The sequence below is a fragment of the Lepisma saccharinum genome, chromosome 8, assembly GCF_977018435.1.
Source record: "Lepisma saccharinum chromosome 8, izLepSacc3.1, whole genome shotgun sequence".
NCBI lineage: Eukaryota > Metazoa > Arthropoda > Insecta > Zygentoma > Lepismatidae > Lepisma > Lepisma saccharinum.
In genome coordinates this window covers 34,389,437-34,505,693 of record NC_139236.1, presented here as the reverse complement: position 1 = coordinate 34,505,693, position 116,257 = coordinate 34,389,437, and the positions used below count along the sequence as shown (strand labels likewise).

General features: G+C 38.2%; 2 protein-coding genes across 2 annotated transcripts; one reads left to right on the top strand and one right to left on the bottom strand.

Annotated features, from left to right (window-relative positions):
- Positions 1–20,201: 20,201 nt before the first annotated feature.
- LOC145991410 (ras-related and estrogen-regulated growth inhibitor) lies at positions 20,202–77,051 on the bottom strand. The gene is made up of 5 exons (XM_083127407.1): positions 76,844–77,051; positions 41,394–41,450; positions 38,345–38,418; positions 29,382–29,610; positions 20,202–21,993 (listed from the first exon to the last, which is right to left on the bottom strand). Exons 1-5 carry the CDS (start codon positions 76,938–76,940, stop codon positions 21,776–21,778), a joined length of 675 nt encoding a protein of 224 aa, XP_082983533.1. The 5' UTR covers positions 76,941–77,051; the 3' UTR covers positions 20,202–21,775.
- Positions 77,052–82,256: 5,205 nt separating this feature from the next.
- Positions 82,257–89,913, top strand: LOC145990927 (uncharacterized). Its single transcript, XM_083126465.1, has 2 exons — positions 82,257–82,402; positions 84,930–89,913. The coding sequence occupies exons 1-2, from the start codon at positions 82,312–82,314 to the stop codon at positions 89,705–89,707; spliced, it is 4,869 nt and encodes a 1,622-aa protein (XP_082982591.1). The 5' UTR covers positions 82,257–82,311; the 3' UTR covers positions 89,708–89,913.
- The last annotated feature ends 26,344 nt before the right edge of the window (positions 89,914–116,257 follow it).

The window sequence follows — 116,257 nt, the reverse complement described above, 5'->3', positions numbered from 1 at the left end:
GACAGGCAATAGAGGGCAACCCTGGTGGATAAAGGTGGCCTGAGTGTGGTGCTGATCTTGTATCATTTCCAAAAATGGCAAAGATCAAGCATGTGGATATATCCCACTTACGTGCTTTCATGGCATGGTGCAACTTTCACAGGGAACTTTACGTACCTTTAACTCCAATAATGTGTATATATGTTTTTTTATCCTGATAATCCCCTTTTTCTTCCTCTCCTTTTGACTGATTATATATTTGAAGGAAGGGTAACATGCAAGTAAGAAGGTAGATGAACGAAGCTGTTCTTGTCTTGCTGCCAAGGGCACAGTTCCTCAGCATGTGTCAGTAAACAAGTCAGCTTTCCCACTCCTTTGTTATGTAACTTTGCACAGTTGTCGCTTTGACTTCAATTTCTCCACAGCATTTCCTAATACAGGATGGCACGGAGCCAACTGACACATTTCAAATTTGAATACTACACCATTGCGATAGCTTGTCATGGTTGGCGGGAAGGGAAATGGTAGAGGAAACAGAAGTGCAATGTGTTTTTAGATGACAGTTCAATGTTGGTCGACATGGACATGTGCTGTCTCTGAATACCTTATTGGCTTGAGTGAAGAAATTTGAAGAAACTTATCATGACTTAAAAACTAAAACAAGCCGAAGTTACTCTCCTAACGTAAATCTCACAATAGAATGCAGGCTGAGTAATGCTGACTACCTATCTACTTATAACGTTTTCTCTTCGCTTTTCCTATTACAATTTTTATTCTGCCGTCGAACAACGTCAATAACACAAAAGGAGACTAGCAGTGAATTTTTATATTTAAGTATCTAAGTATTTATACACAAAAATACTGTATTAATATTTATTAAAGGCCCAGGCACCTGACGTCTGTGGTTTACAAATGATTCCGGAATACACACATTAGTCAGCTTCCAGTGTGAATTTGTCGAGATATTAGCCCAAACTTAGTTCTTAGAGGTTATTTCACAGAGTACTTACGTCTTCACTTGGCGATAAACACGTTGAAAACCACTAACGTTGAACACTTAGGGGGAGTTGGGGGGAAAGCACAAATCTTGCTGATACCGAGTTTGACGTCTTCAATCTACTAATTCTCCTGTCGTTGGTTCATAATAAACATGTAGCCTCTCTTCTTTAGTAACCTTTTCTCAGGTTTTGGTAGAGATACTGCACAGGCCGATAGTTCACTCACAGTTTATTCTTTAAACACTATCTCTCTTTCCGGCTTAGATCATGACCGTTAGTTCACTTACAGTTCGTTCTTTAGACACTATAGCTCTTTCCGGCTGAGATTATGGCCGATAGTTCACTTACAGTTTGTTCTTTAGTCACTATCTCTCTTTCCGGCAGAGATCATGGCCGTTAGTTCAATTACAGTTTTTCACAGCCCGCGAAACCAATAACCAACGTAACATGGATCCTAGCCGTATCAATGCTTGACCCGGACTGTCTTCTCTGCAACGCACATCAACCGTTCCCCAGAAAAGACGTTAACGTCTCTTGCCGCCCTTTTATCCCCAGCGAGGGCAGGTCAACTTTTATAAGGGGTGCATCAAGATCGGTTACATACTTCTTCAAAATTTAATTTCAATCAAGTACAGGGAAGAGCAGGAAGAAAATATTGAACTTTACACAAAAATTCTGCTTGATCAAATCCTGTGATCTCCACAATAAACCAAAGTAAATCCAAAAAGTTTAAAATTTAGCACTATTATTAGCATAATTAGCCTCCAGTCATGCAGAGTTGTGAAAATTGTGCAGTAGTTCATTCTAAGAAAAAAAATTGAAATTGTTATGCAGTACTAAAGCACAGACATGGTGCTGACTACTAGTTTAGTAGTATACTACATACTTATTGTTCGGAGTACATTTTTAAACTCAGCAACTGATTTTCACAATCCCTTTTCCTCATACAGTGGAACCTCGATTTTACATTTTTCAGGGGACCAAGGTGAAAAAGACTTAAAATGCGGGAAAATGTAAAATCGGGGTTCCACTGTATATGTATGTATACATGTGTGTGTGATTAGTAATATAATATATCTTATGATGATATTTTTAGTTATATTTATACGTATATTAATAATAACAACCCATGGTGGAACAGCCCGTGAGGGTTAGTGCCTACCTACCGACTGTGCCTCACTCCCACCTGCTGAGGTCATCCAACCAGTTACCCCCAGTAGTTTTTGTAGGTTTCCATGAATGGGTTATGCCACCAATACCATACAGAGTCTAAAATCTCGGAGAAAAGTTGTTAAGCTTCCTCCAGGAGACTCAAACCTGCACGAGTCCCATAGCCGAAGTCCAAAGCATGGTATCTTAGACGTTACGGCCACAGTGCAGGACATACTTATATATTTATTAGATATAATAAATACACTGTATTATTATATATGAATTTCTGACAAACAAATAGCTTTTTCCCGAATTCATCAATCAACAGAGTTTAATGCTCTGTTGTTTCTATTTTTCTTCCTACCATCCTCTCTGCTCTTGTTAATTGTTAACATAATGGTACAGTATAAGCAAGTGGCAATGAATAAATTAAATAGTGAATCGGTGCTCTGTTGACTTACTTAATGTTGTTTATTCTTACTGGTAGCTAACGGGACGGGAGGGGAGAGGACAATATTGATTTAGTTATTTCTCTTGTAGTCTCGGTTGTTACAAGCGTAAAAACCAAGTTTTCTGTTGTGACGTTACAGGAGAACGCACGCTCCAGTCATCAGACATTTATTGATGAAGGGAGCGTGTGTTCTGAAACGTCACAATGAAAAATTGTGTTTTTATGCTTGTAAGAACCATAGACTAAAAGAGAAATAATTCTACAATGCAAGCAATGCGTACATACAAGGGAAAGATAAATTTATTTAGTTTATTTTACTTTGCTTTTCTTCCACTTTGGGCTAATCACGACAATGGTAATGAATGGCAATAAGATGACATGAAGGAAGGGACGTCATACACACAAGAGTGAGAAAACAAAACTCTCTCGGAGGATTATACTGGGTCCAGGCTCAAGAGCCTTATTAGCCTGCAAAAAATGCAGCACAAGGTGGATGAGAGGTTGACATTTGAATGCCTCTGGAGAAGGTCACATCTTTACACTGAGAAGATGATAAATCAAGCTTTATTTTGCCAGGTTCTATTATTGTGTTGTGAAAGTTTCCATGTTGTTCATATCCAGTGGTCGGAAGTAGCATGCTACTTGTAGCGTCGCTACTGTAGCTAGCTACAAAATTTGTAGCAGTAGCTGTAGCGGCACTACATTTTTTAAATTGTAGTTGTAGCGGTAGCGAAGCTACAAAATTCCTGTACAGCTACATTTTTTTCTCAGCATTTTGAGGTAATTTTTGAATGTGGCAACGGCGTCAAAAATAAATGACAATATTGCTTACTTTTGCAAGAGACTCAAAAAGACAAAGTCCATTACATGCAAATACAGATAATCTAGATTGTAAATATCTTTATATCGCAGATTATAAATATCTGCATAATTTATTTCATTAGCATCTGAATAATTCTAATATTCAGATAACTAACTGGCATATATGAATATATTCCGGCTAATAGCCATTTATTTTAGCTGCATCGCTATTTTGGGGAGAATCATGCCTCATTTGCTACACCGCCAGGAAAATATGCCCCGTTTATGCTACCCCTGGAACAAATCCTGTGGATATCGATGGCGTAACAGACAGCAAAATATCGATAATTACTGTGTAAAGCCCAACTTCAGTGCAAAAACGGGCAATCCATTTTCTACTAATCTGACAAAGCAAAAGTGCCAGAAATTAATGATTCAGTTTGTTAACAGCATTGATCATCAGTGTATAGGAACACACTGGCAAGAAATTATTGTTACAAGAACGATAGTGTTTCTGGAATTACAATTATTTTGGTCATAATTATTGTTTGCAAATTTCAAAATTACAATATGTTTAGAATACTTGGGTTTACACATCAGTTTCCTCAATATATTTTTATCATATTGTAAAAATAACGTACAAGTTATTGACTTTCCTGCAGAAATGACATTTGTTTTGTTAAAATACATAGTTTTCAAATTTATGTATTTTTCCTACTTTTGCGTCCCTTTTCTGTAACTTTTTCTAATCATGGCAATGAGGATGCATTATTTATTTAGTTATTTTCTTATCTATGGCCCTTTTCTGCCACTTTTGGCTAATTTTGAGAATGGGGAAGAATGATTAGCAGAGTGGGGAATGGAGGAGCAGGAGGATCCCATGTTCCCAACTATAGTGAAACCACAAGCAAAACAACCTGCGCAGACCCGCGACTCCTGTGCACCGTACTCCGGCAAGGAGGGGAGGGGGAGAGAGGACCATGCTTCCTTATGGCCGGTGTTGAAGGGAAGAAGGGAAAGCTGCGCGGGGACTTTTCGTCCAAGGTTTTTTTCCTTGTGGTCGATCTATAGGAGTCTTTCCTAGTGTTTGTTTTGAGTCCACTTTATGCACAAATCAGCTGATCAAGACTGATACGATCCACCATGTGCCCTCCGCCGGGTATCGAACCTGGGGCCCTTTGAATACAAGGTGACAATTACAATTTCCACTGTGTTTTCGGGGAAGCATTTCCAACAGAAAAACTTATGTAAAGCATTGTTCCAACTGTTTCTCATTTATACCATTAGAAGCATCTCCCAGCTATCCTCAAGGTTCGAGCAAATATCCGCCATCCCCCACTAAATATCACATGTTTATCTTATTCCCATTTTGTGCAACATGTTCTAGTGAATTTCGATACATGTGATATTCTTCCAATTAATTTTAAAAATAAGTCTGTCACATAAATATTTTTTCAAATGACAATAAGAACATCACGGATACGTGTAAGAAATAGTTTTTTAAATTGATATGCCACTTACAAAGGTATTTTATTCTCAAACACTTTATTAAAAATATGTATTAACTGAAGTAACACTGCTATAAAAATTATAGAATGAAGGGAATCATGGTAATAAATAACAGAATCTATTTTTAAGTAAGTAAAACTATCATACTAGGGCTTCTTTTGAATAGCCATATAGTTGTTTAAGTTATTAATACAGAAGTAGCGCAAAAGTAGCGAAGTAGCGAACAGGAGTAGCGTAGCAAGCTACTTTTTGGTATATGTAGTTGTAGCTGTAGCGAAGCTACATTTTAGGATGAGCAGCTGTAGTTGTAGCGAAGCTACTTTTAAAATGTAGCGTTCTGATTACTGTTCATATCTTTTCACGGCAGATAAGGGATGAGAGAGTAATGATGTCTGGTGACTGCAGCTGCTGTAAAAATAGTCCTTTGGATAAGGATAAAATTGCTTGTGCAATAAAATACCTAGAGTAGTGCTTGAAATGGGAATTTCCATGAAACTGAACATTTTACTTTCATGAAAATGCTGTTGTCTGTTTTTGTCACTGATTATAACAGTGACGAGATGAACCTGGAAGGTTTCAGATATTCATGAACTGGAATGCCATTCCTGTCCATTTCGACCCCTGTCTTGGAGGACTGGAAAGGTGTTGTATTTGAGTGAAATCAGATGGCACAATTCAGGATGGTAAACAAGAGCCCAATTTCACCTATGTTAGGCACGTGAAACTCGGTAAGGTTAGGGCATTCATTATTTTGACGTTTTGTATCAGGAAAACATAAGGACCGTGGAGTATAGCTTCAGCAATGTTGCCAATACACTAATGCCATCTGGTGCCTTCCTAGTGAACTTTGTGCTACAAACTCCAGACATTTCGTCACTTTTCAATGAGATTTCGACTTTTGATATCGTGAGCACATAACTGTGTAGGAGTATGCACTTCAGCCACCACGTGGGAGATGGTCCTTCTACGAGCAGATATTGCCGTTAAATACAGCATAAAATGCTGGAGGAACAAGGGGTCATGATTTTGCACCTAATGTAAATGTTGTACTTCGAATTTTATTAACTTTGCCGGTAACCGTGGCAAGTGGCGAACAAAGTTCTTTTTTTGGAAATTAAGGCTAATGAAAATACTATCTTCGGTCAATCATGTCTGAAACATGCTTGTTTCCATTTTATGCAAGATAGCATAATACGAAAAATAATATTACATGCAAAGTTTAAGTTCCCTGTGCATATAGCACCATGCCACCAAGACACATTTAGAGGTTGTGGGGGTAGGGTCACACACATTCTCGATCTCAGCCATTTTGGAGGTGATGTGATCAGCACCACTCTCTGGCCACCTTTACTTCCCAGGGTTGCCCCCAGGTACCCATTAATTTGAGGCTGGGTGAACCCCAGAGCCACTTTATGCGGGCACAACGTAGGAAAGAATTCAGACCTCAGATCACCCACGCTGAGATCTGTGAGTATTACATGTAATTCTTTTAAAAACCCTATCATATATCACAGACCTACAACGGTAAACGTATGAAGTCAAGCCTTCATTTCTTCCCTAATACTTGTTACATTTAAGATACGTTTAAGAGAGCTAGAGAGTTTTCATAAAATATAATAATAATATAAAATTAGTGTCGCATTTTTAAAAGTTTAACTGTGGTCGAGCGATATATCCTTTTGTGCTTAATAGTATTGAAATGGCGTAACAAGTCTCATTATTTATTTTATAGTTTGATGTTGTACTTAGGATTATATTGATTTTCAATTTCCCGTTGCTATGTAATGGCGGGGAGGGGGGAGGTCGAAAGAGAGCGGCATCTGGCACCACCGCCCAGGGTGGCAAAATGACTAGCCTCCGGTCCTGCCCTGAGTCATTATTGTAGGGCTTTCCATGTCCAGGTTACGCCACTCATTCAAAGCTCTCCAATTTCCTCATTATGGTGGGTGGCCACCGGTCACTTACACTGGTCGAAATCTCAGGAGAAAAAATATTAAGCTTCCCCCAGGAGACTCTGCTGACCAACACACTTCTCGTAACCCAAGCCCAAAGCCTTAGACTGCACAGCTACAGTGTGTGATGCATGAAACCAATGCTGTTTGTAAAAGTAAACTTATCCATTATAATTTGTGTGATACTAACATATAAAACAGTGTCTTCAGCCAAAGGTCTGTGAATCTTCAGATGTTCCTGTCCTTTGGTATGGTAGCTTGTTACGTTCCCCGGAATATTCTCAAAGGATCAACTTACGTTTATTCCTCAACGGCGAGCCTGAGACTTATCAGCCTACTTTGAAGCCCTCAGGTAGTGGGAAATCAGATAAGGATATGTTTACGTAAACCTAACTAACTCTCGCACACCAAAAATATATTTAGATGTCAGTTAATGATAATATATAACACTTACACTCACAATTAAACTTCTTATTACAAACAAAATTCTTCACTACACAAATTAACACATTCACATTTCCAAAATCACTTCCATTATCCACCAACATTCATAATATCTCTCACCTCACAACCCACAAATCAAATGTTTTAAGGTTAGTCCATAACCATAACAGACTACCCAATTGAACAAAACAAATTACGTCATAATAGACAATTAACATATTAAACATATCAAACACTTAAAATGATACAATAAGTGGGTGCGTATCAAGTTGTACAGTGGGATCCATGAGTATTACCCTGCAAATTGTCCATCACCATGTTCATGCACTTTATTTGACCCAATAAGAGCTTCAAGAATTAAAATAAAACTCAAAGCATGCTGTTGACAACTTCTACACCAGCATACATAAAAATCCTTCGCTTAAAAACACATTGCATGCAAGAGAAAAATTAATGAAAATAGTCATGGACAATTTGCATGCTAATACTCATGGATCCCACTGTACCATCCAACAGCTCCCCCTATCACGTACTCCCCCCCCCCCCATCCATTTCTTCATTGCTATGGGAAAATAATTTTATATCTTGTGAATTAACAATTGTAACGCTCACATTACTAATAAAAAGGAATAATGATTAACAGACTATTAGCCAATTAAATAAAAAAATACAGATATACATACCCAAACAAAAGCTTTAGAAAGCTTAGTATCGGGAAAGGGGAGGCTCTTGAGCTCTGTTGACTCCATTCCCCTAGAAATCGTTCATCTCAAGTTACCAAACATCAGAGTGATTGCTTTTATTGTTAATAACGAAAATAAACTTCAGTTATTTATTAATTGAACAGAACAACAAAGGGAAAAATATTACATTGAAAAATGAAGTGTGAAATATATATACCGTACCAATTTAAACCAAAGAATAAATGGTTTCTAAATTTCAAAAATCAGAGTTTTATGTGAAAGGTCACATATCGTAAACACTATGGTTAATCGTTTCCATGATAATAAACAATTTTAGTCACATGTTTCTCACAGATACAGCATGTCCAATGGAGAGCTGATTTGTCATATTAAACAAATGTATCCCCCCCCCCCCCCCCGTGGCAGAGTGGTTAGCACATCGTGCTACGATGCCAGGGGTCCTGAGTTTGAATCCCGGGCAAGGATGTTTGTGAGTGTTCATTGATCAATTTCATCACATCATCACTCATCCCCATCTTCGCAAATTAGCCAAAGTGGCACAAAAAACGAAGTAAAATAAAACAATTCAATCAATCAATCAATAAACAAATGTACAAGGTAACCAAAAAAGTTATTGCCCTTCTAGAGCAGTGATAAACAAAGAGCAATACAGTGGATGGTACGTACCTTTAGGTTTCGAAGTAATCTCCATCAGCATCCAACACCTTTTGCCAACGTTCCTGCAGCTGCACAATACCCTGGTGATAAAACTCGGCGGGCTTGGATGCAAAGAAGTCCGTGAGTGTGTACCGCAGGTCTCCCTCATTTGCGAAGGATCTCCCACGGAGGTGGTTGTCGAGGGAATGAAACAGGTGGTAATCTGTTGGTGCAAGGTCTGGTGAATATGGTGGATGGCACAGTGTCTCCCAGCCAAGTTGCTGAAGGGTCTCCCGGATTCTCTTTGCCACATGTGGCTTGGCATTGTCGTGCAGGAACAACACACCCTTGCGATTCACCAATGCCGGCTCCTTCTGCTGCAATGCACGGTGCACCCTTTGCAAGTGCTGAGAGTAGAGGCAGCAGTGATGGTCTGACCAGGTGGAATGTGGAACCTTTCTGCAAGTTCATCACACGTTAGACCACTGTCCTCCTCGATGGCTGCTTTCAGGGCCTCGTCATCCAACACATGTGGTCATCCTCTGCGAGGTTCATCCGAAAGGCTCACATCTCCCGAAAGGAATTTCTGGAACCAATGCCTGGCAGTGCGTTCGTTCACGGCATTCTCCCCAAATGCCTGGCAAATGTGGCGACTTGATGCGGCAGCTGACAGGCCCACTTTAAAGTCATACAACAAGCGCACGCGAACAAGCTGCTTCAATACCTCCATTTCTCTTCGACACTGGACGAGCTATGATTGCTGTGTGTGCGCAACGTGCCTGTATTACTGACAGTCGATGGTCAGACTAACTCCCGATTGCTTGGCAGGCACGTGCTTCATTTTGTTTCCTCTCTGTGAGCGCATGATTAATGGGACGTCAAAAACGGCAAGAACTTTTTTGGTTACCTTGTATTATAACTGGCATTTCACTCGGTTGTAATGGGGACTGTTTGTAGTTACTGATACCTTTGGCACTTCAAGGCCCAAAGTTAAGATACTAAATTCTTCATTTCGTCTCGGATAGTAAGGAGCTTCTTTTGGAAATTTCTATTGATACTGATTCAGGGCATGTAACTCCTATTTCTCAACTTTTTAACTATCAATTACCAGCCAGAAAGTGATTACAGATTTGGATTCTCTTTCAGAAAGTGTTCCTCTCAGTATAAATATGTATGGGATTGCAAAGGCGAAATTTTAATATTTTCTGAATTTCCAAGTGTCTTTTCTCCTACTAGAAAATTTATGAATCCCATTGAAAATAACTTTTAACTCTTCCTAAAACAAAAAAAAATTGTGTAAAATTACAATTGGTTTTGCTAATATACTTGCCTTTCTCCATTAAGGTAATATGTGCCAGTAGTTGACGCCACAGATATTAAATATCTGGAAGGTCTGAGCTCGGATATTGTTATAAGTCTGCTGCCTTTTGGGATATGAGTGACTTTGGTATATCCTATAAAGTATACTTTGAGTTAATAATAAAGAAAGCTAACATATTATGTGAAGGACATTTAGTTATCAATGTCATGAAATAAATTTGTTACATGCTTGATTGATTGATTTGTTGTTTTAAGTCCACTTTATGCACAGTAAGGCTAATCGAGACTGGACCTACAGTTTAAAGTGGGATCCGAACCACTTGTGCCTTCACCGGGTACCGAACCTGGGACCCCTTGATTACAAGGCGATGACGCTACCACTGCGCCATCGGGGAGGCCAAATTTGTCACATGCGATCCATGATGTTTGAAGTCATTTCACATTGACATTCTCCTCCATTTTGAATATTTCCAAAATTGCTTGCTGGCTGAGGTCCATGAGCAATCATCTCACAACCAAAGGGTCCAGGTTCGAGCACCTCTTTTTGAGTGCCCTTTCATCTTCATTGTTTTCATTAGCCAAAAGTAAAGGAAAAGCAACAATATAACAACAATATACAGGGTAGCCCAAACAAAACTATACCCAAGTGTTTTGGCCACTCTGCATAATTACAAAATTGTTTGCAGTCTATAGAGTAACTAGGGAAAATAAATTGGTGATACAGTGTGTTCCAAAATAATGTGTACACTCTTTGAACTTTAATAACAGAGAAACTATTAAAGATGACGTGACTGGACTTTTTTAGATTTGAAGCTGCAATGTGTATGTGAGCATGTGTGAGAGCATACAGGCCTTCTTTTAATCCCATCACAGCTTGCCAAGCGGTAGTCATTTGTGTAATAAAATGGCAGAGGTAAGAAAATTTTGTTTCAAGAAAGGTAGAATAGTTTAATATCCATCCAGATCTCTTGATTTAACACACTTAAATTCCTACCTGTGGGGAACTGTGATGAAAGCTGTGAACACCACAAAGCTAGAGACACTGAGTGACCTGGGACATGCAGTTGAGTGAGACCTACGCTTTCCACCTCGTGGATACCACATAGGCTGTTTGCAAATCTGTTCAGCATTGCAAATAACGTATTGTTGCCCATGGTGGTCGTTTTGAACACTTATAACTTTAAGGTATGCGACATAAAAAAATCATACTTGCTGTTATTAGTGTTCCTGTTATTAACGTTCAAAGAGTGTAGACACTATTTTGGGACACTGTATTGTTGGATAATTATATTAAGCACTGTATAAAGCCTAAGGTGTTATCTACATTACACTTACAGAATGATCCTCATTTCGAATACATATAATTTTTAATCTCACATGTGTCCTTAAACAATTGATGCAATTCATCTGTGTATGTTATTTGTACTATTTTAATAAGTTGTTCTCAGCAGTCATATAAGATGAAATGTGGAATTAGAGGAAAACATTAGGGACAGAATAGAGTTAAATACATAAAAACACAATGATTACAATGACTAGCACTTGCAGGGAAGACAAGATGAAAGGAAATTAAGAGAAAGAGGAACACCAATAAGACTTATAAACAAAAAAAATTGTATTACATGTGTAAATAAAATAGAAATATATACAATTATGTAACATTTCTTGAAGTTTTCATGCAAATACTTTTATAAAGTAAACACAAAAGTGAACCGCTCCGGGTTCGAATCCCAATCTTCCCATGGTGTCTCCCTTCATCAATTTCATGACATCATCACGATTAGCCAAACGTGGCAGAAAAGTGGAAGTAAAATAAACCAAACCAATGGAAATAAAATCACACTATCACCTATGAGCAATTAGCAGAACATGTTGAAGGTTAAAATAAAGAATTGTGCGAGGTTCTAAATTCGCGTTTCTTGGTTCGACATTCATTATATTTAATTTACAAAACTCTAAAAGCTTGAAAGTGGCAATTTTTAGTCATATCCAAAAAAAATTCTCGACTTTGGTTCATTTTTCATTGAATTTTGACACTGTTGTGAATTTGCATTCTTTCCAATAAAATAATATTACCAAGGACACCCGCAGGATTTTTCTCAGGGGGCCAGAATCATACAAATTTATTATTATTATTATTATTGTTGTCGATGTTACTACTACTACTTTACAAATCATAAAATTCAAATTGAATTGAAAATACATACTTTGGCGATTTATACAAGTTCAGACTCGATTCTACTATTTAGATAGAAAGTGGATTCCCTTTCTTCTTTTCAATAATCACTTTGTTGATGAACAGTTTTTGCCTTTTTTACTTTTTCACAATGCACAGATATCAATCAGAGTCAGAGACCACTTAATCTACTGTGCTTCATGGTACCTCTGATCCATGTTTGTAAGAGTTTGAAAAATGATAGTCTCATTATTTTAGGGAGCTATTAGTGGGGGTCACCTCTCGGGTTATGACATCCCTGACGCCTGTGAAGTGGAGTGATTATTTCAAAATCTGGATGTCTCATTTTTATTTCGTATGACTGTACATCTTCGGGACACAACAATTCAGAAGTAATAATTGGGCATTGTTGACAAATGAAGCAGTATCTTAGTAACTGCGTTCACATACTTATCAATTACTGATTGCGTGAGTACCTGTAAGACCTTAGAACTTGGTAAAATTAAATTCTCACTGTGTGAATTAAGCATTCTGCTTTTTTGGGGTGAGGGAGGGGGAATGCCCACTCCTTGGCATATTTGTATTTTCATTTTGGAAACTGTTTCTTTTTGGGGTACTTGAATTTGAATTTTTGTTTCAAGTCCACTTTATGTGCAATGTACCTCCATTTTTTGGTTACGTAAATTTTCATAATATATTACCAGTCAGTAACTTAAACAATTCCCTTGCAGTTCAAAGGACTTTCTAACATTGGTTCTAACCTAGGTCATGAAATCCTATGATAATATCTACACATAATTAAGAAAAATTCCCCACTTTAAACAGTAGGTTCAGTCCCGATTAACCTATCTGTTCACAAACTGGGCTTTAAACAACAATCCAAAAACTAGCAACATCGAAAACTTGACCAACTTTCTATTGCCAAGTTCAAATTTAACGTCCATCTATCTTACCTACGTGTTTCTTGTGAGGACTTTAAATACATGTAAAATATCAGCACTATGCCATGAAAACTTAAGTGGAAAACAGTCTGATGTGTCTCTGTCGGTAGGTCAGTTGCAGAATAGCGTCCTTCTTTAATCCACAAGGCTGCATACTTTTCGGTAGAGATATCTTTGATGGCTGGACCGATAATGGACACAAATGATTTTTTAATTGTGATTGTTTCATAGTTAAGAAGTGTTATATTATATGGTTTCAATCTCACTCATTGAGGGGCATAAAAGCATCCTAGGCAGTGATAAAAATAATTATCTTTTATAGGAGGAAATCCCCTGTACACCTCCCCCCTCCCCGTTAATTCGCACACTGATTATTCCACTCGAGTTATATGCTTGACCTCAATAAGTGCACTTTTGTAGTCGAGTGGATATAGTTGTCGAACGCGTGTGTTGTCCTTATGCGCTAGGCACATTTAGGTGTTCTTGGGTCGTAGACTTCCTCAGCAAGTATGCAGAGATAGGGTGGCTTCAAGCCTTGCGACCCAAGAAATGCTAGAGTCGAGTAGATAAGGTTGTTCTATGTGCTTGTTGTATTTGTATGTACGGTAGGTAGGTAGTTGGTTCTCCGGCGCAAGGCCGTAAGGTACAAGCGGCCTTGCGTCCCTCTCCAACTGTAAACAAAAGAGGCCCCCACAGATGGTAGAGACGTTGACGGCATTGTGGGGCTTTCCACCAACATCTACCTGTACCAGTTTCTAGTTCTCTTATTTGCAGATGATCCAGTGAAGAATGAAGCCAGTCTCATCAAAGTAACAAATAAAATGGAAGAAGTTCTACACAGCAGTTGTAAGGGAAGAAATGAACGACAGAGGAGGTGAAGGAACTTATTTAGATTATATAAAAAATATAGAGATAGGAAAGATATAACCAGAAGAAATTGTGTGTGTGTATATATATATGGGAATTAGAAAACTGAATGAGAAAAAGAAATAATACACTCTGTAGTTCCATATCGTTTCCCCATAAAGAAGCAGCACACAGGAAGAGGAAGAATCATACATAATAATAGAGGGGCAGAAAGATATAACAAGAGAAATTTAGAGGTAACTTGGGGAGAAAATATTTCCTCTCTTCTTCTCCATCATCCTCTTTCTCCTCTGCCTGTTTCCTCTCGATCTTTTCTTTCTTTCGATATCGCAATCTAGACACACACACGCGCACACGTCAGTGGCGTATGCCGAGAATAAAACCTACAACTCTTTCCCCGCAATCTGAGGAGCAAGGTCGCTCATAGTGAGAGAGAGGGGGCAGAGCGAAACAGTACACACTGCTGGGTAAGCTGGTAGTCTTGCTGTCGCTTTCCCCCTCCATGCAATCCCGTTTCTTCTCACTTGTTCATTGGTGGAGTTTCCTGGCGTCACTACTTGCGTTGTTTTCCTTCGCTTGCCCGAGATATACTCGGAACTTCATATGCGTTGTATCATCATTAGAGCTAGGAACTTTCGGCTACGAAGGAAACATGCTTAGCAGAGTTGTAGTCGACGGTATATGCCATATGACCTTTACGTACCTTACTCATTAGGCTATACCTTCTGCTACAATGCGTTTCACTTTTACTTTCGTATCATACACGTATCATCACTCGAATATTTATTTATGTAATTTGGCCTTTAGTGGATTGAGCTTATTAGGATCAAATACATCCTGTTTCCAGTGATCCGTTAATTGATTTGGTTTATTTTACTTCGCATTTCTGGTTACGTTTGGCTAATCACGAAAATGAGAATGAGTGATGATGTGATGAAATTGATGAAGAGAAACTCGCAAATTATACACATTCCTAGGTCAGAATTCGAAGCCGGGACCCCTGGCGTGGCTGTGGCCTCCACTTAACCACGGAGGCCAGCTCCCCTCAATGTAGGCTCCACTGATATGTTAAGAAGGGGCAGGAGGGTTGGTATGAATATACGATGCCATTGTTTGACCGCATCTGCATCAAAGGTGAACAGCTTCCAACGAAGGGGAGTTTTATTGTTTCGGCAGGGGAGTGGAATGTACGCTATAGGCACTATGATTGAATATTGTCCATCTTTTCTTGGGTGATTTAAGTATCTGTATCTTCAAACGTAGTATGGAGTGTGTAGTAAGGGATGATTTTAGTAGCAGCTAATTAACACTTCAAGCGATATTTTAAAAGATATAAAAAAATGTACTATTTGTGTGATATTTCTAAACTTTATGTAACTTAATGATCCCCCTCCCCCACACATAACCTTCATTTAACACTGTTAAACTTTTGAAAAAAGGACTTTTATTTACAAAGCCCCCCCCTGATAAACCGTGAGCCCCCCATGGAGATCAATTCTGGCTACAGGCCTGCTGCGTTGTTTATCGCGAAGCGACCGGTTCGAGACTCGAGTAGGACGTATGATTTTTTTATTCCAAAATTTGTACGATGTTATGAAGTAAAACAAAATATATCTAAAGTTTGGTCCCGTTGAGATTTTTTATCTTCATGTTTGCTTAAAATTCATTTCCTTGTCCGTTCGTGGAATCGTGATATCAACGCTAAGTTCCACGAAGTTTAAGTTAATGAAAAAAAAGTATTACACCCTTTGGAGCTTGCACCACAGTTAGGTGCAAAAACCACTATGGTAGGCCTACAGTTCGGTGTACATTTCTGTAAGAAGAAACTCTGTGGTGGAAATGTTAGGTGGACATTGTAATGAACATTTTATTCCTGTTTGGCAAGGAGTAAACTATATTGAGGATAAGGTCCATGCCACTTACGTGTTTCCTAAAGGAGAAAAATCTGGGTTTGATATTGAGGAAGGCACATTGCACCGTGGTTTGGATCTCACTTTACACTGTATGTCGGGTTCCGATTAGCTTATCTGTGGATAAAGTGAACTTTAAAAAACAATTCAAACAAACAATAGCAAAATGTCGGAATTGCCTTGAAAACAAACTACTAAATCGAAGCTTGATTCATGCAGTTCCCTTCGAAGCCGTCAGATTGCATTAGTGTGGTGAACGTATGCTCCACCGCGGTTATGTGCTCCTGGTACCAAGAACCAACATCGCTGGTTTGTAGAAAGAATACATCTACTTAAAACAACCATTTTCTCGCTCGATTTCGACGTTTGGAATCAGGAAAACATAAGAACCGTGGAGTATACTTTCAGCACTGTTGCCAATATACTATTGCCATCCGGCGCCTTCTTAGTGAGCTACGTGCTACAAACTCCAGACGTTTTGTTAGTTTTCAATGCGATTTCGACTTTTGGTATCAGGAGCACATAACTGCGTAGGAGTATGCTCTTCAGCCACCACGTGGGAGATGGTCCTTCTAGACCGATTTACGAACAGATATTGCTGTTAAGTGCAGCTTAAAGCGCTGAAGGAACAAAAGGAGATTCCTTGCAAACGATGTTAACACATAATTGCTACGACAGAAGCGTTAAAACGTAGATTTTCATTTTCAGTCGCCTGGTACCTGAATTAGACAAACTAAATAAACGAGTGCTTGCTGTGAGTGTTTGTGGTGTAGTGGTCTGCATTGCAGGCTATAGAGTCGAGGGTCTGAGTTCGATACCCGAGTGGAATTCTTTTTTTTTATTATTTTTATTTTTCAAATTGTAAACTTTTTCATCTTGATGAACATTGTCATTCATGATATCAGTGCCGGCGGAGGCACATAGTGGTTCGAATCCCACTTTAAACTGTAGGACCAGTTCCAATTAGCCTTACTGTGCATAAATTGGACTTAGAACACCAACTCAAAATGATATCAGCGCCAAGTTTCCTGACGCTCTTGTAACTAATGAAATGTTTTGGGCCTCGCACTTGAACTCTCTCGAACCACAATCAGCTGTGATAACCAATATACTAAGCTAACACTTTAGAAACACTTGCCATTTGCTGTTGAAAGAAGAAATTATGTAGAGGAAATGGTCGGTGGACATTTTAACGAACATTTATGCCCATTTAGTAAAGAGCAAACTGTATTGAGGGGTAGGGCTCATAATGCTTTGTGTTTCACATATGAGAAGAATCTGTGTTCGGTACACAGCGGAGGCACATCGCGATCTTAAAGTAAAAAGATTTTATCTGCACTTTTGTGCAAAAATGAGTTTGTGACCTTAAGCAGACCATTGTTCTACATTCTTTGTACTCCGTAAAGATCATGCTTCGAAGTATATTAGTTTCGAAGAAATCAACGGGGTAAAAGAGTATTATCTGCAAATGAGGTTTTAAGTTGTGGTAAAAAAGTTCTATCTGCTATGTTTCCGGTACAACAAATGGCACAACGTTCATCTCTATGTATCCATCTATTGAAACCTCCAACGTAGAGAGGAAGCAATTAAGTAAAAGTGTCGGATCTCACTTATATGATGAAGTGGATGCCGGCTGTGGACCAACGTTACTTTGCTACTGTGCCGAAAAGTAACATATAAGGTAATTTTCTTTCCATTTGTTTACAGTCTTGTTCTCAATAAGCGATATCTACTCTCAATGAGTACAAATACTTTTAATTTTCTTATCTGAAAGATATGCAGTAGCATGTAATGTTAAACTGAACATTTTGTGTTTCCACTGGGATTATATACTGCAACACTATTTACAACATGGTTACTTTTTTCAACTGACTCACATGTCAATGCTTTCTGTTAAACATTATTTCAAAATCCAATCTTCACACTCTTACGAAATTGGTTTATAGTATTGGATGAAACAATTTGTATTATTTTGTACTCTGGAGCACCTTTTACATCTTATTTACTTTAACATGTACATACATAGTTCATGCAGAATATAGAATATAACTAATTTCTCACCTTTCTTTTTTTGCAAAAAAGTTTGAATATTTAAGGGATAAACTTTTTACTCTCATCTGAAACATTACTTTTGGAGTATAAAAGTTCAAACTGCAAATTCGTCGTTGCAATACCATAACATTAGTAATATTTTTTTCCTTAATTCTCCTGTATATTAGAGAGGGAGGAATGACTATACAAATGCCAGAGGCACAACTTGTTGGAATAATTAGTTTTTCCTGTGCACATAGTCCAATCTTTGATTAGCTCTCCTGAGAATATTACGACTTGGCAGATAGTATCTTTTTACTTTAAGGTAGCAACATTGCACAGTGCCTTGTATTCCACTTTAAACTGTAGGTCCAATCTCGATTAGCCTATCTGTGGATAAATTGGACAAAACATACAAAGAAACAAATAATAGAAAAAAGTCGAAAACGCCTGGAAAACAAGCGAGTAATACAAAACTTGGAGCACGTAGTTTCCTTAGAAGCCACCAGATGGCCTTAGTGTAGTGAAGGTAACCTCTACCGCGTTTAGGTGATCCCCATACAAAAGGTAAAATTGCTGCCTTCGAGAGAACTTCAACGCAAAACCACCATTTTCCCGCTTTATTTTGGCGTTTCATATCAGGAAAACATAAGAACCATGGAGTATAGCTTCAGCATTGTTGCCAATACACGAATGCCATCTGGCGCCTTCCTAGTGAACTTCGTGCTACAAACTCCAGACATTTCGTCACTTTTCAATGCGATTACGACTTTTGGTATCAGGAGCACATAACTGTGTAGGAGTATGCACTTCAGCCACCATGTGGGAGATGGCCCTTCTAGACCCATTTACGATCAGATATTGCCGTTAAATAGAGAGAAGAAACTCTGTGGTGGACATTTTAATGAACATTTTATTCCCGTTTGGCAAGAAGTAAACTATGTTGTGGATAATGTCCATGGCACCTATGTGTTTCCTAAAGGAGAAATGTCTGGGTTCAATACGGAGGTTTGGATCCCACTTTACATTGTAAGTCGAGTCCCGATTAGCCTATCTGTGGATAAAGTGGTCTTTAAAAACAATTAAAACAAACAACAGTAAAATGTCGGAATTGCCTTGAAAAGAAACGACTAATACGAAGCGCCAAGCTTCACTTACTCCCCTTCGAAGCCATTACGTGTGGTGAAGGTAAGCTCTACCAGGGTTATGTGTACCTGATAAGAATACAAAAAAGTGGTCTGCGTTGTTTCGGGTGGCACGAATTTGAAACTCAATTAGGGGCCTCCTCGATGGCGCAGTGGTAGCGGCGTTGCCTTATAATCAAGGGATCCCGGTTTCTTTTCCCGGTGGAAGCACATAGTGGTTCGGATTCCACTTTAAACTGTAGGTCCAGTCCCGATTAGCCTTACTGTGCATAAAGTGGACTTAAAACACCAAGTCAATCAATCAAAAACTCAATTTGGGCGGACATTTTTTTCTATTCCTAATTTGTACGATGTTATTAAGTAAAACAAAATATAGGCCTGCTACTCCTTCTTTCAAATTGTCCTCCATCACAATGATGAGTCAACACCCACAATTTGGAGTTTGGACATGGACTAGAACCTAGAACTGCTATCATGAAATGTTGGAGTGCTAACCATTCAGTTAAGCCTCTAGACTACATTGAGTTGATTGAGTTTGTGTTTTAAGTCCACTTTATGCACATTGAGGCTTATCGGGACTGGACCTACAGCTTAAAGTGGGATCTGAACCACTATGTGCCTCCACCGGGTATCAAACCTGGTATCCCTGAGTTGCAAGGCGACGACGCCTCTAGACTACATATCAGGAAGCTTTGATGAAAATGAAGTTCCGCATCTACCAGAAATGGTAAGTTTATTAGAATTTATTAGCCAATATTAATATTAGTAGGCACCGCCGAGTGACTTTCTACTGAAGAAAATGGTAATTTCTCCAGTTTTGTATTCCAGACATTTAAGGAGCGATTTTCATGTCTTGTTTTTTCTTAATACTTTTTTTACTGTATATTGATCACCAATAAAAATTCAAGTGGAGAGGCGGGTGGAGCATATAATAATGTTTGTTAGTAAAAATTTGAATGATGAAAATTCCATATTTTAGGAAAATGTTTTACGCATTTCATCGATTATCTCTGCTTCTAAATTAGATATAGACCTCAGAGAATAAACACTCTTCTTTCTAGACCTTAGACCAAAACACATTGGGGCAGGTGGAAAAAATAAAATTTCAATATTTTCAAAAAAGTTTCCAATCACTTGGAAGGGTCCAGAAAACTGGGCTACCGTTTTGTGCACACCTTGAAAGAAAGAACTCATAAGAACATTCATATCAAATATGCGTAATGCTCTTTGGATTCTAGAAATTAATAAATGTCTCAATTGGAATAATAATTTAATAATTGTGTGGTGCACAGAGTATTAGAGAACCTGAGTTGATAATAGCTGTCACCTTGTACCTGACATAACCAAACGATTATCTTTAATGTACTCACATGTATGACAAAAAAATATCAATAATATATAAGCATAAATGTTATACTCTCTTCATTCTCATACATAACTAAATGAATTGAAAATAAAGCTCTTAAATGCTCACTAATGTAGAGGAATGCATTATTCCTTCTACATGCATATTTTGGAACTTTACTATCATGTAGCATGGTGTTCACTGTAAAGGTTGAACCACACATTTCTCTGTCAGTTTTTGGAACGGATAATGTTCAATTCCTTACTTTGACAAAATCAAAGACGAAGAATCAGGGATGAATTTTAGTGATAAACATATATTTTCCTATATATTTCTCAACCCACAAACATTGGCATCGCCAGGAAGTTTTGTAGAGGCCATTTCATTAAAAAAAACTGATTACATAATAAATATTTATCAGAAATAATTCATTATTATTATTATTATTATTATTATATCCTTGTAGAAACTCTTTTACTCAAGACACCAGACAAGCAAATATTTTTATAGGTTTCAAAACATTGATAACCTGAATTACATAGTAACCATATTTTGTCATAACTTTTACACACCTCGGTCAAGAATCTTTGAAATATAGAAGGCAATCTGAGTGAAGTTTATGTTGTGAGACATTTTTCACATAAAAATCAAATTACTATAATTTGGAGTGCTCCCTAATGGAAACATTATTTTTCTGCATCAAGTGGTGGAATGTGACCATATTATATTCTGACCTGATATTTTGGCAATTTATAACCTATATTTTATCTACCATCCTAAACAAGCTTTTAGCTTTTTTTCTGTAATCAAATTGACTATGCCAGTTTCGAGGAGAAAGTGATGATGATAATATAAATAATAACAAGAATATTGGAACCTCGTCTCACACAAAATTTGGACAACTGTGTGTGGTTACCAGATACTAGGCTACAATAAATCTGAAAAATTGGGTGGTAATTTTAAACTTACAACAACAACAACAACATAATAATAATAATAATAATAATAAATGTCTAGCATCTTCCACAACTATTCCAGTTCAGGTCCGGTTTCCATGAAAAATAAACAAAACTATTTTTGTCGTTCTCGTCTGCAATTTCTGGGGCCACCTTCTGACATGCGATGGAAATGTGTATACAAACTGATTCATTTCTGTTGTACTAATCATCATCCAGATAAAAGAATTGAAAATATCTCTGTTCCTAAACGATTCCTGAAATGTATGGCCCAACCTTAAAATATATCATTATCACTTAAGACACGTTCCACAGTAGAATATGTCAGTTTATGGAAAGTTCTGTAGGCTGTAATTTGATTTAAAGAGTTTCAACCATCAAGAATATTGGTACTCTATTGGGATTGTTAAGACTTCTAAAATAGAGATCACATGTTGTCTGTTGTATATTCATTGTCATCATTCTTTAGGCAAAGCACTATCACTCTTTCCTCTTGAGTATGTCCTCAGGCCACCTTTGTTTCCTAATACGCGGTCCAAAAGTGACTGCTTGTTCTTCCGTCTAACATTGTTCACTTCACGGCAAAGCTCATTGAACACTTCGGCGACTTGCGTTACTTGCTCAGCAGCGGCAACTTCAGTGAAGAAACACTCGAAATCCTTGGCAAGAATTTCTCCTGGAAGAAAGCATTAATAATACAGATTCCTATGGATAGTAAAAACTCGAGGCTCTGATCGAGACAAAAAAGTATCTTGTTAAGAATGTACCGACCTGACAGTTAAATCGATTAATCACATTTTAATAATTGCTTATCACTGAGGCTAGATTTTCATGGAGCCAAAACATGCAAAATATGAACATATACATGTAATCCTTGTTGAAAATTCTGTCTAACGTTTTCAGTACATCAATAGGTGTTTTGAAACATCTAAATTATTATTATTTTAAATAGATAAAAAAAAAATGTTAATCAGGAGGAATGGAAACTTATGTTTACAACCACCATGTTAAGCTAAACACATTACATAACATATTAAATATAATATTGAAGAGAATACTTGTATATGCACCGTAGCTGTACATTAGATCTACTAAAGGTGTTCAGTAGAAAACTATTTGCTTTCAGTAGATTTCTGAGAACACAGTAGGGTACAAATGATAACTAGATTTTTTCTACTGTCGACAGTAGAAATTCCCAGCAGGGATGTTAATTCCTTCATTCCTGTGCTATTTGTTAGGTTTTTTATAGTTAAGAAAGTTTTTTTAAAAAATTTTATGATGTTATTTTGAAATAATGAAATTGTAATGTGCTAAATTGCACTGAAAAATGTATGGCCATGATAAATTGATAATGTGAATGACAACAGATTTGGACACAGTTCAGTAATATTGTGTAACCAAATATTTTTCACCCCACAGATGCATTTGAATTTCTAAATCTATCTAACAATGATTGCCATCCCTTCCACTCGTGTGGATTTCTCGGCCTTTATTTTTGCAGTGTGATTATGCGTATGCTTGTAAATAGAGCTAGGTGGGGGAGGGGGCAGGGCCTTGTGTTTATAATAAGCATGAGGCCAATTTATAATAAGCATGAGGCCAATTTATAATAAGCATGAGGCCAATAATCAAAATCTTCAAACTGAATTCAAGAAAGTTGAAATAGTGGGGATATTTTGTTCGCTTGTTTGAAACTTACGTGTCCAAATGGAATAAACTTAAGCTCATTCATGAACAATACACTATATCTTACAATTATCTTTCTTTGTACATTTACTATGTTGATCAAAATGTTAAATACCAGCTCCCCCCCTCCTCCTTTTGGAGGGATCGTGCATGGATGATACCGATACGAGACAACGAAACGAGATCGACACTAATTTATCAAAACCGAGACGGATATAACTTGCTTAGTTATAAACTAATAAAGATAAACCACTACAGTCTCGTTTAACCGAATTTCCGGGTTAACCGAATCGCTAAAAAAATCCGTTACTCATGCGCGACCGTGTTTTACGCGGGAGTTCTTGAGTTAAATGACTACGTATTATTGTAAGCTTTTTGTTTATGCCTACACGCTGAAATACATATGTACTGTATATCAAAATACTGTACTGTATACCAAAATACTGTACGTAATAAAATGTACGTACTGCACATATATCAAAAAATCTTTATTCCGGTTTAACCGAATTTTCGTTCAACCGAAGCACCATCGGTCCCATCAAATTCGGTTAAACAGGACTGTAGTGTATTATCATTATATAAATTGGCAGACTTCGCTTCTTGATGATTGAATATCCAGCACAACCGTTTTCCATTATTTTCGTGTATTTCATACGTTTACTGTACTGAAATCCATAGTTATTGTATTGGTGTTATTAACTTTTTACACCTCATTCAAGAAAAGGCTCTAAAAGTTAGAGATAAATTTTAATCATAAAGTTTATGCTGTGTGACCTCTCACATAAAATTATAGTTTTTGGAAGTTTTGAAACTGTGGAACCATTTATTCTTTGAATTAAATGGTAGAAATAATTTTTACTTTGGTTACTATGGTCGAGTACTAACTAAATAAACAATAAACACCTCTGTAAACTCGTCACAACACCAACATGGGCGTCCGGAAGGGGGGCAAGGGGGGGGCCACGGCCCCCCACTGGAAAATGAATCTGTACCTAAAAATTATATAATTCAGACATAATTTCATTTCAATCACAGTAATGTATGTAAATTATTATAAATTCGTTGAAGAAACATGATAATTTCAGACTGAAACAGTGTTTTTTGAGGGTACATCACTATTTTTGAGGAAAATATGTGTCCTTTGCCCCCCCCCCTGGAAAAAAATTACCTTGCTCGCCCCTCCCTGGAAAAAATCCTGCGGACGTCCATGAACACCAATACTTTAAAGTCTGCAAATCACCGTGACGGAAATGGAATTACGTGTGAAAACTGAAATGTATAATTTAAGGATGGCATTTATATTCCAGTGAGAATTCCGGCCCCCTTGCCCCCTTCAGGATGCTTATCGTGAAGTGATGAATTATTGTGGCTAATGTAGGTCGTTGACTGGATGTATGCTATTTTTTTCACCCTTCAGAAATAGCGGCAAGACTTAAAATACTAATTTTCCCCTTCCTTTTCTTTGTTGACCAGACAAGGATGGCCCGTGGGTTATAAAATAGGTTATTATTGGAAGTGCGTGGTCGTCTCTGCCCATCTGGAGCTGTCCTCCAGTTGAAGTTAAGTTTACATTCTTGCGGAAGATTTATCGCTGATTTAATGGACCGGTTCTTAAACAGATCCGACCTACCCCATCGTTTTAGCAGTCAGGTGATATTACGACATCCGCACCCACTTTTTCGTCCCCTTTCGTTGCTGGGAACACCGGAGATCTGTTTTGTACAGTCACCTGCAATAAAAATGGGACACCTGGATTCTGAAGTACTCGCTTCCCTGCAAGACGCTATGTGTGTTGCCTAACTCTACGGTAATAAGTGAATTTATATAGCCCCCTTTCTCTTTCTCTCTCTCTCTCCATACATACACACACACACACGCACGCACACAGTGCATTTTAATAGCAAAATTTCAATGGCATCTTCTACCACCGCCATAGAGTTAGACAACACACATAACACCTTGCAGGGAAGCGAGTATTTCAGGATCTAGGTGCCCCATTTTTATTGCCGGTGACTGTACATACTTATGCCTGCAAGGACCGCTGAAGATAACATTTTCACCCTGGCGAAGTGGACTTTTGGCGCCCCGTACTTTCCACCCTGCCCGCCCCTCCTTCCATCTTTCTACCCTGGTCCTTCTATTTTCCACTTTCCTCCAATAACAAATATGTCCATGTTATATAGATAATAATATTATTTTAAAAATACTTTTAATGAAGAAAAATGTTCGTAAGTACTTTAGATTTGATTGATTTTGAATGGTAGTTATAGAGCAATAGTCGCGTTACTCGGGGGACTGGACTACACTTTGGACATGTCTAACGCCACCGAGGAACAATTCACTTCAATGCAGTAGGTTTTCACACATAATCGTTGGTTATTTTTTATTCATATTATATCCGGCCTTGTCTTGCTCTGGGGCTCACCAAGCCTCAACCTGGGGGGTAAAGCCGGCCGGATCATGGTGACGATCAGATCACCTCCAAAATGGCCGAGATCGAGAATGTGTGGGCACTATCCCCCACGTCACCTAAATGTGCCTGCATGGCACGGTACCACATGCACGGGGAACTTTACCTTACCATATTATTGATATGAAAATTGCGGGCGCGGACCTGAATGCAAGTGGTGCGCAATGATCTCCGTAGCGTCACCTATGTTTTTACACATTTGGCAATGCGCGCTGTCCCCATATGTCACCACATCTACAAAAACGTCGAGCTGCGAAGGGTCCGGGCAGCTATTGGATGCCGCCAGATCATCAGAACCTCACTGTAGTTGAACGATGACAATGTACTAGATCAGATAACAAGAAACTAGTGTTGCCCACGAGACGAGACTTTGGCCTGTCTCGTCTCGTGGAGTCTCGTGGAAATGCTGTCTCGTCTCGAAAATATTCGTTTGTCTTATGACATATGGTCAATCTCGTCTCGTCTCGAATTTTTAAAAGCCTGTCCCGTCTCGTCCCGTGGGCAACACTACAAGAAACCCTAGGATTACGCTTGGACTCCTAAGCTACAGCCGCGGGGAGTAACATATTACCATCTTCGTATCATTATTCTAAATGCCTTCATTTGGTTATTGTGCCTGTTGAACGCGGCCTGCGTAGGGACCGGAATCACGGTGGTTGCCGTAGAAATCGGATTATGTATCTCTCAATTCTCATGCGCATTTGGCAGCTTTCCAAACCGAGGTTTCGTCAAATTTCTCCTCGGTAAGGCTAGTCGCACACCATATCCTGCACGACACGAAGCGACGAGTCATATTTGTTGCAAACCGTCGCAGGGAAAGTTTAACATTAGTCTCTTATGGGCGGCCGCATTCCAGACGAAATATTTGACTCGAGTCATGTTGCAACAAAACAAGGAAGGTCCGTGGAATTTGATATCGCGTGGTGCGGCTAACGACAAAACTATTTGCGCATGCAAATGGGTTCTATTGGGTTCCGCTGCAGGACCGGAATCTTTCTTCTCGCACAATTTAAATTCGGTCCAAGTTGCGTATTGTTTAATTGAAAAAAGGTCCCTGAACCGAATTTAAATGGATCCCGAAAAAAGGTTCCTGGACCGTATTTAAATTGAGCCGGAAAAAAGGTTCCAGGACCGTATTTAAATTCAGCCGGAAAAAAGTTTCTGGACCGTATTTAAATTGATCTGGTAAAAAGGTTCTTGGACCGAATTGAAATACTTTACAGATAAAAAGGTTCTTTACGGTCCAGAACCCATTTACGCTTGCTGATTTCCTCTCCTGGACCGGAATTGAATTTATTTAAAATTTCTGGACCTTTAACACCCCTGATTTGAACAGCTCCTGTGGCCACCGTAGTGCAAGGATAGTAAAAGTACATATGTAGATTCATTTCGAAACATATAAATTGATACATTAATTCTACATACACATTGATTCTGATACGTTACCCGCTTCTTAAATTATAAAAGACAGACCTAGACCTACTGGGTACATGGCCGAAATCTGCAATCAGATATTAGCTAACAAACAAAATGACTCTCGTGTTGCGTTGCGTTGCGTCGCGTCGTGTCCCGTCGGATCTGGTGTGCGGCTGGCCTTAGCACACTGCGGAACCCTGCAACAGAGTTAACTGATCAACAACATGGTTTTCGACAACACATCCATGGCGTCGGAACGTGGCATAAGCAGTAACACGTGGTGATAAGCAGTAAAACGACAATAGTTGAGTGTTGATGAGCTTTCTTACTGTTGTTGTAATGTCGCAACATAAGTACACTTTAGAACAAATAATGCTTATGTACGATTATTATGTGAAAACAAACTCTTGCAGAAATATGAGAAGGCGATATTAAAGGAAACTTTCTCAAAAATATATGAAAAACGTGTACCAGGGCAACATTTCCAACACCTTCTGTGACAAAACTATGTGTTTGCTGCAATAATTGTGCAGTATTTTAATTAAAATAAATCTATGCGCTTGAGTTGAGAGGTTTACGTACATACGATTTCGCCGGCAATCGGCGTGCTTCCAGCCGCTACGCGGGTCCGTTCGAGCGGCACAATAACCAAATGAAGGCACAAAGTATACCAAATCTAGGAGGCACGGCTTTTAACGGCACTACACCTCATGCATATCACTGCGCAAACGATTGTGTCAGCGAGTCATTTCCCATTATCCATTGTCGCAGTGGAGTGTTCAAGCCTCTTTTCGAAATTGTTGGAGGTGGATTTAAACACAAGTTGAGTACCCAGAAAAGTGGATGGTAAGGTTTATAGACTCGACAGTAGCATCGCCAGAGAATTTTGTTTGCGTTGCCACAAGGACGATCGAAACATTTATCAGATTGGCTCTGCTTGGGCGGTTATGGTAATTTTATTATAAATAACCAAGCTGTTAAATTATTTATATCGTAGACTATTTGTGTGAGCAAGGACGTGTGTTCAAACTAAATTATAGTGGACCAATGACCTTCTTCACGCGACGTGACCAGGAAATGATTATTCATAGCTACAAAGTCTTGTATGAATAAGCCTTTTAAATAAAATAACAGTGCCACCACCTTATTCTTCTCAAATTATCATGAGGACGCTGTTGAAAGTGGGGCCAGGTAGTTAGCTTTGAAATTCAATTATGCTCTGCTTGCAGAAGACCAAGTAAAAACACCCCTATTCCAGACGCCATTAGCAGCATTTCCTTGTTGAAAAGACCTGTTGGTAAGATCCCTGATGAACCTGAACACGGGCTCGCACAAGGGTACGAAATCCTGGGCTAGAGACAGAGGGGGCATTTCCCCTCATAACAACAATCTTGGCCTCAAAGATCCCTCCCGGGGCAGGGAGAGTTTTTGTTATAACAAAAGATGTGCAATTAGTTTTGACTTCAAATGTACTTTAAATGGATAATATCCAAAACACACACAAAGTATTGTGGTGTATTTAGCTTTCAAGAAATCATCAACAGATCCACATCAATAGCAATACGAAACAATAATGAAAGACAGATTTAAGTATGAAATTTAATTTATATTTAATTAATATTAATAGAAAGTGAAAAGTAAAGAACTATTTCATTTCAACTATTATGTAGTAAAATTATTTAATTTTTTTGTAATTTATTGACATCTTTAACCAGTTAGTAAAGGAATAAGTTTGCTAGCTTGTAAATATCTGAAACACACAGATATATAGAATACATTATTAGGAATTTACATGTAACAAAATTTACTTTTATATTTAATAACATTATAAATGCGTGTGTGTAGATTAAGATCCTCCTCTCCCACGAATTTTCAATGATTTCGCACCCTGGAGCGTACAGAAGATTTTCTAAGGGGGAGGGGCAGTGTCGGCCATTGGGTTCCAAAATTGGAGGGGGGTAAGGTGCCAAAACTGTGGGGGCAAAAGTGGCAAAAAGTGGTAGGGGCAACTGCCTCCCTCGCCCCTCCTAATCGCCGCCAATAAGGGGGATCAAAATAGAAAAGTTGAGAGCGACAGAAAAGGAAAGGAATAAAAGATGGGGTGGAGGGTTGGAAAGGGAAGAGCAAGAGAATTTGAGACACAGAGGGAACGATAAATAAGCAAACTAGAAAAGAAGAGAAGATAGAAAAATAAAGAATAAAAAAGTTAGAGAGAAAGAAGGAAGCAAAATAACAGGAGAGAGAGAAAACGGGAGGGAAAGATAATCTAGAAAAGGAAATTATCAAGAGACGAAGTATAAACATGAACGAAGAATATAATAAAACTGAGAAAAGATCGAAAGCTAGAAAGATGATACAAGGAAATAAATAAATAAAATAGTTACAAATAAAAGGGAGGAGGTAAAAATAAGAAACGTTTTTCCTTACTCCGACGGGTTCTCATCGTCGCGATTAGCCAAAGTGCAAACTAACATAAATACAAAGAAACAAACCTTCCTCCGTGCTGACTTGTCGTAGATGCACCATATCTCCTTTGTTCCCGACCAACACCAGCGGCACTTGCAGCGACCCTGTAGACATCTCGCGGGAACTTCGGACATCAAATATGTGTTGCTTGGCGCGCCGTATGAAGTTGAATGTCCGTCGGTCAGTTATTGAATAGACTAGAAGGAATCCGTCTGCCCAATTGATTGTTTCCGGTGATGTCAACTCCTCTTCAGTCTGCAGATATAAAATAAATAAATGATAGAAAAAGCTTAACTGTTGAGGGAACAGTAGCCGTTCAGAGATTGGTTAAATTGTGAAAAAGTAAACAAAAACACGGCTGAATAAATAATGTATTGTGCTGAAGTTCATTAGCCATCACATTGATGACATTTTAAAACCTACATAACTATATTTTGATATTTTTTTACTTTTTTTATTCGTCTTGGTTTGATCGTTACGAAGAGAATGAAATATGAGGCAAATATATCCCTACTTTACTCAGGATCAAAGCTGAGCTTGAAATTTGATTGATAGATTTGCTTTATTTTACGTCACTTCTTGTGCCACTTTTGGCTAATTCGCGAAGATGAGGATGAGTGATGATATGATGAAATTGATGAATGGACACTCACAAACATCCATGCTCAGGCCAGGATTCGAACCCGGGACTCCTGGCTTCGTAGCGTGATGTGTTAACCACTCCGACCACGGACAGCTTGAAATTTGAACCAGTCATCATGCAAGCAACATGAATTCAAAATCTATTTGGTAATATTGCGTCGGCAAAGGGATCTGAAGTAATATTTATGTCATGGTAGTGTTCTCTTAGATATTAAGGGAAAGGCCTTAACACCCTTAAGAATTTTCTCTATGTAATTCTATTGTTTCAAGCCGACTATGAGGGATTTTCTTTTAGAAATATATTGTCTATAACATACATTAGACGGTATAGGTTCCTTCTACAATCCATAATATTATCAATTCCAAAAGTGCTTATTTTCTATTGTTATATTTCATCCCTAAACCATTAGTAGTAAGTAAGTTGGTGGTATGCTTGGTTTCAGGAATTTTCAATGTATGACATATTGTTTTCAGTAAAAAACATGATTGTCATCATGAGAAATACATTCAAATACATTTATATTTGGAGATTTTTGGCGATTTTGTCAGTTTACAATAATGTAACTAAGGATAAAATTTACTCTTGAAGTTAAAATCAGGTAAAAGGTTACAAAGGCATTCATCGCAGACACAACCGCACAATTTTCTATGATTTTGATAATTTTTAACAGGAAATGTACTTGTTCATTGTAAGTAGCGCCGACCTTAGGGAGGTGCAGCTGGAGCATTCGCCCAAGGCTCCACAAGTCAGTAAGGGGGAGGGGGCACCGTCATTGTAAAAAAAAAAGTTTCACACTTAACTTCCGCATATGCATTAACTTACATTGACCTATTCTTGAAAGCCATAATTGGAAAAAAAGAAGAAGAAGAAACTACATTTTGTGCAACTTTTTAAGATGCAGCAACATACATTACAAGAAAATTCCAGAACACAAAGTGGCAACCTTTATGTATTACGTCTGCTGCGGTGAATGAAGAATATAACTTGAAAATGTTCCGTTAAAGTATTTTGCTTGCGCCACTTCCCTAGAGCCACCTGGTGCTTTGGTAGGAATGCTGAAGCTCTGTTGTACTCGGTGCTATGAGCCAAGCGCAGCATCAATTTATTGATGAAATTAATGTGAGCAATTGTCACATCGACAAAGAAAAGTAATACGAGACAACTGCGGATTGGGAGGAACTTGTTGATTAAATGGGTCAAGAGAACTCCTGCCGAAGATAAAATGGTTCAATATTGTTTCTCGGCCCTGCGGGGTGCTTCATTTGAAGATAGACGAATGTTCTATCGCTGAATATCTTTCTTGTTAACAGCATTACGATAGGTTGTAATGAACTCGACAGGTTCCGTCAATGAGGCACGTCAATACAGACCACCCCCCAAAAAGGAAACCAGTATTGACCCATGAAAATGCTTCTTTAATATGTTGTATAAATATACAGGGTGTCCCAATAAAATGTATACGCACTTTGAATGATTAGAACGTGAGTGTTTATTAAGATGCAATATTTTCAAAATTTAAAATAGTCTACAGATATGAACAATTTTGCCAAACGTATGTTTTCAAACTGATTACCGTTCTGGTCCAGGCATGGCTGGAAACGTGAAGTAATGGAATCGCAAACATCAAGAATAATTTCGTTCGTGGTTGGGCGCTTTCTCGTTCAATGACTGCCTTCAATTCGTCGACACTTGCCGGTCTTGTATCGTAAACTTTATATTTTATGTATCCCTATACAAAAAGTCTAGAGTTGTGAGGTCTGGTGACCGTGGAGGGTGTAATTCTGAACGTATTCGTCCAGTCCATCTGTTTGGCACATTTTACCAAGTACTACTCACAAAACTGTAAGGGAAAGCAATACGATGTCTCAACCCTTGAGATAAATATCTACTCTTTGCTGATTTTGTAATCAACTCAAGTGCTCTCTCCTTTCTTGTATGACAAACAGGATGTTTCAAGAAAGACTGACCAAACGAACGAAGTTTGTCATTGTAAAAAAAAAAGTTTTAGACTTAACTTTCGCATATACCTACGTTAACTTACATTAGCCTATTCTTGGAAAACCATAATTAAAAAAGAAAGGAAGAAAATGATAGCTGTCTAGAAGAGATTTTGTGCAACGTTTTGAAGTTCTGCAACCTACATTACACGAAAATTCCAGAACACAAAAGTGGCCACCTTTATGCATTACACTTGCCGCGGTAAATGAAGAATATAACTAGAACAGAATATAACGTATTTTATAATGTTTAAACGACATAAAGCTCTTTCTTTTTTTTTTTAAAAAAAAAAAGAAAATCTTTATGTCAAACTCCGTTTCAACTTCAAAAAATGGGGGAAAAAATATATACAAAAAGAATAACAGGTAGTCACAATGAATACAAACTGAACGCAAAAAAACACCAGGTAACTTACGAAACAAAGATCTCGCTGTTGCTCTATTTTAACCCATAATAAAGAGAAACGTATTTACGCGCAAAGGGGCAGAGATGAAAAGCTAATGACGTCAGCCGTCAAAGTGGTGACGTACAAAAACCAAGTTTCGTAACCTCGGTCTGGCGCTAGAAGTAGGCTAAACAATCAAAATGCGATCCCATTTTATTCTTGTCTTGGAATCTTTTCGAGACACTTCATGTCCACAAACTGTGACTCCAAACAAACTCACGTGACTTATGTTTGCCTTGGCAAGCGCCTCTGTCGCAGAAGTAGCATACGTGCGCGAACAAGCGATATCTTTGGGAGACCCTCAACGAGTATATTATGGACGAAAAGTTGAGCAGGCCATGTAACGTTCTTTCGTCACAATCACAAGCTTCGTGAATCGTGAACAAAGCCTCTCGCTTTCCTTCTTGAAACTGACGTGAGAACGTAATCACTCGCTGACAGACAATCCTTTGTTTGATAGTCCTTTTAATCCTGGTAGTGTAGTATTTACAGTCGTAAAGAAAAGAACATTTGCTGCTGTTTCTCGAGATTTGGTGTGTTTTAACATGTCTGATGATTCTGAGTGAGTGGTGTTTCTCAATTCATGTCTTTAAACACTTCCCGTTTTCTAAACACCTCGTCATTCTAGGAAAAGAAAACATTTGTAAATATTTGCGTCTGCATGTTCAGCAATTGGCAGTGAAAAATATTGGGGGAGAGAGAGAGAGAGAGAGAGAGAGAGAGAGAGAGAGAGAGAGAGAGAGAGAGAGAGAGAGAGAGAGAGAGAGAGAGAGAAGTCAATACATGAACTAACTTCAGTTGTATTATAGTCTTTCAGGTGGGAGAACTTGGGATAAAACGTATTGACATCTAGATAATATTACTGCAAACTATAAATCCACTTCTTCATCTTTTTTCACGTACTGTATAATAAATGGAGTAATTCATAATCATTTTTTGAAGGGGTTTTGGGGGGAAATTGCTGGTAATGGTCGTCATTATTTCTAAGAATTTTAATTCTTGAAAATGTACGCCTGCAACCTGCAAGAAGTATTCTTTTGCACATATTCCGTGCAAAAAGAAACATGAGTAATGATTTTGAAAGGGAAAGCATGCGGAGCCCGCGTCAAATAAGTTCGTGAGGCTTATAACCAAACTTGATCACATGAATGCCAGAGTTCTGAGGTGGCCTTGGACAAATTCGGTACTTGTTCGGAGTATCCTTGGGCGTAGAGGTAATGATGTCGCCTGGTAATCAACGAGTTCCAGGTTTGATATCTGGTGTCAATGTTCCAGATCCCACTTCTTCAAACTGTAGGTACAGTCTTGATTAGCCTATCTGAGCATCAAGTGGACTTAAAACAAATTTCTGACTTTGATAACTTGTTTTCTTTTCTTTTAAGTGGTCGATCTACTTCATTGTTCCACCAAATCGATAGCATACATGGAAATATTGCACATACATTTACTTCCTTCAAGTATAGGCTACCCAAAGGCATAATTGGCCAATAATAATTAGGCCAATTGGCCATCACTATTTTCATTCAGTCTATAAATAAAAACGTCAAAAGCAGAGAATAACATGCTACACATCAACAGAATTTCATTCCTTAAAACAACACAGGATGTAGAATGAAAAGAATAAAAATGCGATGAACAATTTGTCTTCTATTATCTTTGTCAGTACAGCTTTGCATTTTTAACTTGCAGTGGCGGCGATTAGTGGGACCGAGGAGGGGCAGTTCTTCCCCACTTTTCGCCACTTCTACCCCCGCACTATGCTAAACCTTATCTACAAAGGGAAATATACTGTCCTTGCCCCTCCCTCCCGCCCCCGGTTTTGGAACCCAATCGCCGTCACTGTTAAATTGTAAAATCTGAAGGAAACAATATCAAAATATTAATCTCTGCCAGTGAAGAACATTAATCTTAGTGGTTTCGGCTGTATAACAAGCATCGGCTTGCCGCACAGGAAGCCCACATCAGTTTACCGCAGAGAAAGGCAACTTGAGGTTGCAACGCGAACATCAGACTTCCTTGATATTTTCTGATGGCCATCTACGAGATGATTCGTGAATCAGATTATGGGATAGCGCAGGCGCCATCTGATTGCCTTGCCAAAAGAAGAACCCTTGCAGGGACTCCCCGATAACGTAGTGGGAACGTTGTTGCCTTGTAATCAAGGTATTCCGCGTTTGATACCCGGTGGAGGCACAAGTGGTTCGGATTCCACTTTAAACTGTAGTCCAGTCCCGATTAGCCTTTCTGTGCATAAAGCGGACTTAAAACCAAAACTCAAAGAACCCCGGCGTGGTGACCAGAACTTTCAGCTTAGAAAGCAGGACGACGCGCGTCCCGAATCATCTTGCCGCTCGACAATCTGTAGTCGTTTCTCTACTCCTCAACATAACATGTAATACTTCCGTTAATTCGGAGAATGATTTTTTCTTTACAGTAGCTACAATGCATGCATTCCAAATGTTGCAAGGACATGGATAAGGTAACTTCGATGTTTCAACATAGCAAGGTTAGTGACAAAACCAAATCTTTCATTTCAGATTAACGGCCGTTCCTCTTCGCATTCTGTTTCGTTTACGAGCCTTGCGATATTACATAATCCAGATGCAGCAGTGAGCGTCGGAATTTCAAAGTGATTTATGGTTAGCACCAAGTTGATCCTTCACACGGTCAGGGAAGCTACGACCAAAAAAAAACTTGGCATTGGTTCAGACCAAATACCTTTTGTGGTGACTGAAACAAGTGCAGAAGACGCAAGGACGCGGTTCAGACGCTGCAAGATGATCCCGGACCGTCGTTTCAAAGTGCGGTGGCTAGATTTATAATTTGGCTCGCAGTGACAGCGGTCTCCAACTTTTACCTAACGTTAAACCTCATGATTGTGTAATCCGTATGACATGGAATGACTTTAATTACTTTGATGTGTTATTTCATCACGCTCAAACTTTCAAAACATTGCATTCTAATTACCAAGGATAAAATTTATACGAGGGACGAGCTAAATATCACTTTTGCGGAAAGATTGATTTCACTTGGTTTGTACGGATGTCAGGAATATAAACATCCTTTCTGATCGTATTTATTGTATATTTTCAATAGTTTTATGTACCGTATTTTCTCCATACTATGATATTGTGGTTTCCCAGTTTTCCAAAACAAATGTCACTTTGGTGGTCGAGCATGTTAAATGATAGAAGGTTCTGGGTTCGAATTACAGCTTGGGTGACAGTTACTTTATGAGGGTTCCTTCCAGAGGCCTGCACAAGACCTGGAGCAGACCCGTTCGCGAGACATCGCTCCTGAAATGCCATGCAACCTGCGCAACACCCTCGCTTGAGCAGCTTGTCTGCCCACCTGCCCAGATCGTTCCTGGCAGGCATTGTAGACCCGCCGGGTACCCGCAGTCTTACGATACCTAGTAGGTCTCAGTTCGTTCTTTCCATCAACTGCAGACCCCTCCCTCTGCATGACGTAGTTGCTTCGAGTAGAAACTGCACCGGGCCCACACCGTTCTGCAGTGTTGCCAACTGCAATAGATTTTCACTACTTAAAAAAGGGAACTCAAAGCTTCGTAAGCCACATCACCAATGAAATGAGATTTACGAATGTTGCTACCCCCCCCCCCACACACACACATTGAAATAGGTTTTCCGTGGCACAGGATCCATAAGTATATGTCGTAAACAACCAATATACGTATATATAGTGATATAGGGCAGGACTGAAACATGTCACGTTCGAAGCTGAGGTTGCGAGTCGAACAACACACTGTTCTACTGCGAACACCAAGGCCGTAGCCAGCCAGGGGCATTGCCGTTACCCCGTTTGGGGGAGGGGGGGCACGTACTTGGATAAACATAACAACAACAACAACAATCACAATAATAGTAATAAAGTAGCATGAAAGACATTATTATCCTCATAAATCACGCAAAAAGGGGGTAGAAGTCGGTTCTCACGCATTTGTGTTGAAACAGAGGATTAGAAATATTTTTTTTCAACACGTCAATTTCACATTAGCTAATAATGGAAACAAGCACACAAACTATTTTTGAAAGAAAGAAAGTGCATGATAAATGCATTCCGAATGTACATACATATGGCATGTAAAATTTCCATCTACAATATTTTCTTTTCACATGGAGCGACGTATTACATAATCAATTCATCCAACTCGTAACAAACCAACATTAATAGCAAATAATATCACGGGCCGCCATAGCATTCTCTGTTTTAAAACTTTTCTCACTTCGATCGTTCGGCGCTCAGGGCCGACTCCCGCTACCCCTTTGCTACGGCATTGAACTTGATGAGACTGTAAAATATTTTATGATATATTTCTACTTTCATAAAATTTGAAATCAAGGGGTTGCAATTACCCTTCCATTCCCCCTCTGCAGGTGCCCTTGGCCGTCTGGAATGAAAATGCAAGAAAAATATGAAAATTAATTCCATCTTGAGTAGCCTTTAGCCCTGCTACTCTTAAATTCTGCTAGTCTGTTTTTTCTTGTACTTTAATGTTTGACCCCCACCCTGACCCCTCCGCTAGACTTAATTTCCGTCCAAGGTTGTGAGCAATGCACCCTGCCCCCTCTGGTTGCGCCACTGCGTGCCTGGTCAAGGCACCATGCAATGAAAAACAATTAGTTTTCAGTGAGGAGATTTTTGTTTGCTCGATCATTCATTTAGATAAATGAAGCTGTAATATTGCGTGCATCTCCTGGCAATAAGATAAAAACTGCTTACGCTGAACTGAAATCGCTAAGTATATAAATTCTCCTTGGAGCAGAGAGCTCCTCCTAGGACTTCGTAGGATTTAGTAGCTACGTAAGTAGGCAACACTGGCTGCAGCCGTCCACGTGGTGATGAAACACCTGGGGCGACACGCTGCCGGAGGGCTGTTTCCTTCCAGCAGGTTTTGCAGGCGCCCGGGTCTTGTTGAATGCCCAGTTACCTTGTAAGCGCAGAGCGCCTTGAAGACCAAGAACCCGGGTAAAGACGCAAGTCGACTCGTTGCTGTGGGCAGGCGAGCAGGTATACTTGTCCTCGCGGGCAAGCGGGCAGTGGGTGGGTAAAAGGCAGACTATGCAGGCCTCTGGTTCCTTCATTAATTTCATCTAATCATCATAAGAAAAATACAGATTATTTATTCAAATCCATCTAATTCATAATGAGGAAAGATACACTGTAGAAATGAATAGTACAGTAGAGCGTCGATTATCCGAACGTCGGTCAACCGAACGACCGCTTAACCGAACTGTGTACTCGCTCACTTTCAGATATCTGTAATGAAAAAAGTACGTGACTTAGCTGCTCGTAAGCGTGTAGGCTTGCTTAGACAGACCAAAATAAAGGATTTTTTTAAACGTTAATTTTGTGTACTGTGTGTATTGTTCATGCAAAATGCGTATATAATATGTACATATTTTTGTTTAATAAACTGTACCACATACTATATATTCCTACTAAAGTTGCCTTTGTACGTTACTTTGTAATACATACTTAAAGAGATGCCTGTTTATATGAATAAATTTACTGTACAGTACTTCTTTTTGGCAAATAAACATGTACAGTTCGATTATCCGAACAAACCAGTTTTCCGAACACCCATGTCCCCCAATTACTTCGGATAATCGACGCTCTAGTGTACTTTATATTATTTTTAAATCTACACTTCACAATTTCCACCTTTTTAATAATATTATACATATTGTTTTTTACATAAGTATCTACATTATTATTATATCCGAGGTGATGTAATTCATATGTTTTCATCTGCACGTAGAATAATTGAAACCACATTTGAACGAACAGAAACCGTAAATATGTCGAAAGCTATCTGCTTATTTTTTGATGACACAAAGTAGTGCGTGAAAAAATACATGATATTCAGAAACATAACATACCTTCGGACACGTATCCAGTATCTCAAAGAGGACTGGTTCTCCATCAACCAAAACTTCGTGTTTATACCGGTTTTCTGGGGATAGAAAGGAGATTTTAAAAATATTTTATATACCCTGGTCAAACATTATTTAGAATATCTATACTTTTTAGGAAGTTCCTAGTGTGAGTGTGTGTGTGTGTGTGTGTGTCTGTGTGTTTATAAGACTAACTTAATAGTTATAGATACAGTAGAGCTACTCATTAACGCTACAAGCCAACCTGCTTCATCTGAGCTACTCTTGACCAAGAATTATTACATGACATTTTACTCTTAAATAACATAACATCTTCGATTATGGCTGTATTCATAAATTTATTTTGTATCAGTTTAAAGTTTAGGTATAGTATTATTATTATTGTAAAAATGAAGAGAGTAAGTTATTAGTTTTCATTTTCTTTTTAACATAATAGAACGGAACAAGCAAAAATGTGGGAATACATATAAATCTACTTAAGCTTCGGGTCATCATAACTGTAACCGTTGGGAAATAAGATCAAAAAGATGAAGTTATATAGGGTGAATACAGACACAACTTCATAATACTACATACAAGACGTCACTCAAAATTCCTACTTTTAATAAGATAACATCTAGGTATGTTGATCTATGTTTACATGGAGTGTAAATGTTCTATTCTGGCTTAGCCTAAGTATTAGCTTTCTACAGAAATTACTGAATTTGACTTAAAACTTAAGTCGGATTGAACTTCATTAAAGTATTTCGAACCCTTTAGACCTGAAGCATGTTCGGTATAGTTGATATACTATTTTTCCAGTGGTTGGTTGCACAGACAGTGCCAATGATGACTGAGTGAGGAGGTGGTGCAAATGTATGCAACTCTGTCTGGTTTACCCTTTTAGATTGTGATATTCAATGCAATGATCATGCGGTATATTCGCATCGAACACATACATTTTGCTTTAACCGCAGGCCTGTGTTTGCAAAGATTGTGGAATACATATCTTATGCCAGTTTTATTTGTTGGTTCAAGTTTCGCGCTTTGCATTTTAAACATTCTTCTTGGTTCTATTCACACCAATTGCTCAATTCTGTTTGTTGTTTCCGAATCGGATTTTGTTCATACATTCGTCTGAATTTCAGCTCATTTTACTTGTAAATCATTCCTACATCTCCCCCGTTATATTAGCTCTATTTTTCACATAGGCCTAGCCTACATTTCATGAAAGTTATCCCTAATTTGAAGCTCCGATATTCAAGATGTCTCTTCTTCTGTGCCAATAGTATCAAATACATCTAAAAATATACTTACCATCGCAATTGGTGTACCGTACCACAACACTTAATCGAGTGCTAAAACGCCTATACTTGGTGTTGTTTGAGAGTTTAATTGTGTAACAAGACACCAAAGATGATAATGAAGAACGCCAATTCCGCATTATCACGAAAGGAAGTGTTTCAAGAAGTGTGGAAATTTGTACGGTCACGCTTGGTGTTACTTTTAACCACACGTTTTATAGTGGACTGGGATGGACAGATTCGGATATCAGATACTAAAGAAGATTCGAATATCGGATTCGGCTATCCAGTCCATAATTTGGATTCAGAAAATTCAAATTTGAATGCCCATTGCTAGTTTCAATTGCATGATGTATCTCTGAATACCTTCCTGTTTCCCACCACAAGATTTGTGAGCTGTCCACTTTTAAAAAGCGAAGAAATACGAATATCAGTTTCGTATACAGGCCCATTCATAATTGATGGTTCAAACTGTGAGGATGAATCGTACACACTAGTACAGCAGTAGCAAGAAAGCCCATGTAAACGTGATTCCGCAAGTGAACCGTTTGCTAGATAATTGGGAATGCATTTGAATATGTTGTTAGGGCCCGCCGATACGCGTAACATGTTTGTTGATAATCATTCTCATCGTGCACTTACTCACTTGTCGACTAGACGTACACTAGGTGTTGTAGTCATATCACTAGTACTAACTGAGAACCAAATATCAAAAACAAAACATACGCCACTGAGATGTTTGTTGGGAGCATCCAAAAAAAAAATCACACCTCGCTAAGAACGGTTTTATTAAAACCCTCCCCTTCATTAGGAAATGAACTGCATGTGTTTGAAATAATTCGAAACTCGGCGCTGAGAAGAGTGTAATGTTGCATACGGATGCAATAACAGCATTTCGAACACTGTAACACAATGTAACATGTAACATGTTTACTTTGTACAATCCTTTGAACCTGAAAGAGCACTCATTTTTCAGATGACCCTAGACACAAAAATCCAAGGGATGCACGTCAGGTGATCTGGGAGGCCAAGGTACAAATCTGCCTCGACTAATACATTGATGAGATGACCATATCTTCGAGTTAGAGTTAGTCGCACAGTTACAGTTAAATATGCCGGTGCATCACAATACATAAATCACATCAGTGGCGGATCCTAAGAATACATTCATACATTCCAAATTATCTTGCAAATGGTTGTTGCGGACCCATGTTTACGGAAACGTTTTGCTTCTACTAGTGCGTACTTTTTACCTTCACGGTTTGGATCATCGCTTATGAATCACTGTATATTGTCGACTCTCAAAGGTAAATATCCAAACGAGAGAAATTTTGACCAGGAATCGGAGAAATTTCATTGCTATGTGAACCTTAAAAGGAGTAAAACACAGTTTCGACACTCTGAGCACAGTCCAATATCGTGAACAGTAGAATGCAGATGTTTGCATTCATTGATAGTGGACCCAGACAATCGTCCAATGCTTAATTGTATTAGTGCTTATCAAATGTTTTTCTCATTTCATTACATAGGTATTAAGAACCTTTGAAAACTTACAAAATACACACAACTTTGACAAAATACCCTTATACTGGCTATTACTTTGAGAACTAATTTGCGTGTGTGTAGACGGAAGCACTTCCATAATTCGGGGAAATATTGGATCCTCCTCTCTGTATTACACTTAGTTGCAACTAAATACTGCTTCTTGTAAAGCAAATAAAAAAGAGTATCATTAAGGCTACTGCACTTACCAGACTGATGGTCATATTCTCCTATATACCGTCTTGTTATAAATCGTACAATGAGGGCTGAAAGAAAGAAAGAAACTATTCAAAATAAATAAAGAAATCAGTGTCTGTGACACAGTTATCCAAATCAACCTGAATTATTATTCAAATATTATTTTCGTACGCAGGAAGAAATGGTTCTTTGGAATGATTGTTCACACATACAAACAAAAAATTTTATTTAGTAGTTCTGACCACAATAAGCACATTTATTCAGAATTACTCAATACTTTAGTCAAACTTACGAAATTTAATACAGAGTAGATGCATTTTTATTTCTGTTTAATAATAAAACCAAGCCAAATGTTGTTAATTTTTAAAAAAAATCAGTTTTCTCTGCTATAATTATGAGTAATATTAAGACTTCATAAAAGATTTTCTTGGATTGTATAGGATAAGTTATTCCTTCTCTGTCTGCAAATAACAGGTATCATGTATGTATGTTGAGTTTAATTGAAAAAGTTCGAAATGTGCATTGGAATGGATTATATTCAGCGAACAGCTTTTCCCATAATTCATTGCGCGAAATCACGCTCCGCCGCTATATCCCGGGCAAACAGATCAGATCCTGTGTGGAAAACATGCTGGATAAGCATTGTGCGTGGGATCTTTGTAAAATATCGCAAATTTCTCGCTGTAAGAAGGCTTCTCGTACGCCTTCCTTAACACGCGTTTGCCCGACTTCGTGCTGTCTTTTCCCCAAAGAGCACTGCGCGATGACGTCAAGTTAAATACCATCCATTGCTTCCCTTCCTAGATTTTTAGAAATTTATTCTCTTTCTTCAAAGAAAAATGCTACTAAATTTGCTTGATTCATGTTGTTTTATTCCGTTACTGTCTAGCTCTAGTTCACGTAAATGTATGTGCGTGATTGCCGACTCTGAAAACACTTTTAACTTTGGTTCTCAAAATAGACACGCATCTTGTAGTCTTCCACTTGTGATGCAAAGGAGAAGGGGAAAAAACAGAAATAAAGATTGAACTTTATGTGTTTAAACTTAAGAATGTTAACTTCCAGGAAACTTTTATCACGTGTAAACAAGCTTGCTGTTCATGTATAAGCCCACACACTTGGCATCACGATGTGCGAAACGCCATTACTGTATCAATGGGCTAACATTCCTCGATATTTTTTTTCCTTTACGAATTAGCATCCGACGAAAGATTCCACAGGCATATAGTACCAGAGCGTCAACGGTGGAAGTAATAGTTGAAGCAACGCATTATATTTGTGTACCAGCTACAGAGATGCATATTTCGATCCAAAAGACAGGCATTGGTGGAAACTTAACAGAACACTCATAATACGACATCTAACAAGGGCATCTTGATTAGTAAGTCTCGGAAACAATTCCTGATAATCGTAATCCAATTGTGACCATGTGAAATTTTCCTTCCCTCGACTTTTATCAGTGACGTTGTGTGAACAGAACGTAGATCTAATGTTGGCCACCTCTGAAAAGAAGCATTAAGGATAAATTATTTTTGTGGACTTCAGTTTATATTTTGTGCATATTCCCTTCAACGAAATACATTTTTTGAATTCTCTCTCTTTAGTATCATATCAAATAGAGCAAGAAATTTTTTGGTAATCATAAGCTATTAAAACTTTTGTTGTACTGTCCTTTTCCTTCATCTGTTTCAGCATAATTATACATTTCAGCTGTAGAATCAAATGAAGGAACACCGCTTTGCTTTGCTTGGATGTCATTTACTACGAAAATGTCCCCAAAATAAAAGCTAAGAAGCTATTATAGAATCACACATACCTGCAATAGGAATTGACACATATTATAAAACAATTATATTGTGATAGGTGATAGAGTGAATTCTATTTCTTTTCTTTTTTTACTATGCCGAATATACCTTTCTTAGTCTTGTTCATCTTTTTCCAAGATATTTCTGTCCTGGACTGTGTCAAGGTATTCGTCTGGCTGATTAAGCAACCTTCTGCCCCAGATTTCAGGATATTTTAAGCCTGGGACAATGTTTGTGACAACGCAACTGACAATGGTTCCATATGCAATCAATATATCTTTTAGTGTAAGAGCAACTGAATACCTGACAACGTAACACTCGTCACATAGCGTTAACACACACACACACACACATACACACACACCTCCCCCCAAGCACACACTAACACTACCACCCCACCACCACCTTCGGTGTATCAGTTGAACCGGCCGCTCTGGGATACCCCCTCCATCACCTTTCAAAACTCATGGATGCCGAAATCTATGAAAGCATGAGCCAGACTTTATTTCTAATAGTTTGACACAAGAGGCAGTAATTTATAGGAAACTGAAATTCTTCATGACAATTAAGACTTAACCTTTTAGATGCTTGTTATGAACGTTTTCACATCAGAGAAGTAAACATTCAAGGAATTAGTAAATTTAGGCAGGCACAATAAAATCCACAGTAAAAATGTAATTAGTACATTGTAATTAGCAAAATAAAGATTATCCTATCCTAATAATTAATGAACATTACAATGTGTTTTCATCTTCTTCGCAAAATTTAATTACCAATGTCACGGAATAGAACATCTGTTTCAAAATCTACATTTCGTAATTAAGATGTTACAAATAAGAATATGTACGGCCATAGGATTGTGTGTGTTCATCTGGAGGGAACAACTTGCCCCAGTTAATGTCTCAGAGATTTTTATAAGATATTACTGTTGAATGTAAATACCTACACCACTACACAAGTTTTCAGAGCAAGAATTAGATGTAGGTCTAACTCTCTCCAACTTTCAAAATTCCCTCGATCAAGCAAAGATGAGGATGAGTGATGATATGGATGACGAAGAACACCCATGCCCAGGCCGGGATTCGAACCCGAGCCTCTATCAAGTAGGCATATATCTACACATACAGGGTGTTTCGTAAGTTCGTTTACAACGATTGGGAGGTGATTGTACGAGTGAAAATAAGGTGGAAAGTTCATGTAACGAAATTCCGGAAACGGCTTTGTTGCCGAGTTATTGACGTTTGAAAACGTGGGAAAATGATTTTCCGAAGTGAATAATGGCAAAACGGGTGGAGAGAAGTCGTCGGTGTTGGGCGGTCCACTAAGAAATTGGGTACGCTCTTGTCAAAAAATCACGCGGCAATGTTGTGCAATGTCGGCGCAAGGGATTCCCCAAAGGACGCGAACGAAGATGTTGATGGGAGTGGGGTGGGTGTGCGTTCTGCGTGAGCTGGCATCGACGAAAATTGGCATGTGTTGAATGGCACCAAAAAACAAAGAAAATGTCCAGAGCGAAGGGCACCATGACGTAAAAACGAAAAAAATGAACTGTTAGGTTGCATACCCTGAAGAGCAGATGGGTGTCCGTGTGATATGACGTTAAGTACCACATTTCCCGCTAGGGTTGCCAACAGTGTAGGTTTCCTGATGAAGGAGCGCACGTGTCTGTGCCATTCGTGCTTCAGGTGCTGTGCCAGCAGCAGGTTGTTAAATATTCACGGTTGAATGGAAAGACGTGAGGTTCTTGGACAGTAGTGTTGGGCAAACATTTGACCTAGCAGTGTTACGTGTTAATTCTTAGCCACAGCCCATCGTGTTCTGTGAAATGTACTAGTGTTAACGGCCATAAACACTTGTAGCCCGTTGTAAGGGATGGCTGCATACACGCCTCAAGAGCTGGCGGACATGCATCTGATTTATGGTGAGGCTGGAGGTAATAGCTGTGCTGCAAGGCGTCTGTATGGGGCACGTTTTCCAAATAGGGTGTTACAATCGCACACCTTATTTCAAACTGTAGACACTCGACTTCGGGAAACAGGATGAGTGTTGCCACCTCGTCGAGAAGTTGGACGACCGCGATGTGTGCGAACACGACGGTTTGTTGAAGACGTGCTAACTGCAGTGATGGATCAACCAGGTACCAGTAAGCTCCACTAGCCCACGAAACGAAACACCTCCCATGTGAATGTGTGGCGAGTCCTGGCAGAAGAGGGGATGCACCCGTACAAATTGAAGAAAGTGCAAGAACTTTTACCTCGGGACTTTGGCCCACGTGAGGACTTTTGCCAATGGTTTGTTCAACAAATTGAAACTATCCCCCAATTTTCAGAATACGGTACTATGGACTGATGAGGCTATCTTCACGAAAACTGGTGTGTTCAATAGTAAAAACAGTCATGTGTTGGAACATGAAAATCCAAATGCACTGCTAGTGGCACATCATCAGCACAGATTTGCAGTGAATGTGTGGTGCGTGATACTGCATGACCATTTGATTGGACCGTACATTCTCCCTGTTCGCCTATGTGGACCCACTTATCAAGCTTTTCTCAGTGAGGTTTTGCCTGAACTACTAGAGGGCGTGCCCTTGGCACTGAGACAAAGTCTGTGGTTTCAACATGACGGCGCACCCCCACATTTCGATCGGAATGTGCGCCATTTCCTCAATACCGTATTCCACAACCAGTGCATTGGCAGGGGAGGGCCTGTGCCATGGCCACCTCGATCGCCTGATATTACGCCCCTGGATTTCTTCCTCTGGAGAGAGATGAAATGCCTCGTTTACGAAACACCTGTCGTGTCAGCCGAGGACCTCGTTGCCCGTATCAATATAGCTGCAGCATCGATAGCAGAAACGCCGGGGTTGTTGGGTCGCTCTAGACAATCCTTGATTCGCCGTTGTCGCCTCTGCTTGGAAGTACATGGTGGACACTTTGAAAACCGTCTGTGATGAGGTTCCCTTCACATCTCCATTAAGCATACTGTGTGCCCTTCAGGGTATGCAACCTATGACAGTTCATTTTTTTCGTTTTTACGTCATGGTGCCCTTCGTTCTGGACATTTTCTTTGTTTTTTGGTGCCATTCAACACATGCCAATTTTCGTCGATACCAGCTCACGCAGAACGCACACCCACCCCACTCCCATCAACATCTTCGTTCGCGTCCTTTGGGGAATCCCTTGCGCCGACATTGCACAACATTGCCGCGTGATTTTTTGACAAGAGCGTACCCAATTTCTTAGTGGACCGCCCAACACCGACGACTTCTCTCCACCCGTTTTGCCATTATTCACTTCGGAAAATCATTTTCCCACGTTTTCAAACGTCAATAACTCGGCAACAAAGCCGTTTCCGGAATTTCGTTACATGAACTTTCCACCTTATTTTCACTCGTACAATCACCTCCCAAGCGTTGTAAACGAACTTACGAAACACCCTGTATATACATACACCCGTGCATACACAAGAGTGTAAGGACTTTGTGATATGGGGACTTTCTTTAGAGTCCTTTTTTAAATCTGTTTGTGAACATGTGGGCATGACGGAAATAGTCCAGGAGCTATTAGGGGTTTAATGCCGTCGTTGAATCTAAAGGTTCGAAGATCGATTCCGAAAGCAATTTTTGTACTGAATTTGGTGCAAATATATTCAGAACTAATCTTTAAGCCTATCTCTTCGAATAACTATCGTTAACCCATCAGATTCTGAATGTACAGTCACCGGCAATATAAATGGAAAGCCTAGATCCTGAAATGCTCCCTTCCCTCCAAGGTATTATGTGTGTTGCCTAACTCTACGGCGATAAGTGGAACTTAATAGTACATTTTTAATGGCACCTTCTAGCACCGCCGTGGGCTATGTAGGTAACTTACTTTTGTACTTTTATTAATACCTACCAATTGACGGCTACCTTCTCCATAATATTAAGACCTTCTAATAACTCTATACAAATAAAATAAAAATAAAAATACGAGGCTGAGTCAAAAAGTAACCTTAATATAGCAATGCAAAATCAGAATAATGTAGTAGATAGTTGTAAACATATAAATAAGAGGGGTATATACTCTTCTGTTGCACATGCCAGCACCCGCGGTCTGATGGGAAATGTGATGGCCACCCCCTTGTAGACACGAGAAACAGCAGGATGTTATCCGGTTTTGGGGTAGTGGGGGGTGGAGTGCAAAACTAACAGAAATTCGTCGCAGGATGATGACGCAGTATGGGGCTTCCTGTGTGTCGCTTCAGCAGATTTTATGAGTGGCACAGAAAGTTTAAAAGTGAAGTGTTAATTCTGACTGACGCGCTCGTCCCGTCGGCTTCGTACTGTGATGATGCTCATGCTCTTCTAGGACTGTTAAGCTCCAATCCTGGAACATTACATGCACAGAGGACGCAATGTTATCAGTGAGTCGTATTGTGATCGACTTGAGAACCAATTGAATCCTGCAATCGGGTATAAACGTTGCGGTTCGTTTAGTTCTGGTGTGCTCATTCAGCAAGATAACGCTAGGCCACACATAGCTCGTGCAACATTGTAAAAAATGACGGAACGTAGTTTGGAACATCTACCACATCCTGCATATTCACCAGATCTAGCACCGAGTAATTACAATGTGTTTGGCCCCCATAAGGAGGCAGTAAGTGACAAGAAGTTCCGATGAGGTAAAAGAAGCGGTGTATGAGTGGTTACGGAGACAGTCAGAATTTTTTTCCCTCGTGTACTCCGGGCATTAGTGAACCTCTGGCACACCTGCATTAAACGTGGTAGAGACCATGACCATAGTGCATATTCTACTAATTAAAAAATATATTAAGGCTACTTTTTTACTATCCTATGTAGATAATAGAAAGTGAGCTCAACAGTACGGCGTGTTGCAAATGTGTGCCCTTTTTCTTATAATTTCTTCACAATCACATTTTATATCCAACTATTCAGCACTATACTCGTGTATTTAAAACAGTTGTAAGAACATTTTTGAGCCCAAATTGTCTTCAGTCTTTCCAAAGCGGAAAAAGATCTTTTGAAAGTGGCTTTGGAAACTGGTACTAACCACGTGCATATCAAAATCATACTTATATCTTCATTTTGTTATTTTTAGCACTCGTATATACTATCCACAGCATTATCAGTATGATGAAAATTAATATCACCATAAATGGAAGTGAGGATTTATGACAATCTTTTGTTAACTTAACTCATTTAGCCCACCCAATGTTCTTGAAAAGTTGGCACCTCTGTATCTGGAAAACAGATTTGCCTCCCATGGGAAACATTGGATACCTCCATGTTAAAAGCGTAATATTTAATTGATTCCAGCCCCTTCAGCGGGAAATTGTTGAACTACCTCCCTTTGGAAAAGACTGGATACTCCATGTTAAAAACCGTGATTTTAATATATTTGATTCCAGCGCCATCATCGGGAAATATCTGAACTATAGATTTTTTACCTCCCTCTAGGAAATGATACATGATTTGTAGTTCTACTACTTCCCGATGATGGCGCTGAAATCAAATATAGTAAAACCTCGATTTCAAGATGAAGTATCCTGTATCCATATTTCCCAGAGGAGGAAAATAATCTGTAGTTTAGCCATATCCCGATGATGGCGCTAAAATCAAACATATTAAAATCACGCTTTTTAAAATGGAGGTATCCAATCTTTTCCTAAGGGAGATAAATAATCTGTGGTTCAGCTATTTCACGATGATGGTGATAAAATCAAACATATTAAAATCACGCTTATAAAATGGAGGTATGAAATATTTTCCTAGAGGAGGTAAATAATCTGTAGTTCAGCTATTTCACGATGATGGTGCTGAATTAATTCAACTATATAAGAATCATGCTTTTAAAATGGAGGTATCCAATCTTTTCCCAAGGAAGGTAAATAATCTGTAGTTCAGCAATTTTCCGATGAAGGCGCTAAAATGAAATATATATATGAAAATCACGCTTTTAAGATGAAGATATCCAATCTTTTCCCAAGGAAGGTAAATAATCTGTAGTTCTCCTATTTCCCGGTGATGAGAATGTCCCCCCCAAATATATTTAAGAAAACCAGTTGTGCTGGATAATCATTCATGTGGTGGATCGAGTTGAAAAGTCGTCCCCTGGCTAATAATAATAGTGATAATTATAGTGATAATGAAAATAAATTTCTAATAAATTGGGTTAATATAATATTAATTATAAGCATACTAATACTACTATTACTAATTTTACTAATTATTATTATTACTTTTATTATTATTATTAATAATAATAATAAAATTGAGGTACATAGTGGTTCGGATCCCACTTTAAACTGTAGGTTCAGTCCCAATTAGCCTTACTGTGCATAAAGTGGACTTACAACACCAACTCAATCAATTAATATTCTTAAAGTTTTATCATTATGCTGACCTCCAATAAAAATATCTGGCGACGCCAATGGATCTAAATACTTAGCCCCCAGACAAAAATTTGTGGTTTCGCATCTGACTCCATGTAACCCACTACATATATACGTACAGTGTGTTTTAAAAGTCCTCAGGATTCTAAAAAGCTAAAATGTTGTTAACTTTCTTTATGGTTTGATAGAGAAAATTCTGACATTTTGGCCCCCCAAAACTGATCAAAATAGCTACGTCCCTGATTTGAACACGCATAAAGGCACCGATTGTTAACCGCTAAGAACGTATAAAAAACACGATGATTGAGGAAATCTATCAAGTACACTGACACGTTGTGATGCTTGAATTTCAGTCAAGCAAATAGAAATAAAACAGACGAATAACGTAAACTCCGCGTTCTCGCCGTTTGTAGTTTATCTGGCTGCCGTCCAGGCGTTGCACCTGACCCACTGGGATTTTTTTTAGCTTGGCAATGTCATGAAGCGCGTTCCTTTGAAATTGCAAAATGTTTGGCATCTCATCTGCATCCCGAGGAAACTGACAGTGTGAAGTGTTAGTCCACTTAACAGGTAATCTTATTGTAAATGTTGGCGCATATCAAAAGAAAAAACAGAGAACGACATATGTTAAAAATAAAGTCGAGTATATTAATCTGATGGACAAAAACATCGACTTGGAAAACGTTGTGTAATCAAGTACAAGCACCAATTTCTGCGGTAGAGACTAACCCTTTCTTATGCTTTTAACAAAAACACTTTAACACTACGGGACTCGCGCAGGTTCGAGTCTCCTAGGAACAGTGTAACAAGTTTTCTCCTGAGATTTTGGCCTGTGCATGGGACCGGTGGCCACTCACCATCGTGAGGAAATTGTGGATCTACGAATGAGTAGTGTAACCCGATCATGTAAACCTACAACAACGTGTCGGGGTTCGTCATGATGAAATGTCACCCCGTAACTGGTTTAATGATCTTCCACCTTTGCTGAGGCATGTGGGGGTGAGGCCGGCATTCGGTATTCATTTAATTGTTTGTGATGTAGTACTTGCGTAGTTCCTAGTTCAAACTTGCAGTTCTTCAGACTGCGAGAGCAGCTCCTATTTAGAACTGCACAGTAGAGCCAAGAACCTTTAAGGCTGATGGAATGCTAATATGTTCTTTCTTTATTTTCTTTACTTCGTGTATGTAATTCTATGTTGTATTATTTTATTATTATTATTTTAAATTTGTATACTAAAGAAATAAAATGAAAAGATGGAATAACAAGATAAATCAAACTAACGTCCTAGCGCATCATGTTAGAAGCTAGGACAATAAGCGCATAACCACTGAATCTATGCGGGTGGATGGAGGGCACCACCAGTTAAAAAGTTAAAAAAAAAAAAGTCGGTAGGCAGGCCTTCGTCCTCAGAGGCTGTTGCGCCACGCGTTATATGTATAGTGATTATTACAGTAATACATAAAGCAATAATACGAGATGGCGAAAATCATATGAGTTCGTATGTTCATGTTCAGCTAATTTACGTAGGGACGTAACGTGATGACAGGTGTTTAAAAGGTTTCCAGATTAACCGAAAGTTTGTTTGTGGCAAGTGACATGGTGCAGTCAATGAACATGCAGGGGTCGCCGATGCAATAAGTAGATTACTACACATAATCCATACTTCAAAGCAGAAAACTAAACAGACATATTTACTTCACACAGTCATTGCTTGAAACCTATTTTATCAACAGATATAGAAAACTTTGTTTACCACCACAATTGAATAATGCCACAAATAGCTCAACTCCATCTAATTCAACCAAATACAATCCTTGTCATGTTTACAGAAATTAATAAACATATTATAATGCAAAGTCTATTAAATTTCTGATCTTAAAAATAATCTGGGGAAGATAGGAGGTCAAATCCCTCGACTCATCCCTCTTAAAATGGCCTTCACTATTGCGAAGGTCGAGTCATCTCTGCCAGAAGTGTTGCTACAACTGCTGGCTACCTCATTGAATTGGAATGACTGGCTGGCTCTGCAGCAAACGATTTCGGGATTTTGCTAAATTGCCATAAACACCTCGAAACGCTCTTCAGTTACACGCATCAATTTAAAAACTGGCACAGGGCCACCTTCTTTTCATAACGATCATTGCATGGATGTCTGTAGAAGTTTCGGTTCCGCAACATAAATGACAGCTGTGCCGTCAAGGTGCACCACCCTGTGTGCCACCTTTCCCACCGAGCCGCGAAAAAGTCACATTAATACCATCGTCAAATTTGAGCTCCATGTGGGCACGTAAGAAATCCTCTACAAGGAACATATTTTGCTGCAAAGTTATTATTTTTTCCAACTTTGTCCGACCTGCATGGCAGAGTGGTTAGTACAGCATGCTAGTACGCCAGGGGCTCCGGGTTCGAATCCAGGTCTGGGCATGGGTGTTCTTTGTGAGTGTCACTTCATCAATTTCATTATCTCATCACTCATCCCCATTTTCGCAAATTAGCCAAAAGTGGCACAAAAAGCGAAGTAAAATAAAGCAATTCAATCAATCAATCATCATTCATTCTCATATTCGCGGTTGGCCAAAAGTGGCAGTAAAGCGAAGTAATGTAAAACAAATCAGTCAATCAATCTTCCACCTTTACCCTCTATAGCAAGCCAATTAACAGGAAACTCCCTTTCATTTTTTTATACATAGCTATAGCTATATATGTAACGCTAATTTTGAAACGAGGTCAAATAAGCTTCTTGCGAAAGTTTTGGTGATGAGTTTGGCATATCTGGACCTATATTTATTTAGTTAAAGATCTTACGAGGAGAAAAGGACATACCAGTTTACGGATGTTCGAGAATTTGGCCGCAGTGTCGCTAGTTATGGTCCAGTTAAAAATTAACGGGACTGAATCATCCGACAGGTCTAGGCCTTCAGACGCTCATTGCTTAGTACTCATTTAGTACAACATGATATAATGAGGATTATTTTTAGAGAAATTCGCTCATGGATCATTCCACGAAATTATACCCGACGCCATTTCTTTCAGATAATGTAAACATGCCTTCTAGTATTGTTGATACAGTAAGTTTGTTGAGTTTTTGTTTTAAGTCCACTTAATGCACAGATAGGCTAATCGGGACTTGACCTACCTACAGTTTAGAGTGGAATCCGAACCACACCGAGTATCGAACCTGGGACCCCTTGACGACGTTACCACCATGTTCACGAAGAGGCCCACGGTACAGCCAGGTGAACAAATGTTCCCAGGTAACAGAGGAGTGACCCTCTCTCAAGACCAAGGTTGTTGAAGGTCCAGGAATTTTAAGTAAATTCAATTCCGGTCCAGGAGAGAAAATCAGCAAACGTAAATGGGATCTGGACCGTAATGAACCTTTTTATCTACAAAGTATTTCAATTCGATCCAGGAACCTTTTTCTCCGCTCAATTTAAATACGGTCCAGGAACATTATTTTCGGATTAGCTTAAATAGGGTCCAAGTTCGTGAAATGAAACAATACGCAACTTGGACCGAATTTAAATTGTGCGAGAAAAAAAGGTTTCGGTCTTGTTACAGAACCCAATAGAACCCATTAGAATGGGCCCCTCTATACACCTGCCAAGTTTCATGCAAATTGGAGGGGGACACAGGGGTCAGATCCCCACTTCAATTTGTCCTCATCTTAACATTTGAGGGAGGGTTGCCCCCTAGAACAGTCTTTTTTAGCCGAAACAAAAAAACACGTATTTCTTCCTTTGGGCGCCTCTATACACCTGCCAAGTTTCATGGAAATCGGAGGGGGACACTTAGATAAACTCCCTTGTTAGTCTTACACTTTGTAATTATATAACACTGCATATATTATAATGTTTTATTTTAATTTATAAAACTGTAATTGTAGAACAATTGTATAATTTTTGTATAACATTTCTATCTTGTTAAATGTGTTAAAGGTTTCATCCTGGAATGGAATGTCTCACATTTATGTGTGTTTCCATTTCCAATACATTCGAATGAATACATATTCGTTTCAATGGTAAGGGTCCCGGGTTCGAATCCCGGTCGGGCTTGGTTGTTTGTGAATGTCCATTCATCAATTTCATCATTTCATCACTCATCCCCATCTTCGCAAATTAGCCAAGAGGCACAAAACGCGAAGTAAAATAAACTAAATCAAATCAAATCAAAATCAAATCGTTTCAATGGCATTTACAAATCACCTCTGACATTTTATGTTAAACAAGTAAGATTATTTTTGTGCACGAGTGTGTTAGCCGATGAGTAGCAAATTATTTTAGGAACAACACTTGAAAAAAATCTTGTAGGACTAACAAATGAAAAATTTATTTGTAATTGAAGATCATAATACCTTTTAAGGTGTGGTAATATTATAATGGGACTGAGATACGAAACTATCGAATTCGGATCCAGATCCGGAACTTTCGGATCCGGATCCGTTTGGCCATCCCTCCTTTTTTTTTTTTTAGGGGAGACATTTGAGGCGGGTTTTGCCCCCTAAAACTGTTTTTAGCCGAAGCAAAAAACACGTATGTCTTCCTTTGGGCCCCTCTATACACCTGCCAACTTTCATGAAAATCGGAGGGGGACACAGGGGTCAAATGCCCAGCTTCAATTTCTCCTCATCTTGACATTTGAGCGGGGGGTTTGCCCCCTAAAACAGTTTTTTAGCTGAAACACAAAAACATGTATTTCTTCCTTTGGGCCCCTCTATACACCTGCCAAGTTTCATGGAAATCGGAGGGGGGGCATTTAGATATCAGATAACCTCCCTTGTAAGTGTATTAATTACATAATTACAAATCGAGCACGCGCACTATCTATCTATCTATCCATCTATCTATCTATCTATCTATCTATCTATCTATCTATCTATCTATCTATCTATCTATCTATCTATCTATCTATCTATCTATCTATCTATATATATATATATATATATATGTGTGTGTGTGTGTGTGTGTGTGTGTGTGTGTGTGTGTGTGTGTGTGTGTGTGTGTGTGTGTGTGTTAGCAGGTAACAATATGTTCTTACTTTCGAAAGAAGCGCTCATGTGGGATAGTTCCGGATCTGGATCTGGCCATCCCTAGTTAATTCCTAGGTCCTGGAATTGTAAATAAATTCATTTCCCGATCGGGAGACAAAATCAGCAAGTGTAAATGAGTTATAGATCGTAAAGAATCTTTTTATGTTTAAAGTATTTCAATTCGGTTGATGAAACTTTTATCAGTATGAATTTAAATACGGTCCAGGAACTATTTTTCTGGCTGAATTTAAACACGGTCCAGGTACCTTTTTCCCGGCTCAATTTAAATAGGGTGCGAGAAAAATAGATCCCATTACAATTTTATGGTTTCCTGAGCCTTTAATAACCCTGCTCAAGGCATGTTAACATCCCTTCCGCGTAATACACCCTGGACTGCATTTTCCAGACTAGGGGCTCTGGCGTCTGAACTCAAAATCATTATAATAATCTGTGGAGCTTGTGTCGTGTCACCCATATGTTTGTGATTGTCACTTCATCCATTTCATCTTATCACCATTCATCTTGATCTTAGCAAAAAGCGGCAGAAAAACAAAGTAAACTAAAGCAAATCAATCGACCAGGTAAAGTAGATGGGGGGAGTGAAATAGCACAGAATTCTACACTGAATATGATTATATAAAATGAATGAAATTTAAATTTCAGAAACAACGAATTGTTTATTAATTTAAAAAATAACATTAAAATTAATTTATGGAAGCAAACAGATAGCTGCATGGTTTTAAGAGTGCTATTCCGTTATGTTCTCTCCTTTTCTCTATTTATCCCTTAGCAGGGCGGGAATTTATATATTATATATAAATATATATTATATATTTATATCTAGCGGTCCGAGCTAACATTATCGCGAGGCCCCTACATACAATTTCAGTTATAACTTTTGCGCCAAGTTATGTCACATGATTATTTATATTTTTTGCATTTCAATTTTTCTTCATTTGTTAAAAAAATATATTTTGTGTTCCTTTTCAAAGCAATCTCTCCACACTGTAGGCCCCTTAGTAGATGGTGACTCATAGTCTCCCAAGCCCCCTCTAAAAACCGGCCTGACACTTCTTCTTTCATTTCTAGAAACTTGGAAACTGAAAACGTATGGGCTCGAAATAAACCGAGGGGACCGTTCCGGTTCGTGAATATCTGGAACCTTCCCGTTCCGTCTCAACATACGTTCCGGTTTGTTTAATACTTTTCAGATATTTCACTACGTTTTCCTTTTCAGTGTGAACTAAACAAGGTGGATTAATTTAAATCACTCTAATTCCTAGACTAATGTACATAAGGATTTTGTAGATGTCAGAATAACTTTTGGTGAAAGTATATTAATCTCATAATCGTTTAAGAGTGTTTCTTAGGCTCTAAGAAAGGAAAAGAAGGGAAACTCAATATATATACTTACGAGGTGAAGCTCATACGAATGGAAATGTAATATGTAAACTATAAATACACTTAAACTTCTCTTGATTTATGATTCAATAATTTTTATAAGCAAATATAGCAAACATATTGTGCAGAAAAATATACAAAATACCAGGCTGATCAGTTTGGGGAGACCCAAATGTCATAATTTTCGTTATTAAACCATTAAGAAAATTGACAACATTATGTTTAGATTTTTAGAATCCTGCAGGACTTTTAAAACACTCAGTATATATGTATACATGTATATAGGAAGTACAAGGAATCAGAGGCGCATCCACAAATTTTTGTCCTGCGGTCTAAGTATTTAGACCCATTCGCGTTGCCAGACATTTTTATTGGAGGTCAGTCCAATGATAAATCTTCAATAATAATAATAAAAGTAATAATAATCATAATAATAATAATAAGTAGTACTAGTTCAAGTTGGGGGTTAGGCGTAGAGCTGACAACTCTGCACTGTAAAAAGCCATGTCAAGAATCAGCAATATAAGGCCATGGATGTTCCCAAGGTAAAATATTCCGGAGGTAAAATAGTCCCCCGTTCGGATCTCCGGGTGGGGACTACTTTGGGAGGTCCCTGCACTAAGGATAAGATCTACGTTAGGAATAAGGATATTAAATTAGGCACCTGGAATGTTCTGAGCCTTTACCGGCCTGGGGCATTTCAGTGTACAGTTAATGAGATAGTCAAGTATAAATTAGATGTAGTAGCTGTCCAGGAAGTTAGGTGGCCAGGAGAAGGGAATTGTAAAACTAAAAATTATACTTTTTTCTATGGTGGTACTGAAAATCATAATTTTGGAACAGGCTTTTTCATAAATAATAGAATTATCTCAGCTCTTAAAACAGTAGAATTTATTAATGATAGGATATCATATGCAGTTTTACAGGGTAGGTGGTGTAAAATTATTTTAATAAACATACATGCACCAACGGAAGATAAAGATGATAATACTAAAGATGATTTTTATACAGAGTTAGAACAGGTCTTTGATAAATTTTCTCAGTATGATATGAAAATTCTGTTAGGTGACTGTAATGCACAGATTGGCAAAGAAGAGACATTTAAACCCACAATTGGTAAAGAAAGTCTTCATGAATTAAGTAATGATAATGGTATAAGATTGATTACTTTTGCAACCTCAAAGAATTTAATTGTGAAAAGTACCACTTTTAAACATAAAGATATCCATAAATATACCTGGTCTTCTCCAGATGGTAAAACTCATAATCAGATAGATCATATTCTCATTGATAAGAGAAGGCATACTAGTATAATTGACGTTCGTACACATAGAGGTGCTGACTGTGCCAGTGACCATTATTCAGTAATTGCTAAATTAAGAGAAAGACTCTCAGTGATAAATCATAAGCAACAAAATCTAAAAGTTATAAAATTTGATACAGGAAAGTTTACTGATGAAAGAATTAAGAAAGATTACCAAATTAAAATGTCAAATAGATTTGATGTTTTGCAGGATTTAAATGATGATGAAAATATAAATGAAACAGACGTAAATAAGAATTGGGAGCACATACGTAATGCAATAGAATCAGCAGCTAAAGAAAGTATAGGATACCATAAACCGAGAAAAAGTAATCCATGGTTTGATAATGAATGTCATAATCTAATAGAAATAAGAAATCAGGCTAGACTTAGGTGGTTAAATAACTCTGATGATACAAATCTAAACAATTATAATAGAATAAAGCGAGAAGTTAACCGCACGTTTAGAAGTAAAAAGAGAGATTACTTGAAAAGCAAAATTAACGAAATTGAAATAAACAGCAAAAATAAAAATATCAGAGATTTATATAAAGGTGTAAATGAGTTTAGATAGGGGTGGCAACCTAAAGTAAACTTGATAAAAGATAAAGACGGTGATTTTCTAGCTGACCCAAGCGATATTCTAAATAGATGGAAGAACTACTTTAATGACCTTTTAAATGTCCATGTAGGAGATAAATCAGAAGTGAATGAAGTACACACAGCAGAACCTTTGGTTCCAGAACCTAACTTGACTGAAGTTAAAGATGCTATTAAAAGGCTAAAGAATAACAAAGCACCTGGCATTGATCTAATACCAGCTGAGTTAATTAAATATGGTGGAAATTCATTAATATGTCAAATTCATAAATTAATTTGTTTAATATGGAATAAAGAAGAAATCCCTCAACAGTGGAAAGAATCCATAATTGTTCCTGTGTTTAAAAAAGGTGATAAAATGAACTGCAATAATTACCGTGGAATTTCTCTACTCTCAACAACATATAAAATATTATCTAACATTCTTTTAACAAGACTAACCCCATATGCTAATGAAATTATAGGTGATTATCAATGTGGATTTAAACGCAACAGATCAACTACAGATCAAATTTTTCACATCAGACAGACACTTGAGAAAAAGTGGGAATATAATCAAAATATCCATCAGCTATTCAATGATTTTAAAAAAGCATGTGATTCAGTCAAAAGAGATAAATTATATAATATATTAGTCGAGTTTGGAATACCTAAGAAGCTTGTTTGTATGATAAAAATATGCACCAGTGAAACAGAAAGTAAAATTCGTGTGGATATTAATATGTCTGACAAATCTACAATTCATGATGGGTAAAAACAAGGAGATGCATTATCTCCATTGCTCTTTAATTTTGCCTTAGAATACGCTGTTAGGAAGATTAAAGAAACTAACGAAGGACTAAAATTAAACGGTGTGACTCAGCTGTTAACATATGGAGATGATGTAGATTTAGTGGGGGGTGATGTAAATACAATTAAGAATAGTGCTAAAATATTTTTCAAAGCAGCTAAAGATATAGGTTTGAAAGTTAGCAAAGAGAAAACTAAATATATGCTTACAGGCATATACCAAGTGTTAGGTAATAATCGAAATCTAATTATTGATAACTCGTTTGAACCAGTTTCCAAATTCAAGTACTTAGGAGTAATACTAACAAATGAAAATGATATTAAAGAGGAAAGTATGCTTAATTCAGGAAATGCTTGTTACTTCTCTCTTCATAAACTTTTGTCTTCTCATTTAATATCTAAGAAACTAAAAGTTAAAATATACAAAACAGTAATATTGCCTGTAGTATTATATGGGTGTGAAACTTGGTCCCTTACATTGAAACAGGAACATAAATTGAGAGTATTTGAAAATAGGATCCTTAGGAAAATATTTGGACCTAAAAGGGATGAGGAGACAGGTGAGTGGAGAAGGTTACATAATTTAGAACTACATAATTTGTATTCATGTCCAGACATTATTAGAATAATTAAATCAAGAAGACTTAGGTGGGCAGGCCATGTGGCACGAATGGGAGAGGAAAGAGGAGTTTACAGGATTCTTGTTGGGAAACCTGATGGGAAGAGACCAGTAGGAACGCCAAGACGAAGATGGAGGGACAACGTCGAGATGGAACTAAGGGAAATCGGTAAGGATGGAAAAGAGTATATAGATCTTGCTCAAGATAGGGACAGATGGAAGGCCTGTGTTGCTGCAGCCATGAACCTTCGGGTTTAAGAAGGCTAGAGAGTTAGTTAGTTAGTAGTTAGTTCAAGTATGCTTATAATAATTATTATTACTATAAACTAATAACCCAATTTATTAGAAATGTATTATCACTATTATCATTATTTTATGCTAGGGGAGACTTTTCAACTCGATCCACCACATGAATGATTATCCAACACATTGTTTTTTATATTTTTTAGGACATTTCCATCATCGGGAAATAGCAGCACTACAGATTATTTACCTTCCTTGGGAAAATATTGTATATCTCCATCTTAAAAGAGTGATTTAAATATATTTGATTTCAGTGCCATCAATGTAAAATGCATCAACTACTTATTATTTGTCTACCTTTGTAAAATATTGGAAACCTCCATGTTAATATCGTGATTTTAATATATTTGATTGCAGCGCTAGCATCGGAAAATGGCTGAACTATAGATTATTTACCTCCTCTGGAAAAGAATGGATACTTCATCTTGAATCGAGATTTTAGTATATTTGAGTTCAGCGCCATCATCGGGAAGAAACAGAACTACTAATCAAGTACATCCCTTTGGAGGTATGTATCGTTTCCCAGAGAGAGGCAAGGTAAATAATCTATAGTTCAGCCATTTCCCGGTGATGGCGCTGTAATCAAATATATTAAAATCACGCTTTTTTCGTGCAATATCCAATCATTTCCCAATGGAGGTGAATAATCTGTAGTTCAGAAATTTCCCGATGATGGCGCTGGAATCAAATATATTAAAATCACGGTTTTAGCATGGTGTATCCAAAATTTTCCAAAGAGAAGTAAATTATCTATAGTTCAACAATTTCCCGATGATAGTGCTGGAACCAAATATACTAAAATTACGCTTTTTAACATGGAGTATCTAATCTTTTCCCACGGGACGAAAATCTCTAGTTCAATCATTACCCGATGATGGTGCTGAAGTAACATATATTAAAATCATGGTTTTATAATGGAGGTTTCCAATTTTTTCCCAAGTGAGGTAAGTAATGTGTAGTTCAGCAATTTCCCGATGTTGGCGCTGGAATCAACTACATTAAAATCACGGTTTTAACATGGAATATCCAATCTTTTCCGAAGGAAGGTAAATATTCTGTAGTTCAATAATTTCCCGCTGATGCCGCTAGAATCAAATATATTAAAATTACGCTTTTAACATGGAGTTATCCAATCTTTTCCCATGGGACGTAAATAATCTAGAGTTCAGCCCTTTTCCGATAATGGCGCTGAAATCAAAAATATTAAAATCACTGTTTGAACATTGAGTATTCTACATATTCCAAAGGGAGGTAAATAATATGTAGTTCCACAATTTCCCGGTAATGCCGCTGGAATCAAATATATTACAATTATGCTTTACACGTGAAGATTTCCCATGGGAGGTAAATTTGTAGTTCAACCACTTCCAGATGACGGCGCCAGAATCGAATGTTTTAAAATCACACCTTGGGATTCAATCTTCCCCAGCGGAGGTAAATAATCTACTAATGATGTTAAACCGTAAATAGTGTAATTATTATTAAACTGTAAATAAACATGGTAGCCGAAATTTTGCAAACTATCATTTAAAAAAATGCCAAAATTCAGCTACAAAGACTTTAAAAAATATTTTAAGTTACATACAGAATGTTTTATTTTCACTGGAACAAAAGTTATACGAATTATGTATTATAGTTTCATTAATACTTTTCCTGGGGGGGGGAGAGTTTTTGTTCTCACAACAAACATAAACAATTAGTTTGTGATTCGAATATACTTGACTGGAATAATATCGGAAACATACAAAAAGAACGGAAAACAAAGAGCCTCATCTCTAAGGACACTGAACCGAGCAATCCGCAGAACACAGAAATTAGTCAGACTCCTTATTTATTCTCCATTTCACATCGCCTTTCGTTAGCAATGGCGAAGTATATAAATATATTAATAAATCACGTAATAACATTTATATGTGAATTTTATACAGGAAACTATTATCTTCTTAATGTCTCTTAATTTTTCTCCCTCCACCCTTAGGCAAATCATTGTTCATAGCATCAGTAGTACATTAAAATCTTGAATTTGCAATTACATTTTGAATGACGGACAGTCGATACTCTGTATAATTTGTAATATAATTTGAGTATTTAATAATTGACACATATTTAAAGACACATTTATTAAAAAAATAAATCCGATTTAAATTTAAAATATATTATCAAAAATGATTTTTTAAATAAAAATAATTATTTTTATTCACCCTGGAACTAAATTGTTAATACTCTTTAATAGTACATATTATAGCATTTATATAAGATTCCCTCTACGTACGAGTAATCAGAGAAAAAATGCGCCATGTTTCGTGAAAATTTCCATTTCGAGCCCTGCATACATCTGTCAAAGCAGTTTTTCTTCGGCGAGCGTGTAAAAGCAAAAAAATAAGCCTATACAAGTTTAGGCAAAATGCCAATATTTACCCCTTTCTAGTTTCCTCTTCAAAGCAAACAGTTTTGATTTATAATTGTTAGTATCTGTCGCAGGTGCTCAGCTTGAAAGGTTTGTTGTCGTCAAATGGCCACAGCCGATGAAAAGAAACGGGGAACTGGTCTAAATATGCTAGCCATGGTACACATTTTACTTCACAATGGAACTAGCACGCTAATAAAACTGAATTTAATATGACAGTTACACGATTTTTAGACAAAAAAAGCTAGTACAAATATACTCAGTAACAATTGATTGATTGATTTAGTGTTTAAGTCCACTTTATGCACAGTAAGGCTAATTGGGACTGGACCTACAGTTTAAAGTGGGATCCGAACCACTATGTGCCTCCACCGGGTATCGAATCCCGGACCCCTTGATTACAAGGAAACGACGCTACCACTTTTTCTTCTTTTTTTTAAATTTTAAAGGAAAGCCGACCACGGCTGACTACTGCGCCATCGGGGAGGCCCTTCAGTAACAATTAAACAGCATAATAAGTACCCATTAATCTCAGGTGATGTGCCAAGAAAAATGGATACTAATGTAAGTGGAATTACCTATTTGTTATTATTTCAAAAACAAAAATCATATCGAATCAAATCAAAACTTTTCGAAACCAATCTACCGAACATTTCAGTATAATGTATGTATTTATTTTTCGTTTTACGTCATTATTCTGCTTATGAAGGCTAATCGCGATTTACCCACGATTATCAGTTCAGGTTATAAGTTACGGAATGGTCGACCCTCTTGTAGAGCTTTGTGAATTTTTTTGAATTTTTATAACCTTCATTCTGTAAACAATATTAAAAATCGCCTCGATAGAACTTTGGATCTTATTCTTACTAACATTCCAAAGAATGTGAATATATGTAGGGAGGAAATGCCACTTGTAAAAGAAGATAACCATATTCCTGCATTGACTGTACACCTAACTATAAGGGAATCTACTGATGTAATAACAAATGAAGCGTATTATTCTTACAATTTTAAAAAAGCCAATTTCATGCAGATGTATCATTTGCTTGGAGTGGTAGATTGGTCTGTATTAGATAATATGACTGATGTAAATCAGCCGGTTATTTTGTTTGTAATAGAGTTCATGAAGTATTTCTTGCAACAGTCCCAAAAAGAAGACCAATTACAACAAATAAATGCCCATGTTGGTTTAATAATGATATCATAAAATTGATAAAGTTAAAAGAGTATTACAGAAAAAATATAAAATTTAGAATAGAATATAATTCATTGTTTCGGCAAACTAGAAATATGGTAAAAACAATGGTAAGTAGTGCCCATTACACCTACATAAAGGAATTGGAAAGCAATTTGAAATCAAATATTAAAGTGTTTTGGAGTTTTATTAGAAATAAGAAAAGTAATAATGGTGCTTGTAACAGCACAATGAATTTTGAAAAAAAATTCTCTCAAATCTGCAAAAGATATTTCTGATGGTTTTGCTAAATATTTTAGGTCCGTATATGCTGAAACATCTGAACCATGTATAATAGACGAACGCACTGAGTCCATTATATCATACACATTAGCTATTTCGCCAGTTAGTCAGAAAGAATATGAAAGTGCTACAAAACAGTTAAAAGGAAAACGATCTAGCGGCCCAGATGAAATACCACATTACATTTTGAAAGGATGCTCTGAGGTATTGATGTATCCTCTACTTAGAATTTATAACTTAATAATGAAAACACAAATGTTCCCTGATATCTGGAAGGAAACGCGTGTATGCCCCATCTTAAATTCTGGTGAAAGTTCAAAAATAGAAAATTACAGGCCCATATCAATTCTCTGTGCACCGGCGAAAGTATTCGAGTCCATCCTATACAATCGCATATTTAATCATGTAAAATGTTTCTTAAGTGACAATCAACATGGTTTCTTGCCAAGTAGATCAACACAAACAAATCTGATAAATTTTGTCCAAGATATACATGATGCGTTCCATGAGAGACTTAGTGTACATGCAATATATATAGATTTCGCAAAAGCTTTTGACAGAATTAATCATAATATTCTTCTAAGAAAACTTGCAAGTTTTGAGTTATCAACACAATATGTAAATCTTTTCAAATCGTACATTATTAATCGAAAACAATATGTAACTTATAAACAAGCAAAGTCTTTTGTTTATGATGTTAAATCTGGGGTTCCACAAGGTTCAAATCTAGGCCCTCTATTCTTTGCAATTTATATTAATGATTTACCAGGTACAATCAAATTTTCAAAGTGTTTAGTGTACGCAGATGATGTTAAAATATATAGAGTAATTAGGGATATTACGGATACTAGGAAATTACAGACTGATATAAACATGGTTCATAGGTGGAGTGTAGAGAATGATATCAAATTTAATTTTAAGAAATGTTCATACATGATATTTACTAGAGCACGAAATAATGAGCGAAATGATAAGTATGTTATTAACGGCGAATTTGAAAAAAGAGTGTATTCAATTAAAGACCTAGGAGTAATTATTACCCATAATATGACTTTTACTGAGCATATTTCTTGCATTACCCAGAATGCCTACAGGAATCTTGGATTTCTAATAAGAAATGCTAAAAGTTTAAATGATATATGCTCTTTGTGTATGCTCTACAAATGTTTAGTTAGAAGCAAATTAGAATATGCTTGTTCCGTATGGGCGCCAAACTGTAACTCCCAGAAAAATATGATTGAACGTATACAGAAGAAATTTCTCAGATTTTTATATTATAAGAAGTATCGAATATCGCCAATAATTCTTAAAATACCATACAATGATTTATTAAATGAATTTGATTTTGTAAGCCTGTCAAATAGACGTGAAATTTCTCAACAAATGTTTCTGTATAAAATAATAAATGGACATATTGATAGTAGTTCTATACTAGAGAGAATCTGGTTTAAAGTAAGACAGGGTCATTTACGTAATAGACGTTTATTCTCATACAAAATCCCAAGAACAGAATTGTATAAAGGTTCGCCACTACAAAAAATGACACTTCAATATAACAAGATCTCAAATCATTTGGTGGACTTGGATTTCGGCATGACACGAACCAAATTTATGAATATGTTAAAGGGGTATCTCTCTTAATAATGTATTTATTATGATAATTGGATTTGTCATATTGAAGTTTGTTGTAATGATATATTGTACCAGTGTTTGTGATACTTGTTTTGTGTAATTCAGATGAAATGTGTAAATATCTGAACATTTGTTGTCACAGTTAAGCAGTAAACCTGTTCTGTCACCAAGATGTCTGTGTGTGTGTGTGTATATATATATAATGTATTATCTGTCTATGTTTGTGAATATGTGTGTGTGTGTAAAGGAGGAAGGAGGGAGAATGTGTATGTGCGTACATACAAGTTGTAAATGAAAATGTAATATTTTGATATTACCTTTCTGTAATTGGAGACTTAACTCTGTTGAAGGGAAATAAATAAATAAATAATTTAAGGTTGGATGATGATTTGATAAAATTGATGAAGAGACACTTTTTTCTCTAACCTGGAACCTACAGTGACGAGATGGTAAGTTTAACCACTCAATGAGCTTGATCACTGAGACGACTGCAGTCTAACGTTCAATGTAAACTGTGCATGAAATTAACTAAAACTGGTAAACAACATGGAAAGTAAATATTTGGAAACAATTGCCCTGTGCCGGGGAAAAAACTTGGAAATAAATTCACATTGTAGAGATAAGGTGATGAATTCGACATGTTCAAAATGAAGTACACAGTATCATTGCCAAGCAGTCCGTAATGTGTAAAATATTAATTCCAATGCTTCAGTCGTTATCGTTACAATAGTTAATTAAGATATTTTAATTTTAAATTTTTACAATAAACGCTAAAATATTCACTTTGCAGATGTATCAGGAAAAATCAATTTTGATTTTAATGCATGTGTTTGTAGTTGAAAAGTGCTAATTTTGTTCATTAGGCCACTGGTTGTCTTGTTTAAATTTACAACATTAGTGTGTAAATTTAAAGCTTATTACATGCTTGACTTGTTTCTTTTTTTAAGAAAGAAACATGTAAACTGTACTACTTCATGTAAAGTAAAAAAAAAAAAAAAAAAAAAGTGGAATCATTGAATCCTTGTTTTAAACCCTTGGATGAACAAAATATATACGTTTATATGGGTGTTTATTGTAAACGATGTATTGCAAAACAAAATAGCGAAAGTACTATTTGTATTCTTGAAAACTTTAAATCAATGCTCATCAAAAGTAATTTTAAATAGAAATAACCTTGCAAATGCAAGTAACGTGGAGGATTGGCAACACTGAACTTTGGAACGAGTTCAAGGATTTCTAACGTTTTGTGTGTCTAGTTACAGATAGAAGTGATAAATTTCACTGATGACAGATAAAAATGGTCTGCACTACACCGTGAAAGATTCGGTGCGTGGATCTTTTGATCCTGTTGGTGTAGTATTTCGGAGATTCGATTGCAATTAGTAAAGGCGTTAAAATGCACGAATTCGATTTTTTTCGTGTGAGAAGCGCACTGCGACGGAAATTCTGAGTCTCGAGCCAGAATGGATTCCAATCATATCCGCATGACTTAAACGTTCGCTGTAACTTTCAGAAACCGTAATGGGAGTCACACTGTTTCCTGCCGCGCAATTGAAACGTCTATTTTAAGCTTTTACGGTTTGGAAGTAACATCGTTTTCCATCAAGGCTTGTTTCCTTAAAAGCAAACCCCTGGTTGGTACATTATTGGTACCTTACGAATCGAATGCTCATTTGTAGTTTGGAACAGAAGAAATGAAATGCTATTTCCGTCCAGATCCAAGGTCTCTGTCTCCTTTGCTTAGCATTGAAACTGCGCATTGTTCTTCATTATCTTTTCCTCGGAAGTTAGGGTGTAGAATATTAACATTCTTCCATTGATCTGCGTGCATTTGATACACGAAAGGCACGTGTTTCAGAAAGAATAATAATATTTTCGTTCAGCTATAAAGAACATGAGATAATTCTTGCAACTATTTTGGGACGCACACACACACACACACACACTCACTCACAAACACACACAATGGTGCAATGTTATGGATAAGTACACTTGACAATTTATAATGGCGGCGTGGAACATTTTATTTTCCCCAATATTCTCCTTGGTCTATGAAGACTACGCAATAGTGGCCTCAGAGGTGTAGTACCCTATTGTAACTACAAGCTTATTTTCTGGCTTAGATTAAAAGCATAACATAATTTTTCGAGTATACGATTTGGAGCAGAATAAGCTAATTAAAAACTGCATTAGATTGATAGAAGTGAGTATAAAATATCTACACGAAACGTAAATAAAATTGGTTTATTTTAAATAGTTTATAATAGTTATTATTGTATAACAGCAATTATAATCGTGGTAATATTCATTATTGTTGTTATTGTTTGTACCAATCAAGTTTTATCAATGCCCTACCCCCCCTACAAATATTTCTGGCGATGCCCATATTTTGGACAAATTAAAGGGCCATTTTCAAAATAGAATTTTTAATGAACAAAATCATTCTCAATGTATTGTGGTTGATTACAATGACTCATCTGAAATAGAATTGTAGAGATAGGAGCTAGCCATGAATTAATGTATATTTGTAATAAATAAATTTGATCCTAATAATTTCATAGGATACAATCCAACCGTTAATCAGTTATTTTTTTGAAAATATTTATGTAATAAAAAAGTTAAAATATTGAACAATGTTTCTTACATATATATATTTCTTACGTTTTTGTGTTGATAATTATTTTTTTAATTATTAAAAAAATATAACTCATCATATGCTTACTATTAACTTTTCGGTAAGTAAAATATATACCAGGTTGATTACAAAATATTTGTCTCCATACCACTGCTTAGAATATTGCCACAACATGTTCTTTCTCATCATTCTGCTCTTGTAGCTGTGCAAATGTGTTAAAAAATATTCAGATATTTGAAGATATTTTTAAATGTACAACAGTACGTTGAAAAAAAAAAATAACGTTTCATAAACTTAGCACAGGGGGCAAAGGCTAAATGGGATTTCTCGACCTTGAGTCAAAAACCCTGATGGAACTGATATGCAACCTATATCCAAACACCATAAGTTTGGTGCAGCGAATTTCGGTAAAGTCCAGAGAGCTCATTTAGCCAAATCCACTCTCCTCACCTCCTCCTTGGGGCACCCTGGGATCTTTCAAGATGCGAAAGAGAGAGTGGTGTGCGGAAAGCAACGGGAAGCTACCGCATATATATTTTCCCTAGAAAAACTGCAACCACGATGAGTCGTTCCAAGGAAAAATATTCCGGACGTAAACTAGCCCCCCATTCGGATGTCCGGGAGGGGGATGTCTGGGAAGGACACGTTATGACAAAGGACACTGATGGGGAAAAGAGAAGCAAACAGAAGGTAAGATTAAGGATTGGAACGTGGAATGTCAGTCAGAACCCTGTTACAGTCTGGAAAGCTACAAAATTTAAAAGCAGAAATGAGAAGAAACAAAGTAGATGTTATGGGAAAATCAGAAGTGAGGTGGGAAGAAAATGGTGAAATAGTGAGTGATGAGTTCAAGATGTTTTATTCTGGAGGTGATCAACAAGGAAACCGTGGTGTGGGAATAGTGCTATGACCACGTGTGAGACATAAAGTTATAGCAGTGCGTTATGTGGATGACAGAATTATAATGGTGAAACTTCAAGGAAAGAAGAAAGACTTAGCGTTAATTCAAGTGTATATGCCACATAGTGGGTTGTCAGAAGAAGGAGTGGAGGAAAACTATGAGAAGATAGAAGGCTTGATGGAAGAAGAGGGAAAGGGATCATGCATTATCGTAATGGGTGATTGGAATGCTGTAGTAGGAGAAAGGCAGGATGGAAGTACAGTAGGAAGATATGGATTAGGTGAGAGAAATGAGAGAGGGGAAAGCCTGGTAAATTTCTGTAAAAGAAACTCCCTAATTGTTGGAAACACACTGTTCCAGCAACATAAGAGAAGGAGATACACCTGAATATGGCCAAGGGATAGCAAAAGATACCAGATAGATTACATACTGGTACAAGAAAGATTTCGAAATTGTTTGAAAAATGCGAAGACATTACCAGGAGCTGACATTAATTCAGACCACATCCTGCTAATAGGAGAAATCAATCTTAGATTGAAGAAGATAACACAAAATCAGGTGAACAAGAAACCCCACTTAGAGAAGCTAAGGGAAGAAGAATAAGAAAGACAAAAAATGCAGAAAATTTCCAAGGAAACTATACTAAGTTTAAAGCTAGTTGTAACAATAAGGATGAGATGTGGGATGGAATAAAAGCTGCTTACAGAAGGCAGTGGATGAAACAATAGGCTACAGGGAAAGGAAAAGTGCAAAGAAACCATGGATTATTGAAAGTATGCTGGAAAAAATTGAGGAACGGAGAAAATGGAAGAGGGAAGAAATAATTACAGGATACTGAATAACCAGCTAAGAAGAGAAACTGACAGGGCAAAAGAACAATGGATGAAACAAAAATGTGAAGAAATTGAAGAACTGGAAAAAAGAGGAAGGTATGACTTGATGTATCGTGAAGTAAACTGCTTGGGCTTCCAAAAGAAGAAATGGAAAACAATGTGGATGATAGAAGACGAGGGAGGATGTGAAATCACAGACAAAAAAGGAATATCGAGTGTGTGGGGAAAGTACGTTGAAGAGCTCTGCCAGAAAGAGAATCGCCCAGACAGTATGAATGTAGAAAATGAAGACGACGTGCCTGATGATAAGAAAGGATACTATATCCTGAATGAAGAATTTGAGCAAGCACTCAAAGAAATGAGGAATGGGAAAGCAACGGGCACTGATGAAATTCCTGTTGAACTTATCAAATGCCTGGGAGATGGAAAAAGAGAAATACTGCACTTATGCAATAAAATCTATGAGAAAGGGGATTGGCCACAAGATTTCACGAAGATTGTTTTGGTACCTCTGCAGAAGAAAAGCAATGCCAGAAAATGTTTTGAGTACAGGACAATCAGTTTGATATCTCACTCGGCAAAAATTCTTGTAAGAATTCTGAACAGACGCCTATACTCGAAGGTCAGTGGCGTTTAGAGGAAGAACAGTTTGGTTTCAGGAAAGGAATAGGTACAAGGGATGCAATTGGTTTACTGAGGACCATTGGCGAAAGATATTTAGAGAAAGGAAAGGAGGTGTTTATAGTATTTGTAGACCTGGAGAAAGCCTTTGATAGAGTGAATTGGGTTAAACTTTCAGAAATTCTGAAGAAAATTGGTGTAGATTGGAAAGAGAGAAGACTTCTAAGCAACTTATACATGAATCAACGAGTTAAAGTGAGAACAGGAGACGAAATGACAGAAGGCTGTGAAATTGGAAAAGGAGTACGACAAGGATGCTGCCTATCGCCTACTTTGTTTAATATCTATTTAGAAGATGTAGTCAAAAATTGTTTCCAGGGCCCAGGAGGTGTCAAATTGGGAGGAAGAAGAATAAACTCCATAACATTTGTTGATGACATGGCATTATTCGCTGAGGATGAAATAACCATAAATAGTATGTTAGAAGAGTTAAACAGCAGCTGTGAGCAGTATGGGATGAAGATAAATGTAAACAAGACAAAGGCAATGGTTATAGGACGGAAACCAAGGAATATTAATGTGAGAGCAAACAGTGAAAGAATCCAGCAAGTGGATAGCTTCAAGTACCTCGAATTAACTATAAGCAGTGACATGAGCTGCAAACAAGAAGTGAAAATGAGAATCGCAATAGCAAAAGAAGCTTTCAATAGAAAAAAATATGTTCTTTTGTGGACCCATGGACATAGGTCTAAGAAAGAGATTAGTGAAATGTTTTGCGTGCAGTGTAGCACTATATGGTGCAAAAACCTGGACGTTGAGAAGAAATTAAAAGAAACGACTCGAAGCTTTTGAAATGTGGACATGGCGAAAAATGGAGCGTGTAAAATGGACGGACAAGGTAAGAAACGAAGCCGTACTGAAAAGAGTTGGTGAAAAAATATCTATACTGGAGACCATCAAGAAGAGGAAAAGAAACTGGTTAGGACACTGTCTAAGAAGGAAATGCCTGGTAAGGGATGCCTTGGAGGGAATGGTTGAAGGAGGAAAAGTCCGTGGAAGAAAGAGATATCAGCTTATGGATGATATTAAATTAACTGGGTCGTATGCTATTACGAAGCGTAAGGCAGAGAATAGGGAAAGCTGGAGATTGCAGTGGAAAACCTGCCAATTAGGCAGAAAACAATGAATGAATGAATGGAACTTAGCACAAGCAAGTAATAGAAGCTACTCAAAACTCGTGCCAATGTCTTACCTCTTACATGTTAGGTAAACACGATATGCTTAGTTACGTTCAGTTTCCTTCTAAAGAACAGCTATACTTCTAAAACAATCAGAAATTGAAGTCGCGTTGGTTAACTTGTACAAAATTTAGATTGTAGAGTTCTCTGCAGAGGGATGGGGTGATCGAAGTGGTTAGTTACCCCACTGACAAGGGAGGTTATCTAAGTGTCCCCCTCCGATTTCCATGAAACTTGGCAGGTGTATAGAGAGGCCCAAAGGAAGAAATATGTGTTTTTTTGTTTCGGCTAAAAAACTGTTCTAGGGGGCAAAACCCCCCTCAAATGTCAAGATGAGGACAAATTGAAGTGGGGATCTGACCCGTGTGTCCCCCTCTGATTGCCATGAAACTTGGCAGGTGTATAAAGGGGCCCATTTGAGCCGGGGGTTGCCCCCTAAAACAGTTTTTTAGCTGAAACACAAAAACACGTACTTCTTCCTTTGGGCCCCTCTATACACCTGCCAAATTTAATGGAAATCGGAGTGGGACACGGGGGTCAGACCCCACGTCAATTTGTCTTCATCTTGATATTTGAGGGGGGTTGTCCCCTAAAACAGTTTTTTAGCCGAAAAAATACGTATTTCTTCCTTTGGGCCCCTCTATACACCTGCCAAGTTTCATGGAAATCGGAGGGGGACACTTAGATAACCTCCCTTGTGAGTCACATTTCCCACATTTGACGCAATATCGTAAGCCCCACTCCTGCACATATATAAATCGTTGCTTACATAAAGTTGCGTTAATGCTGCACATAAATTAGTGTTGCTCGTTTAAACGAAACCTTTTAATTCTTGCAATGTTCGTTTTTCATAGCGGGAGGAACTTCCGGTTGACAACTGTGAAATAGCATTGTCAGAGAAGTTTATCAGCAGCTACTTCAACGTCGCTCGCATTTGGACAGCTGTTTCGTGTAACTAATTTCACCCCTTTCCCTATCGGGTGGAAGCGCTTCGTCTTTTTCTTTGCTTTGCTCCCCCTCTTCACGTCAGCTGTGACATATCAGCATACAGTAAAGCAGTGTTCTCTTCACAGATTTTTATCGCCTTGAGGTATGGAGAGGTTCCAAAGATGATGCGATGTAGGGAAGGAAGTGGCGATCTCAGAGCGATTTGCAAAGGCTCTGCTTGTTAGGAAATCGTCTACATATGCTTAGCTTGTCCACAGTGCTGCACTGCTTATGCTGTTCTTTTGTGTAAATATGTGCTGAACCGCAAACGTGGCGGTTCAATTGATGTACTGTAAGATAAAGTTACTTCTGTAATAGTCGTAGCTCGTCTGGAATCAGCGACATCTACAAAACTCTTGTTCATTGGCAGTTTTCGTCAATAATGCTTGATACCTTTTAAGCTTACAGATCAGAATAGCCTTCTTGATCCCGAAGGTTCATGGCTGCAGCAACACAGGCCTTCCATCTGTCCCTATCCTGAGCAAGATCTATATACTCTATTCCATCCCTACCAATTTCCTTTAGGTCCATCTCAACATTATCCCTCCATCTTCGTCTTGGTCTTCCTACTGGTTTCTTACCATCAGGTTACCCAACAAGAATCCTGTAAACTCTTCTTTCCTCTCCAATTCGTGCCACATGGCCTGCCCACCTAAGTCTTCTTGATTTAATCATTCTAATAATATCTGGACATGAATACAAATTATGTACTTCTAAATTTGTAACTTCTCCACTCACCTGTCTCCTCATCCCTTCTAGGCCCAAATATATTCCTAAGGATCTTATTTTCAAATATTCTCAATTTATGTTCCTCTTTCAATGTAACCAAGTTTTGCATCCATATAATATTACAGGCAAAATTACTGTTTTGTATATTTTAACTTTTAGTTTCTTAGATATTAAATGAGAAGACAAAAGTTTATGAAGAGAGAAGTAACATGCATTTCCTGAATTAAGCATACTTTCCTCTTTAATATCATTTTCATTTGTTAGTATTATTCCTAAGTACTTGAATTTGGAAACTGGTTCAAACGAGTTATCAATAATTAGATTTTGATTATTACCTAACACTTGGTATATGCATGTAAGCATATATTTAGTTTTATCTTTGCTAACTTTCAAACCTATATCTTTAGCTGCTTTGAAAAATATTTTAGCACTATTCTTAATTGTATTTACATCATCCCCCACTAAATCTACATCATCTCCATATCCTAACAGCTGAGTCACACCGTTTAATTTTAGTCCTTCGTTAGTTTCTTTAACCTTCCTAACAGAGTATTCTAAGGCAAAATTAAAGAGCAATGGAGATAATGCATCTCCTTGTTTAAACCCATCATGAATTGTAAATTTGTCAGACATATTAATATCCACACGAATTTTACTTTCTGTTTCACTGGTGCATACTTTTATCATACAAACAAGCTTCTTAGGTATTCCAAACTCGACTAATATATTATATAATTTATCTCTTTTGACTGAATCACATGCTTTTTTAAAATCAATGAATAGCTGATGGATATTTTGATTATATTCCCACTTTTTCTCAAGTGTCTATCTCGTGTGAAAAATTTGATCTGTAGTTGATCTGTTACTTTTAAATCCACATTGATAATCACCTATAATTTCATTAGCATTCATTATGGGGTTAGTCTTGCTAATAGAATGTTAGATAATATTTTTTGTTGTTGAGAGTAGAGAAATTCCACGGTAATTATTGCAGTTCATTTTATCACCTTTTTAAAACACAGGAACAATTATGGATTCTTTCCACTGTTGAGGGATTTCTTCTTTATTCCATATTAAACAAATTAATTTATGAATTTGACATATTAACGAATTTCCACCATATTTAATTAACTCAGCTGGTATTAAATCAATGCCAGGTGCTTTGTTATTCTTTAGCCTTTTAATAGGATCTTTAAGTTCAGTCAAGTTAGATTGATCCTAATGTAGATCTTATTCTTAGTCCAGGGATCTCCCAAAGCAGTCCCTGCCCGGAGATCCGAATCAGAAAAACATATTCTCTTTTATTCAACTTTCCCCGAAAACAGCAGGCATAGCCGCTCAAGCGAACCATTCTATTAATTTTCCTCAAACTGTGTGGATTTCATTTGAATGCTTTCTGCTGATTCGGAATGAGCTTTATCGCCATATTTTGTTCCCCACGTGCTATTTAACAAGTTGGGGGATTTTTTTCTGCTTGTTGCGCCCCTGTATATAGAAATTGTTTAAATTTGTACTTTCTATGCCAAAAGTAAGACCGCCGCATCGCTCTGCCCACAAGAAACAATAATTTATTATATAAACATGCATTTACCCTATGTCAGTGGTTCCCTGGGGCTTACAGAGGCCCCGCGAAATGTTCCAATATTTTCAGTGAAATGATATGATTGTTCCAAATATGTGCTCATTTACTATTTTTACACACAAAATGTTTCTGAATTTGAAATATGTGTTTATTTTTCAACTTCAGGCAAGCAACCTAACATCACTAACTGAGCGTTGCAATTGATAGTTAGTCTTACATTCTGACTTGGGCGCCGCGGAAATGTCGTGAAAGCAAAAAGTTTGGGAACCTCTGCCCTATGTAATAAATTAATGTGATAAACATGGTATCATCATAGGTGTGCGCAGACTAATTTATTTGGGGGTGTCTGAAGGGAAGTTTCAATCTGGACAAGTAACCCCCTTTCACACAGAAACCATTAGGTATATGAAGATCAAGATGAACATTGTAACATTGTACCTAAGTGTTCGTTATCACTTTAGCATAGGTTTTCCTATCTTTGTGACGATATTTATATTATTTAAATAAAGAAAGTAAGCAACTGAAAATCAGAATAACCAATTCTAACAAATGTAATACAGTACAAGGCTACATATTCACAGGTAATATCAGCTGAATCCTTCTCATTAAATGAATTGTAGGTAAAGTTTCTCCACGTTTTCTAATGCGCATTACTTCACACCTGGTTACTTGATAGAAACACCATGTGTTACATATCATTTTAAGCAGTAGAGTCCTAGCTTTCAGACGCAATCAAAATCTGAAAGTGAATATTTTTGTATATTTTAGCCTTTGGAACTCCATTAAGACAGGTAATTCAGTTCTTTTAGTCGGCCTCCGTGGCGGAGGGGTTAGCACAGCACGCTACGACGTCAGGGGTCCCGGGTTCGAATCCCGGCCTGGGCATGGGTGTTCTTTGTGAGTGTCCGTCCTTTCATAAATTTCATCGTATCATTACTTATCCTCATCTTCGCGATTAGCCAAAAGTGGCAAAAAAGCGAAGTAAAATAAACAAAATCAATCAATCAATACAGTTCTATTTTGTGGTTTCCAAATTTACATTACACAACTTCATGCGACGTAGTATTTCATAAATAAGCAAACATTTTGCAATAAAATCATTACCATTACAATATTCTTACTCTTTTTAGTACATAGCATTTTCCACTCAACAAAACAGATATATAAAAATTAGTTACAGCTGCAGTGGCGTTAGCAATCCAGACTGTGCTCGGTAGAAGGATAAATGCTTTGTGGAGAAGCTTCTGTGCTATTTATAAAGTGGAAAACATCATCTTTTATTGGTATTATAGTAAATGAGAGAGACAGAGTGAGAGCGTGGGATACGAAATGAAACGAAATTCCTTACTTTTTGTAAAACGGACATTATTTTCTCTATTTTAATAGTACTAGTTTCTATATTTTTAAAATGTTTTTGTTGACATATTAGGGGGTGCACAAGCACCACCCGTGCGCATGTCTATGTCAGTGATATATCCATAGACCCTAACACTTCCCAAAATTTTCAAGTCCAATTTATGGCCACATTGTTTTTAAATTTGCTCTTTCACCCTCCAGATTTTGTATTCTGGTCAAACCCCTGCATGATATACGCGTAGTAAATGTGACAGTCACTTTGAGTTTTGGTTTTAAGTCCATTTTATGCACAGGAAGGTTAATCGGGACTGGACCTACAGGCTAAAGTGGGATCCATGACAGCCACCTACAGTGTATTCTCTCTCTCTGTCTCTCCAAGTCTCATTTTTCTACTATAGATGCGTATTGGTCTTGTCGATTAAATGCTCTAACACTAAGATACAAATAATTCGTATAGCTAGACAAGAATTTCAAAAAACAAAGAAATTGTTTCATGATAGCTTCCGTGATCTAGGAATTACCAAAGCAGATATTCGAATGCTCGACGATTCATTGTAATCTATTTCATCATCATTCATTCCCATCAGGAGAAAAAAGGAACAGAAATACAGCACGATAAAACTAGTACGTGCTCGGCCCTACATGTCTCCTTGTAATTAAGGGGTCCCGGGTTCGATACCCGCTGAGTGAAGGAACATAGTGCTTTGGATCCCACTTTAAACTGTACGTCCAGCCCCGGTAAGCCTATCTGTGCATAAAGTTGACTTAAACTCGGGCCTTACTTACAACATTGCAATTTTAAAAACATATCGCCACTTACCACTTTTGCCAACGCCAGGTGAACCAATCACAGCCACTTTCACCTCCGAGAGGGAGGATTTCTTTCGCCGAATACCGCGGATAGCGTTGGACGTCATACTTGGTGCTTCAAGTCAAAAATCATCTCGAGTCAAACATGAACAACCGCACTCGCTCCCAACAAGCCAAAACACGCACACTGGCTCTCCCCTCCGTCCTGCTTGTTTCATCGTTCTCTCAGCACTGGCGGCAGAGCTGTCGGCGCTAAAAATAATCCCCAGACACTGTGGTCACCCACCGTTCTCCGTTCTCACGAAGTTCAGCCGATTCTGTCGCTCGTCTTTTTTTTTCTGTTAGAAAAGTCTGTTCCTTCCCCAGCCCCTCAACAAAGCTACATTCAAGATTTATCTTTATTAGTTTTAAAGAGTTAAAGAGAATTCAACTTCCTCAGTTTAATGTCGGTAGTAGGTTCTAGGTTGACAGATACGCGATGCAAAAACCAAGGCAGGTTATTTATGGGCGCCCACAGAAAATTTTCAAAGGGACCAGAGTCAAAATCGAAAAATGTTGTCTTTCAGTGTGAAGTATTGACGTCACATTTATGTGTAATCATAAGAAGAGGGAGAAACAACACACACTCACACGCAGATAGAGAGAGAAAGAGAGAAATTAATAAGCGAAAGAGAGAGAAAACAGGACACTCAAGCACACACACACAGAGAGAAGAAGATATAAAGAAAGATGCAGAGAAACCTAAATCTCGACACGAAGAGAGAAAGAGAAGACACAGAGAGAGAGAGAGAGAGAGAGAGAGAGAGAGAGAGAGAAAGGGATAGAAATAAATAGAACAGAAAGACACACGAGAGAGAGGAAGAGAGAAAGTAAATAACAGTGCTCAGAACTCTACATTTTAAAAGTAGCTTCCCTACATCTACAGCTATTCTTCCAAAATGTAGCTTCGCTACAGCTACAACTACATTTACCAAAAAGTAGCTCGCTACGCTACTCCTGTTCGCTACTCGCTACTTCGCCACTTTTTGCGCTACTTCTGCATAAAAAAAACTTAAAAATAACCATGTGGATATTAAAAAAATCCCCAACTACTGGTAAATAGATTCTGTGATTTATTATCATGATTCCCGTCATTCGATAATTTTGAGAGCAGTGTTACTTCAGTTACTTATTTTTACTATAGTTTTTGAGAATAACATACCTATGCAAGTGGCATTTCAATTCAAATTTGATATATGAATATTGCAATTAGGGTGTTACCCAAATTAATGATTACAACTATACACAAGTGAAATTTGGTAGGATTACGTATTTATGTTCACATCAACATATTTTTCTTGAGAATAAATATTTCATTTTGTAATAGACTGATATGAAGGCAGCATTTTGAATGAAAAGTACCTGGGGCCCATTGTTTACAAAAGGACTCCAGGTTCGATACCCAGCGGAGGCACATTGTGGCTCGGATCCTGTCTCGATCAGCTTATCTATGCATAAAATGGACTCAAAACAAAAAAAACTAGGAAAGACGCCAAGTTGGGAGGATGGGATCCTCCTGCTCCTCCATTCCCCACACTGCTCATCATTCATCATTCTTCCTCATTCTGACAAGTCGCCAAAAGTGGCAGAAAGCGACTATAGATAAGAGAATAATTAAATAAACCATTCATTCTCATTGTCATGATTGAGAAGAGTTGAAGAATAGATGAGGAGGTAAACAGAAGAGGACAAATGGGTGGTGGACTATATCAAAGCGTTCGAAGATTAATATGGAACAGGGATGTACCTATGATGCAAGAAGGTAATATACAACACATACTATGTGCCAATAATAATTACGTGACATAGAGAGACAAGAAAAAGATGCAGGTAGTGGAGATGAAGTTTTTAAGGAGTCTATGGGAGAAGACTAGAAGGGATAGAATAAGGAATGAGGAGATCCGACAGACAGTGGGTGTGGTGAAGCTTCAGGACAGGATAGATCAGGCACAGATAAGATGGTTCGGGCACATGAAGAGGATGGATGCAGAAAGACTACCAGTAAGAGATTGTAATGCACAAGGAGTGGGAATAAGGCCAAGGGGAGACCAAGATGTCGGTGGAAAGAGCAGATAGCGGAGAGTGTTAGGAGAAGAGGACAAGATTGTAACACCGTGAAAAGAGAGGAGTGGTGGAAGAGCAGGAAATAATGGAGAGGCTTGACTTCTATGCCGACCCAGTCAGAGGCAGGAAACGGCGAAAGATGATGGTGTCATGATTAGCAAAAGTTACAGAAAAGAGACGTAAAAGTAGGAAAAATACATAAATTTGAAAACTATGTATATTAACTAAAGAAAATTATCGTTTCTGCAGGAAAGTCAATAACTCGAATGTACATTTTACAATATGATACAATATATTGAGGAAACTGTCGTGTAAACCCGAGTGTTCTAAACGTATTGTAATTTTAAAATTTATGAACAAATATTATCGCGAAAATAATTGTAATTCCAAAAACTCTATCATTCTTGTAACAAAAATTTCTTGCTGGTGAGATCCTATATATACTGACAATGATCAATGCTGTTAACGTACTGAACCATTTATTGCTGGCACTATTCCTTTGTCAGTGCAGCGGAAAAAACATCGCTCGTTTTTGCACTGCAAGTTGTGTTTTACACAGCAATTTATGACATTTTGGTGTCTCTTACACCATGGATATCCACAGGATTTGTTCCGGGGTGATGCAAACGAGGAACTTTTTTACAGCGGTGCAGCAAACGAGGCATGTTTCTCTCCAAAATAGCGATGCAGCTCAAAACAACGTAGCTGTTAGCTGGAATATATTCATATATGTCAGTTAGTTATCTGGATATCTGAGTTATTCAGATACTAATTAAATAACATGCAGGCTACAATCTAGATAATCTGTATTTCCATGTAATAGATTTTGTCTTTATGAACCTCCTGCAAAATTAAAGGTTATTGTCGATTTTTTCTGACGCTGTTGCCACATTCAAAATTCACCTCAAAATGCTGAGAAAAAATGTAGCTGTAGCGAAATTTTCGCTACAACTACAGGAATTTTGTAGCTTCGCTACCGATACAACTACAATTTTCAAAATGTAGCGTCGCTACAGCTACAGCTACAAAATTTGGAGCTAGCTACTGTAGCGCGCTACTTCTGCCCACTGGCAAATAATAATACAAGACAGAGAAAAAACGGGACGATAACATAAAGAAAGATTTGATCAAGTAGAGTCGAAGCATGAAGAACGAACAAAGATGTACTGAAAACAAAAGCCAGAGTAGAAACAAGAAATAAAGGAAAGTGGTGCAAATACTAAGGTCAACCGGAATTAATGCCTCCATTTGAATAACTCCTAATTGTTATCGGATTGCAATGGAAGTTCAAAGTTTGTGTGAAAATAGATAGTACACATGTTGGGTACCTACGTATTAAGGCTATTCAAAATACTGTCCGTTGCTTTCGATACATTTCTGCCACGGTTCAACCTAATGACGAAATCCGCTCTGGAAAAAAGTTGGAGCGAATTTAATGTCTTCCACGCCCTGGAAATGCTGTCCACGCGAAGGTTGTTTTTGAGAGGGGCGAACAATGGACTGAATTAGGACTGTAGGGTGGGGGTTGAGGCATTACTGACCATCCCATTTTGGCAATGGCCTGTGACAACCCTCTATTTGTAAGAAATGAATTGCAGCTCTGCTATTCATGTTGTTTATTTAGTTACCTGCAAATGAAAAATTGTGTGCATTAGTAACATATCGCATTATATGTGTGTGAAGTTTCATTGCAATCCGATAACAATATGAGGAGTTATTAACGTGGAGGCATTGATTTCGAGATGACCTTTGTAAAAGGGAGAGGGGGAAAACAAGTAGCATTTATTTAATGTAGGGAGGGTCAAGTAACCCTCTGTTGACTCTCCCTGCATGCGCCCATGTAGACAAGATGGATGATTCTTGGAGTTTGCCTCCCACCATTAACTCTGACACTATTGTTTGCGACATCATCTACCAGAGGAGGGAGGTGGGGCATGCTAATTTAAAATTAATTTGCCAATTTGAAATTTGTTTTGTGTTGGGAAGGTATTAGGATGCATTTTAGAATCACAACAGCCCTAGGACGATTCTCAAGTTTAAAAAAGTAGAAACTTGTAATGCTGCCTGTGAATATATTTTGAGTGATTTTGTAAGTTATCAAATGCTGAATTATCGATAGTCCAATAACATCGCTCTCCTTGTGATTGACTGAAAAATCACTGAGGTATTTCAAATAAGTAAAACAATGCATATCTTTAAATATTTTAATGAAATATAACTCTGCCATAGTCCCATTATCACTGAAATATGGTCATAATTATCGTTGCCAATACATTTAGCATCAATATGCACGCCAATAACACATCTTCTGGACGCGAGACTGAAGTGCACACCCATAGAGCCAGACTACCAGTTGCTACTGATTTGAACAACAAATCGGTAAATTACATGTTTAATGTGCCTTCTGTCTTAAATGGGACATCGAGTTAAATTGTTACTAATGTCCTTATAAAGTCTGAATCGTTGAATATATCGGAAACATGTACTGCAGTTCTTGAGATACTGTTGGTAGTTCAAGCTTGAACCTGGACTATTTCTACTGTCATTTTCTTCATTTCTGAGAGCCGCCCCCGTGACGGAGTGGTTATGACATCGCGCTACGACGCCAGGGATCCCGGGTTCGAATCCCGGCCTGGGCATTGATGTTTGTGAGCGTCCATTCATCAATTTCATAATTTCATTACTCATGCGCAAATTAGCCAAAAGTGGCACAAGAAGCGAATTAAAATAAAGCAATTCAATCAGTCGATCGATCTTGATTCCTGAGATTTGACCCAAACGAACAGAAAAACATGAACTATTAATACGATGAATTGTTTTCAGATCGTTATGCCCTCTCTAAAGTATCAAAATCGAAACAAGTAATCCAGACACAATTAGTTAAAAAGTCAGACCTTCTCCGTCTTCTGTATAATTTTAAGTGACATGTGGTCTCAAACGAACCGTAGACCACCTTGAAGCATCAATTTTGATGGTGTGTATTTTTTTTACAAGAGAACATTGCATTAGTAGTAGCATTTTCGAACGTAATACAGTTTATGAACGTATTTTTGGCCCTTCTGGCATTTACCAGAATCGCATGATTACCAGGCGCTGGATATGACGAGCTTCTTCTTCTTTCTTCTGGCCCTATCAACCTTATGTTGATTTTGGCCAACTGTTCTGATTTTCAGTACTGAATGAGCTTCAACATACAAAACGAAACATAAATGAAAAAAAGAAAAGACTGTCAACTTGCTTCTTAACAATGTACGACGTTATCTATCAACAATGATATATTTAGGTTGCCTAGAATGCCCTTGGTAGTGACGTGCTTGAGGAACCTCGACATTTATGTATTACCAACCTGTACTAAATCTAACGTATACATGAGTAATGGCCACATACTCGGAAGTAGTTTTGCTTGCTGTGGTGCTTACATGCCTTAATTTCGTTTCGTGGAAGCCGCACAAATTGCCATGGAAAGGTGAGTCACACATTTTAAAAGTAAATATATTTGTAAAAAAAAGCAGAAAAATTGTCGACGTATGAAAGAAGCACCATTTAGTGATGCGAAAATAGATTCACATGAAACAGTAGGTTCAGTTTCAATGGAGTGAAATTCTGTCAAACTTATTTTTTACATTATTTTTTATTATTTATATTAGTGGGCACGAAGTAATGTGAATGTTCTGGTGTCATATGGGAAAGGCAAAGCGAGGAAGCTTCAAGAGTCATTTTTGCCTATACACACTCTGCCGTGTTGCCTAATCACGTCACTCCTTCCTCCGGTGGACTACCAAATACCATGTGGTATGGAGAAAATGTTTTGTGGGTGGGTAGTAGATTAAAGTCGCCAGAAATGGCGTCACTGCACATTACCCTTACTCTTAAAAATCATACTTCATTTGTCTCTTTCAAAGAAACATTTTCACAAAGAGTAAGTCCCTGTGTAATCAATAAAAAACAAAACATAATTATTTGAGATTCCTGTTCGAAATATTTCGTACTTTTTTGGTATGTGTGTAAGGAAAATATACTCTGATATGTTAAAGGCTCATGTCACTTCTCTACCATGCATTTGAAAGGAGGACTGCAAATCTTTAACATTATTTACTACAAACCTACAAGCAAATCGACTCAAGTGTTGCAAGCCGGCAATATTTTTTTTTATCCCTGAATGTAAGAAATGATGTGCCTTCAAATGATGACGTCATGGTCCAGTGACAAACGTGGATCATGATCGACAATGCTCACAATAGAGGGATACATTAGCAGCAACAAATGCTATCCCTTTCTTTCAGAATTCTTATACCCAATGTGATGGGCATATTCTCAATGTTCAACTTGAATACGATGCTCTAGACACCGAAGTTCACGAGTTCGAGTCCCGCCTGGGCATGGGGGATTATTCGTGTCCCTTCATCGATTTCATCTAATCACCACTCATCCTTATCGCCTCGATTAGTCAAATGTAGAAAAAAAAGCGATGTAAAATAACAAAAAAGCAAATACCTTGCCTAAAGTACGTACATTGTGAAAGCAAATCAATGGTTTAAAACTGCATTAAAATTATATTGCTGCTAGTTTATTTATTTTATGTCGCTTTTGAAGATGAAGACTACATGGATGAAGGAACAATGACAAAGAAACGAGGACAGGACACACAACAACCCCACAGAGGATCATACTGACTGTGGGTCCAGACTGCGAAGCTTCCTTGGCATGCAAGGATTCAGTTTCCGGTATACACAGTAGCCCCGTCTACAGTCGGGCAGAATTAACTTGAGACAAATGGCTGCTGGCGCCGCTGCAGGAGTACCAACATACAGCGAACGCTTGACTCTCACGCGAATCATGGGCAATCAGCTGACGACGGGAGATGGGAGATTTGAAAAATTGTACATTGTGTAACGGAAGTATCACTGTATTAAGAGGACATGCTAAGAAAATTATAAGCATTATAAATATTCTTATATATCTTACACAATAAATGGATAAACAGTTTATTCTTTACCTTTAATCCGTAATTTGAAAACACTGCCGCTTCGCTTGTTTCACCAGTCACTGCACGTGAGTCCATTCAACAGTTGGTAACATTTCGCGCGCCCGAACATTAGAGTTTCCGTTGGCCCGTTACAGCGGGAAGTCCTCCGCTCTAGCAAATTCGAGCGTAGTTGAATCACTCACAGAGCGGCCATTTCTCTCAAGTTAATTCTGCCGGACTGTAGTTGGCTGCACTTTTTGACTCGCATTGACTCTCTCTGCATCGAAGCGGGTTGCACGGTGCAACACCGAGTCGTCTAGTTCGTTGATTTCGAGTCAAGTAGTGTATTTGGTGTCTGCACCGTCTGCACGACCTTCCGCACCGGTGTATGCTAACTAATCAAATGACCGTTTAAAGCAGCAGACAGGCATTTGTTGAATCTTCTGAACTTGAACACAGCATTCCATCTAGTTGGTTGAACGTCATTTAACTTGCACCACCCTTACACCAATCTGCCAACCTGACACTGGATACACCTACACTGCACGGAGTGTCAAAAAGTGAAGCCAACTAGACGGGGCTAGTGGAATGCACAAATTGTCCATGACTATTTTAATTATTTCTTCTATGGTGCTTTACGTATTTCTAAGGAAAAGATTTCTACGTATACTGGGTCAGAGGTTGCGAGCAGCTTGTTTGGCGTTTTGTTTCATTTCTTGAAGCTCTCATTGCTTAAAACAAAGAGATTAAACATGGGGATGGACAATTTGTTCGGTATTACTCATGCATTCCACTGAACTACGTGGAAGAGAGGTACCCCTAACAAAATGTCTATCGGTAATTCGCCCATCAGATATTAACATCTAGAATCATCGGAGAAGCAAAAAGATAATCACTTTTCACTGTTAAGTGGCGTCATAATTTGAGGCAATTTTAAAAAGTGCCTTAGGTTTCTAATTTGATAAATGTTCTTGAAAGTAATAAGTAGTTCGCTATGATAATTATTTTCTCAATTTTCCCGTTACAGGTTTCCAAGTGCACTACCCATTTGGGATTCATTTTCGTTCTTCGGACGATCTTCCTCCAGCTACCAACTTGGATGCGTGCTCAATAGAAGACGCCGCGTCCTTGCTTATGCTTCCAGGTCCTTGGGTTCCAAGGAAGAAGTTTGCAGCAAAGACCCCTCAGCAAGAGAATAATGTTGAACCCGATCCCCATAAAACACACCATTACCATGTTAGTTCAAAAGCCCGCTGGGACGAATACGTGAAAGACACCTGTGACGAGTTCCACGACCTTGACGATTATTTCGATCCTGACTTTGACGACTTCGAAGAACCCTCGGATTTTCAGCATATACCTCACGAATCGGATCCGCAATCTGAAAAAGGTTTAAAAATTGAAACTGAATATCCAGGGCTCAGAGACAAGATCAAGGATATAGAAGACAGCCTTGCTGAGGGTGAATATACTTTACAGAATGCCGACTCCAATGCAGACCAATCAGATCAGAGAGCGTCAAAAGCGTCATGTCAAAGAAGGAGGAAGCTCGGGAAAAGCGATCGGAACGAATCAGTGGTAAAGAGAATATTTTGGTTTTTCATCTACGTACTTGAAGTTGGAGCTGCAGGAATACTAATTGTGGTTGTTGTTAAAGCTACAATTTGTTCCTGGCTGGGATGTCTCATAAAGTTCAGGTTCAGTAGTATGAAGAACATTGACGTAACTAAATGTTTCGGTTACCTTAAGAAGATGCAAGATCGCGCAACATCAAAAGGAAGGAAGAACAGTGGTAGTAGGAAAGACATTCAAGAAGGATCGCAGCACTCACTCTCTCCGTTCAGCAAGATTAGTGTCCAAGATAGCACTACAAATTCCCAACTCTCTGTATCCGAGATGTGGATGCGCGTAACTCTGCTAGAAACAATGCTCAAAAGGTACGAAAACATGTTGAATAGGGCGGAAAATATGGTCGGTATTTACAACGACTTACACCACAGCTGGTGCGGTAACAATACATTCGGACCTGGGATGGAGATACTTCAAAGTAGAATGGTGCTGAAACGTGGAGGTTCGTTAGATTCTGCGCTGGCAGTGCAAAATTTTAAACCCAGTAGTTCTGTGCTTGCTCAAGCTCTGAACGCTAAGATCAGATGTAGTGCAGAGGAGCAAGGATTTTGTTACTTGTACCACAATGAGAAACATTTCGGGAATGATAGTGGAACTTGCTCTGCCTTGAGCACATCTAACGCCTGTGCATCTGCTGAAGCTAGTCACAATTCTTTAGATTTTAAAAATGGTAATAAAAATATAAAAGACATGACTGTAATTGATGAAGGAAAATTCTCTGCCCAACTACAAGGTCGAGAGTACTTTCCAATTGGCGACAATCTGGCTTTACAACTTCCCCCAAGCACGATACATGTTACATTTCCAGAGCTGCTGAGATTTGATGATGCTAGGATTAGGAACACTTCAACTTGTACCAATCATGAAGTACCTTTTATGGGAGAATCTGTTCTTTCCTCTCGCATGGGGATAATCGAAACAGATTCATCAACCTGGAAGTTGCGGCGTTCACAACCTGTGCTTATGTCTCAAAGGCCTCAGAAAGTAATCAATATTGACGAAACAAGGTCCTTTGCATCAGAGTCAGTTGAAGTTTCCTCCACAAGGTGGAAGGAAATCAAGGAATGGCAATTAATGCAAGCAGGCAAATCTGCTATAAATGTTAGAGAAACGACCGAAATGGCGTCTGTCGTTGATCAGGTATTTAACATATATTTCGGGGGAAGCGAATGTGAAGACAGTGTTTCAAACTTAAGTGGTCGACCTAGCGAGATTGGGGGTAAATGTTGTGATGCATTGTCAGTGAGTAAAATTGCTTGCAAAGCATGCATCTCAAGTAAAAAAGCACTTAACGTTCCAGGAAATTTTCCTTCACGAGGTGTGCAAGAATCAAACATCTTTGAAAGAGATGCTCAAGTACAGGAGAAAGCCTTGAGCATTTCCCTGTACCACGAAAAGTATTCCCAAAATGCAGTTCACAAGACCAGGAATTACGATGTCGACCAACATGTTGTCAAGAATAACAAAAGTATGTCCTGTATTGCTAGGAATATTTACTATTCATCCAATATTGTAGACAACCATCCAGATGAAATTTCAAATTCAGCAAAAATTAAAGAAGTCTTGCAAAGAAACAATGACTCTCTCGGGCTACAAAAACGATCTTGGTCAGAGATCAATGTATGTAAATGGAATAGCTTACCGGTTGCTACAGACCATCTGAATTCTACATTCTTACCATCTGCAAAGGACAACGATGATAATGATAGAGTCACAAAAGAAAATACATCGATAATTGTGAAACCTGATGTTAACTGTTCTAAAATTGGAGGATTGACACCTCAACAAATAAGTTCATCCAGCAACCTCAGACTTAAAATTAAGCTGAAACAGAATGTAAACGTGATACAACATCATCAGATTCAGAATACAAAACAGTGCAGTGTCACAAAATCTAATAACAAATTTCCCTCTTCCATTTCGAGTGAACATATTGTTGTAAGTGATGTTGGTGTTGATATTAGTTCAGTCAAAGATCAACTAGATGAAGGTCTCGCAAAGCAAAGGTCTCAAGATTCGTTTATTTCTTCAACATCTATTCAGGAGGAAAATGCTGGTGAACTGGAAATACAACATAGGGCAAATGTGAACGAAGAAAAGATTCATATCACAACCGGGTACAGAGAACTTGTGAATGTAAATGAGATCAAGGAAGAAGAACTTACGAACTTTGATCTTGATGTGGATAAAGTGTATCGAAAATGGTTTGACTTATCAGACAATGAGAAATCCAACGAGCGTCCATGTAAAGTGGAACTTCTATGTAATTATCATCCAGAAAGAGAAGGCTCCTTTCAGAAAAGCATATCTGCAATGATTGAACATGATTTACGAAGACAATATCCTAAAGTGCTTTCACTAGTTCAAGAAAATAAAGTAGAAGTAATTGAAAATCACATAGATCTTCCTCAAGATGAACAAGACAACACTAGCATTGAACCAAATGTTAATAATGGAAGTCATGATGGGAAAGAGAACAAAGATGATACTCCAATCAAACACATTCCTGAAGAGGAACAGTTACACGAAATTGACTCCTCAAATGCTAAAGAGAGCAATGTGGATCCGGATCTTTCAACAACTGAAACAAAAAGAGATTTTCAGGAGCGTCATTGTTCACGAGTAACAAAAAATATCGACTCAATACCTTCTCATGGCGAGAAGTTGAAGAAGGCAGTATATCCTCGTTTATATAATGTGAAAAAGAAGGAGCCGATCTACAGACCATTTACTAGGGAAAGAGAAGAATGGCGCAAAGCAAAAGAAAAGGATAAAAAACTGCCAGATATGTTCCACATGGAGAGAGGAAAGATTAAAACTTCATGTGAAGCTTGCGGAAGTTCAACTAAAAGTCCTCGCGAGAAATCCACGTACAATACTCAGAAGAGAACATCACCGGCTGTTCCTCAAGCTGAGTCTCAAATTCAGCAGAACAAGACCTATCAGGCGAAACCAGAGAGGGATAATTCATTTGAGATTGCTCGCACAGTCAGTCACTTGAGTCGGAAGAACTCTTCGAAGGAAACTGGCGCAACAAGCAATTATGTTGCCCAGCAGGAAGCGAGAAAAATCTCAAAGTTCAGCTATGGCAAAAAGGAAACGGCTACGCGCTCTCCCTCCAGTAGAGTGTTGAAGAACTCTTCATCAAGTAACACATCTCCAAGTAGAATTCCGAAAAGTGCATCTCCAAGCAAATCCTCCAAAGTTAATATCCTGACAAAGTCTCCGACCACAAACACATCTCCAACTAGGAAATTAGGAAACTTGTCCTTAGATAAACTCGTGAAGAAAGGATCTCCGGAGAGACCAGATTCAAGGTCTCCATGTAGAACCTTAACAAGAGCATCTCAAAGTACAATAGCAACAACTGGAAGTATCATTTCGAATTCTACAAACAAGAAGAAGAAATCGAAAAGGACGACCACCGATTCTTCCTCACAAACGCCTGGTCATCGTGTAGAAGACAATGACTCTCGAGACATGGAATATGATGATGAAGGTTTCGATTACTTGTATACGACACGGTCACAGCCATACAAATTTTCAAAATTTGTACATTATCCTACAGCAGTGGAAGGAAGTGAAAGAGACGAGTGCCTGCAATTTGTTCCCTGGGAGTGCTACGATCCTCTCTGTGCACCCACTGAATGGTGCACAGATCCCAACTGCTGCCAAGAGTGTGACCTTTGCGACTGTGCGTACTATTGCGTGGAGGAAAGGAATTCGAAAGAGTACTGTAACATAGCCAGACCAAAGATTCCTCTCTGGAACTCAGATCCAAAATCAGTGCCTTCCGCCGATTACAAGCCTGTTCTGCACCCCATTCCGGAGGAGACCGAACCTAAAACCAGGGCAGGTGAGGGCGATCAGGTGTCACGCTCGGCATTCATTCGCGAACGGGGTAAGGCGATAACGAACCTGAGCTCCGGCGTGCAAAGTCTGAAAGAGCAGTTCGCCAGGTGCAAATCGGAAGGTGAGCAGCTGGAGGTAATCTCGAGAGAAGAAGCGGAGATGCTTCAGGCAAGGATCGAGAAGCTTGGGAATCGTGTGAAGAGTAAATTGGGCGATATCCTTCAGGCAGAGGCAAAACTGATGCAGTGGAACCAGAATATAAGCGAGGCCAGTCTGAGTTCAAAGCCATCCACCACTCAACAATCATCTCTGTTGCATGAATGAATAATATTGTGGCTGTGTAAATGTAAGGGTTACTTTTTTGATTAACATTATTTGCACAAAATTACGTTTTTTTAAGCACGAAAGTGATAATGATGTCATGATCTTATAAAATTAAACAGTATAAGATTTTCTGATTCAATAGAATGTTGTAGTCACATATTTCATTGCACGTGTACAAAATTCCCTCACAATAAATCTCTTGGTTTTCCTTATTTATAGTTTTCTTATTTAAAGTCACCTTTCTACCTCTTATGGCTAATGGCTCTCCGATGGCGTAGTGGCAACGTCGTCGCATTTTAATCAAGGCGTACCAGATTCGATACCCGGTGGATGCCTATAGTGGCTCGGATTTCACTTTAAACTGTAGGTCCAGTCCCGATTAGCCACTCACTCTGTGCATAAAACCGATAAAAACCAAGAAATCAATCAACTCTTCAGGCTAAGCCTGACGGCGAGAGTAAATAATGATAAGATCAAATTTATGAAAGGACACATAACCCAGGACTCAAATCCGAAACCCTCGCAGATAGAATTGTGTATAGATTAACGCGCTCGGACTCTGGCATGGTCAAAATGTACCTCATTGCATCATTGAAATTGGTTTGTTGCATAATTTGTTTTAATTTCGTGTGTTTTTATACAAGAGAAAGGCGTATTTACTTTACACCACTTTCTTAACGCAGACTTGAATTGTTTTGGATAGTTACGCCTTGTACAAATTTCGTCATTTATTGACGGACCGTATTTTCAATGATCCCAACTCAGAAAGAAATATATATTGCATTGTAATTATTTTATTCCGCATTTACAGGACTTTAGAAATATGATGACGATGATAAATGTTAAATTCGGGAAATGGATTAAACCAGTGCCATATCGAAGTTTTCCATACAAATAAAATATTGGGGCCCCTTACAGAAAAAAATAATAATACTATAACATATATACCACAGATGATGCCAGAAAGGTGGACGGACGAACAATTGTGAAATAATTAGCTAGTACCCCCCCCCCCCCCGTTGTACAAGAATATAAACATTAACCTCCAAATACCCTTCCGTCTCATTTTTTGTTATCGACTTATATATCAGGGCAGTAGGTTCTGGAGACAAAATCAGAATGATATGAGTGTCTTATAAATAAGAGAAACAAGTAAATATTTTCTTCAGCGAACATTGTTTCTTGGAGGAGGGGGGGAACTTCATGATCCAAAATATTTAGTGCATGATCTTTTGTATTTCTTGCTTGATACAATTTTTAAAAAAATAATTAGGTTTTATACAGGGTGTTACAAAAAAAGGTAACTGAATAATGTGCGTTCTGCATACTTTGAGTAACCTTTTTATTGCAACACCCTGTATGTTCACATACATGCATAATCAAAAAAATCCTATTTTTGGAATAGTTTGAAGAGTAGTAAACACTCCTCTTTTGGACTTTGAGGCGGGTAGGGAATCAGCCCAAAAAGTCGGCCCTCAATTTAAGTGCTCAGGGTTAAACGGGACCTCTAGATTATTGGTGTTGATTTTTTCTTTGTTGGAATTGTTGTTTTAAGTTCACTTTATGCACAGATAGGCTAACTGGGACTGCATGTACAGTTTAAAGTGGGATCCGAACCAGCGTGCAATGTGCCTTCACCAGTAATCGAACCAGGCATCCTTTGATTAGAAGGCGATGACGTTACCACAGGTAGCAAAGCGTCCTAAGAGACAGTGGCGGATCCAGAAGTTACAGTTGGGAGGGGCGAATTTCAGTCGGGTGCCTCACCTCACCGACAATCAATTCTAACCTACACTTGCATAATGTATAGTACTATAAACAGCAACCAAGTTGACTCCCATGTTCTAGAGTATGAAGTAGGGTCTATTGTTTTGCCAAAATAGGGATTTAGAACTGGACTAGATGGTTATTCTTATTATTGTATGTCGTTATCATAATTCCCCCCATGTTGCAATTGTATTAAACGATCATGTATGAGGGGTAAAGTGAATAAACCAAGACGACAAAAAAACATTCTATCAACGGGTGTTGGGTTCGATCCCATTTTCAGGCATATTGTACAGGGATTTGGATCCAAATTTAAACTGCACGTTCAGTTCCAATTACCCTATCATGAGTGTAAAGTGGGATTAAATCAAAATTTAAGAAATAGTCTCGATGAGCCTGTTAAAATTGGTCTTCAAAAATATTAAGCATAATAATATATCCAAAAACATGGCAGTTGGGAGGAGCGATCGCCCCTATCGCCCCCCCCCCCCGTAGACCCGTGGCTGCTAACAGACCCGGAGGCCGAGGCTACCCTAATATTATATTTGTCTATTACAAGTTATTTTATTACTTATAATTTCATTAAATGACGTTTAATACATGAAAACCGAAACTTTACGATACGATAATTACCCTAAATTTCTATCCCTACCCGGTACTCCATCCTCGCATGTGATTTAAATAATAATAATAATAATAATATCTTCTTTATTGAGAGGGCGTGTTTCGGCCTCGCGGGCCGTTCTTACAACAGACCCTTAAAAAGAACATATTAAAATTGACACTTTACACTTCGTGAAAATCGCTGTTGCAGTAGAAAGAATAAAAATAAAAATAAATAAAAATGAAACATTCATACTTATAATGTAAACAATTAATGTACTGAAGGTTCAGAGTTCAATCTAAAACCGCAATTAGGTTACAATTATTACAGCTAAAACTAAAACCAATGCCTCATTCCCATTCATTACAGAAAAGACAAATCCAGACACTATTGTTTGGACAGTGGATGCTTCTTTAGATTTATTTTGTGTGTTGCAGGGTGGAGCTCCCCTCAGGTCAGTGTTGGGGGAAGTTCATTCCATTCTTTTATTGCAGTGACTATGAAAGAATTTCCATAGAATGTTGTTCTGTGTACAGGAATCGTGAATTGTGTTTTTTGAAGAAGGTTAATTTGTTTTCCTTTCTTCCTGTATGGAGCAATTTGATCATATAAATATTTTGGTTCCTTATTGTTCAGGATCCTGTACAATAACGACAATGCCAAAAATGTTCTCCTATTCTTAACGTTTAACCAATTAAGTTCCTGTAAGTACGGGGAAGTATGTTCTCTTCTTTTGACATTCAGTATAAATCTTATGCAACTGTTTTGAAGTTTTTGTAGCTTGTAATTTAGGGAACTGTTGATGTTTGTAAATACGGGGGAAGCATAATCAATTTTTGGCATACAACTCCTTAAATTCTTGTTTTGACTTTTCAATAACTTCATGGCACATCTCTATAAATTTTTCTCTCCCAACTTCTTTTGCACGGGTTTTATACATAGTGTAGCACCTTTGCGAGAGTCTCAGCTGGTCCTATAACATCCCATGTAACTCATGCGGGAAGTCTAATTTCAGGGGCGCTCCTGCCGTTATGTGCAAGATGAGGTCGGCCTCACGGCGCTTCCTAATAGGGCGAATAGACTTCCTGCAACGTTCATATCCAGACGGGGATGGAAACCCATTGCGCGAAATAACATAAACACTATAAGGTTAGCCTTAACCATAGATTTTACTTTAATAATAACGTTTTATAGATCAAAAAATATTACGGTGTCATTGTATTTTCTTGTTACTTCAGTATGACTGAACATGTCTCTTCCATAACCACGAACAGCTGATGTCAAATAAGCTGATGACAACCTCTTCACCAGTATACATAAAAATTCAGTCTTTAAATCCACGTGGTATTGAAGAGGAAATTTAATTAAAATAGTCATGGACAATTTGCCGAGCAATACATGTGCATCCCACTATACAATACAATTAACTCTGATTCCAAGTCCGCCGACAGGAAAGAAATAAGAGCGAATCTTTCTATTCAGTGCTCGCCTCAAATAATTTCCAGTTCGAATTGTTTTGTTGTTGACCTACGTCTGTTTCGTAAATCTATTTCTTCCATATTCCAGCACTATCAGTGTTCTGGGATTTATACACAAAATTTCAGGAACACAGAGACAGCATTGCTGGATCTCTACATCCCGAGACCCCCGCATTGCATGGGTTGTGGGAGCGGCAGCTACGCTACTGGATTAAACATTTAAAAAGAAACGTTACATTAACCACTACATCATGCATGTGGGGTCTTAATGCGTCTTCTTCCTTTTCAATTTATGCCCTTCTCTTCAAAGTTCAATTTATAATTTCATTGTTATCAAAACTGCACAAATAGTCGACTCAATAATTGGTCTGCAATCTCGCTGATTAAGTATAATATTCACACGTTGTTCAAGGAGGCACATATCCCGCAAAATATCCCGCACCGTGGAAAGTCCAATGGCTCCATATGTTCCTTAATTAAGAACCATGTTCTGATGTTACAGGAGTAACTTCCTGCTTTTCAGATCTTCATCTGGGATGGGTTTACTACGAAACATATCTCCCTTTCATCCTATCGCTTGTGTTTGTAACCTCCCATGACGACTGTGAGCTTTACGATAAACATCGCACGCCCAGGCATTTGATATAAAGCGATTACGACTTCCCTGAACGCTACGTATTCTGAGTCACTATGTACAGGATGATTCAAAAGTCTCCATACATAGTAAAATTGGTCTTACTGATAAGTTTTATAAAATGTGCTCAACGTTGTCCACCATCCCAAGAAATGTCAGTTCAGACTTCTCGTTCGAGACTTTGTAGCGATTTTGAAAAATCTACTTGAACTAAATTTACTTTTCTATGCAACTTATTCAGACATTCCAAGTGGATATCTGCCTGATTATTGAGATCGTTTACATAATTTTGCTATGTATAAAGATTTGAATCACCCTGTAGTTTCAATGCTTGCAATTGATGCTGGCCTGAATAGTCCTTCAATTTAACTGAACTACAGGTTACGTAGCATTGAACTTATGAGGTAGATCTTGCGCTCAGCCGCCATGTTTACTTCCTAAAAATCTACGGTACACTCATTGCTCATAACCTGAGCTCACAACCCATAGTATATTAGTATGTTAGTTTCAATTATTTAAATTAGCAAACACAACTACAAACAAGCTTACAAACGAGGATGATTGAGTCTGTGGTTACAGATGTGATTGTGTAAGTGATTTGTTGCAAAGATAATTTTGTGTTCTAAGTTAGAATTTGAGACTTTATAGTTTACTATTTGAATATAAGTGTCGTTCTAAATATATGTGCGACAATGTGAACATTAATTCATGAAAAAATCTAAAGGCCGTAAAGCCAAATTTGCTGGTACAAAACCAGCTGAATCCAACATGGACACGGACATTAGTGCCATGGAACTTTCCAGCAACGTGGAAATCATAACTTCTGTAGAAGAAGTTAATAAGTTGAATTCTCAGTGTAATAATATAGATTACACCCAACAAATTAGTAAATCAAGTTCCAAAAAAGTTTATGAGCAACAGGTATTGAAGTACAGAAGTAATCATTTAGGTCCGTATGAAATATTTGTGAAATCTAAACATCAGGATGCCTCAGGTGGAAATGGCAAAGGAAACATTGGTCAACTTCACATTTTAAAATTAGGCCAAATAGTCAGCAAAGAAAATATTAGAGGTTTGAAAGAGATAGATAGCCTTGGGAAAAATCTAGCTAGACTTACATTTACGACATCTAATTATGCAAATGATTTCCTTTCGAATCCATTACTGTTACAGAATAATTGGGAAGGTTTTGTTCCATCACACCGAGTACGAAGAATGGGAATTATGAAATATGTACATCAGTCAATAAGTGAAGATGAAATTTTGCAAAATATAAATTCATCAACAGCCAAAGTAATAAAGGTAAAACGCATTGTGAAGTATAAGTACGAGGAGGGTACTCGCGTTGCTGTTACAACTCGAACGGTAATTGTAACATTCGACTCGCAATCCTTACCACAATATGTCACACTGTTTTACAAAAAGTTTGATATTGATAGGTACATTCCCTTGATTAAACAGTGCACTAATTGTTTTTATTATGGGCACTTCAGGGCTAATTGCAAAAGCAAATTAAAATGCAAACGCTGTGGTGAGAATCACGAATCGTCCTCTTGCACAAATAAGATCAAGTGTTTCCATTGTAATCAGGAGCACACTGCAATTGACAAAAACTGTCCTGAAAAACAACGCCAAAAGGAAATAATCAAAATTATGACAGTTCAGAATGTTACGTTTAACGAAGCTATGAAGAAAGTCCCCAAAATTAACTATATGTATGGATATGAACAGATATCTACTGGCCATGTTCAGGAAATAGAAAAGACAGTAATGCCATTTACATATGCTTCGATATCTAACAATTCGAGTAGCACCTCATATCATAATAATATAATACAAGATCAATACAGTGTATCTAATAAAAGGCCATTGTACAGTTCAAAGAAAGCTGGAAAATATTTGGAAGAGACTGAGTCTTCTCAAGGAAAACGCCAGAAATCTTCTCAAACATTGAAACCATTTGGACAAAATGAATATAAAAAGAGAATGACAAACCCTGATTATTCTTTGTCAGGATCTAGAAAAGACAATGCTCCGGATTTGTCGACAACATGCCAACAAAATAAATTATATGTTCTTGCAGAGGCGGCTCAAGCTATCCAGCCAAATCGGGCACAAGAACAAAATTCTACAAAATTCCTAAATAATTTTTCATTATTTATAGAACAATTATGTAGCCTAGCAGCGACTTCGACATTGAACGTTAACCAGGACTGCACTTGCATTGCTACAAGTATTTTGCAATACTTATTTCAACAACCAGCATGCCAGACAAAGTCTTGAAAATATTACAATGGAATATACGAAGTTTAATTCCTAATAGACATAATTTACAACATATTTTATCTTATTTTTCTGCAGATGTCCTTCTTATACAAGAAACGTGGTTGAAAACTGACTCAACATTGAAGTTTAAAGGTTACAATTGGATAAGAGATGATCGTTTAGATGGATACGGTGGTTCAGCTATAGGTGTTAAAAGAAATATACAGTATGACATTATTTTGTTTCAAAAATAAACAGTCAAATTCAGATTACAGGTGTTCGGATTGCTGATACGTCTTATGTATCAATTTACTGCCCTCCCACAGTGCACCTCCCTGTTACAGTGTGGCAGAATATCGTTGGGCAGCTTCCACCAAACACTTCATTTGTGCTGGCAGGGGACATTAATGCACACCACCCTATGTGGGGCTGTTCTCTAACTGATCGATCAGGTAAAGATTTGTATAATTACTTGCAAGATTCCTCAGCTGTATTACTCAACGACGGAACACCTACAATAATCTCAAGACCTAATGAACAGCCGAGTGCTCCAGACATAACTATTACCTCAAATGATATAGCTTCAAAAATCCATTGGAGTGTATTAGAGAAGTGTTACAACAGTAATCACATGCCAATTATGATAACCTTTCAACATAATAAAAATATAACATGGTTTACTATGCGCTCTGAACAAAACAATAGTCAATATATATCAAGAAGGGTTGAATGGCAGAAATTCTCCGGAAATGTAAACAATGCAATAAAGAATGAATTGTTGAAACAAGAAGTATCGTATGACACATTGGTGTCTCTCATTCGACAAGAACAAATAAATGCAACAGTATCTAATTTTGGATCTAGAAGAAAAGTGACTCCGTGGTGGACAACGGATTGCCAGAAATGGGTAAACGAACGACAAAAAGCATACATAAATTATAAGGAGAATCCTACCATCAATCATTTTATTAAATATAAAGAAATTGCAGCAAAAACTCAGAGGTTCCTAAAGAAATCAAAATCATATTTTTGGAAGTCATTTTGCTCTACATTAACTAAAGATTCTTCTATTTCAGTGACTTGGAAAATAATAAGAAGTATGTCCAATAATAATACTTGTCATTATTTTGGAGGAGATATCAATTCAGCCTGGGTAAAAGAATTTCACCGCAAGTTGACACCAGATACGGTTGAAACTAATCTTTGTCAATTGCTAAACTCTATGAAATATCCAGAAACATCCACGTTAGAATCGCTATTCACTATGGATGAATTAGAATATGTTGTTCATAAACGAAAGAAAACGTCTCCGGGTTTAGATGGTATTACATACGAATGTATTCAACACTGGCCTTTGAATGGATATGAAATTTTACTAAATACATACAATTCAATATGGAATAGTGGAGAAATTCCATCACAGTGGAAAGAAGTGGTGATAATACCCATATTAAAACCAGGTAAATCATCAGGAATACATACGAACTATAGACCTATTGCAATGTCATCATGCCTTGCTAAATTATATGAACATTTAATACTGAACAGACTCACATGGTGGGTCGAATATAATCAGAAATTACCGAAACATCAGATGGGATTTAGGAAAGGAACTGGAACAGTAGATGTATTAGCGACACTAATTTTAGATATATGGCTATCTTTCATACGGCGGGAATTTTGTATCGTAGTTTTTCTCGATCTAAGTAGCGCCTATGATTCTGTCCTTCCAAATATACTGTTACAAAAATTGGAGAAAATGAACGTTCCACGTAATTTTATAAAAAGTATTCTTGGATTATTATTGGCACGTAAGTTGTACATTCGATATGGAGGACAGTTATCCACCACACGTTATACATATAAAGGTCTACCACAAGGCGCAGTGCTGAGTCCCATGCTATTTAATATGTACACGGCAGATTTAGGCTCAAAAATTCTTCAACACACTCGTCTATTACAATATGCAGATGATATTGTTATATACACTAGTAGTAAAAATATTCAAGAAGGGGCTCAAAAAATTCAAAAATCTCTGGATGAATTATCATCATGGTGTGATATCAATGGAATTGAAGTAAATCCAGATAAGTCTTCGGTGGTAGTTTTTAATAAGAAGAGATCTCATTCATGCATATCAATAAATATAAACGGAAAAACTATTAGTCAAAAAAGAAGTCATAAATTTTTGGGACTTATATTAGATGAAAAACTTAAATGGAAGTCACAAGTAGAACTGGCACAATGTAAGGGATCTCAAGTGTTTAACATAATAAAAATGTTGACAGTTAAGAAAAAGTGGGGTGCTGATCCTAAATGATTACATCAGATCCATAAACAGATGCTAAACTCAAGACTAGAGTATGGTTCCTTTATGTACAATGATAATTTAAGTTGGGCTTTTAACACGCTATCTTCTATCCAATATAGCAGTTTATCCAGGATTTATGGCCTTTGGAAAGGAACTCCAAAACAAGCAACTTTCGTAGAAGTGGGAGATCCACCCTACAAACTTAGAGTTAAATATCTTGCGAGCAAATTTTTACTTAAGAAAATTGCCAACACGACATCTCCGATCATACCAAAACTTCAATTGTTAGACTCTTTGATGCTCAACAGACGTACAGCAAAATATAAATCCAGATTACCTATACTATATTATGCTTATAAGGACATTAATAAATTTCAAGCTAATATTATTCGTTTACCTAATGCACCATGCTTCATGACAAACTACTTTAATATGATATCTCCCATGAGGATTCATTTTCCTGCCTACCCAAGTAGAGTTTTCAGGAAGACAATCCCTACAATTTCAAATAATATATATCAAGACTACATACATTCAAAATTACAATGTGAATATCACATATATACAGATGCTTCAAACTCAACGTCTGGAAAAACAGGAGCAGCATTTTACTGTGATAATTCTGCAGGATTCAAAATTTTTCCTTTGCCATCGTATCTGTCAATTTACACTGCAAAAGCTTTTGCAATACTACAGGCATTGCTTTATGTACAAAAGAAGAAGTTAAATTCAGTTCTAATTGCAACCGATTCAGCCTCTGTGCTAAATTCTTTACAGTTTGCATCATGGTCATGTCATACGGAATGGTACATTGTTAACATAAGAATACTCACACTGAAATTAACGAGATTGGGATATGATATCAACTTTATTTGGACACCTGGACATTCTTTAATAGAAGGGAACAATATAGCAGATACTTTGGCAAAATATGCAGCGAATCAAACAATCCAACGGCCGCTTTCAATAAAGATTCCGTCCGTAGTTTTGGAATCACACACTAGAAAAATACTATTTACTGACTGGCAAAGCTTGTGGACAAATACTGGCACTCAATGCGGTAAGGCCTACTATTCTATACAAGAAAGAATTCCAAAGGAATGTTGGTTTAAACAGATTCAACTCTCCCGGAGTTCCCTCTCAACTATAATGCGCTGCAGGTTAAATCACACTATCGCCGCAGCTCACCTTTACAAGAAGAATTTAGTGACTTCACCAGTTTGTTTGTGCAATGAATATACTGCAACTCCGAACCCCATTATATTTCAATGCAAACTTTATGAAACTTACAGAGAACCATTTTTACAGGAATTGTACAGGAGTGGACATCAAGCGCCACTGACACTGCCTTGTTTACTGACTTCACCTTCATCCTCAGTAATCTATATTCTTACAAAATATCTTAATAAGTCTAATATAATTCTGTAAAAGTGTAATGAAATTTGGAAACTATTTATTATGAAAGGAATAATTGTGATTAAATATTATGTGCATACATGTATATAATACCAATTGATAAATTGTTAACTGGTGCATGGATTTTGTCCACAACCAATAAATATTTTATATATATATAAAAAAAAGCTTACAAACAATAACAGATGATTTCAATTCAGATTTCTATTCTGATTTACGTCGCTTTCCTGCCACTTTTGACCCAAAACAGATAAGTGTACAATGAAGCAGACAAAATCTATTAATCTTCACCATATTTGCTACATGTATTTCTTATTATAGACAGACGACGATGTAAATCCGAAATAAATTTCCCAACACGACGTAATCACAAGAATAATTATCAATATGGAAATGAGGGTGGTAGATTGGGATCCATAAGTATTTCGATGCAAATTGTCCATCACCATGCACTATTCTCTGTCCTTTAAGGAATGAGAGCTTCAGGAATTGAAACAAAATGAAGAACAAGCTGCTGGCAACCTTTGCACCATCACACGTAAGGAATAATTCCTTAAAAACACGTAGGATACAAGAGAAAGTAAAATCTATTTAAAGAGCCATGGTCAATTTGCCGAGCAATACTTGTGCATCATACTGTACAGTCAACTTTGGAATAAAAGAGAAACATCAGCAAAATAAGTGCAAGCAAAGTGCGACACCAGAATAAGCGCGAAATGGGTAGATGTTATTCGGAAAATATGCAAAACTAAAATTGCATACCTAGGTACAAAAGTAATCCTAAACAAATTAAATAAGTGCGAAACAGAAAAAGGAAAACAACATTGGCGAAACTAAGGCCGCCCTACCCTCAGAAAAATAACTGTCCCAAAGTATCAGTTTCAGTAAAAATTTGAAAATTCCTCATTAATCTGTGAATTTCTGGAAAAAGTTGCAAAAGTGACTTCTTAGTTGATTCTGTTGAGCTATTCCAAAAACAAACTATATTTTAAGCGTATATTTGTTGGAAGAAGCCAGCGTGCTCTGAGTTCTATAAGTTTAGTTCTGCTATCATCCAACTAGTGAAAAACTGCAAGGATTCGTGGCTAATGGAGGACAGAATTATCGCGAAAGAAATGTGAAAGAATAGCAAGAAGCTAGAAGAGAATGAAAGGTGTAAGAAGGATAACCTTGTAATTGAGTAACTGCGATGTGAACTAATTGTAAATAGAACAACTAGAATTAAATAAACGAGATATGAATTTGGCATTAAAAGTAACAGGATGAAAAATAAACACGAAATGAGCTAATTCGAGCAAATAAGTTCGGAAAAGAATAACTGCGAAATGAAATCTGAATCGAAAATATCATAATGAGCTTGATGAAGTAACTGTAAAATGGTATACGCGCAAAATCGAAGAAGAGGGAACAGAATACTTGTTACTGAATAACCGCGAGAGAAATAAGTTGTAAAAAAACAAGGTTAATGTCGCTTTTCTACGTCTCTACTATCGCAACTGTGAAGACGAATTGAAGAAGCATTAGAAGTGTTTCGTGTGGAAGTAGTGGTGTATGAGACAGAAACCTGGAAGAGAGAAAAAGCAGCTAGAAGCTTTAGAAATGTGGCTATGTCAAAGAATGGAACGTGGGTAGTGGATAAAGTAAGAAAGGTAACTTTTGCTGGAAAGTGATGTTGAGAAAAAGACTGGAAGTGATGCAGAAAAGAAAATTGAAAATTTTCTGGGATATTGGATGAGAAGGAATTGCCTACTAAAAGATACACTGTAACCATATGGGGAAGAAAAGGATCTCCCGCTTACACGAAGCGTAAGATTCAAGATCGGAAAGTCACGAGGTTACAGTTAAACCTCCGTTAGGCAGAGAACAATGAACGAATGATTGACATATATAATGTGACATCCACGCATTCCCTGTTCAGGGGTCAAGGCCAGGGACATTGGAGGCGAGATAGGGAACTGAACTGAATAATCACCCGAGGCAGGACAAGGTGGAATAAGCACGGTTCCAAAATCCAGTTATGGGTGCGAATGGTACAACGGAAAGGAGAAAGCGAGAAGCAGGAAGAGCCAAAGGAATAGCAGCGAAACACAAGGAGCAAGAGAAACGGAAAAGAGAGAATGAAGTGAGAGAAACAGAGATAAGGGAACAAGGAAAGTAAACAGGAGAGAAAGAGAGAAGCGAGAGAAGTGGGCTGTGAAGTGAGAGAGACGAACGTTGAGATAGAGAGAGAGTGGAAGAAGCAGAGGCAGACAGACAGGCAGAGAGAAAGAGAGAGAGAAAAGAAAATATAAATGGAGAAAGAGACAAAGACAAGAGAGAGGACAAGGAGAGAAAAAGGGTGGTTTCTGTATGTGCTTGTGTGCGCGCGTAAATGTCTATAAGCATTTTCATTTATTAAAAACTCATATAGTGTTTAAATTTTGAATTTGACATCACAATGCAAGCAGAACGTGGTGCTGATCACACCACATTCGTTAACTCGCGCTTCTTCAGTGATACCCCTCATATTAAATATTATATTCCGGGCAGTATAAAGGTCTCTTGGGGTTGAGGGGTGATATTGTGTTTGCAGTATTCGAAGAAACAGGTAACACCACAGTGCAGTTAAAATTCCTCACTGGGGGGTAGGGAGTTTGGTTTTGATTTGATTTGGTTTATTTTACTTCGTTTTTTGTGCCACTTTCGGGTAAATTGCGAAGATGGGGATGAGTGATGATATGATGAAATTGATGAATGTACACTTTTAACCGACTCGACGTCTACTTATTTAACGTGCCTGACGTCACTCGGGTTCTACATTACAATGGTAATGTCAAACCCACAAAACAATTAAACAAATAAACAAAAGGCAATCATTAATAACCTATTTACCATTTGTCCCAGGGTAAGTGCCATCAGTTGGAGCCCAAGAGATTACATAGGGTAGAACAAATCACACGACAGGGTTAGTTCTATATATATACACTGTAATTTCTATAAAAAAGCACATGCATAAACATTACATCATTGCCCCTTTCATTCTCACAGTCACACTCGCATTCATTTCTCGGCAATCCAATAGACATGAGTAATTAATACAATAATAGTTCGGCTGCATGTTTAAAGTTAGCTACATTAATTTAAACTGTTCTTAATTTGACATTTACTTTTGCATTTCCGGGAGAAACATGTTCCGGTCGGAGCTTCACCTGCACGACAAAACACTACTCCTTTTAAGTTGTTGTTGTTGAATGAATGTTAATCTATATATATTGTTAATTTTGAGGTTAACAAGGATCACTGATATATAATTATATTGACAATTTATAGCGTCGTACAATCTGAATGTTAAATACTTTGGATGAATGGATAATTGAACGCTGTACGGTTTTACATGTTAAAATGATAGTTGATGCAATTTAATCACCGTAATAAGCAATGTCTTGGTAATGTTTACGTAATTAGCGAGTTCATTGGATGTCACGACGGGGCGAACGAAGCTTATCCATTTTCACGTCCATTCCGGCTTACCTTTGTCGGCTCAGGCTAAAGTCCTCGTGGTGAAGTCGTGGATGTTTGCGGCGTGGTCAATAGATGGCTTCCGGGCGATAAGATAGGATCTCCGCATCTTCAAGGTGGCAACTGGGTCGGACGCCCCCCAGCAGGGCCTTTCTCTGTCTCTACTCCATATTGATAGTACACAGACACGTGCGAAATAACACAACACGGAACGGTGCGACACACAAAGCGGATACTTTACGCAGGTGGTTCGCGAAAGATTGTGCACGATAACACGCCGAAGAAAATCTGAGTAAAACTGGTGGTTTCCCTTCTCTGCGCGTCTATTTATTTGCTATTCAAAAGGTCTGTTACGGTACCCTCTCTGTCCAAGCGTTGCTAAATTGTCATCAAGTCGTAGTCTCTTGTCCTGCTATCTTCGCCCGTATATTTGGAGTTCTTTGACCCTTCTCGAGCAGCACCTCGAGTAGAGATTAGCCAAAGACCAGGCCCATTGTAACCTGCACGTTCGTTCCGAAGACAGTGCCAGGGAGTCTGTAGCTATTGTTATCCAGTCTAGCTCTTTAACCTTTAATATCGGGCTTAATTTATCTCCTATCAAATTCTGCTTTGGGGATTTCGTCGATGATAATCTGCTGCTGGGCTGTCTTTAATTTCAGTTGAATCTAACCATTGGTAACAAAGTTGTATTTTTATATTTCTTTACCCGAGGCTCGGCCTCTTCTCTCGGGAAACAGGCTAGTCCTTCGCACTCTGCCGTCCAAGTCCCGGTGAACAGCCACAATCCAATGCGTATTATTGCTTATTACGATGATTAATTGATTTACCTGATAATTAGCAAGATTTTATCGTTATACACTCCCAAACATCCATGCCCAGGCCAGGATTCGGGGCCGGTTCAGGGAGTTTGGAGATGGTGTCGCACTTATCTCAATAAACTCAAACACCTTCTTAGTCAAGCTCCGTATTTCGTTTTCTGACGTCAGTCTAAATGCTTTCGTAGTTAGGCTAAATGTAGTGAATTTATGCTATACCCTGTCCCAAATATGTCTGGAGCAGGCGAACGAAAACATGTCTCTGCGCACGCAGTGACGCGAGACGGCTACACCAATGAACACGTGAGAGGAACGGAATTCCGTGGAGGGGGGAAGCGACTGCACCGTGTACTGCTTCGCTCTGTCAACTCGATTTCCTCCCCTTCTCTGACGCTATGCGCGGCCTTGCTCCAGGGATAACTGAGACAGGGTATAAAAGATCTAAACCTAACAAGCCTAACCCAACCACGAAAGCATTCCGCGCTTACGTCAGAAGATGAAATACGGCGCTGGACCAATAAGGTGTTTGAGTGGAAATTCCACTTTGAGCACTGCTCATAACGACATTGTGATGTTACCCATTCCTTCGATTTGGTTGATTGATTCGTTGTTTTAAGTCCACTTTATGCACAGAAAGGCTAATCGAGACTGGACCTACAGTTTAAAGTGGAATCCGAGCCACTTGTGCCTCCAACGCGTATCGAACCCAGCACCCCTTGATTACAAGGGACGACGCTACCATTGCGCCATCGGGGAGGCTCCCTTTCCTTCGAATGCTGCAAACACAATATCACCCCTCTCCCTCTTCCCACACACTTCGAGCAGAGGTTATCAGGAATAATATATTTTTACGGCATTTCTGAAACTGTGCGAGTCTCACCACTGCCTGTCGGCGATCAATCAGACCAAAGCAACGGAAGCCATTCGTGCCTACGAACCGAACTGGGACACTGTTGTAGTAAGACTACGATGTTAGCAGCACTCTTTTTCTTCAGCTTTTTAACTGGCCGTTGATATTTCAGCTGTTACTCGCCACGACCTATCCACAACGCCCCATCAGTTTTATATTTGGAACTAACTCCGTAGGCGGGTGGGGATTATAGTGGAATGTGGACTTGGGAGGAACTATTTTTGACGTTCTTCGTCATTTTAAAGAAGACATAGTGTTCTTGCACCATGCGCGATTAATCCTGGCAAGGTTATCGCCATAGTATATGTTCATGCTAGAAAAACATGGATCAGAAGTTGTAGAACGAGATTGGTTTCAGGCAAAATATACAAAACTTGATATGTTTACATGGTCCTTGAGAAATCGAACAATAATTGTAGTGTATGACATGAAAAGAAGGGAATGCCGTCGGGCACCAACCATTTTAATTGATTGATTGGTTTTGTTTATTTTACTTTACATTTCTGCCACTTTGGTTCGAACCCGGGACCCCTCGCGTCATAACGTGCTGTGCTAACCATTTCGCCACGGAGGCCGGTGGACACCATTTAAAATCAGTGCAGGAGTTTGGGGAGACGTACGAAGGGAAGAAACATCAGTTGATGAAGGGACGCCTCTGTTTTCTGGCTTCAGGACCAGAACTGGCTTTTATTTTTTTTCCCCAAGTAGCACCCCAATTGTCAATAGCGCTTACCATTGAAGAACAGGGAAGGGCAGTTCGGACACCCGCCAGAGACTCCGCGCTTCATGGGGCCCCGCACCACACAAAAATAATTGTTTCTGTACGGTATATTACGATTTTATAAGCCGTTCGTGCTTCCAACTAAGCAACTGATCTGATTTTCGGACTTCATAATTACTGAAATTATATTCTAAACAAAGAATTACATAAACACCGTGTTCAAATATTTCAATCAAAAAAAGTTAATATGCACTATTCGTTTAATTATGGAATGAAAGCATGGAGTAAAAATGTTATTTCAGGGGAAACAATGTAAACTCACTACAGCATCTAAATCCAGTGAAATGTAAACAAAATAGGATGTTATTGGATATGATTAAAAACTGCCACGCTGATATTTGAGATAGTTTGATATTGGACACACCCAGTTTTGTAATTAAATATAATGAACGTAGAACAGTGGCGCATAGGAAATGAAAAGAAACAAGAATTTAGAAACTTTTATTAGAAACCGTTAATTCTTGGTTTTAAACTTCAACACGTTCTACTTATTGCCCTTTGGTAATAATACAAAATATAAAAAATAACTGTGTTAATTGTAATAATTTACATTCTGTTTACATAAAACACCTGTATTTCAGGCTAAGGAACAAAAATCTCTGATTTTTTCAGACCTAAAAAAAATTGGATATGTGCGCCAGTTATATTGTATGCCCCAAGCCCCGCAACCTCCGGGGAAGTATACATGCGTTTTCGCATATCGAGCATATTCACATCGGGTGGTTAGCACGGCACATTCCCGGCCTGGACATGAGTGTTCTTTGTAAGTGTTCCTTTATCAGTTTCTTAATATCATCACTCATCCTCATCGTCACGATTAGCCAAAAGAGCCAGAGAAGCGACGCCACATAAACAAAAATATCGGCCATGTTACAGGTGAAATGATCTTCACCGCCGATCCGACCGCCTTTATCCTCACCCCTTCAAGATTACCCCCAGGGACCATTGATTTGAGACTGGGTGAGCTCATTGATTGTAAAAAAAAAAAAGTTTCCACCTGAGATCACACATCCGAGAATCGAACCCGGGGAGCAGCATGGCAGTTAGATGTCATCCCTAGTGGACCAGCACGACAGACGGGGCATGACGACTCATCAACCCGTGCTCAAGACCCTATTGGTTGCAAATCACATATTAACATGACCACTATACCCTATCCCAGCTAACTGTGGAGCAAGGCCGGGCATCCCTCAGAGAAGCGAGGGAAATCGAGTAGGCAGAGCGAAGCACGTGTTCATTGGTAGAGCCGTCTAGCGTCACTTCTTGCGCAGAGACTTGTTTCGTTTCCCAGAGTTAGCTGGGACACAGTATAGTCACCAAACTTAGAATTATTCCCATTCTCGTTTTCTTCCCGAGGTGTAAGGGGTGACACATTCTGAAGACAACCAAATGTCAACCCCAATTTCACATAGCACACACCCTGTACTGCATTTGGCAGAGTAGTGAGGCTCTGGCGTCTGGACGCATGGCCAGTATAATCATCTATGGGACTTGTGTTATGTGCTGTCCACATGTGTTTGTGATTGTCCCTTCATCTTTTCCATCATATCACCATTGCAATTAGCCAAAAGTGGCATATACGCAAAGTTTCATTCATTCATTCCCTTTTCATCAACAAAGTCAGGATTCTGGGGGGGGAGGGGTATGTCTGCTTTCAGCGGTGTATTAATTTACATAACTTCCTACATATAGTAAACTGGCAATCAGAAGTATTACAAAATATCTCAATGGTTGAGTCTTTACAATACAGAAAACCAGATGTAAATATCTCCTACGATTTTCATGTCATAAGCAATCAAAATTACGTTTAGTAGAGTTTTGAAACACTCTGCAGATCTAATAACAAGATTGCGCAACAATTACTATTAAAAATGTATTTATTGCGAAATGTCGACCACTACAATTACAAATATATAAATTAATAGCTGATCACTTTACTGACTTCACAGGTAAATAATATTCCACGTGTTGCTAAGAGTTGAAGTTATTGCTTTTTGTCGCCTACGGCTTGCTTTGCGGTTGCTCCGACCTTCGTGAGGAAATACCAGACCGTGAAGCAACTTTTGGGGTCCCTTCCTTCTCCGCGCTCTTAGCTTTCGTCGATGAGCCAGTCACTCTCCGCGCGTCGCTTCTAACCTTGCTGTTTGGTGTCTTTGGTTGCTGGGGGGCGGAATTGACTTTGCCTGCCTGTTGAACCGTAGTCGAACTTTGATTTCTGGTCAAAGGACGCTGTTTCTCGCAACCTTTGTACGATATTCGTGTCTGGTGATAAGAGGCTGACTTGGTACCGACCTGTTTCTTCTTCGTGACTTCTCCATGGTATCTAGATGCGTCGCAGTTCTCCTGGTGTCCCTTCTTAGAGGAGCCCGTTTTCCGTTTGACACTTGTCTGTTTCGTTGTCGAAGGTGTGCACACCTTCTCATCTTTAGAGGACTTCCTGTCACGGCCCTTCTGGCTATTGGCTTTCCTTCCCTGCTTTATCTGCCCTGAAGAAGACTTTACCTTCGCGATCGATATGTTTGATTTCTTACGTTTCGTCAAACTTGCATCTACTTCGCGTCGAATTTGATCGCTCTTGAAAACTGTCACGATTTCCTGAACGTCTGGAACCTGCCCCCCCTCAGTTTCTTTGAGGCTGTTTATCTCTTCCAGCATCTTCTTGCGAGCGTCTGCTACATCTGTCCCTTCCACTGATGCGTTCGTCTCGCTGACAGAGCCCTCGGCGCACTGTCGGATTTCCTTGATACGAACAGATGAAAGTTTCTCGTTTGCGCATTGGAAGATGGAGGCTTTCTTGCTTGTCTGGTTGAGCAGAAGGGCGGGGCGGAGCAAAGACCCGCTAAGTTCATCCACGCGATAAACCGCAAGCTCAGAAAGTTGTTTGAGTTCCATGTAGGAAGGAATAGTTCTCAGGACATTTTCAAATTTCTCCAATTCTTTCTGTAACATTTTGAGTACCGTTGTTCTTTCCGTCTGACGATATAGAAAGTCAATTACTTCATTTCTCCGCGAAGTTAATACATCTTCGTTTAAATCCATTGTAGATGCTATGTTGTCTTCGCGTTTATTTTGCAATTTTTCCAGCTGATAATTACTACCCATCTTTCCGATTTCGTTCTGGACGTTGATGGACTTCACATTGATTGCGTCCTCACAATCTATAACTTCAAGATTCCCATTAACGTTCGAGAGCTCTGGAGCGGACGTCAAAGGGTTGTGTGCAACAATAGGTTGCTGCAAGGATTTTTCGGGCAGTATAGTTGAGTCTTTATTGTCCGATTTTGACTCAGATGTGCGTGGATTAGAATCTGTCGAATCGGAACTTCGATCACGTTTGACTTTCAACTCTCTCCTCTTCATGAACTTCTTTCTTTTTAAACTCTTACGTTTTACATCTGTGTTACTTTCCTTCGGGGCAATTTTATACGCTTTATCTGGTTCAGTTGTTTCAGTCTTAGTAGGAATAACTGGATCCATTTTAAGATCCTTGAAGTTGAATTCACATTCCCCACCCGTGTCTCTTGAGACTGTGCCTGTTCTCTCAGAGGCCGAGCAAGTTTTATTTGTATCTTCCTCATGCTTGAGATCTTCTATAGTTATAGCGTGAATCTGAGTTGGCTTGTTCGCAAGCGATGATATGCTGACACGTTGCAGAAGGTCCGCTTTGTCATGACCTTCGCTCCCACATTCGGGTAACATCGGGTTAGGATTGAGTTGTCTGAGACAATCGTCAGAGTCGTTCATGTCGTTAGTGCTTACCTTAGGCGAATTCCTCGATGACTGTAAGATTTTGTTCTCATGCGATTCATTTTCTTCTCTTATAGAATACAGGTTTGGAGAAGATTGTGATAATATTTTTATGGATGGAGAAAACGAGAGAACCGAATGTGTAGACCTTATTTCCGGTGGCATCAGTGAAGAACATGCTGTCACTCTGAAAATATTTAGCAGACTTTTCACAACTTGCAGCTCTAGCTTTTCCTTGCGTCCGAACCTTTCGCGTACAACTTGTTTGCCAGTCATCTTATTATCCCCACATATACAAGATTGAGGCATACTCACAGTTGAAACAGCTGTATCTTTACTTCCGCTTTTATGGATTACTAAATAGGTTCCATCGACAGATTGTTTCCCATTAGTATGGAGTATCTTTTGTTTCTCTTCGAGATGTTTAACTTGTTTCGTGGAAGATTTGTTCATATGTGAAAAACTCTTTGTCGCGAACTCATTGCATTCCGTTATGAAGGTGGCAAACTTGTTAGAGCAACTCGGATTGGTGTCTTGGTTGGAGCTCACAATGCTATAATAGATATCGGTGTTCCCATTCGACCTTTCTCCTAGCGAAGGTTCTTCTGACACATTTCCTGGATTTTGAGAACATGAAGAAAATATCGAATGCCTCGACTCACTGTTTTTGCTACTTCCTTCGAAAATGTCTTGCTTCATAGAAAGCATTACACCTTTGCACATTTCTATTTGCTCGGCAAGCTTATTTATCAACGTCGAAGTGGTACTCATCTGTTTGTCCAGTGTCTGGCAGAACTCGACGAATTCCTTTCCTTGTAAATCTTGTTCCTTGCATATTTGTATAGGACAGGTATTTAAACCAGGAAGTGTCTTGTCCTTCGTAAGCCAACTAACAAAGTTTGCGAGTATTTGCAAATTATTAATGAAACACATTATGTTGACTATTGTAGCAACTGTTGGTGGTTGCTGAATACTTTCTGTGCTGGTATGTTCTCCTGTGGGGCCGTCAGTTTCATCTGGACGTGTTTCTGCAGCTGCTTCTTTAAAATCTTTGTTATCTGTTGAATCACTCGATGGCTCCATGTCCCTTTTCAAATCTGTCACCTCCGTTTTCTTAGTTACACGCTTCTCATCTCCTGACGTCAAATTAAAATTTGTCTTTGTTGGGGCCCTACTTCGGGCCCCTCTGTCTTCCAACTTCAAATCTATAGTTGGTATTTCACCAATGGCCGTAATAATTTTCTTTATGGCAGATTTGACCTTTGCTGTTTGTTTTCTAGTTTTTAAGTTTCTCCTAAACCTTGTACAATTTCCTTCGGAATTTGGGCATGCTGTTTTCACTACGTTAGTGCCTTTGGAATTTTCTGCAATATATTTGCGGGATACTGACGATGAATTTACTTCGGGTCTTCCAGCGGTATACAATGTGAATAGGCGTTTATCAAGCGGCGATTTCTTCCTGACGCCTGAGGAAATTAGCTGATTGGAAGTTCCTTCTTGTTTGATGGACCTTGGGCTGCATTGCAATTGTCCCTCACGCGTCATTGATTTGGTAATTCTCGAAGAAGCTGGACTCCGAAGAAACCTCTCTCTTCTGTTTATCCCTTTATGGATTCTGATAGGGATTCCAAATGGTAGTTTGGTCCGTTGTAAGTTAGACTTACCACTAAATTCCGAGGGCACACTTTGGAAAGAAGCTTCTGTTGGGGTGCTACCACTTGGTTTTTTTGCATCTTCTCTGCCACCTTGAACAACTTCTTGACTTGCAGCTGGTGATGAAACCGTCACTTGAGATTCACTTGATCGTAGAATCGACATTCCATCATCCTGCATCCACCGAAGCTCCAGGTGCACTGGAGAGGAGCGCATGTTCGGAGAATGATCGGAAGCGATACGTCGCTTCTTTGCTACTGCTGAATTCGAGCTTTGAGCATTGTGATTATTTTCGGTGGCCATTTCCTCTTCAGGTCTACAAGAACTTCGCCAATCGCTTAGAAATGCCTTCTTTCGACTAAATCGTTTCCTGCTTGTCACTTTCGCTCTTTTGCGAAGGTCCGACATTCTTTTCCTGTACAAAGCACAGACTTCTGTTAGACTCAGAATATCATCCTGAAGAACCACAGCCACGTGCTGGAGGCGGCAATGACTCCTCCACTCGTTGAACGCGGTACAGATCAGAACCACGCAAGCGACGATTAGTTCGACGACTGTGAGATGCAACCAGTGAGACTGAAAAGATGAGGAGGCTGTGTCCGTCCCATAGTCATGTGAACCACAAATATTACTGTGTACTGCCTCACTGTGGAATTCCGAAGGAAGGTGCTGTGACGAATCGTGGCCACTGCATACAACTGAAATAAACAAAGGAATATATTTTCATTGTCTTTACGGATTTTCCAGTAAAGTAACAACTTCGTACTGGTTGTTTGTCAGTAATTCTCACATTGGGGTGTAATGATTCATTCCTAAAATATACACGAAGATCAACATTGAAAATATTATTTCGAATGTTTGTAAGTGTTGTTTCTTTAAAAATTATTTATATTTTTTTTCTTATTTTACGAAGCTTGTCTGCTTCTATTTTGCAGACGAATGATGATTAGATGAAATTGATGAAATACCGATTATAAAGGAATGTTCGTTCCTATCTAGTATTCGAATCTTAAACCTTCAATGAAGAATCGTGAGTCATAGTTGCACTCGGGTATAGAGGCGATACATTATAGGCCTAATTGTTAATTAAGTTGGCGTTGATCATGTAACATTTCCCTAATAATTCATACAAACACACACCACTCACACTTATTATTTTTTGTGTGTAATTCACAAATGAATTCTCAATTCACAAATGACTTATTGTGAAAATACGTATATTTTCTAAACATTTTAGTGTTGTACAGCTTAACCAACACAAGAATGCCCACGGCAAAGTCTCGAATTGAAGTGCGCATTCATTTGTTTACTGTCACTTCCTCTTCTCTCGTGCCTTTGAGGCCTGCGACTACAGTACCACAAGAGTATTCTTGTCTTGGTCAAGCTGTAAGCAGAGTTGTGCAATTACGCGTAAATAAATATTTTCTACGCGACATGCAAATTACGTGTAAAAAATGTATAAAAACCGTAAAGTACGTAAAAACTAGAATCAAACATAAATATAAAAATTACTCCCCTCCAGAACAACTTTCTAATAGTCTGGAGGGGAGTAATTTTTGTGTATATATATCGTCCTGTTTTGTACCTTGTTAGATTTGTACTTGGTGCAGAGTCTGAAGAAGACCTTGCTAGAAGGTTGAAACGTTACGTTTAGTTTATGTTTTATAATAAAATAAATTTCTGCCTTGATCAGCATATTGAGTTTTTTCTTATATAATGTAATATATAAATAATAACACCCCGTGACTCTACAGCCCTGCAAGGGTCTTGGCCTATCTTCCGACTGACAGTCTCCCTCCCACAATCCTACCTAGAGGTGTGGAGATCTTCAACCGGTAATGTGGTGACGTGGGATTAACACGCCGAACCCTCAGCCATTATCGTTATTTCCGAGACCGGGTTACGCTACTCACTCGTAGCTTCCCAATTTCCTCACTGGTCCTATACGCAGGCCGAAAACACAGAGATTGAACACAGGTGGACTCGAACCCATGCCGTCTCGCAGTCGGAGTCCAAATCACAGCGCTTACTAATTTGTATGTGCTCTTATATTAGAATTTTACAAACTTCCATATTCACATTCACATCATAATTCATCTATGGTGCAAGTGTATAATACGCATGAAAAGGGGATTTGAAGTTGTTACCTACTAAAACTTTGAAATCCAATCCAAATAAATTGTCGTTAATCGTTGTGTTATGTTATAAATACAAGTGCAAGACGTATATATCAACAGGTTTTTTAATTTTCAGAAATAAGTGAAAGAACAGTGTTCTTTAAAATGTGTTAGTGTGGGTGAGGGCGTGAGGTGGCTGCATAAACAATCTTCAGCAAATAATGATTTTTTGAAGAAATATGTAAGAAAATTAAAGTTCAAGATGTAATATAATTAAAGTAGTCTTTATGTTACTAATTTACAAAAGAAAGTCAGTTTTTTTACGTCAGCGTAAAAATTGGTTTTCTACGCGAAGTAAATTACTAGTAAATTACGCGTCATTTACGTAAAATACGTAACAAGTAATTAATTAACTTGCCAACCATTTGTTGTAAGCTTCTGCGTAGATTTTGCAGTGAGGATTGCATGCAACTGAACACAGTGCAGCATTGTGTTATCTTTGTTCGAGTGTCTACCGTTTATATCCAAAGTACGTTTACAATCTTACTTGACCAACAAATATTTAAACACTAAAGAACAAAGCAAATGTGGAGAAGCTTTTAGTACCAAAGTCACTGGCTATGCCACTGAATCCACGCGTTACACAACCACACCACACTGCACTAAAAAAGGCTCTGATAAATGCGATCACCGCTTTGGACTTCAAAGGGGAGGTAAAAAGGAGGCGATCGCAGTTTAAACTTACGTTAACCGACCCAACATGAAGAGATTTTAACTAGATCCGTCGAGAAAATTCTAGGGGCCTAGGGAAATGTTGTTTTTGAGGCTCTTATTCTGGGGTACATGTAGCATTGCTAATTATGGAGACCCTTTCCTCCAATAACTTTCAACTCATTCCAGCTGTCATAATTCCGTTGGTAAGCAGGACAGATAAAGCACTTGACTTATTAAAATAGCAAGGCGACAATAACCATGTTGCCAATAATCTAAAAAAATATAGTATTCTATGGAACCACACTTAATTCAACGTTAAAGATAGATATGAGAAAGATTGTGATTTTTTCCCTAAAATGTATATTATTTAGTAATCGTAAGATAAACAGTGAAAAACTTCGAGTTAGCTGCTCAACCAAATCCTTGTCTCTGGCATAGGACAGAATACCCATTATTGATATTGAATATCAAGACGATCAATTCCTTGCACATTTTCAATAATGTTAGTTTAATTCGGTGCAGTTAAATATTATCACCCCACAAATTTCCTAGTTTACATCCATTTTTAAAGCCGACCTTCCACAGCGTTATGCGACGCCAAGGATCGTGGGTTCGAATCCCGATTTGGACATGGGTGTTCGTGAGCATTCCTTTATCAGTTTCATATCATCCCTCATCTTCGCGATTAGGCAAAAATGACAGAAAAGTGAAAATAAACCAAATCACTCGGTATCCATTTTAAAGAAATATATCGGAGCGTTGGGGGGCCAGTACAAATTACCTCTTTGCCACCCCCTTTCGGCGGCCCTGATTCGAACATACCGAGAATGTAAAAGAAAAAAAGGACTCAATAGAATGTTACAAGATGAATACACGTACACATCTCACCTTTTGAATTTAATACGCCTGGGACATGCTGAGATTTAACTAAGAACGCCAGAAAGTCAAGGAGCAGGCTCGCTGCCAGAAGATGCAATATGTAATTCATTATACGGACACCGTTTTGCAGACATCGTGATTTTCACGATCCCCAGGCTTCCTCCTCATTTTGGTGCAAAGTGGGCCATTTTACGCCTGCTGCTACGGTGGCTGGCAACAGGAAGGAGTTTTCGGGCCAACAATAGGAAAGTGGCTGCCAACAATAGTTCAGCCTAAGGTGAAGTAAAATATTTATTTGCCGGTAATGCTCACTTTTTAATTATTTATTTAACCTGTTCCCATATTCAGGGCTCGGATGTTGGTGACGTAAAAAAAGTTTCAAAAAGTGAATTAATTTTATTGCAAAAAGGCCTATTAAATTAGTTATTAATACCTAAGCTTCATTTTTTTCATAGATGACACAATAGCCACGTACTTGAGACAATAGTTGAATAATTCGACAAAACTCTCTCTTTGGTGATTTAAACTACCGAAGATAAGGAAAACATAACAAATAATTATAATCGTATTTTTCGTTTTCATCTGCCTCCAGCATTGAGTTATTGATTTCTTCCTATCTCATTCAGTGGCGGCGATCAGGGGGGCGTAAGGGGGGGCAATTGCCCCCACACACTTTTTGTTACTTTTGCCCCCTCACTATGCTAAACCTTATCTACCAAGAGAAAGTAAACTGTTCTTCCCCCACCACCAGTTTTAGAACCCAATCACCGCCACTGATTTAATTCATTATTTCGAACCAGCCTCCAAGAAGAGTTCTGCTTGCATTTGAGTTCGTTCTTTTTAGTCCTTTAAAGGGTCTCCCCGATGACATAGTGGTAGCATCGTCGCCTTGGTGAAAAAAAAATAGGTAAAGTGCTCCGCTATGCTTAGCACCACGCCATGAAGGCGTATAGGGGGTGTG

What these genes read in the sequence shown, in the direction of transcription:
- LOC145991410 (XM_083127407.1), bottom strand. Translation starts at nt 76,940, where the DNA reads ATGACGTCCAACGCTATCCGCGGTATTCGGCGAAAGAAATCCTCCCTC. An exon ending in ACCTGGCGTTGGCAAAAGTG is followed by an intron (nt 41,451 to 76,843) that starts GTAAGTGGCGAT and finishes TCTTTCTTTCAG; the next exon opens with CCCTCATTGTACGATTTATA. An exon ending in ACAAGTCAGCACGGAGGAAG is followed by an intron (nt 21,994 to 29,381) that starts GTTTGTTTCTTT and finishes GCTTTCTTCCAG; the next exon opens with GAGAAATTCTTGCCAAGGAT.
- LOC145990927 (XM_083126465.1), top strand. Translation starts at nt 82,312, where the DNA reads ATGGCCACATACTCGGAAGTAGTTTTGCTTGCTGTGGTGCTTACATGC. An exon ending in GCACAAATTGCCATGGAAAG is followed by an intron (nt 82,403 to 84,929) that starts GTGAGTCACACA and finishes TTCCCGTTACAG; the next exon opens with GTTTCCAAGTGCACTACCCA.